The 144,179-nt window shown below is 40.1% G+C and overlaps 1 protein-coding gene across 4 annotated transcripts; it reads right to left on the bottom strand.

Annotated features, from left to right (window-relative positions):
- Positions 1–58,342: 58,342 nt before the first annotated feature.
- UBP26 (ubiquitin-specific protease 26) lies at positions 58,343–139,270 on the bottom strand. Of its 4 annotated transcripts, none has more exons than XM_087671730.1 (16): positions 138,956–139,270; positions 138,207–138,803; positions 131,928–132,183; positions 125,126–125,844; positions 124,454–124,562; positions 123,792–123,973; positions 123,417–123,701; positions 122,152–122,347; positions 121,914–121,988; positions 121,416–121,613; positions 121,075–121,332; positions 60,599–60,740; positions 59,983–60,102; positions 59,214–59,286; positions 58,586–59,101; positions 58,343–58,500 (listed from the first exon to the last, which is right to left on the bottom strand). In XM_087671730.1, the coding sequence occupies exons 1-14, from the start codon at positions 139,021–139,023 to the stop codon at positions 59,282–59,284; spliced, it is 3,210 nt and encodes a 1,069-aa protein (XP_087527856.1). In that variant the 5' UTR covers positions 139,024–139,270; the 3' UTR covers positions 58,343–58,500; positions 58,586–59,101; positions 59,214–59,281. The 4 variants fall into 4 exon arrangements, with proteins under 4 accessions (XP_087527856.1, XP_087527855.1, XP_087527854.1 ...); XM_087671729.1 differs by having other exon boundaries at positions 58,586–58,762; XM_087671728.1 differs by lacking the exons at positions 58,343–58,500; positions 58,586–59,101; positions 59,214–59,286 and having other exon boundaries at positions 59,307–60,102.
- Positions 139,271–144,179: the final 4,909 nt, after the last annotated feature.

The raw sequence follows: 144,179 nt of genomic DNA, 5'->3' as shown, positions 1-144,179 counted from the left end.
AAACAAAAACTGTTCTAAAACAACGTGCTATCCTGAACCAGTCTGCATCAATACTAGCTCCATAAGCAATAGGCTTCAGCCCCACCAATGTATCCCTCAAGTATGTATACTCATCCAATATTGAATCAGGTCTCCAAGAAGCCTCTTCAGAGGGTAAACCTCTCCATTTAATCAAATATTCCACAATAGAACGTGATCGAAGCTTCTTTTCACGCTGACCTATAACAGCCTCTGGGATGTACTGAACAAGACCATCTTCATCAATAGATGGCAGCTCATCAACTAAATCCACTGGATCACCATAATAGGGCTTGAGCTGACTAACATGGAACACATTATGAATCTTTGTAGAAGAGGGAAACTCTAGTCTATATGCCAAATCTCCAATCCACTTAAGGATCCTGTAAGGGCCATAGAATCTGTGGGCAAGCTTATTACTGGATCCATCTTTCAATGTAGAGTACTTGGATTTGGGCACCTTCAACAAAACCAGCTCTCCTTCCTGGAACTCTAAAGGCCTCCTCTTCTCATTAGCATACATCTTCATCTGATCTTGAGCCTTCCTTAGATTCACTTTGCATTGCTGAAGAAGGGTCTGCATTCTTTCCAACTCTTCCTTCCCATGAGGGTTGATCTTTTCATTAAAAATGACTGTGGATAAGGGCACCTTGTAACCATACAAAGCCTCAAAGGGTGAAACTCCTATGCTTACGTGAGTGGAATTATTATAAGCAAACTCAGCCAGGTGTAACCAAGAATCCCTTGAGGTTTGGACATCATAGCAAAAATGGCGAAGATAAGTCTCCAACCATTTATTAACTCTCTCTGTCTGTCCATCAGTTTGGGGATGATAAGCCGTAGATGGAGCCAACTTAGTACCCATAGATGTAAATACCGCTTGCCAAAAGTTACTCATAAACTTTGAGTCCCTATCATGGACAATCACCTGCGGTAATCCATGTAATCTGAAAATATGCTCCATAAACTGGTTGGCCACTTGAGAAGCAGTAAACTGAATTTTTGTTGGGATAAAATGAGCTGCTTTGGTGAGTCTGTCAACCACCACATAAATACTATTCCACCCCTTCTTGGTAGTAGGTAAGCCAGTGATAAAGTCCATAGTAATATGAGTCCATTTACCCGTAGGAATAGGCAATGGCTGCAACAAACCTCCTGGCTTATGGGTGCTATCCTTATTTTACTGACAAGGCATACACTTCATAACGAAGTCCTTGACATCTTTCCACAGTCCTTTCCAATAAAAGCTATTGCTGATCCTATCATAAGTCTTGAAAACTCCCAAATGTCCAGCTAAAGGCGAAGAATGCAACTCCTCCATAATTTTTCGCTTGAAAGAAGTAGAGGGAATAACAATCTTGCCCTTCCACCAAATAAGACCATTTTTAAGCTGGTAATGTGAGTTTTCTTCCATAAGACCTTGCTGTAATTTCTGAAAGATTTGGCTGAATTCCTCATCTAAGAGATATACCTCTTGTAGCTCTTCAATCCAATCACTATGTAATTCTGTCATGGCTGATACTTTGCAGGCCCACATACGAGAGAGAGAATCAGCCACTATGTTATCTTTGCCCCTTGTATGAGTGATATCAAAGTCATAATTTTGTAATGTTGCTACCCATCGTCGTTGCTTTGGAGTAAGATTTGACTGAGTAAGGAAATACTTGAGTACCTGATGATCACTATGTACTCTGAATCGACTGCCATATAAGTAATGGTGCCATTTCTTGATTGCATGCAGAATAGCCAACATTTCCTAGTCATAAACATTCATAGCCATCTCCTTATCAGTACGCTCCTGAAGCAATTACAGCCCCAATGCCACGGCCACTAGCAAAACAGCCCCAATGCCACGGCCACTAGCATCACACTGTATAGTAAATTCTTTAGAGAAGTCCGGGCATACAAGAATAGGAGCAGAGGTAAGTAATTCCTTTAACTGGTTGAAGCTGCTATCTGCAAGAGCATCCCAAAAGAAAGCCTCTTTCTTCAACCTGTCAGTTAAAGGGGTTGCAATTGCCGCATAATGCTTTATAAATCTGCGATAGAATGAAGATAGACCAAGAAATCCTCTAAGAGAGGTAGTAGTAGTAGGCGTTGGCCAATCTTTTATGCATTGCGCCTTCTTGGGATCAGCCTGTATTTCTTTTTCACTGACTATATGTGTGTCCTTTTCATAATGTATATAGCAAAAGAAATTGCTTTATCCCTATATTAATGATGCAAGTCTCTTTCATACATCAATGCTCAAGCCACCTCTACAATATGCTTGTTTTTTCACTCATAGCAACTCCATTTTGCTACAAAGTGTACCTACATGTAAACTATCTCTAAATACCATTTTTCCACAAAAGATCAAAGAACTCATTGGAGAAGTATCTCTCCCTCTATTTGACCTTAGGCATTTAATTTGCAACCATGTCTCCTTGTCAACCAAAGCTTTAATGTTTTTAAAGTGATCGCTTCACTTTTTTTTACACATAAGATAAACCCATACTTCTCAAGTATGTTCATTAATGAGGGAGACATAATACTTGCAATCACTCATAGTTATAGTCTTTTCAAAACTCCACAAATTAGAATCTCTTAATTCAAGTGGCTTCTTACTACATATATGATTTTTATGTGGAAATGCATATATTGATTACTTTCCAAATTGTCATTTGCACATATCTTATCCATCCCATCAACTCTAGATTTTGATAAGCCATCCACAATATGTTTGACATCATATTTTTTAGACTTGAATATTTACATGACCAATCTGCTTATGCCAAATTTCAATATCAACCACAACACTTGAACCTTATATAAACATAGTAGCATCCATTTCACATAAACATATATCAAGACTAAACAATTAGCTAGTATGATTATCTTTTTCAAATCAACCTACAACCATTTCTAGGGTCTTATACATAACAAGTATCAGATGTAAACCAAACCTACAATCCATGTTCCACCATCTAACCAACAGAAACCAGATTCTTACTTATGTTTGATACATGTATCACATCAACCAAATACTTTGTTTTACCATCCTTACATACTCAAGGGAACATTTCTAGAGTAAGTATTAAGATTGTTTGTTTCATCCCCTATCTCCATATAGCTTAGAGACTTTGGAATGCATATCTATCTAAACTTCTCTCCATGAGAAGTCATGTGGTTAGAGGCATCTGAGTCTACATACCATATATTATTCTTAGATATACCATCAATAATCATAGTCTACATATCGTATATCATTCTTAAACAAACCATCAACAATTATAGTATTCATAAAATGCTACATGATAAAAAGCTGCTCACTTTTGTCATCATTGTTTTTGCTAGTGGAAGTATAATTACCCTAATGATTTTTTTCATTTCTAATTTTAGTCTTTTTTTCAAAATAATTACTAGAAATATGGTCTTTCTCACAACAATACCAACATTCCCTATTATCACTAGAATTTTGTTGTTGCTAGTTAAAACATGCAACTTACCCTCTTTAGCTTCCCTTCCTTGGGACTATCCCCCCCTATTTTGTTGTGCACTATAACTTTGACTACGACCACCACCTTTTCCCTATCCATGACCTTTACGTCTACTAGTAGAGCAAAACACATATTTAGATTTTCTCTTACTTTTAAGAAGACGAGAAATCCAAACCAAGGTTCTTCTTCTCAAGTATCAATATAGAAATCAAATGTGCAAAGTCAAGGATACCATCCCTACTATTCAAAGATAACCTAAAGCTCTTGTACTCATCTCCAAGTCCATCGAAACATGCTCGCACAATATCATCATCATTACCAACTGCTACATTGATACATCCAAGAGCTTCCACAATGCTCTTGAGTTTTTAATGCATAGTCATAAATGGACAAATTGCCTCTTTTGACTTGATTTAGTTATGACTTGAGCTACACCTTTCTTGCCTTTGTATTTATCTCAAATAACCTTGTTAGATTCTTTTGTGCAATAGTAGGAATTTCAAATTTTGGTAAATAGCCTATCATACTATCTGTGACACTCATAGATAGCCAATACATTACTTTACTCTATGCCTACTCCCAATCCTTCTTAGCCTTTATCTATTTTATTATAGCATTTCACTTAGGGACTTCATGTGTCATTATCATGTCTTCTTCAATGTAGTTCCACACACTTTTTCCCTTCAAGAAATTTTTTTATCTTGAACTCCCATACATGACAATTATTCTTATCAAGCTTCTCACTAACAATATGGTTTAAATTGTCAAATATTTTGACAAAACAAGAAATCTTACAAAACATGTAATCCACAACTAAGTTGAACCAGGTACACTTGTAACCAAAATATGTAGCATATTTTATTGACTATACAAAATTAACTACAATCTATAATATATGTACAGATGCCCTCTATGTTTGCAACCAACAAACACTTGAAAACTTACAAAGCCAAAATCTATGATCTCTACACTTATAAATTCCAAATAGAGTCAAATTTATAGTATTACCTATAAACTACTTTTGAACAACTTTGCAAGACCAAAATCAAGGTTAAAATGACCTCATATGGAAAAAATTACTATACCAAAGACCTAAAGGCCTTATTTATAGTATATACATTGTCTTCAAGCTCACCAAGTTTCACTACAACCTGAGATTGCAGCCCTATGAGCCTCGATATCCTCCTACAGTGGATATATTCTAAGACAAATCAAACAAGATGAAATATCTTCTTATTAGTTGCTTGCTTGCTTGTTTTCATGCTCCCTCTCCTTCATCTCAGCTTTTGATTGAACTCATGCAATTGTGGAACTGCTTTGATACCATGTAAAGAGACAAGAGGTGAGAAGCATACACAAAAAATGGGAACTTGAGTATATATAAGTAGGGTTGAAATCCTCTTCTTCTTCTTTCTTCTTCTTCCACACAAAAGAACTTAGTCTACAACATGATAAAAGACTAATATGAAAGTACTAGAAGATATGTGCATCTAGTCACTAAGTATGAACCCACTAAGGATAGATGAGGTGGCACAATAAATATGCCATAACCAAAAGTGAACTACATGGGCATAGTCTATCTATAGAATCACTGGCATAACCTCCATCTTGGTCATCTAACATGCCAATAAGTAAAATACTGCCACTCACCAAGGCATATAATCAATGCCATCTCCTATTAATCTCAACATCTCAACTTGGGACAGTAAAAAATTAATCATTATCAAACAATCATTGTCATGACATTCAACATGACATAAAAAGGACTCTCTCTCACATGTACTTGTTTGAGTGTACCTCCAAGAATCTAGATTGCCCTTATTGAACGGTGGCCCTTACTCCTTCTTCCAACATAACTCTAAAAACACAAGTTTGAACCATCGCATATTAAATATGATCATGTATAAGCTATGATATTCTACTAAATTTACACATCATAGGGTACCAAAGTATTCCATCTTTGTAAATATGGTGTTTGGATCCATGGCTGACCATGAAGTTTCCTATTCAAACTTCTCCATGATGCCACAATCCATTCTCAAGTATAGTTTGTTGATCTACTCTATCCAAAAATGAGGCTCATGTAATCATGCTAGACTATAAGAATTTTACTATGGATTCAAGACTCAATTAATGATTGCTCGATGGCCAAGGCAACAAAAAGGATGTATCCCAAGGGATTGAGGAGTTATAGAAGGCTTGCCTTCAAGTTGAAGAGTTCGACCATATCTTTCAAAAATTATAGTAAGGATGGATAGAGGAAATTTCCCAAATTCAAAAATTTTAGTAAGAATAGATGGAGGAAGTTCCCAATTTTAGCTTAAGAATGGTCTAATATGGTCTCATGACAAGTTTGGTCTAATATGGAGAATTCCCAATTCCCTACGCTTTCTATTTCAAGCAAAATATTATGGAGAAAATGCATTCTTTGCCTACATGTAGTCATTTAGGAGTTTTCAATGTATATGAAAAATTTTCTAAGAGCCTTCATTATAAAGATCTATAGAGGGATGTCAAAGATTTCATGAGATAAAGAAGATGGATTAAGACATTGTAAGAGTTTGGCTTTGAGATCAAAATACAAGCCAAAAAGGGATCATTCTTTAGCAAATGCCTTAAGCATGAAGGTATTTCTCAATAGCTTCACCAAGATGCAAACTTTGAGTTTAGTATCCATACTTCCCATCCTAGATCTTGTGCACCAAGTTATTCAACACAACAAGGAGCATGACATACTTATGGAAAAAGTACTTCAAGGTGGAAACATAGAAAAGGAACAACCAATATAAAAGAATGGTACATAAGTGATGGATGTACTTATTACCACAACTACTTTTGCATTCCACAAAACCAAGAAATTAAAGCCAAAGTCTTGTGGGAAGAACCTTATAGCTAAATATCCTTGGTATGCAAAGACTCTTAACATTATTCATCATAAGAGTTACTATTGGCTAGGATTGAAGAAATACATAATACAATATGTGACCTAATGGCTAACTTGCCAAAACGTCAAGGCTCAAAAGGTTAAGATACCTAGAGAACTCTAACCCTTGGACATTTTGCAAATCAAATGAAAATCTATAAGCATGAACTTTGTATTTGGACTACCACCGCTACCAATTTTTATGATTCAATCAAGTACAAAGGTTGACCAAGGCTACTCACTTGATTCAAGTAAAGACCTACAAAGCCTCCAATATTGCATGACTATTTATCAAGGAATTCTTTAGATTATATGGGCTACCAAGAAGTATAATCAATTATAAGACTCCAAATTCTAAGCCTTCTTATTCCAAGAAATTTGGACTTAGCTATGTTTCCATATGGCTTAGTATTTGCAAGCCAATGGAAATATTGTAATAATCCCTATCTTTAAAAACCTTTTAGCTAGCATGGGTACATAGTAAAGTCAATGTTGTGCATAGAGCAAGAGCTCCAAATCATGGCATCTCCTTTCGCCTCAAATCTAAAAAAAATTCTTGAGCATCTTGTTTGTGATAGATCTAGAACTGCTTCATTAGTCTTGTAAATTTTGTACATCCCGAAATTGGAGGTGGTGGATTTATAATTGCCCCTATTTTTTTATGTGTTCTAAAAAATGTATATTTTGATAAGTTTTCCATTAAGCTCAAGTATAATAGTTTTCTTAATCCTATAGAAATTTGTAATTAGACATTGTCATTTTAGGTAATTCAATGAAATCTCATCAATCTCACGACAATCAACACATGGATATTCCTTCATTTCATCTAGATGCATGTGAACATCTATATTACTACCATCCATTAGTCCATGTACCTCCTCATTTGATTCGTCAATCTATGCTATCTAGTTTAGTTATGCAACATATAAATGTATGTTTGTACAAACCCATGAGAAATACTTTTATCAACTTATATCTTAAATTTAAACATTGAGAGTAAAATATTTTTAATTAAATTACTTTTGAGATGCAAATATTTGTAAAAATTTCAAACTTATATCTTTCAAACTCCTATTATCCCATTGCATTTTTTTCTTGCACTTTATGTTAATGGTAATTCGCTTGGACAAACTTCCCCCTTTGTCTTTAGAAAGTAGGGAAAAAAACTAAAGTTGAAATGTGTGCCATAACTTTAAAAATGGCACCATCACAATAATAAATAGACACAAATGGATAATGAACACCACATAAACTATAAAGTCCTTCTTTGATCATAAATTTATACATTTTTAAAAAAAGATATACAATAAGGTAATATGCTATAAAGAGACTATAAAACAAGTGATGTTAATAGCTATAAATGGGGCTATTAGAGCTCTTGGTAGCACTAAGACTTTGTGGCAACCTTAGCCTCCTTCAAAATGGCATGATACTCAATGGGTTTCCTCCCTTTTTTTCTCCTCAAAATTTCTATGCGAACCTCAAATAGTTTCCAACCCCCTCATGCCCGACAAGTCCAACATCTCTCCTCCCTCAACTAGCTTTTTGTTGTCTTGCTTTTTAGCTTTATCTACATGCTACCTCACTTCAAGCATTGTCTTTTGACACTCTTTTTATATCCTTTAATGTGTCCTCTCCACCACCAACTTGATGTATTGACCTTCCAACCGAACCATTCCTCTACCATATGGTGGGGCTTCTTACCATCCTTTACAATACCAAAAACTTGTATTTGGAATGCACATTTATTCCCTCCCTAACCACATGTGCTATCAATGTTGTGCTTTTGTGTGAAGGCCTAGCCTAAGAGTGCTTTATAAAAGACAAAGCAATAATACTCAACATTAAATAGTTCAAGAGAAAAATGAAGAATAGAATTTCAAAAGTATTACCAACACTATTAAACAATGCTTCTACATGGAAAAAATAAAAAATATTCAAATAGTGAAACAACAATAAGTAGTCTATTATATAAGGTGCACAAATGTATATTACCTATACTATGGCCATTTGCATGTGCATAACTAGTTCTAATAGTATCCATGGCTCATTCAAAGGCTCCTCACAACCATGAAATAGACAATGGGAGGAAGATTTGCAAGCCATTACAAAGTAGAGTGGATGATATAGGTATTGACACTAGAGTATGTATACACCTATAACAACACTTTGCATCATGAATATCCCACAAGTATCGCAATTACCAAGTGGTACTTTACTATGGACCAAGAAGCTACAAGCTCCATGACTAGCGATAACTCTTCCCTCATGTAGAGTTCCTCAAAAGACCAACACATGGAACAGAGAATATGTTAAATCTCATTGGAAAATATTGATATTGGGCTTCATAATTGAAAATGGAAAATGGTATGCTAATGTTTAGCATGTCTACACTATAAATGATATTTTTCCATCTAGCTATAGACTATGGTGTTTCCTATCATATCATTGTCTTGTTCATTGAGACCTTTTTACTAATATTGTGAACGTCTTGAATATGTATTTCCAACAACTATGGAATGGAAAACTTTGAAGTCACTCACTAGTACCAAGAAATCTCTATTAGCATGACATGGACAATGCGGTTGGATAAGAAAATTGTGTCCACCTTAGACAAAATATTGGGAGTAGATTGGAACTCAATAGAGAAAATACACAATTGATATTTTCCTTTGAAAATCTTGTGGAAATTCAATCATTTATCATACAAAATTCCAAGCCAAATGATTCGTCTTTGTTTCCAATATAGAAGACAAAAGAAGATAAAAGGTGCATGGTTTCCCTTGGACTCTAAAATGAGCACTCTAAATTAAATATTCATGTCAACAATGATGACTTGAAGTGCTTGTTAATGAATAGAGACGGACACTTTTTGACATAAGAGATTATCTTTAAATTTTATCCACAACAATAAACATGGCATCTTGATTATATTTCAATAGTCATTTCATTGGAAAAAGGGTAGAAAATACATACAAATATAGTGATGTGTTGCAAAAAACCACTATTAAATTCTCAAAGCAATTGCATATTTTTTCTTGATATCAAACTTTCAAACTTCTCTTCACGAGAAGCAAGTTTCAATTGCTTCATTTTTGTACATATTATATCATGACGATGTCTCATGCATTTAAGAAAGGGGAATAATGTTCAAAGTATTATAAAGAATACATATTCCTTCAAATAGGTATTCTTAGTGTATTTGGCTAAATATTGTGTTAATTATGGCATAACATATATTTTCTCTTCATTTGCACTTGTTGTTCCTTTGGCCGGGTCTTTCTTAGGGTTGGCCTTGCACTCTCTCTCCCTAGTGGGAGTTCTCTTTGTGGGTTGCCCTTTCTCTCTCTCTCTCTCCCTAGTGGGAGTTCTCTTAGTTGTTCTATTGGTGGGTAGTTGATTGCTTTGTCTCTCCCCATGCGATGCTCCTTGGCTCCTCATAGGTCTTTGATTGGTTTGTTCCTCCTAACAATAGTGGTTCTTTGACTCATCCTAGGTCCTTGCTCCCTACATTGTTAATTGGCTTATTCCTCCCTATTGGAAGTGATCCTTAGACTCTCTTGGGTATTTCCCCCCTTACTTATGGCATGTTGATTATACCCCCGTGTAGAGATTGTATTTGGATCCTATGGCTCCCCTTTCCCTAGGTTGTTGTCCCAATTCAAGCTTCACCTATAGAGATTTAACTCGATTATCCTCTTTCTCTTGTTTTTTCTGGGTAATCTCCCTTGATTGCTCACCCTTATACAAATTTCTTCCTATCTATGGTATTATTTTCCTTGTTAACTTTGGATACATTTACACACGTTGATGTATTCTCATCCCTACCAAATTTTGGATTGGATGGAATACCCACATGCCTATCCAATATCATGTTAATGGTTCTAGATTTCACAAGCCAAATGTCTCCTTTGTGTAGCAGTATGCTTATTGGAGCTTAGGATACCCTCAAACACTTAATCAAAGAAGAGCTTTCTTCCTTTTAAATTTTCTTGGAACCTTGATAACTTTTCTCGCATCTATTAATGAGTCATGATCAATCTATAATTATCATGCACTTGTGGATGCCTTACCTTCAATGAGCATAGAAGTTAGGAAAATATCAATTAACCTTCGATCCACTCAAGAAAGTCTCTTTTAGCACCACATTGGTATCTTTAGGCAGATCCATGGGCTAGTTTTAGATCGTGAATTTTAGTGAGTCCATTTACACTGATTGCCTATCCTTTGACCATGTGGTCTATATAGTATTGTGCCCTAATGTAGAATATTTATTGACCCCTTAACCTTGCCAATGCCTTAGCATAGTGGTCAATTACCTACTATTAGTGCTACAATCAAGCTATCCTACATATGGTGTCCACTCATCAAGACCCTTGTCATGGCATTACTCCCCCCTTTGGAAGAGTTTTTGTTCTCAAAAACAAAGTGGGAAATTGCTTCTTGAGTACTATAATGTTTCCCCAAGTAGAACCTTCTTCATTTATATCTTTCCACTTGACCAAAACTTATTTTTGAACATGATGACATGTCCGATGCTCATGGGGATCCAATATCTGTTGCAATTCATGAGATTAAACTAATGGTTCTACAATTTCTACTAATGCTCATTAGTCCACCAAATGATCATCATTACCAAGTGTTTATGTACATGGGCATAAGTATTTTGTATCCCAAGATAACCTACACTAAGACTCTCATGACACTCATAAAGAATTTGGCATATTGTGTCTAAGTCCGAGGGTACACATATTTAACTTTTGTGATGCAAGCACCCATCATCAATGGTTAAGTTCCTCCATCCATTGAGCTCATGTAAGAGAGGAGCCCTATGTGGAATTCACATCTTGTGCACGCATTGGTGAGGGATCCCTTCTTTTAACCACATTCCACATCTTTTCATAAGATTGATCATGCTCACATTTTCCTTGTAGAGATTCTAATCCATCAATCTTGAATATTGTAAAGGAGAGAGTGTCAATCTCAAGCATTCTACTTAGAGCATCAACTACAACATTATATTCACCCTTGCAATACTGTAGCGTGCAATCAAAATCTTGAAGAATTTCAGCCCATCAAGCCTTTCTTCCTTTCAAATCCTTTTGGGTAGTAAACCATTTGATACTCTCTTAATCAAACACTACCTCAAATGGAGCACCATACAAATAATGTTGCCATTTTTTCAAAGCATACACAATGGCATAGAGCTCATGCTCATAAGCAAAATAATTTTGTTGAGCCCTATCTAGCTTTTTACTTTCAAAGGCCACAATTTGATCCTCTTGGAGGAGTACGATTCTAATGGTTGCAGCATTAGCATCACTTTCCACCACAAATGGTTTGTGTGGATCCACTATAGCTAGGATTAGAGTAGTAACAATAACTACTTTAAGTTTTATTGAAGTTGTGTTGTTATACCTCACCCCAAGAGAAAGTGTGATCTTGATCTGTGAATTTAATTGTCATAGGAATATCTATCTTAGCATAATCTTGGGATAAATGTATGATAAAATCCTACCAAACCAATGAAATATTTGAAACTCCTCTAAATGTGTAGGATGAGTCCATTGTAAGATAGTTTGAACCTTTTCTAGATCAATTCTACTACCTTCTTTAGTTATGATATAGCCAAGGTAGTGAACTTTTGTCTTAAAAAACTCGCATTTAGCTCCTTAGCATAAATTTTGTGCTACCTAAGTAACTCAAAGACTAAGTTAAGGTGTTTCCAATGTTCTTCTTTTAGAAAAACTATAAATAAGAATATCATCAAGAAAAACAACAATAAAATTTTCAAGATATGGACATAAGACACTCCATAAGTATCATGAATGTGGCAGGAGTTAGGCCAAAGGGCATAAGCAAAAACTCATAATGGCCAAAATGGTTACTTGCCTTGCAATTAAGCATGCTTGGGTGTGGACAATAGTGGGATGGGTGACCTCTTGGGAAGTTTTGTCTTCAAGGGAATGTTTCCACCTCGTGCATAGGAAATGGCAACAACAAAGCCTTCATAGCATCATTGCCAAGTATGCCAAGGTTTGATAGTCATGTGGTTTTTGTTGGTTGCTATCAAGTAGATTGCGAACTCCAAGTATTAACCTAATGGTTAGTTGCCTTGTAGTTAAGTGTGCTTAGGTGTGGACAATAGTGGGACGGGTGACCTCTCACAAAGATTTTTCTTCAAATGAATGTTTCCACCTCACGCGTAGGCAATAGTACCAATGAAGCCTTGCATCATTGCCAAGTATGCCAAGGTCCAATAGTTGTGCGGTTATGGGGCCGATCTTTCGATTGCTATCAAGTAGGGTCACGAACTCCCTAATCTTTTGTTGCAACCTCACTTTGATACCATTGTCATAGACATATTAACACCTTAGCATAGTGGTCCATTACCTACTATTAGCGCTATGGTCAAGCTATTCTACTACAGACCATGTCCACTCATGATCCTTGTCCTAACAATAATGAAGTCCATTTAGACATGTATTTTTGAGAAATATTTCATAAATATGTAGTGCTACATTGTCCCATGTATAAAAAGATGTATGAGACTATTTTTCATTTTACCATAGCATATAATTCAAGATTGATCTCTTCATCTTCAACCTTCTTATCAAGCTTTCATGGCCTCTCGCCTCTTTCTCTCTCCCCTTTATCCATTCCCTCTTGTGGTCTAGTCTTTCTCTCTCTATTTTTCCTTTCTCTTGCACTCGCATTCACTCTCTCCTCTAGTTCAACCATATAATTGGTATCAAAGTATGGTCTTTGGTCCCTTTCTTTCTCATTTCTTCCTTATTCTATCATTTTATTTTCAATTCAGGAAAATCTAAGAAAATGTTGTACAAGTTACACATACCATTAATGCTAGTTTTGTATGACTAGAACCTTTCGAAAATAGCTCAAAACAAGTTTGAAGTCCTTTAAAGTAGAGATGGAGAAATGTGGTAGAGGAAGGACCAAATTAGTAGTTCATCACTCACTTTTAGCCATTTTTAGCCAAGCACTTTGGCAAAGGAGGTCCATGGGACTAGGAGACTAAAGTCACTACTACTTTTAGAATTGTGTTTCTTTTCAACTTCTCTTCAAGCATCCATGGAACTTCTCAACTTGTATCTCTTCATTTTTCCTTTTGTGGCATCACAAGACTTTACAAGAGCATTCTAGGTGTCAAATGTTGAAGGTTGCTGACCACTTTGAAGACTATTGATGCAACATTGACTCAGGAGCAACCAATACTTCAAAAAGACTTTACAAGAGCATTCTAGGTGTCAAATGTTCAAGGTTGCTAACCGTTTTGAAGACTGTTGATGCAACATTGTAACAAGTGGGATACATACAAACTAGGGATTAGGCACACTGACGAGGGTATATAAGGTGTAAGAGTCTCAGATTAGGCCAGTTATTATCAAGAACCTACTCTTCACCTTCATCTTCAGCTTCCATGGCTTCCTGCTCCCTTCTCGCCTCTTTTTTGTCTTTCTCTCTCTCTTCTAGTCTTCTTCCCTCTTCTTCTTGCTCTCTTTCTCTCTCTTCATCTCCTCTCCTCTCTCCTCTCATCTTCATTCATTACAAGTGGTATCAGAGCTTCAGGCCTTGGTCCTTTTCTTGTTTCTTGTTTCTTTCTTTTCAAATCCCAAAAACCCTAGTTACTCAGCTTATAGGTACATATACAGCAAGAAGGACTACAGTTAACCTAGGCTTTTTGGAGAAAGCAGGAGCTATGGCTGGAGATTCAAACATTTCTAAATGGTTAAAATAGCAAGTTTTTAGTTTTTTTTGTGCAAATTTTAGGAGTCTCAAGGCAAGTTGGAGGTTCAACAGTTTAGAGGAGGGAAAAACCACAATTACCTTTTGTTCCAGACTTCTCTCTCTTCCCCACCAAGCTTTTCCCTCAAGCTTCCATGGTGGACTGCCGCCCCCAAATCCCTTCTTCTTGCTGCTACAACCGGCTCGTAGCCTCAACATCCAGTCACCCCACAAGCTCCCTAAGGTGATCCTCCACCTAACAAGTATCGTGGTGGCCAGCAAATAGCCCACGTGGACAGCAGGCAACACCTCACAAAATGTGGTGCCTTTTGCGTTGCACTGCCTGCTCCATATTCCTCAAGCCCTGCTCCTTCCTTGCTTGCCTGGCCTTGGTCCCAGGATCCCTGGGCATGCAAACCCCCCTTCTTTGGGTAAACTTGACCCCCCCTCCCTCTCCTACTAGCCTACTTCCTAATCAAGCACCTTATTGTATATTGCCTATGGCCAGCCTTTAAAGCTCAACTCAAGCTCTTCACCCAACTCCCCACAACCTCTGGAGCTCATCCTTCATGAGATATTTCAACCCCTTTTTTCCTTTCCCTACCCAAATTGAAGACATGGATCTCAACATGCATGGGAGTTTTGTGGGCAGCCCCATGAAAGCTTCACTTGAAGCTTTCCTTCTTTGAAGCTCAATCTCGAGAACAAGCACGGAAGCCATCATCATCATTGGAAGCATTCAAATGCTGAAGCCTTCATCCATGGGAGTGCTCCAACTAACCGAGCTTGCTTGATGGAGAAAATGGGTATCATGAGACGAGGCTATGCTTCAACCATCTTCTCCAAGCAGCACTAAAGAGGTATGACCATCTAATCTTAATCTCTCATATTTATTCACTTGCTAAGCTTAATCCCTTTGTTGGAGAGATTCAAGATTGCATAGACTTCAACCATCTTCTCCAAGAAGCACTAAAGAGGTATGACCATCTGATATTAATCTCTCATATTTATTCACTTGCTAAGCTTAATCCCTTTGTTGGAGAGATTAAAGATTGTATAGGCTTAGTAGTTCAATCCCTCTTTTATGCATGCATCATAACTCATCCTGAAATTCATTACATTGGCTGACATTAACCCCATCTTGTCTTGTGACCTTGAATAAGTCTTAAAGCGAGTAATAGCCATTGTAATTGGGTAATTAGTAGCAAGTGAGTCACTAGACTGCCAAGGTAACCCCTACCCCAACCCTTGTTCATTCCTTGCATCTCATGAAAAGGCCCAATATCTCATTTCCAATGCATCGCATGCTGATTAATTAATAAAAATTCCTTCCATGTATACTCTGACTAAGGAAAAATGCCAATGCTAGGCAAAGTAGTAAGACAAAAGAGAGGTGACCCTCCCTTACCACTTAAGACCCTTGGTGGGGGGGGGGGGGGGGGGGTTTTGCAGGGAGACTTTGCCCACCTCTCGATGATCTGAAGCCCAATTCTTGTATGCAGGTGCATGTACTTCCCCATGATCACCACCTCCCCTGATGCAATGATCCCCTTTGGACATCCCCTCAATGCTATTGGCACCCATATATGACACTTGAAGTGCATGTAGTCAAAAGATATGTATGGCAATAAATTCACTTATGCATTGATGACAGAGTAGATGGATATGCAATGATGCTTGGGATAATTCTCAGTATGCTCAAGATGTTATTCATGTTTCTAATCAGGCCTCTCTCCAATCCATATAAGGCTTTTGCAATAAGAGACAAGTAGTGCTTTTGGTCATAGTCATGTAGGATAGTCACGAAGATTCTATTACAAAAAATTATGTATTGAATTTAGGATCAAATCCTATAGTTCACCTCAAAGAGTGATTTTTCCCCTCCGATTCGAATCAAAAACCTCCCCAATCAGAGCTATGGTTTGGAAGTTATGCCCATTTTTGTGCACTAGGGTCACTATGGACAGGGTGCAGACTGCTCTAGGACAAGCATAGTATTTCCATTGCCAAAAAAATTGATAGCTCATCTTTAAGAGGACTTTGTCCCCTCCGACAATCAAAAATCTCACCAATCGGAATTACCTACAAAAATTTACGTCTCATTTACTAACAGCAAGTCCTATGGACTGCATTCGGATGGTTGGCCAGAAAGGCAAAAGCAAGGCCCATGAGGAACTCTAGAGGGAGATTAGAGACTCCGAGACCTCCATGAATAATGAACCAATCTTGGCACAAGTTACCATGGTGATATGCAGGAGGAAATGCCCGACATAGACCCCTACACCTTTCTCAATCACATCCTATGTCAGCATGAGCTTTGTCATATGGAACGGCATAATGACATGGTCACCAACCACCACCAAATGATGTCCAAGTTTGATAAAGTGATCGAGCACATGGCCCTCTCAAACTTGAGGACTCAACAGACCTTAGAGTAGCTCATTACTCTTATTGCTCAATTAGCTACCGCTTCATCCCAAGAGAAGGTCAATGACTCTATGCATGAATCTAGACGTCCTCTATATCACAAGCCATTGCATGGTCCACAGGGCATACTTGGTGCTAAGGGAATCTCCCCTTCTACCTATGAGATTGGTGAACTCTATCATGTGCATGATGATTCTATTGAACTCCCCCGTCAACCATGTAGCCAACACTCCACTGAGGCCCTCTCCCACCCTTGGTCGAAATTCCCCCACTCTCCCTAGGATCCCCCATGCACCCTATATGAATCAGCCCCATCATGGACAATATGGTACCAATGGCCAGCATGGCAATAATGGGCAGCTTGGCTATAATGGACAACATGGGATAAATGCACCACATGGGATGTATGGACAATAAGGTATGTATGGCCACCACGGGATATATGGGCAGCAATGATTTCATGGGAATCATGGCCCTCATGATCTGTGTGATAAGATCATCCTAATGAAGTACAATGGGAAATCTCCCTCACCATTTGATGACTTAGAGGAATGGAAGTCCAAATTGGAGTCCTACTTCAATATCTAACCCTACACTGATGATCAGAAAATATTTTTTGCTTCTCTCCACTTGGAAGGATTTGCCCACACATGGTGGTACTATATCAATCAAGAGAATCGTCAATTCATTGAGTGGGAAGATTTTAAAATGCATATGGTCCAAGTCTTTGTGTCTCCTATGGAAAAAGAGCAGTTAGCAAGATGATGGTACACTCTTGACCAACATAACCTTATTGTATGTGAGTACACAAATCAGTTCATGAACTTGACCATGTATATGGAAAGCATTAGCAATTATACTAAATTGCACAAGTATATCTATGGATTGGAACCAAGCCTATCAGGGTAGACGTCATGGCCCAAAAGCCTACCACACTGTTTGATGCAATCGAACTAGCTAAGAGATATGCACACAAAAGTACCGTAAGAATGAACATTTTCAATGGGGGTCTGGACAACCCCGCATCCCTTCAAGATTAGCCCTGTATGGAGGTGGTTTCCACGGCACTTCTATGCCTAATAACAGACCCAAAGTACCCACTTATCCCACCTTCCATGCTTAAAGAAAATGGACACTTTTGGGATAGCATTTGGCTCTAATGCTAAGAATAATTATACTAAAAATAAACAGTCCACTGCATCACCTTCCCATGGATCCAGAGGCCAACACTTCATTCCTCTGGATGTTGTGAAGGAACGGAAGGGAAAAGGCCTATGCTTTAAATGTGGGGATAAGTACACTGTTGATCAGACCTCTAAGTGCCTGTACAAGATAGCTAAGGTCAAGGTTCATAGCATGTATGTCATGGAAGATTGGCACAATGAGATGAGGATGGCCTACCCACTGACTAGGCTGAGCTTGCTGAGGATGTTGATCACGAGTAGTTCTACGATCCAGAGGATGAGTTTCCTTTTGACCTGGGCAGTGATCCATCATGGATACTTGATCTGACATCCCACCCACCTACCACTTCCCTTTGCTCTATCTCCTTGGATGCTTGGACGGGTTCCCGAAGCCCCAACACTCTACGCATTCAAGGAAGTATCCACGGAAAACATGTCTTCATCCTTGTGGACAGTGGTAGCACTCATAGTTTTGGATGCTTGGACCCCAAAGCCCCAATGTTGAGATGACAAGCTCAACATATGAGGACATTGATAATGGACCGCCTGGTTAGATGGGTCCACACGTCTACACTTAGCACGTCGATGGTCATTATGACTCTCACATGGCCATTGACTCATTACTTATTATATTCAGGTTGTTACACCTATTTATAGCTGGCATAGTTATAGCGCCAGTCGACTAGTGTAGTCAGTTATGCATTGTTTGACTTAGTAGGCCACTTTCCTTTTATGTTGTATCTTATCTATACTTTGTGTACATTGTAAAGAGTGTGAAAGAAGAAAAAGAAATCACCAAGAAAACGTTTTGGCCTCCATCTCTCTTCTTGTCTCTTGAGTGAGCTTCTCCTTGTGCATTCTGTGTGTGTTCGACGCATCATCTTGAGCAACTCCCCCCACCACGCGATTCTTGACATGGTATCAGAGCCGCACCACTGAGAAAGGCTGATTTCGAAGGTTGAAGCGAAGGAGAAGAAGCAAGGTTCGAGCAAGCAAGCCACGGGTAAGAAGCTCTCCCATCCTTCCACTCTTTCTCTTGGATAGTGCCTGTGGAGGCACCGAAAGCAGGGCAGAGCAAATATCTTAGATTGCAGTGAGATTTGGTGTGCGCAAAGAGTGCTGTATATTCTGCAGATAGGTCCTTTAGGGCTTTCCCGTAGTTATTTTGGGCATTTGAGGCCGTTTCAGGGCCCGTTTTAGAGCCACAAGGTTGCGGACAGCAGTTTTAGGGTACACTGTGACTTCGATTGTATTGACTGAAAGTGGGTGCGCAAGTTACAGATTTCAGATCTGTAAGTTCAAAGGTGTTTACAGTGAGTAAACACAAGGTTTATCTGCAAACTGGTTGCAGATTGCATGTATTGTTGAGTAGATAGTGAAAAAGGCTGTCTGGTGTATTGCTATGCACTACAGGTCGAGGGTTGCAAAAGATTTGCTTGCTGTTTGGTATTAGTTTTGTGATAATGGCAGAGAACAGTGGAAGCCCCATCATTGAGAAGCTTGACAAGAACAACTACCCTTCATGGAAGTTCCGTGTCACGAATTTCCTTATTGGAAAAGGCCTCTACGAGTTTGTTTCAGGTGAAGAAAAGGAGCTGGAGGTGAGTGATCCTCCAACTGCAGAAGAGACAAAGGCACGGAAGGAATGGAATGCAAAAGACAAGAAGGTAATGTATTGGTTGTCTGCAGTAATTGATAATAATATGGTGGGATACATTAGAAATGCAGGGAATTCATATGCAGCTTCGACCATACTTGAAAGTATGTTTTCTGTAAATACAAAGGCACAAAAGATTCAACTCAAGCAAGAGTTGAATACATTGAAGAAAGGGAAGATGTCTATCAATGAGTATACAGTGAAGGTAAGAAGCATTGCAGATGCATTGGCAGCGATTGATGCAATGTCCGATCATGATGATTTGGTGTCGTCTACTTGGGTGGACTTAACAATAAAAAGGCTTGGAAGTCTTTTGTAACTTCCGTATATGTTAGAAGGCCGTTTCCAGATTTCGATGAGTCGGTATCCCTTATGATCACTGAAGAGATCAACATGCAGAGTGAGACATCTGAAAGAAGTGGTGAACAGGTCTAGGCTTTCAACTCCAGTTCAGGAAGGGGATGTGGCAGGTTCTCTTCAAGAGGCCGTGGTACAGGACGTGGTAGTGACAACCAGCAAAACAGATTGAATCAGCAATTTGGCGATATGCAAGTTTCAGGAGGTCATGGTAACTTTAGAGGCAAGGGGAGCTTTAGAGGAAGAGGTGGATGGCAAAATAGAGGCTCTAACAATTCTGGTATTGTGTGTCACTACTGTGGCAAAACAGGTCATATTGCAGCCCAATGTTATGCTAAGAAAGATGATATTCGGAGTGGTAAGTTGCAGCAAGGAAACCATGTATCGTCTTCACGACAGAATGAAGACAAAAATGCACGTTTGTTTGTTATGCAGCATATGCTGAATCCTGTTACAAGAAAGGGAACACATGAAGATGTTTGGTATGTTGATTCAAGTGTATCCAATCATATGACTAGCCATGTAGAATGGTTTGAAGAGATGCAGGATTTGCAAAATGCAGGTTATGTGCAGACATGTGATGATTCATGCCACCCAATTTCACACATTGGAAAAGTTCCCTTGTCCTTGCATGATGGTAAAACAAAGAGTCTTTCAGATGTATTACATGTGCCATCTATTACAAAGAACTTGGTGTCATTCAGTCAAATTGTAGAACAAGGGCTGCAAGTTAGATTTAATGCAAAGGGCTGCTTTGTAGAAGACTTCAATGATAAGTGCAGGTTGGTAGCAAAGGGAAGTAGAGTTGGACGTATGTTTACTCTGGATGCTGGAATTCCTACTATGAATGCTGCTATGTATGCCAAAGGAAAAGGTGTTGTTGCAAACATTGAAATTTGGCACAAACGCATTGGACATGCAAATGTACAGAGGCTGAAATTAATGCAGTCCAAAGGGTTGGTTACAGGTTTGCCTACATTTAGAGTTGCAGAATTCTAGAGGGTATATGAAGAATGTTAGTTTGGTAAGCAGGCAAGACAACCCTTTTCACATGATAGAGATGTAAGCAGAAATATCCTTGATGTTGTACATACATACATTTGGGGGCCTACACAAAATGTATCTCTTGGAGGTAGTTCATACTTTGTCACATTCATTGATGATTGTTCTAGAAAGCTGTGGGTATATTTTATGAAGGAAAAGAGTGAAGCTTTTGAGCACTTTAGAACTTTCAAGGCTGCAGTTGAAAGAGAAACAGGCTTGAAAGTAAAGTGTTTGAGGTCAAATGGAGGGGGAGAGTACCTCTCAAATGAGTTCAGTGATTTTCTGAGGTCTCATGGGATAAAGAGACAATTCACATGCAGGTATACCCCACAGCAAAATGGGGTTGCAAAAAGAAAAAACAGGCATATTGCAAAAGTTGCACGCACCTTGATGGCTGAAAAGAATATGCCTAAGCATTTTTTGTCTGAGGCTGTTCATACTGCTGTTTATATTATGAACAGAACTCCCACATCTACAGTTCATGGTATGACCCCCGAAGAATGTTTTACAGGTAAGAAGCCTGATGTTTCACACGTGAAAGTGTTTGGCTGCATTGCGTATGTTCATGTGCCAGATGAGTTGCGGAAGAAACTAGATCCAAAGGCTAAAAAGTGTGTCTTTATTGGATACTCTTTAGAGCAAAAAGGGTATCGCTGTTACAACCCTATCACATGTAAGTTCAGAGTGAGTAGGGATGTCATCTTTGATGAAATGAGCAGTTGGTATGCATCTAGTGGTGATGCATTGGATGATTATGATGATCATGGCACTCATGTGCAGGCTAAAAAGCAAGAATCACAAACTCTTAGTGTACAGAGACATCATCTGGTAGTCCTTGGTCTAGGAGACTAAGGAGTACCTCTACATCTTCGGGTGCATCTAGTAACACTACAAGTAAAGACAAAGTAAAGAATAAAGTGTCAGAAGGCATTGATGCAATTCTTGATGGAGACTCTAGTGGCTCAGAGGGCTTGGATAATGAGCTTGGCATTCTTTCAGTGAGGACTCCAGGTGTGCAGAGAGCAAGCATTAATGCAAAGACTCCATTGAGTGATCCAGTGGTACGCAAGTCTAGCAGGGTGAGATACCCTGTTAAAAGATTTGGTTTTGAAGGTTATGCAGCTCACCATTATGCTTATATGGTGAAACTAGTTGAGGATGTTGAGCCCACATGTTTTGAGGAGGCTGTTGGTCATGCTCATTGGGATGCAGATGGCTGCATTAGAGGCCAATAAGACTTGGGATCTAGTATCATTGCCGAAGGGAAAGAAAGCTATTGGATGTAAGTGGGTTTATAAGATTAAGCACAATGCAGATGGTTCTATTAGCAGGTACAAAGCTAGACTGGTTGCAAAAGGCTATGCCCAAACATATGGCATAGATTATGATGAAACCTTCAGTCCAGTTGCTAGGATGGCAACTGTTAGATGTGTGATTGCTTTGGCAGCAGCCAAAGGTTGGAGGTTGCAGCAAATGGATGTAAAGAATGCCTTCTTGCATGGTGATTTGCAGGAAGAAGTGTATATGGATCAGCCAGCACGTTATGAAGATTTAGAGCATCCCACGTATGTATGCAGGTTGAAGAAGGCACTCTATGGGCTCAAGCAAGAACCTAGAGCATGGTCTGACAAGATCAGAGAGTATCTTGTCAATATTGGCTTTTATGTTTCTGATGCTGATCACTCACTTTATGTGAGAAAGGGAGATGTAGGTTTGGTCATCATAGTCATCTATGTGGATGACTTGATTATTATAGGTGATAGTGATAGTGGGATTGCTGAAGTCAAGGGTTGTTTGAAGAAGAAGTTTGAGATGAAGGATTTAGGTGAGCTAAGGTACTTCCTTGGCATTGAGGTAATCAGATGTGATGATGGTATATGGCTTTCCCAAATACAGTATGGCTTGGATATGTTGTCCAAGTATGGTATGACTGCATGCAAACCACTTTCAGTCCCGTTGGAGCAGAATGTAAAGCTGAGTGTTGATGTTGGGGATGAGATAGAAGACCCTACTATGTTCAAGAGGATAGTGGGGAGTTTGATCTACATGACCATTACAAGGCCAGACTGGAGCTACGTTTTTTGGTCTTGTGAGTCAGTTTATACGAGTACCTAGAAAGCCACATTTGGATGCAATCAGACGCATATTGAGATATGTGAAGTCCACATTACATTATGGACTTTTCTATGAGGCAGGTACAAATGTACAGGTGTTTGGATACACAGATGCAGATTGGGTCGGTAGTATGTCTGATAGAAGATCTACTAGCGGATGCATGTTCTCTCTTGGTAGTGCAGCAGCTGCATGGAGCAGCAAAAAGCAATCTACAGTTGCTTTGTCGAGTACAGAGGCTGAGTATAGAGGTGCTGTTGTTGGAGCATGTGAGGTAGTATGGCTGCAAAAGCTATTGGCTGATTTGGATGTGCAGGTGGAAGGTCCAGTTGTCATTTATTGTGTCAACATGAGCAGTATACAGCTGGCTAGGAACCCTGTGTTCCATGCCAGGACAAAACATATTGAGGTACACTACCACTTTATGAGAGAGAAGGTCCTAGCAGGTGAGATTGACTTGGTGTATGTCAGCACACAGAATTAGATAGCTGACATCTCCACGAAGGCATTGGATACAGAGAAGCTTCAAAAGTTTCGAAGCTTACTTGGAGTTGCAGAGATGCAGTTGAGCTTAAGGGGGAGTGTTGAGATGACAAGCTCAACACATGCGGACATTGATGATGGACCGCCTGGTTAGATGGTGTGAGAAATGCGGGATCTAGAGCATGGCATAACCGGAAGCTATGGAGAATGGAAGGAGAAGTGTAGACTCATGATGGAATGGACACTGTTTGTTACACAAGTGAATTAGGTTCCAAGATTGAGACTTGGACTCATAAACACAATCTTGTGTATGTGGACAATGACATTGACACTTTACTGAAATGAAAAGAGTACTATCATTGCATTAAGAAAGGAAGCAAGTACAATGCTTTATAGGAAAGAAGGAAACTGCAGTAGGCACCATTGTGCATATGGGATAAGTTAGCCTGCATATCCTTGACCCTGAGACTCCATACAAAGAGGCTGTTTGAGTGTGATTGCTGATTCTCAACACCCCTCCTCAATCACAACTAGAAAAGGCACAAAGTGTGTAGAGGCTGTAATGAGAACCACCTGCAAAGTGTGGGCATACCACAGACATGGCAAAACACCAGAGGCTGTCGCAGAAAAAACTAAGTGTGGGTACCATAAACATGGTGGACATCCAGAGGCTGTAACAGGGGCCTCACAAAGTGTACAGGGACTGTAATACCAAGTTACATAAGGAGTTTACAAAGCTTATGGCAGGAAGCATTAGGGCAAGGAAAAATACAAGGCTATTAAAACAGTCTATCAGAATTATGAGAGTACAAGGACTGATGAGTCTTGTCCTTCCGATCCTGGTGGTCTTCATCTTCTTCTTCCTTTGCTTCATTTTCTTATTCTTCTTTGGCTGCGACTAGATAGGCCTTTTGGGATCTCTTTCTTACGTGGCAGAACTTCTCGGTGTGTCTGGTCCTTTTGCAGAAGACACAAAAGAGGTGATCTTTCTTACCTTTGTACCTGTTGCCAACATATAATGCATGCTCATCTCTAGAGGTACTTGGTTCTTCTTTAGTTTTTAGCTTCTTTTCATCTTCTAACAGTGATGCCTGGATATCAACAAGTTCAGGATTTGGCATGTTGATTAAAGTTGTTGATACATTATTATATTCAGGAGGCAAGCTCTTAAGTAGAACACCGATGCAAACATCTTCATTCATTTTAATGTTGATTCCTGCAAGTTGGGTTAGGAGTCCTTCCATGTAATTAAGATGTGTGGCAAGTGATGTGCTAGACTTCATTTCAAGCCTGAAGAATTCAATTAGGAGACCATACTTTGATGATTTAGATTGTGCACCAAACAGGGTGTCAAGTCTTTTCCATGTATCCTGTGAGGTCTCACAGTTATCCACGTGATGGATATAACTGTCGTCTAGCTCCAATTTGATAATGGCCTGGGCTCTGTCATCATTCTTTTGCCAAGTAGTTGCAAGGTCCGCGTCCCGAGGTTTCTTCTCTTTGCCATTTGTGATGGCCCAGAGACCCTTCTTCATCAGGATGAGCTTGATGCGGATTTGCCAAGTGTGGAATCCGACTCCTTTGAATCGAGCATTTGGAGAGTCTTTGCCCATGTTAGATTTACGGGAACAGTAGCAAATCAACTTCAGACTTTATTAGATTTGAGCAACAGAAGAATTGATTGAGAGACACAAGTGCTAAAAAGCACTAACTGAGTGTCAATGAATACCAAATCTGCAAAAGTGTTTTACTCCAAGTTATCTTCCCCTTCTTGATTTGATGCTGATGCCTTCAGATCTGAGTGACAGTACTTAAATGAACTTCAGAGAGTAAAAATATTTTCTATGTAATTGAAATGAGTAGCAAGGGTAATGCTACTCTTCATGAGAAGCATCCACTTAAAGACTTCATGTTTGGCATTAGTATGACCAGGAATCAGCTTCTAATGACTGAGAATAACCAGCAATCTAGATGATCTTGAACGTGTTAAAAAAACACGAGTGCCAAGAATCACTAAACTAGTATCAAGAGATACTATGTAATTCAAGCACTTGATGTTGATTCTTGAGCTATGATTTCTCACTTCCCTTGCTGATTTGAATGAGGCACTGAGTAGATCAGAGTTGCAAATTATTGGTTGAGCCCAAAGGAATGAGAAATTGAATAGGCTTATGAGCTTTGGTTCAAGGGCTATGGCTTCCCTTTAGGGTTTGCAGGGTGCAGCCTGGTTTTTCAGCTCGTGCAGTTCGTGGATGTAACCATTTTGCACAAGACTTGATGGGAAGGAAGCTTGGGTAATGAGCTTCAATTGCCCTATGGACACGGACCAGATCATAGCACGCAGAGGCAGCGCAAACTGTACGATCAGAATATGGCGCAGAATGGGTAGCGACTTTCAATTTGTGCAATGCTGGAGCTAGGATTTACCAATGTCGGGCTTTGATGTGACAAGGAGCTGCGCTAGGACCATAGGAAAGTTTCTCCAGAAGGAAGCGTGGGGAAATATGGGCTGTAGAAGTAGATCAAGAAGCTCCAAGTGAGCTAGGTACTGCCTGGCTATGGCAGACAAGAGTGAGGATGAATTTGGAAATAGAGTCATACACCAATCTTGAGCTGTCCAAAGATGAAGAGGAGCTGAAAGAGCAGAGAGGAGACCTGAGACATGCTAAGCCATGCTCAGCTGTGCTCTGATACCATGTGAGAAATGCGGGATCTCTGCATGGCATAACCGGAAGCTATGGAGGATGGAAGGAGAAGTGTAGACTCATGATGGAATGGACACTGTTTGTTACACAAGTGAATTAGGTTCCAAGATTGAGACTTGGACTCATAAACACAATCTTGTGTATGTGGACAATGACATTGACACTTTACTGAAATGAAAAGAGTACTATCATTGCATTAAGAAAGGAAGCAAGTACAATGCTTTATAGGAAAGTAGGAAACTATAGTAGGCACCATTGTGCATATGGGATAAGTTAGCATGCATATCCTTGACCCTGAGACTCCATACAAAGAGGCTGTTTGAGTGTGATTGCTGATTCTCAACAAATGGGTCCACATGTCTACACTTAGCACGTCGATGGTCATTATGACTCTCACATGGCCATTGACTCATTACTTATTATATTCAGGTTGTTACACCTATTTACAGCTGGCATAGTTATAGCGCCAGTCGACTAGTGTAGTCAGTTATGCATTGTTTGACTTAGTAGGCCACTTTCCTTTTATGTTGTATCTTATCTATACTTTGTGTACATTGTAAAGAGTGTGAAAGAAGAAGAAGAAATCACCAAGAAAACGTTTTGGCCTCCATCTCTCTTCTTGTCTCTTGAGTGAGCTTCTCCTTGTGCATTCTGTGTGTGTTCGGCGCATCATCTTGAGCAACTCCCCCCACCACGTGATTCTTGACACCCAACACCCTACACATTCAAGGAAGTATCCACAGAAAGCATGTCTTCATCCTTGTGGACAGTGGTAGCACTCACAATTTTGTCAATCAATCAGCCACAACCATTGATCGGTAGAAATGCATCCCTATGGAATTACACCACCCCTTGAAGGTCCAAGTGGTAAATGGAGAAGAAGAAATCAGTACACATGTATGTCCCGCAGTCCCCTTATGCTTGGCTAAAAATTATGTGGCACTAGTGGGTTGATCTAATTTCCCTAGATATGGGCCCCATTGATGTTGTCTTGGGTTGTGATTGGCTGCAACAATTGGGCAAATTTTCCATGGACTTCTCTCAACTCTACATGGAGTTTATGATGTATGGATAGCCCATCCGCCTCAAGGGAATTCAAGATCATGCTGATTTTTAGCTCATTATAGCAAAGCAACTCAAACGGGAGTTTTAAAAATGCTCACAAATCTTTGTCTTGCAATTGAAAAAGGACAATTTCGGTCAGCCTTCTACAGTATCTAATGATTTAGCCTTGCAGGCCTTACTTGAGGAGTACACTGACATATTTTAGATGCCTACAGCCCTTCACCGTAAGAGGCAAGTGGACCATCCACTTGATTTAGAGCCCCATTCCAAGCCAGTAAACAAGCACCCTTACAAACTCTCCAAATGTGAGTGTGAAGAGGTTGCAAAGCAATCAAGGAGTTGTTGGAGATGGGTTTCATTGAACCGAGTTCTTCCCCCTATGCATCCCATGTCCTATTAGTCAAGAAGAAAGATGAATGATTTCCCATGTGCATTGACTACAGAGACTTGAACAAAATCACAGTGAAGAACCGCTACCCCATCCCACGGATTGACAACTTGCTGGATACATTGAAAGGGGCATGCTTTTTCACTAAGATTGACTTGCTGGCTACCATCAGATTCGTATGAGGGAGGGAGATGAGGTCAAAATGGCCTTAAGGACGACTAATCATGGACTTTATCATTTTCTAATAATGCCTTTTGGGTTGACTAATGCCCCTGCCACATTTCAAAGCCTCATGAACAAAATCTTTCAACCCTTTCTGTTCAAGTTTGTGCTTTGTTTTCTTTAATGATATCCTCATTTACACCAAGTCATCAAAGGAGCACTTAGCACATGTTTGAAGGGTGTTTGACAGATTGAGAGAGCATCAACTCTTTGCTAAGGAGAGAAAATGCACCTTCATGCAGACATCTGTGGAGTACTTGGGACACCTTGTGAGCAAAAATGACATACAAACTGACCCGAAGAACGTGTGATGTGTTAGGGATTGGCCCACTCCTTCCACTACCACTTTGTTGCATGGCTTCCTTGGTCTCTCATCATTCTATAGACGCTTCATTAAGCACTATGCCACCATTGCATCACCTTTGACTAATCAATTAAAAAATGAGTCATTCTTTTGGGATGCCACTACGGATCATAGCTTCAAGCAGTAAAAGGACATGCTTACTTCTGCCCCCATCCTTGTGTACCATGACTTCTCTAAGTTGTTTACCATTCATTGTGATGCCATTGGTAGGGGTATTGGTGTAGTATTGTTACAAGAGCATGGTGTGATTGTATTTGAGAGCCGCAAGCTTGATGAGAAGGAGATGCAAATGAATGTATATGACCAGGAGATGTTGGCCATCCTCCATGCCATCAAGAAATGGCACCACGATTTGTATGGCAGCCACTTCTAAGTAAAAAGTAACCATCGAGTCCTCTAGTACTTCTTGACTTGGTCCACTTTGACTCCTAAGCAAAGGTGATGGTGGGTGGCAACCTTACAAAACTATGACTTTGAAATTTCTCACACTCAAGGCAAGGATAATATTGTGGCTAATTCACTCTCTCGGATGTGGGCATGCAGAGTATCCTCTATTTCAAAATTGTACAATGACTCGATGTTGAAGAGCTTCAAGAGGCTTACTTGCTAGATGATCACTTCAGCCACATCTTCGAAACATTACAGCATGGGGTCATGGCTGAAAATGCCTAATATTAGCTCAAGCATGGCCTTATTTGGTCCCATGGCAAGATTGTCATCCCACACACTTCCCCCTTCACGCAAAAGATCATGGAAGAGATGCATTCTTGCCCCACTATTGGTCACTTGGGTGTTTTCAAAACATATGTTAGAATTGCCAAGAGCTTTCACTGGAAAGGCTTATGGAGAAATGTCAAGGACTTTGTGACCGAATATGTTCCATGCCAACAAAACAAGGAAAGTACACTCAGGCCCACTAGGGCTCTTGCAACCCCTCCCTATCCTTGAAGGGAAATGGACTCATATCACAATGGACTTCATCACTGGCCTTCTCGCGACCAAGAAAGGGTGGAACAGTATCTATGTGGTAGTTGATCGCCTCACCAAAGCTGCCCACTTTATCCCCAATAAGACCCAATATGCTACCTCTCAGGTGGCCACTCAGTTTATGGAATATATCTTCAAGTTGCATGACTTTCCACAACTCATAGTACATGATTGGGATGCAAAGTTTATGAGCAACTTCTGGCAGACAGTTTTCACATCCATGAGGACCAAGCTTACTCCATCCACTGCGTACCACCCTCAGAGACTGATGGCCAAATTGAAAAAGTGAACAAATGGCTTGAGACATGTTTGAGGCACTTTTGCCATGATGTACAACACAGTTGGGCTACGTGGCTGCACTTGGCTGAGTTTGCCTATAATAACTCCACCCACTCCAGCATTGGAGTTTTTCCTTTTGAGGCCTTATATGGGTATAAGGTTCCCCTCCCCACAGTCTTATTTCATGCTAAGATAAACCCTCAAAGTCAGGTTGAGTTGGATCTCATGCAAGCCTTACTTAGCAATGTAAAGTGAACCTTCAAAAGACCCAAACACACATGAAACTCTATGCTAATGAGAAAAGAAGGCATTTGGAATTCCATGAAGGGGAATTGGTCCTTTTGAAAAGGCCTAAGTCTCGCTACTCCACTCTCAAAGAGGGCAGCAGAGTAACAAATTGGCCCACTACTTCTATTTCCCATACTAAATTCTAAAGAGAATTGGTGACTTGACCTATCGATAAGAATTTCCCCCTACTACCGAAATCCACAATGTGTTTCATGTTAGCAAGTTGAAACCCTTCATGGGCTCCTCAGTGGACTATGTGGAAGAACTTCCCCCCATAGATGAGAAGGCATCACTCAGTATATCCCTAAGGCAATCATTGGGTAGCAAGATAAGCACTTAAGGTCTCGATCCATTAAAGAATACCTCATCAAATGGAAATGCCTACCCCTGGAAGAAGCCTCTTGGTGCCCCCCCCCCCCCCCCCCCCCCCCGTAACCTTTGTCAATGAATTTTCCCACCTCCAAGAGACCCAACAGATCGAAGACTAGCCGGTTATGTCCCATTTGACCACCCTTTGCCTGTAGATTGCACACTGTTTTAGAACAGTTTTTTTTTAATGCTATTTGCTTAAACATAGCCATCTCTGAAAGGTAGAGACTGAGTGGAAACACACAAGTGGAAGCAATAGCAAAGCAAGAGCTATGGTGGATGAAGCAAGAGAGCAAGAGAGAGACACACAATATGTGGGAACTCCAATAGTCACAATGTGTGATCGGCCTTTCCTTATTCAAATGTCATTGAAAGAATAAAGTATGAAGTGACATTGATGGGTGCCTACCACCTGTAGTGTACATGTGTGTAGGTACAATCAGTTTAATGAATACATATGTGATTAGGCACATGTGGCATTACCCCCAACAACCTCCTACTTAAAGGTGAATGTGCCCCTAGTGAGGAGAGAATAAGAAAAAAGTGATAAAGGATAATTGTACATAAAGTACAACAGGATTAGAAAATTTGACATCTCATACACCCATCAACTTCCTAAGGAAGGCAAAGCACTCCGCTCTGAGAGACTTTTAGTGAGCATATCTACAAGATTTTGGTCAATTGAGATCTTGACAAGCTTAATGGACTTGTCCTCAATGACCTCTTGGATAAAGTAGTAATGTACATCAATATCCTTTGTCTTCACATGGAAGACTAGATTCTTGGCCAACTTAATAGCATGCATAGAATTTGAATGCAGTGTAGGGACTAGATATCAATAATACGAAGGTCTGCTACTACCAGATGGCCTAACCAAAGAGCATCCTTGCAAGCCTCAATGGATGTAACATACTCTTCCTCTGTAGTGGATAGGGCCCTGCATTTATATACCCTAGATATCTAAGAAACAGCACCTCTAGAAAAGGTGAAGACATAGCCAGAGATGAACTTCCAACTGTCTACATATCTTGCATAATCAGAGTTAGTGTACCCCACAACTCCTATATCCTTGCCACCATAATATATACACATATCTATAGTGCCCTTATCATACCTCGTGATACCCTTCATGGCATCACAATGATGCCTGCCAGATGTAACCATATAGCATGTCACAACTCCCACTACAAAAGTTACGTAAGGACAAGTGGCTGTCATGGTATATATCAAAATTCCCGTTGTGGATACCTAAGGAATCTTGGCCATCTCGGCCTTTTGCTCATCATATTGTGCACAATCATCCTAACTAACCTTCATATTAGAAGGTAAAGGATAGGCAATAGGCTTAACATCCTACATATAAAATCACTCAAGGACCTTCCAGATGTACTCCTTTTGCGATTAATAAAGGATCTCTTTAGAGCAATCATATGTGATGCACATCCTAAGAATATGTGAGGCTCATCCCATGTCCTTCATCTCAAAGCTCTTCTTGAGCTAACCTTTCAAGGAATCCAATTCATCATAAGCACTCCCAACAATTATCATATCATCCATATAGAGTACCAAAATCATAAGGTTTCCATCATGGGCCATCTTCACATATAAACATGGATCCATATTACCACATGTATATTCCTATGAATGCATGAAAGCATCAAACTTGTGGTACCATTTCCTAGGTACCTACTTAAGGCCATAAAGACTCTTTCTCAACTTGCACACTAGATGTTTTCTACCTTTTTCCTCAAAGCCCTCAGACTGCTATATATAAATCCCATTATGCAAATCTCCATGTAAAAAATCCATCTTGCCATCCATCTAATATATATCTAGATCTAGCTATGCAACAAAATCCAATACCAAGCATAAGGTTGTCATCAAATCAACACCATGCTCTTACTTAAAACCCATAGCAACCAATCTAGCCTTATAGGCTAGCTTGGGGTGTCTAGAGGTTCTTTTCAACCTATACATCCACTTGCATGGCAAAGAAACCAAATCCCATTTATAATTTTTATGTAGTAAGACATACTATGACTACATTACTCTCTCCCAAGAAAGACTATCACCCTTACACATGGCCACATCATAGATAAGAGGCTCATAATATCTTTCACAATAACATAATCCATAGAGGGTGCAAACAAATCAAGCTTATGTTCATCTCTAGTAGACCACCACAAAATAGGCTATGGGGCTTATATCTCTTGTGTAACATCAGGGTCCTGGGCCACTAGAGCATCAGGTACTATAGGATGTCTAGCTAGCTATACAATAATAAGAGATTCCTCCTAAAATATCACCCTCCATACCTCAATGAGTTGCTCATGCTACTTATATATTTTCTCTTAATGGAAAACAACATCATGGCTATAGATGAACTTCTAAGTGTGTGAATCCTATAGGTGATAGCCCATCTTACTTGCATCAATAAAGAAGGTACTCATTACAAAGATGAAAGTTTTCTACAATACATGATGAGAAATACCTTAGAAAAATGAAAGATTAAATTATTTTGGGTATTTAACATGGTGAGTTTCCATTGGCCGATCCACCAAAACATCGTGTAATTATAAAGTAAAAACTTGCTTTGCTTTACTTTGTTTTGCTTTGATCCGTTGCCTAGTAATATGCATTTTTCATTCATTGGGTATTCCATATCGACAATAGACCATAGGATTCCACAAATTATGTGTCATTCTTCAATAGAATGTGGTTCACAACCAAAATAAAAAATAAAAATCATTAGAGTTATAACTAATTAAAAATCAAGGTCCTAAATGAGAGACTTAGTGCTTAAATAGCACTTAATGCCCTCTTTTACCCAAGATTTCACAATAGCATTGATCAATCCTTTCATTGATTCCTTAAAATTAGAAGAATAACTTATAGTGGTCATGGTTTGTCTCAAGAGTCCAATGAAGTTGTTAAGTTCAATCCACATATTTATACATTCATTGGCTACTACTAGATTGTGAGTCACATTTATGGTACAGTCACATAATTCCCTCCATTGTTTCCAAATTTCATTATGTTGGACATCCTCAAAATTAGAAACCATTTAGCTTTGTATGCCTCCCATGGATATAGCACCTCACATGTCACCCAACTTTCTAGATTGTTGTACGTTCTTTTGAAGTTGCATGTGGTCACTTGTCCCATGGAAATCCATACTAGAAAGAAGTTCTTCATATTTATTGATGCAAGGTATGATACTAATACACACTTGACAAAGAAACTATAACTTAATCTAAAGCTAAGAATTTATTAAGGATTCTTGGCTCAACATGCAAAGTGCAAATATACATGCTTTCCAACAGAATTGAAAAGATTGGCTCCCAATTTGCATCAACACATTGTAAGAAATGCATCACTTTACATCTACATTCCTCTATCACTTACTATGCTTGCATGATCATTTTGTCTCTTTATCGAACCTTGATTAGGTTCACATGTCAATCTACCCAAAGGAGGCTATGTTATTTCTGAAATACAAGCATGGATATGGTGTTGTTACACCTTTTAAGATCCCAAACATACATTTTAGGGCCTACAAGTCAATACTCAATCACCATTCCACTTGGACAAACTCAATGCCTTCATTGCAAGAGGTTCTCTCTTTTCTTTGTATCAATAATAGATGGAATATCTATGTGAGAGAAAAACCCAAGGGCCTTCATTGCATGAGATTCTCTCTTTTCTTTGCATGAATAATAGATGTGATACCTATGTGAGAGAAAATCAACTTGAAGTGTCATGCTTCTCATTGGAAACTTGTGTTGTAGTGATCCACCATAAATCATTTTCTTATTAAACATGTCAATCTAGTTTCTCTTGTGGTAAACCTTACATGGTGCAATGCCATGTTCATGACTGCAACACTTACATGTTTCATTTTTTGGTGGTTTAAGAGTTGCAGCTGAAGAGCACCCTGCCACGGCACCAAGAGAACCACGAACCGGCTAGGTAGAGGCTGCAAATACATTGCTGGCCATGAAAACCTGCAAGAAAACTCTCCTTCTTCTCACCAAGAACCATGCTCTCCAAACACACAAGAGGAAGACACACAAGAAATTTGACAATTCTTCCATCCTCACCTTCTTCCTCTTCCTCACTCTCCATTAATAATGAGCATGAAGCACAAGAGAGGGAAGCAAGAACAAGAAGGCAAGAGTTGTGCCAAAATGAGAGAGGGAGAAATGAACCGTGAGAGAAGAAGATAAAGGAAGAGAGAGGGTGTAACCACCTCAACCTCCCACCTCCCCAAATCCCACGACTGCAACCACCTCCTTTTCCTTTCTTGAATTATGAAATTCAAATTTGCATACATTGGCTAAGGTCTAAAGACCTCTCATTTTTTAGCATGAGACAAAAGGGTTTGACCTTTCCTTTTCCTAGGAATATTTTTAATGTGAGCCTTTTTTACTACACATTTTACATTGCTTCATATTTGATTTTTTACAAAGGGGTACAATAGCAAAGTGTTAGTTTGCAAAGGATGTTTCCATGTTTAGCACATTTTTGTGCCTTTATTTGCACTGATTTCCTGGTCATCATTCCTCCCATGCTTAAGTGTGAAGCGTCCCCGCGAACAAATTTGAAGAAGAACCACAATCAGATCCTTGAAAAACTTCATCTTCAATCTTCATTTTCATTTTTTCTTCATCATCTTTTAATTGCCATTGGATAGGGGGGGAAAAAAACACACAATAGAAAAACATAACTAGGTCGTAAAGCCTAGGTCATGAACATACCACATAAAATCATACATCACGCAAGAGATAGGGCTTTTCACACAATTTGCACATAAAGACATCACACTTAGCATGAACTAAAAGATAACCACTCATTAAGCATAGAAAGAGAACTCGAAAAAGATATCACAATAAAGCAAATCCTCATGAAAGATATGGCAATGATGTACTCCACCGAGTTTAATTTTAGAAAGGAAAAGGAAAGGAGGTAATATTAGGAATAAAACAAAAGCTAAAAGGAAATTCATGGAAATACTTTGTGTATACTAGAGAATAGGCTTGGTAAAAGAAGGTGTGACTTAATGCTTAGGAAAGTATGCATATGAACCACCATCAAGAAGGTATTTGTTCAAAAGATTATCGATTAAAGTGTGGCTTTTGGATGGATAAGACGATGGAGCTGTAACTGACGCACATTCGAGAAGAAAAGAACATGAGGTACAGATCAGAGGGTTGCCCGTGCTCGTCGCACACCACCTCCCAGATGGCCCTTGGCCCAGTTGTTGCCGGCGCCGGTCTGGCCGAAGACGAAGTTGTCAGGGCGCAAAATCTGGCCGTAAGGCCCCGAGCGACCGTTGTCCATGGTGCCAGGCTCCAGGTCCATCAGCACAGCGTGGGGCACGTGAGGCATAGCCCACCGTTGGCCTCGTTTAAAGTAGACTTTGATGCACTCCATTTGCAGGTCCGAGTCACTGTGGTATGCACCCGTGGGGTTGATCCTGTGCTCATCGCACACCACCTCCCAGAACAGAGCAAAACACGCTGATTCACCATCTTTCTCGATCCTTCTTGAAATCTCTTCAAATTGAAACTACGTTGTAGGCTCCTGAAGCAAACCTTGGTGGCCTATGAACCTCTCCGTGTTCATTTCTTCTATTTGACCATCTTTGGCTTCAGATTTGCAATGGTAGAAGCCCATTTATCCTTGCAAGCTCCATAGCCACCCCAATTCCCGGCCAGTGCACCAAATGAAGAGCACCCTGCCACGGCACCAAGAGAACCACGAACCGGCTAGGTAGAGGCTGCAAATACATTGCTGGCCATGAAAACCTGCAAGAAAACTCTCCTTCTTCTCACCAAGAACCATGCTCTCCAAACACACGAGGAAGACACACAAGAAATTTGACAATTCTTCCATCCTCACCTTCTTCCTCTTTCTCACTCTCCATTAATAATGAGCATGAAGCACAAGAGAGGGAAGCAAGAACAAGAAGGCAAGAGTTGTGCCAAAATGAGAGAGGGAGAAATGAACCGTGAGAGAAGAAGATAAAGGAAGAGAGAGGGTGTAACCACCTCAACCTCCCACCTCCCCAAATCCCACGACTGCAACCACCTCCTTTTCCTTTCTTGAATTATGAAATTCAAATTTGCATACATTGGCTAAGGTCTAAAGACCTCTCATTTTTTAGCATGAGACAAAAGGGTTTGACCTTTCCTTTTCCTAGGAATATTTTTAATGTGAGCCTTTTTGACTACACATTTTACATTGCTTCATATTTGATTTTTTACAAAGGGGTACAATAGCAAAGTGTTAGTTTGCAAAGGATGTTTCCATGTTTAGCACATTTTTGTGCCTTTATTTGCACTGATTTCCTGGTCATCAGCAGCTCATCTGGCTTTATCACAAAGATAAGCTCACCTACATACACACAAACCCCTTGCCTTTGCAATTACTCCTTGTATTGAGATATCTTCAAATTGCATTTTCTTCCTTTCTCTAATGGCATAGATTCGATTATGTGTTTGCACTCACCTAGTAACTTTACTATTGATAGATTTTGTTCATATCTCCCTTTTGCAATAATGCATGGACTTGGGATAGTAGAGATACATGTAGATGATGTTAATGGAGATAAGTTATAAAATGTTGGAGGCTCAATGACCTTTTTAGGTAATTTAAGTGTCATCACATGTTTCCACAACTTGACTTAGTTAGACTTTATCTTGTACCTCCTCACTTACTTTAGATAACTCATCAATATAAACTTGAACTTGGATCCTTAAGTAGATGAAGCATATATTTTCTACTTTGATGTGGCATTTCATTCCTATGATGTATATGTATGCTAGAAGTTACCTCCTCTTGCTACCAAATTTTTAAGGTCTTCTAATCGCTTATGCTCAATCTAAAACAACAAACATGTTTTAATGTTTCCATTTAACTAGAAGATCCTTTACTCTTATTTTCCTTCTTAAGATTCTCTAGTTGAACTTTCAACCACTCCAACTCGCTCCCTAGCTTTGTTGACTTACTTATCCTAATCTATCTTTACTTTTCGCATAGTGGTTATGAGAAAGTAATTGTCTAATCTTGTGAACTTTGTATTCTTGTTTGATATATTAGCAACTATAATATCCTATCAAGCCATCATTTCCATTACCATGGAATATAATTGTATCATCAAATATACAAAATCAAGGTTGCTTACTTGTTTGTGGATTTGTTGGGTAAGCCCAAATATCAATCTGCTTCTTACATTCATCTCTCACTTTCTTAGTCTCAACATGATTGATAAAAAGGTACCTTGTGGCTCCACTCCATGTTGAGTACTCTTCCTCCACCATCATGTGAATATGATCTTATGCCTCATTGAAACTTCATTCATGTCTCCAAGCTCTAGTTACCCATGATAAGGGGTTCTTGCATGCAAGAAGCGACGGAAAGAAATTCCTACAATGCTAAAATAAAATTTTGTTAAAATACGCAAGATCTAGAGCATTGCTATGGCGGCTTGTAAGCATAGACTAAACTCATGATGGCATTGACTGAAGACCACAACTGTTACACAAAGTGAATTAGGTTCCAAGATGGAAGCTTGGACTCATAAACACAATCTTGTGTAGGACTGACAAGTACAAGACTGACACTAACTGATAAAGAAAAGCATCATCATGTATTCATTCATCTATCAAAAGTGGTAGTCAAGTACAATGCTTTATAGTTGTTGGACGGGTACATTTTTCCCTTTCTGTGCATATGGGATTCCTGCAGCCTACATGTATTCATCCCAAACTGCATCATACAAAGAGGCTACATTAGGTGTGATTGCTAATATCTCAACACCCCTCCTCAATTACAACCAGAAAGTACAAAGTGTGTAGAGGCTTTAGTGAAAGTAACACCTGCAAAGTGTGGGCACACCATAAACATGGCAAAACACCTGAGGCTGTCGCAGAAAAGGCTAAGTGTGGGTACCACAAACATGATGGTCATCCAAAGGTTGTAGTAGGGGCCTTATAGCGGCTGTAGTATAAGGCTACATAAGGAGTTTTACAAGCTTATGTTAAAGACATTTGCGCTAGACATTACAAGGGTAAAAAAGTTAGTAAAAAATAGGATCAAGGACCGTGAGGCCCTTGCAGTTTTTAGCATTTCTTTTGACATAGATCTTTGATTCATTACAGTTCTTCTTGTCTAGCTTCCTATACTTGTACTTCACTTTGTTTGCCACTTCAAAGTCTTCATGATTTTTCTGCTTCTTATTCTTATTCTTGTTCTTTTGGTCCTCTTGATCTGCTTCTTCATTGACTTTGCTTGCAATAGTTGCATCAGTCTTTATGTCTATGTCCCCCTCAAGCAAAGGTATCATTGTCTTTAAGGCAGCATAAATGTCTTCAAAATCTTCAAATAAATTCATCAATTTCTCTTCAAAACAAGTAAATCCATCCATCCCTGCAAGTGGAATAAACAAGTCTTCCATGTAGTTGAATTGAGCAATAAGAGTAATGTTACTCTTCATGAGAAGCATCTTCATAAAAGACTTGATTTTGGTCATTCCTATTATGGAAATAAACTTCAAATGACTGAGAATAACCAACAATGAGTTTATCTTTATATGTGTCAAAAGACACAAGCAATGGCAGTGAAGTATCAAAAGATACTAGTTTGAAATTTGATGTTTGTTGCTTGAGTTTGACTTGATGATCTTCAAAAACTCTTCATACCTTCCCCTCCTTGATGATTTGATTGTTGAATACTTGCTGAAAAATTTAAATTAGAGTGACCTTGGCTTGGTTTCAGTGGTAGGAGAGAGAAAATGATGGAAAAATGAACTTGAAGGTAAGTAGCTATGGCTATCCTGTCAAAACAAGGACCAATGACTAGTAAATGAGCTCCCACGAGCTCCACAAGTCGAATCTACTCAAACCCTTTAAGATGGAGGATCCTCACTAATATATCTAACTCACCCTAAGAGGTTTTGAACTCACTTTTCCCGAGTTGAGAGATCTAAGCCTTCAAAATGGTCGCTATTAAAACTGTGCCCAGATTTGGAAAAATGCAAATGCCGAGCATGATGTGCATCAATCTCCTTGATTTTTATGCCAAGAAGTTGCTTCTTGACTTGAAGAACAACTCTCGAGAAGAAAGCTTAAAGATATATGGCCTAGTTGAAGAGATATGGCTGCTCCAACAAAGGTAGGTAGGTGTTGTCTACAGACACACTTATGGTAGCGACTTTTAAAAGAGACAATGTTGAAGCCATAGTTGCCCAATCTCAATGATTGAGGTGCCTGGGAAGAGCTCTCAAAGTCACTTCTCCAAAAGGAAGTTTAGAGATATTTGGCCTGTGGAGAAAGATATAAAAGCTTCAAGCTGACAGGGTGTTGCTGGCTATGGTTGCCATGGAAGCTTCATTGAAGGTAGGAATGCAAATGAAGTTGGAGATAGGGTCCAGTACTCAAACTAAGCTGAGAACAGATGGAAAGGAGTTGAGAGGAGTGAAAGGAGAGTTGGACCATGCTCAGTTGAGCTCTGATACCATGTTAAAATACGCGGGATCTAGAGCATGGCTATGGCGGCTTGTAAGCATAGACTACACTCATGATGACATGACTGAAGACCACAACTGTTACACAAGTGAATTAGGTTCCAAGACGAAATCTTGGACTCATAAACACAATCTTGTGTAGGACTAACAAGTACAAGATTGACACTAACTGATAAAGAAAAGCATCATCATGTATTCATTCCTCTATCAAAAGTGGTAGTCAAGTACAATGCTTTAAAGTTGTTGGATGGGTACAGTTTTCCCTTTCTATGCATATGGGATTCCTGCAGCATGCATGTCGTCATCCCAAACTGCCTCATACAAAGAGGCTATATTAGGTGTGCTTGCTAATATCTCAACAAATTTGATTCAAGGATTCTTCATAGTAATGCTTGTGCAAACAAAGGGCTCTTTTTACTTAGAAACTTATTTTATAAGCCACACATGCAAATTGACAATGAGTGCTCCTCTAAAAGATACATATGCAAATTGAAAATGAGTGATCCTCTAAAAGTTGAATCTCTCACAATGGAAGAGGAAAAGAAATATGCAAAAATCGAAGGCAACATGCTTTAGAGCTTTCTTAAAGCATTCAAAAATGAAACGATGGAAAGAAAAGAGGTAATTTTCTTCCAAATGTAATTGCAAAAATTGGGAAGCAATCCAAATACCACCTTGCTTGTGACCATGCACTACCAATCATCCTGCTTTCAAAATGTTATGCATGATCATGCAAAGGCACACAACAATAGAGAGAAGCAAAGCCACAAGAGGTCAAAAGAGAGGGGACAAAAAATGCAAAAACAAAAGGAACATGCAAACAAAAATATCGTGAATACTAACAAATTTAGAAAATAAGTTAGACCTTAAATAGTTTGCTTTTTTAGGCACTAATTAGAATTATTGGATTATCAAATCATAGCTTTTAGAAACATACCTAATTATGGATATAGGAAAGAAAAGAGTGAAAAAGAAGAGGTGCATCCATGATTTAATACAAATCTAGCCCCAAACTTAGAGGGACATGTGCATTTAATAGAGTGAATTCTCTCCATTTTTACCTAGTTAGGATTTGATGAGGGAAAGATTCACCCTTTTCTTCATTTTTGGACATAATCCAAACAAATTTTATGCTTGTTAAAAGAAAGATCACCCTTGCTATGTATCATAGATGTGGTGCTTTGAAAGTTATTACCTCTCACATTATTTGGAATTGTTCAAGTACTTGAACTTCCTATAGGGTGTATTTATCTCTTAAATTTATCTTTGTTATTTTGGGATTGTAAATTATTCATGGGCAAAAAAGCTTTGTTATAGAATTATTTAACTTTTATTCTTTGTTTGGGTGACTCCTTTTTGCCACATATATATATATATATATATATATATATATATATATATATATATATATATATATATATATATATGATATTTCTCATTAATGCTTATTAATTTTAATTTCCTATGCTCTTTCAAAGCATTTTGACATTTCCTATATGATGAGAAAAAAAAAACTTCCATCTTCCTAGCCATAACCAGGAAAATTCTACAAGTTTAACACTCTCCTCTCTCATCTCAAACAATCATTCAACATTTGAAGAATGGTTTTCGAGCTTTTAAGGAATTCTAGAGTTATTAGTAATCCAACATGTCCAATTCAACAAATAAAATTTCTTGCAACCTTGAAATTTAGGATTTATTTCTATTATGCATGTGTAATCACCACTCAAACAATTTCAACAGTTTTGAAGTAGTGTTCAAGAGACACCAAGTACTTTACACCAAAGACTAGAAGATTCCTCTACCCAAGATTTAGATGCATCAACCCTTCATATTTTAGACTCCAAAAGCAAAAGTAAACTATGTAAATAAAGAAGGAAAAGGAGACTTGTCATGTCTACATTTAGTGGTTACAAAATTACAAAATTAGATCAACCTCAAACTTTATGTTCTTAGGTCTTTGTGTTGATTTAAGAACTCCCAAACCCAAATATGTTTACTAAGGCTTGACTAGAGAGCTCATAATGCAAAACAACAAAGCGCATGAGCTTTGACTTTTTATTTCCTTCACAAGGTGCATCTACATATAAACTTCTTTAAAGATTTTCAAGTATGAGCAAAGATAGAATGCAACCAAAACTTCATCTATCTTGACAAGGGCTTCCATTATACTCAACATTCATCAACCTTATTCTCTATGGTCAATGAAGTTACGAATCAAGGGTAAATTTTCCTTAACTTGTAATACCGACTTTCCCATATCTTCACTCTATTATAACACTTCTAAGGAAGGTACATGTTTCACACCTCTACACACATATATACACACCCACCCAAAAAAGTGTGTTGGGATACTCTACTACATGCAAGCACTTTTTACAACGCTACCAATGCCTCTTAATAAGGAATGAAATGAAAAGCTCCAAAAGAAGATTAGCAAGAAGTTGTACCTCAAAAGCACTCCTCACCACTTAGCCTCCTAAGGCACTTGTAATAAAGCAAAATAATACCTTATCTAATATTTAGCCTCGAATCTAGGGTTAGATATAAAAATCTCAAGTAGTAACTTGCGAAGCATCTTTTGCCAATTCTAAACATTTCTTGTTTGAGGTTTTCACCTCCCACCATTCATTAAAAGTGCATACTATTTTGCCACCATCGCATTGAGGTGGCTACCATGCCCCTCCATAGCATGAGAAGAATATTATGATATAACCTCTCATTGATAATTCTCAACCATTGTATCAATTGGTAACATGATTCATGGTAGCCTAGCTACCAAGGCTATGGTTTTCTTGGCAATATTATGTAATTCTTGTATTTTCGGTATATTAGTTTATTGTGAGAATGAATAGCTTGTAATAAAGCAAAATAATACATTGACCAATATATAACATTAATAAAAAGGCTAAGTTGTAACTTGTCATGCATCTTTTATCAATTCTAAATATTTCTTGTTTGAGGTTTTCACCTCCCATCATCCTTTGAGGATGCATACTCTTTGGCCACCATAGCATTGGGGTAGATATCATGCCCCTCCATAGCATGAGAAGTATATCATATTACTTCTCATTGATGATTCTCAACCATTGTATCAATTGATAACATGATTCATGATAACCTACCTACCTTGGCTATGGTTTTCTTTGCATTATTGTGTAATTCTTGTATTTTAAGTGTAAGAGATGGGAAATACGAGGGGAATATGGGAATAAAATAATGGAGGAAAATACCTGCTACACTAGCGAGTATACTTGATATTTGGACCATAAATTATAATAATACAAGTCTCCTTCATCTTCTCCCTCTCTCCATCTTTCATGGTTGTCTTCTCTCTCCTCTTTCTCTCTCCCCAGTCCTCTCCTTGACAATTGGTATCAAAGCCTAGGTGTTTGGTCCATTCTTCTTTCTCTTCTCCCTCTAGTTTTAGTTTCTTTTTAGTTCAGGAACCCTAGTTACTCAAGTGCACAAGCATATTAGGACATGTACAGCATTGAAAGACCATAGGAATCAAGGAGTACCAGACATAGCAGCCTTTCTTAAAAATTTCACCATGGCCAAGTTGAAGGCTCATAGGACTTAGAGAGAACTTTGGCTACATTTACTTTTCAAGGAAAGCTTTCTTCTCGATCCATATTCTCTCTTCCCCCCTCTCTCAGCACTACATAAGCCTCCATAGCCTTTGCATAGGCCTCTTTCTTGGCCAAGGCTAAGATCCCCATCAGTGCTATCGTCTCAACAAGGAGATCCGTGCCAAGGTCGTTTTCAGCGTCAACATTTTCAAGGACGGCATCAACCCTACCATTAATTCTGAGTCCGAATTTCTTGCCTTCTCCACAAGGGCCATAGTTCCCCTTTTGCACAACAACAACAGTCAGCTAATGGAAGGCTCACGATCTTGCAAAACTTGGTCACTTTTCCAGCAACAGCAATTCTCACTTTAGCCTCTTACCAAACACACCAGATTTATGAATCGATCATATTCTTTCTTTAGGTTGTTGCTTGACAGCAATAGCTATTTTTCCATCTAGCACCTTATTGGTAGTCAAGTTTGCCTGCTTTACAGCTCCCTGAGCACACTGGCAAGAAGATCATGCTATTGAGCATATGGCATATTGTTTAAGAGCCGCATAAAGCTTCACTTTGTGCCATTCTGAAATAAGTTAGGAATGCCTATGGGATTTTCTCCACTTGAAGATCCTGACAGTTGGCTCTTCTCAATTTTGGATACATGAGAACTTTCTTGAGCTCTTCTTGAATGGTTTGGTCAGTGTAGCCACTTCAGGCTAAAAATCTTGAGTTTGATCACCAAAAAAAGGCATGATCTCAGTTTTGAGATAGATAAACCCTACGGTTTCAACAAATTTGCCAAGGTACGAAGCAACTGACCACCTAACCATTGGCATATCATCATGACAAAGTTGATTGTAAACTAACCACAAATTTGCACATAGAAATTATGGTGCTCTTGGATAGGCAATGTGAAAGAGGCCACAAGTAGATATACGAGCAATGAACCATTCACTTGCTCCCAACCTCTTCACAAGTGAGGGTTTGCAGAGGGGTCAAGGACTTTCATTTGTAGACCAGACCCAGAGCTAGTAGATTGTGGTAATAATTGTTGTTGTTGGGTATCCTCAGGCTCCTAGCAGTAGCTATACTCCTACTGCAGCTGGTGCATACTCTCCTGCATGTGCTATTGCCATCAATCATTCTCGGTGGAAGAGTTGAAGACGCGGCCATCGTCCCAAGCTTAAGCAAGGTATGTCTCATGGGTCTCGCTCTCTCTTCTCCAACCACTTGCTGAGCCCAACCTCTTGCTTGGAGAGATTAAAGAATTACATGAATTCTTGTTTAGGCTGAAGCTATGGATCACCTAACGCTTGTCTTCTTCCTCTATGCACTTCTTGAAATGCATGCATGACTAAGCACACTTCAAATTTCTTTTCTGTTGGCTAAGAATTTAACTCCTAACCCATAACTGTACTTGGTTTTGATTCTTGATCATTAAGCCAAAAATTTGTAAGAAATGATAAGTGATGCAATCAGTGAGTCACTGATTTGCAAAGGTAACCCCTTTCCCCATCCCATTTTCCTTATTGATCATGCATATCATGAAAGGCCCAATCCTCAATTTGTAAATGCACATCATGCTGGTTGCTTAATAATAAATATCTGCCATGTATATTCCAGGTGAGGAAAAGCCTGATGCCATGCGAGGTGGCAAGACAAACGAGGGGTGACCCCTCCTTGCCATCAAAGACCCTGAAGGGCTGCACAACCCAACCTGAAGGGAACTTTGCCCACCTCCTAGTGATCCGGAGCCTGAAGTTGCTTGCAGGTGTAGGTACTCTCTTGAAGAATTGAGATATTAACTTGGCATTGATGTATGGATGTATTATTGGCTACAAATGTATTAAATACTGAGGATGTATTTGCAGACATGAGAGTACATATGTAGTCAATGGTAGTGAATGCGATGCTTGGAATGTATGGGAGATGCCTATGCATGGAAAAATTATGCTAAGAGATGCTTATGACATGCTCACTTCTGAAATAAGGCTACAAGCAATGAATTTGGATGACTAGGCAATGTATTATGCCATGTGGGATGACCCTTGATGACACCCAAAGAAGCATAAAAGCAAGGCACAAAAATGTCCATGCATATATCATAATTTCATCTTGTGTAAAGGGGATAACATTTACGTTGTTACAAAATCACCAAAAAGAGATAGAGATATGATGGGGCCACATCCACATTCATCATAAATAAATGGTATACACAAAAGTGTTACGTGCATGCATTTGTAAAGGGTAAGAATACTCAAAATTAAAGACTAAAGGCCTTATAATATCAAACGTATCAAAGTTTCAAAGAAATAATAAAATACGAAAGGGTGTACTTTTTGGGGAAGAGGTGGGGTGGAGTGCACGAGTAGTTATGTGCCTCTTTCCCTTCCCTCTCTCTTGTCCAATCGCATATTCTCCTTTTTGGTGGTGCAAAAAGTTGTTCTCTTTCCTCTATCTTTTGTGCAGAAATTCATATTTTCTCTTTTGTTCTTGCATAATGGTTGGAAGTTATAGATGAAGATGATGAAGATGACAAATATATTCATTATTAAATAAGAGATTTATGGTTTCTTTTCGGTTTTTGAGATTAATGGCAAAGCCATACACATAGATTTTGTGTGCTTTGTCCCTGGTTTTGTGATTGATTATGTTCGTGGGAGAGTTGTTGTCATCAACTGATCTCAAGAAGCAAGAAGAAGAAGTTGATCTAAGAGAAACATGCTACTACGATATCTAGCTCTCCAATTTTGACTGTGGCAATGCCATCGTTTTTTCTGTAACAACAATGGCAATGTTTCTACAATAGTGACTTGAAGGGCGAGCATAGGATCACCATATTTAAACATGGCCAGATGGGAGATCGTGAGGAGGATCCAAAAGCACGCAAAGGGGAAGAAGAAGAAGCAGCATCAATCGTAGAGAGAGAGAGTACTTTTTCATGCCTGTGGTTGGCATTCCTACCACTCCAACTAAGCCATACCACTCCACCTCTCACGATCATGAGATGCTCTCATCTAAAAATACACACGACAGCCAACCATTAAAAGTGGTGCACTAATTATTATTTCCTTGGTCAGACGACTGAGTTGGAGATTGTTTATCGCTCTGAGACAGACGCAGAGAGAGAGAGAGAGAGAGAGAGGCAGTTTGCGGAAGAAGAGAGTGTGTACCAGAAACACAGATCAGAGACGTTTCTGCGAGAGAGAGAGAGAGAGAGAGAGTGTGTGTGTGTGTGTGTGTGTGTGCGCACGCACACCGTTTTCCACATGCTATGCTGGTGAAGTTGCTGGTGAAGTTGTAGTGCTCAGTTGGAGTTGCAGGTATGGCTATGGATAGATAGCAAGCATCTCAAGAGATAGAAGAGGGAGAGAGAGAGAGCATGGTCTTTCGTGTTCGGATGTAAGCAGGAGTCCGCCTGCGACTGCGCGGGAGCCCATCGGAAGTAATGCCCTTTGTATGGATATATGAATCTCACACAGAGACAAAGAGAGAAAGAGAGAGGGATAGAGATCCAAGGAGCGAGAGAGAGAAGAAGAGTGCGTGTGTTTTGTATAATCTTCTTCAGTTGGAGAACATATTTCTTTAATTTTATCGTGACGAGTACCGTAGCTAGAGCCAGAACTGCCGACTCTGAGCTTGTAGAATCTCACTAAGAGAAACCGTTGATGTTTTCCGATGATGCAGCTTTCCCATCCCTGGGAAAGAAAAAGGGTCAAACCCTAAGCATGTCTGAGTTCACCACCGGTGTCTGTGTGGGCAGACGTAGTGGCGGCGGCAGCAGCAGCGACGACTCAACAGCAACGCAAACGAGAGAGAGAGAGAGAGAGAGAGAGATGTGGCTTCTCTGACACCTAGCATGCCTTCAGAGAAGCCATTGTGGGTTCTTCTCCTACTCTTCTCCCTCTCTCTAGCATGGGGGTAGCTGCCTCCTCTATCATTGCCAGATTCACCTTCTTTCCTTCCACACCGCCATCATACCACATTGTTAAGGATGAGACCACTAGCAAATTGAAGCTTTCTGATGTGCCTGAGCACAGAGATCACAGAGACAAGCATACCAGGATGAGAAATGCTGAGAGAGAGAGAGAGATAGATGGCGAAGGATTTTAGAAGCAGCACGGAGCTCCACACAGGTCTCAAAGAGGGAAACTCCCCCTGCTTGCACTTTTGGGCCTCGTGTGGTGCGCTGCCTTGGCTCAGATGGACACATAGATAGAGAAAGAGAGAGAGGGAGGCGTCGTTACGAAGAGATGGTATTTCTGCAGTTCGACCTTGTGCTCTTCACCCGGGACATGACGAAAACCCCCTACCCCAACGGCAACTCCTTTCTCCCACCCTATCGTAGCATGTTCACGAGATCTCCATATCTGCAAAGTGATATCAGTTTTTCTTTCTTTTATTTACTTATGCCCAAAACCTTAACTTAAGAAAACAATGAAGATATTAATTTTAACATTAAAGTTAATTCACCAGCCATCCATATGAGCTTCTTCTTATTTCCCTCCTTTCTTTGTCTCCCTAGTGGATTTCTCTCATATCATTTTTCTCCACCACTCAACCCCCTTTCAATCCTTCACAAAATCTAGATTTCTCATATCTCCTCAATAACCCCTTTATCTCATACCATGTGCCTTGCTAGATTTGTTACATTTCTATCTTCCAAAAGCCACATGTTATCTTCCCTTTCCTTTTGATATGATACCCCATTTCAACCCTACAATCATATTCTTTAAGATCTCATAAAGTAATAAACATAATTTTATCTAACAATAACTAGTTCAAAAGAATTTGTGATCCTTTAAAGTTAAAGCCTTGTTCCCATAGCACAATGCTAAGATAGATAAGACCTTGAAAAATGCATAAATATAACATTTAAACCTTATTTCTATTGAAAAAGCCCTTGTCACAAGGTTCTACTCTCTTGCTTTTGTTTTTCGCCTTACACAATTTATCAAGAGCTCCATCGCATTCATGGCTTCCCTTAGCCTTCAAAAGATGAGACAAAAGTCTATTTTGAGAGGACCTAAGAAGACTCATTTATCAACAATAGTCTCTTCCTTCCCTCACCCTTTGAGCTACATAAATAGGGAGTCATCCTTATTTCCTCAATTGGGATGGAGAAAGTTGTGCTTGTAATTCCTTGTGGAAGATTGAACCCTACCCTTTTAAGACTAGCAAACCTTTTCGGTGTGGCAGTGTGACATAGGCAGGAGTTCCCTTACTCTGGTGGTCATGGATTTGGAGTCCCATACCTTACCATGGCTAGGCCTTGTGATCAAAGTTGTTTTACCAACAATTTTGGAAGTGTTTTGTGTTAGACATTGGTTCTTCTTTGACAAGGTTCGCGAGGACACTTCACATTTCAATGTGGGAGGAATATGATGACACCCAAAGAAGCATAAAAACAAGGCACAAAAATGTCCATGCATATATCATAATTTCATCTATTGTAAAGGGGATAACATTTACATTGTTACAAAATCACCAAAAAGAGAGAGATATGAGGGGGCCACATCCACATCCACATCCACATTCATCATAAATAAATGGTATACACAAAAGTGTTAAGTGCATGCATTTGTAAAGGGTAGGAATACTCAAAATTAAAGACTAAAGGCCTTATAATATCAAATGTATCAAAGTTTCAAAGAAATAATAAAATACGAAGGGGTGTGCTTTTTGGGGAAGAGGTGGGGTGGAGTGCACGAGTGGTTATGTGCCTCTTTCCCTTCTCTCTCTCTTGTTCAATCGCATATTCTCCTTTTTGGTGGTGCAAAAAGTTGTTCTCTCTCCTCTGTCTTTTGTGTAGAAATTCCTCTTTTCCCTTTTGTTCTTGCATAATGGTTGAAGTTATGGATGAAGATGATAAAGATGACAAATATGTTCATTATTAAAAAAGAGATTTATGGTTTCTTTTCAGTTGTTGAGATTAATGGTAGAGCCATACACATAGATTTTGTGTGCTTTGTCCCCGGTTTTGTGGTTGATTATGTTCATGGGAGGGTTGATGTCAACCCTTCAATCATGCATTGACAAGTTGATCCATTGCAACCCCTTTCTTGACCCCCACAGGGTACTATAAGCAATTAGCTTGCATTTACAGATATATACCTACTCCTAGAAACTAATATGTAGGTCTTGCAGAGTGCCCACAGGTCCTAGTAAGGACTTTGATTAGTTTTAGAGCTCTATTTGGACTCTATAAGATACTTACAAGTCAAAACATGCCTCCTACAAGTGTAGACATGGTGTTGGATTGCACAGTACAACAATACTTTCTCTATTACACAATTTTTTGTATAAAACCTAGGAGTGCATGCTTATGCTCAATTTGAAGAGGGCATCCTTGGCTTTGACTTAAACAAAAAGGTAGGCCAATTGGAGCTTCCTATCTCAAGTTACGGGTAGAATAGTGACAGGTGGTCTAACAGGACTGCACCTAACCATGGCAAGGAATAAGGGAAAAATCAAGGCCAATGAAGATATTCAACAACAAATCAAGGATGCACGAGAACCAAGGACTGAGAACACCTCTGAAATGGATTATGAGGAGTATCTTCATGACATTGGAAGCCTCAATGCTCTTAATGACACTCTATACAGGCATGAGACAAGGCATAATCAGAGACATGAGGCTATTTTGGAAAAGACAAGAGACTGTACTTGCGAGCATAGTAGCAAACACAGAAAATCATGTTGAGATGATGAAGAAAATGCGTCAAATGAGAGACACCATGGGCACACTTAATGCCAATTTATCTAGGTGGTTGGAGATTCAACTAAAGGAAAAAGAGCAAGAAGATCAGTCGAATGTACATGTTGAAAGAACCACCTTTCCATGAGTCCATGCAAATTCTCAAGGAATTTTAGGAAGAATGGGCATTCCCAATAGTAGCTTTGAGCTTGGTGATAGTTCTCATAGGCAAGAGGATCCATTAGGAAATGCATCACAAGGAAATTCTGAACTTCCATCATCCCCTATGCCTTCAACAAGGTTTCAACAATCTTTTGGCAGGAATCACTCTCCTAATAGTACCACTTTTGGCACTCAAAATGATCAATTTCAGTGGGGACAGTTTGGACATGCCACTCTCATGAACGAGAGTTGAGAGATAAGATTATCTTATCCAAATTTAATTGTCAATCCTCTTTCCCAACAGATTGAAAGAATGGCTTTCAAATCTTGAAGACTACTTTGATATTTTGCCCAGAAATGATGGCCAAAAGATCCACTTTACCATGATCCACTTGGAAGGATTTTCTCATACGTGGTGGCGATATATTAAGAGGAAAAATCAACAAGTTGATACTTGGGATGCATTTAAAGCACTTATGGTTCAAGTTTTTGTGTCCCCTGTAGAGAAAGAGAAGCTTGCCTGACAGTGGTATAGCTTAGAACAACGTGGCTTGACAATTCGGGACTACATAAATCAATTTCTTCATCTCACGATGTATGTTGAGTCCGTAAGTTATGATGCAAAGCTACATAAGTATATATATGGCTTGGATCCTCAGTTATCAGCTGATGTTTTAGCGCAGTCACCTTCTAATTTGTTCAAGGTTATTGAATTGGCTGAAAGATACTCCTGTAAGTATCATAGGGATACTTCAGTTCAGCCACAGTATGGACAGCAAAGAGACTTATCTCAGCTATCTTTTGGGTAGCCTAGACGGCCTACGTAGTCCAATTTTGGACAACAACGAGCTGTTGTAAAGCAGGGCCAATTTGGAGTCAGTTATGGTAGTGGAAATATACCATTTAGCATCCCCAGAGTTCCCACATATCCCACCTTCATGCCTCAAGGCAAATCAGTAATTTCAGGACAGTAAACAACGGCAAGACTGAGAATAAACAAGGGGACAACAAGAACAAGAATGTCTCAGTCTTTGGTGGTCAACGGTCCATTCCCATGGACTTGTACAAAGAAAGGAAAGAAAAATGTCTTTGTTTCAAGTGTGGGGGAAAGTACACCGTCGAATATGCTTCCAAATGTACTTATAGAAATGCAAAGGCAAAAGTCCACAGTAAGTTGGTCTTTGAAGACTCGGAGGATGACCATGAGGATGCAAGTGACTTTGTAATCACTGCTAAAAATGATGAGGCTGATGAGGAAACTAGGCAAGAAGAGTTCTTTGACCTTGCAGACACCTTTCCTTTTGATCCTGGTGGTCACATACATGTAGATATGGGTGACAAGAATGAATCGCATGTTGCTGCCACTAATTATACTATCTCCCTCGATACTTGGAGAGGATCAAAGAGCTCTAATACCCTTCTTCTTCAAGGAAAGATTCATGGGAAAGGTATGTTTATCTTGGTAGACAATGGTAGCACACACATTTTCATAAATAGAGAAGTCATGAATAGGCTGAAATATTTTGCCATTGATTTACAGCAACCACTAAGGGTGCAAGTTACCAATGGGAGTGAAGAAATTAGTACTCAAATATGCCCAGCTATACATATTCAACTTGTTGAAAATTGTAGGCAGAATGTAGACTTAATTGCACTTGACATGGGGCCAATAGACATTGTGTTGGGCTATGATTGGCTGAAGACTTTGGGGACCATTTCTATGGTTTTTTTCTTTGTTGTATATGCAATTTTTCAATGTTGAACAGCTTGTTCACTTGCAAGGATTTCAAAACAGCAATGAATATCAGCTCATTACAGTCAAACAACTTAAGAAAGAGTTCAAGAAATGCTCTCAAATTTTTGTATTGCAATTAAATAAGGAAAATACAGATCAGTCTGGCAATATGCAAAATAATTCAACTTTAAAGGCTCTTCTTGATAAGTATAGTAATTTATTTCAGCTACCTATCACCCTACCTCCCAAGAGAGCTAGACCATCCCATTGATTTGGAACCATACTCAAAGCTGGTGAATAAGCCTCCTTACAGGTTGTCCAAATGTGAAAGAGAAGAAGTGGCCAAGCAAGTCAAGGATTTATTGGATATGGGTTTCATAGAGCCTAGCTCATCTCCCTATGCATCACTTGTCTTGTTGGTCAAAAAGCAAGATGGCTCATTTAGAATGTGCATAGACTATAGAGATTTGAATAAGATCACTGTGAAGAATAGATACCCTATTCCTAGGGTGGATGACTTGTTAGATGCGCTAAAAGAGGCTAAATATTTCACAAAGATTGATTTAAGATCTGACTATCATCAGATACGCATGCATGAAGGGGATGAGATTAAGGCAACATTCAAGACTGATCATGGGCTTTATCACTTCTTGGTTATGCCCTTTGGTTTGACAAATGCACCTGCCACTTTTTAGAGCCTAATGAATAAAATACTTTAGTCATTCTTATTCAGATTTGTGTTGGTATTTTTTTATGACATTCTCATCTTCAGCCATTCATTGGAAGCTCATCTATTGCACATGAGGCAGGTATTTGATGTACTTAGACATCATAGACTCTTTGCCAAGGATTCAAAATGTTCCTTCATGCAAACTGAGGTAGAGTATTTGGGCCACGTTGTCAGTGAGGCAAGCATTAGAGCTAATCCAAAGAAAGTGCAATGTGTCAGAGATTGGCCTACACCCGCAAATACCACCTCTTTGAGATGATTCTTGGGCCTGCCTACATTCTACCGCATATTTATTCGACACTACGCCACTATTGCAGCTCCTCTCTTCGTGATAGGCTAAAGAAAGAAGCATTTTTCTAGGATGCCATTGCAAATAGAAACTTTAACCAACTGAAAGGTTTGCTTACTTCAGTCTTGATTGCCTTGATTTCTCCAAGAAATTTACCCATTCAGTGTGATGCCAATAGGTGAGGTATTAGTGCATTCTTGCTGCAAGAACAAGGGGAAATAGCTTCAGGAGGCTTATCTATTGGATGCTAATTTCAGCATCATATTTCAAAAATTACAGCAAGGTCAATGTACAAAAAACTCACCATTTTAGCTTTAAAATGGGCTTTTATGGCTTAATGGCAGGATTGCTATCCCTCACACTTTCCCATTCAAGCAAATCATGCAAGAAATGCATTCAACGCCTACAACTGGTCATTTGGGAGTATTCAAAACCTATGACAAAATTACCAAGAGTTTTCATTGGAAGAGCGTGTGGAGAGACGTTAAAAAATTTGTCTTGAGCTGTGTGCCTTGTTATCAAAACAAGGATAGCACATTAGAGCCAAGTGGATTGCTACAACCATTGCCTATTCCGGAGGGCAAGTGGACTCATAACCATGGATTTCATTACAAGTTTACCTCTCACCAAGAAAGGGTGGAATATCATCTATGTGGTAGTGGATAGGCTCACAAAGGCAACTCATTTTATTCCCACTAAAGCCCGATTTACTACATCACAAGTAGCCAGCCAATTCATGAAACATGTGTTCAAATTGCATGGTTTACCGCAAGTCATTGTGCATGATCGGGATACAAAATTTATGAGCAATTTTTGGCAGGCGATATCCAAGTCTATGGACACCAAGTTGGCTCCCTCTACAGCTTATCGCCCCTAAACTGATGGTCAAACAGATCGGGTCAACAAATGGATGGAAACTTATATAAAACACTTTTGTCATAATGTTCAACATGCTTGGGATGCATGGTTACTTTTGGCTGAGATTGCCTATAATAACTCCACCCACGCTAACATTGGAGTCTCACTGAGGCTTTACATGGATACAAGAACCCTCTCCCCACGACCATCTTCAACAACAAAATCAATCCTCAAAGCAAGGAAGAATTGAACAGGATGCAAGCTCCGCTTCACCAATGTAAGCTAAACTTAAAGGTCTCAAGAACAAATAAAGCTTTATGCTAATGAGAAAAGACGAGACATTGAGTTCGAAGAAGGAAATTTGGTTTTGCTGAAGGTGCCTACGTCTAAATATACCACTCTTAAGGATGGCTCCCACAAGAAGCTAGCTAATAGGTTCTATAGACCCTATTGGATTATTAACGGGTGGGTGAATGGGTTTATCAATTGAAATTACCCCCTTCCACCAAGATTCACAATGTTTTTCATGTGAGTCAATTCAAACCTTTCATTGGATCATCAGTGGATTACTTAGAAGAGCTCCCTCCTATGATGAAGAGGGTATCATCCAATACATTCTAAAGGCAATCATAAGTCGAAGGAAAAATAAGCTACGCTCAAGATCAATCATGAAATACTTGATCAAATGGCAAGGATTACCCCTTGAAGAGGCCTCTTGGCGACCAACTTCAATCATGGAAGAGTTCCCTCATCTTATGGATACTAACTTGGCCGAAATGTAGTCAACGAATAACCTGTCCCAATTCAAACAACTTGCAAACAGCTCTATTTTCAACCAATTTAATTTTGAATTTTGAACCGCGTTCAATACCATACATAGACTGAAAGTACTTGAAGTAAGCTCCATTTCTATGTGACAAATTCCTCAATCAGAGTTACCTATCAAAGGTTATTGTTCATGATAGACCTTTCTGTGAGCTTACGTGGCTTCCATGCACTACAGGGCCATCCTAAAAATCTCATCGAGACACTCCAAGTGCAAGAGATGACGTTGTAGAGACTTGTCATCTCCCAAGCATTCTTTGATGGCCATCCACAGAGAGGGTAGCTTGAGTTGAACAGAAAAGACGACTTCTGTTCTATACACCAACTGGAAAGAGGTTTGTCCTGTAGCCGCCTTATGGGAGGTTCTGTATGCCCAGAGGGTCTCTATAAGTTGATCATCCCAATCACGACAATGTGCAACTATTCTTGTCAGAATTGAGCTGAGAATGCGATTGGTAACTTGGACGTGGCCATTGGCTCTAAGGTAATAAGGTATGGACTTACGATGACGGATCTTGTATTGTTTTGTTAACTTTTCCATGATCTTGTTAAGGAAGTGAGTACCTCAGTCTCACTGATGAGCTTTAGGGGACTGCCAAAATGGATAATGATGTTCCCGTACATGAACAAGGCTACGCGATTACCGTCATCCCACTTCAAAGCTTTAGCTTCACACCACTTTGTCATGTAGTCTATACAGACCAAGATGTATCTATTCTATTTCCTTCTGGTTGGCGGATCAATGGGGCCCATGAAATCAATCCCACACTTCTCAAACAACTTTAGGGAAAGAATAAGTTGCAAGGGCATGGTACTAGATTTGGTAGGCTCTCCCATTTGTTGACAAGCATCACACCATTTGCACTAATCATAAGCATCCTTATAAAGGGTTGGCCACCGATATCGTGTAAATAATGTCTTTCTGGCTATCGCCTCTCCTGTGAAGTGTCCACCACAAGGCTTGTCATGTCATGCTTTCAATACTATACCAATCTCTTCTCCTGCAACACATCTTCACAAGACTTTGTCCTTGTGTTTCTTGTATAGAGCACCACCTAACAGGGTGTAGGGGGTTGATTCCAACATAAGCTTCTTTTTCTCATGGCTGAGATACCCAAGGGGTATTGTTGGATTTCCAGGAGGCTATTTGGATTTTTATTATTCTCAAATCTAGCCCATACATCATATTGTATCCATAATCCACTATACATACATAACCCCCCCATATGATTTATTAAATAACCCCTTGTAATCATGCAACAGCGTAGTACTCTAGATTGCCCTACCCTACCATATTTTGTAATAAGTGCCCATTTTGTTTTTTAGGGCAAAAACCTTTGGGTGAAGATAAAATGCAAGAGATAAAAAATACGAAGTAAATATGGAAATAAAATAATGAAAGAAAATACCCACCACTAGCGAGTATATAAAAAGGGACTTGATATTTGGACCATCACATTATAATAATACAAGTCTCATTCATCTTCTCCCTCTCTCCAGCTTTCATGGCTTTCTTCTCTCTTCCTGGCTTCCTCCATTTCTAATCTCTCATCACTTTATTTCTCTTCTCCACTTCTCTCTCTTGTAATCTTTTCTTCTTTCTCTTCCCAATCCTCTCATTGACATTAAGTATATTAATTTGCTATGGATATTAGCTTGTTTACAATACTTTTACTTAAAATGACTTCAAATCTATCTTAGCCAATCATAATAAATTGATAAGATATCAAAGATTCTCCGACCTATTATCATAAGCATGTACTCCACACATCGCATTTTGATTGATTTAAAACCATCATTTTAGATCTATGCACATTACCTTCGTCATCCTTGAAAAGCAAGTGGGCATACATTATAAGAGCTTGGATATTCAATTGGTTCATTTTTAAAAATATCATGACCCTTTAGATAGTATGAACATAGTGAAAACACTCTAGGAGTGATGTATTATATAAAGGCTTGGTTATTCCAACCACACAATATTTAATATCAAGAGTTTTAACCAAGTTAAAAGCACCACAATCAAATAACTTCTCTTGGCCCTCCATAGCACAAGAAGTATATATCATATTACTTCTTCTCATTGATGATTCTTAACCATTGTATGAATTGATAACATGATTCATAACAACATAACTACCTTGGCTATGGTTTTCTTTGCATTATTGTGTGATTCTTATATTGTAAGCATATTAGTTTGCTGTGGGAATTAGCTTGTTTACAATACTTGTACTTAAAATAGTTTCAAATCTGTTTATGACCAATCATAATATATTGGTAAGCTATTAAAGATCTTAGACCTATTATCATATGCATGTATAATACCTACTCCACACATCACCTTTTTGATTGATTTAAGACCATCATTTTAAATCTATGCACATTACCTTCGTCATCCTTGAAAAGCAAAAGTGAGGATATACATTATAAGGGCATTGAAATTCCAATGCTTCCTTTTTTGAAATATACATTATAAGAATATAAACATAGTGAAAACACTCTAGGAGTGATGTATTGTATAAAGCCTTGCTTATTCCAACCACACATTATTTGATATCAAGAGTCTTAACCAAGTTAAAGAACCACAATAAAATAACTTCTAGAGGATGCCTTTTACTTTTTCAAAGATGGTTCCGGATCCTAGGCTGACGGGTGTGGGGGTGGTTGGGTCAATGTGTTTTGGGGTGCTTTGTGTGTGCATGTATGTCTTTTTGTGTGTAAATAATGGTGGTAGGTGCAAATTCATAAGATGTTTTTGATCAAGGCAGTGACACTAAACTTGAATATGCTTAAGCTCCAAAAGTAGGGCCTTATAGACGAGATAGTGATCTAAGCAATCACAATCAAAGCTGATCAAGACGTAGATGTGCCAATGTTAACTTAGTTACTTAGATGTGCCAACATTAAACTTATAGACAAGATAATGATCTACGCAGTCACAATCAAAGTTGATCAAGATTTAGATGTGAGAACATTAACTTAGTTAACAAATAATCTAGCAAGGACTCGTAGGCCGATAACCCTTAAAAGAGCTCTCATCTCCAATTTTAGCCAAACCATTTGTAACTGGGAGCCAATTTTTGCAAATTTCACATCTGATGGCTACGAACATCTTAATAATAGTAAAGGTTCAAAACTCTCATTTGGAAAGCTTTCTCATTTCTGATGTCATATGAATGAAGTTTCAGTGTATTTTGATTTTTAAGTGAGTTTTGTGTATATGTACACTCTGTTCTAAACAGTTGCAGTTTTACACTGAGGATATTGGTGAGTTTGGCATGAGGACATGATCAGGTTGCACCATCCTATTATTTATGATTGCTACCACAGTATTACACAAAACATTAAAATGTGTGTCTGCAGGTTAGCATTCTACATTACAATGTGTGTCCAGGTTGACATACTACATTAGCTGGGAATTAAGACACATGAAAGGATCAACATTTGGGAAATCCTTACTCATAGGCCCCATTGTGTAAATTTATGCATCGGTATCAAATGCATCATCCAAATCTAGTAATATAACGATCAGGTGAACAGACTGAGAAACAACCCCCCACACCCCCCCCACACCCACCCCCAACCAAAAAAATTGTAGGGGGTAGAATCACCCCTTTTAATCGAGCACTGAAATGTCAGTGACCTTACATCATTATACCTTGTTGAGAAGCCTCATTAGCTAGTTTGTTGCTACCTGTTCCTTACACTGGAATTGGGCTGCGCGTCAAGTTCTGGAGATATTTTACAGGACTGCAAACATATCCTCCAAAGAACCAACAAGTCTTTTGCACGTGCAACCCACACTAAGTCTCAACATCACAGAGTATGTTACATAAACCACTACAGAAGACCATCCAAATTCAAATTTTTCATTTGAACTCCAACAGAGCATTCAGTATCCCCATTACATGATGAGCACTTTTACGGTAAGATGGTCTTGTGAGAGTAGTTATTTTGCAATCCAAGCCCAAATGTACATACCTCCAAAAAAGGTGTTTCCAACGAAGATTCCTGTGAAACAACCAAGTTACCCTAAGCCTTCTAAGACCCTGGAAAACAAACATCATCTAGATTCTTCACTCCTCAAAACATATACCTGTCAAAAATACGAACTCCTTGCCAACCCTGGAGATTCCTTCCACCAAATTTAGCCCAAGAATGGCAAAACTTCCTCTTGATCGCTGTGTTGGTTCTCAACTGCTGAGACTCGACTTTGCTTAAAGAGTAATTTGTGCCATTAGAAAATATACCGTCTGACATCACCATATAAACCCTGAAGAGCACAACAAAGATTTTTATGAAACCTCCAGATAAATTCAAGTTGAAACTCCATTGTAGTGGAAGGTAAATCGTTAGCTAAAATAGCTTTTGATCACACATTCCCTACACACAGACTCGCTAGAAAAGGAATGCCTTAACCCTGCTGGCTACAAAGCCTGCATGAGCGGAAGAGCACAACAAAGATTTTTATGAAACCTAGGGATAAATTCAAGTTAAACTCCATTGTAGTGGAAGGTAAATCGTTAGCTAAAATAGCTTTTGAGCACACATTCCCTACACACACACTCGCTAGAAAAGGAATGCCTTAACCCTGCTTGCCATAATATTTTACCTGCACGTAGAAATTCAAATGCAACCCAAAGGTACATAGTCAGGACATGTCCTCGCTGTTTCAGAGAAACTTGATTAAATACATAATCATATGAAAGTAAGAATCCACTTACAAAACTTAATGCAAAATTGTCGAGCACAAAGGTGAGCTGAAGAACCATGGCGAGTTGTCCTGAACAGCTTAATCTGACAAAAGAAAGATCAAGTCAATCAAATCACACCCCCCCCCCCCCCAAAAAAAAGACAAACAATCAAAACAGGGAGTGTGGGTTAGCACATAGAGTGAAACCATAAAAGTCAATAAGATTGTAATCCCAGTAAAAAATCCAACTGCATAATAACAAAAGGCCAAATGCAAAATACAATTTTGTTTGGAGCTATTGGCTGTGTTAGTGGCTGCTTCTTGGATCATATACCTCAACATTTCAACACTGGGCAGGGCCTCCTCTAGTTCCCCCCTCAGATAAGGAGTCTCCAGTTAAGAAACCAGAAGCTCATAGAACTAAACTTTCTACTTAATCAATAGTTTAACTCAAGCAGTAGTAACAATTTGTCTACATGATCAATAGCTTGTTCTCTGAATTAGGATTTTTTACCCTGACCAAACTTTTAGCCCTTGAGTGTAACCTAAAGTTCAACCACACATGAACTGACAAGTCCACCAATGACTTCAAAATTTGTATGTCCTGTCCACCACAACTGCATTCGAACTTATCAACATGCTTCGCTCCCTCTCCTTTGTCGGTATCTAGTTATTGGCATCCACAGCTACACAGCACTTATTCTCCCTTAACATGTCTTTTGCAGATTGGCTTAGTATACAAAATAACAAAATCAGAAAAGCAGATCATTCTCAAGTATAGAGCTTTTGCTTCCCCTCACCGTGGTCAACTTGATGCAGACCATTAGGTCTTTCCATACAAAAGGCTCCTGGTAATCTTCCAAGTAATGTCCCACTAAAACCTTCTTCAACACCTTCTGTAATTTCTGTCGTCAACTCCTCTGCATTGTTGAGATTGAGAAAGTATCAGTGAATGTTCTCATAAGATCATACAAAGACAGACTGCAGCATAAGACCTAGCAAATGAAGCATAAAATTTGAAGTACATATGGCCCTGCAAGGGTTAAGCAGAAGCACGTGACGTTCTGCCTAATGACTCTCACAAAATGTTGAGAACTATATGAGTTTATGTATCTAAAGGAAACAAATTTATCATCTTCCCAAGAAGGCCCAGGCTTCAGTTATTGGAGATTGTATTTATATAAGAAAGTACTTCAGTAGTATTGGTAATTACTTAGTGTGTATGATAAACAGCTTTGCACTTGATCAGTTTTTCTATATAGAGCTACAGGATCTTTCAACCATTGAGCATTTATGAACAGATTTGTGCATTTTTCAATGTGCAGGAGGCAATGGCAACCATCCTATCCTGTACATTCTGCACAATTTTTTTAATCTGATGGTTAAAATCTGTACACATCCTAAACAATATTGTACCTGCTATATCACGATCTTCATGTAGACCTGTGTCCATGATCCACAAATGAGCTCCAGGTAAGATGCCCAAATCAGCCAGTGTTGCTGAGTCATCAGTGAGCTCCGTTGCACCAAAATGCAGCTTTTGGTTATCTTTTGATACCTACACCATCATTATAAATGTGAACCGCTAGCCTATGATCCTCTTTTTCAAATTAACAAGAGACTCAAATGAGACCTTTAAGAGGTGTGTCTTACAACACATTGTGTCTGGGAAGAATAAACCCATTCAACAAACAAAAGGTGCAATAATGAAGAGGTAACTGGCTGCCTTTCATCACAAAAGGAGCGACAGGTAAATGATTATTATATTTTACCTATTTATTCACCATGACTCAGGAGTTTCACTGGGCCCCCACATTTGTATGCCCTAAATAATTGGCTAGAAGCATGTTATTTAAGCACTGCCTGTGATATGTAAGATATTTTATCATTGCATAAGTTCCTGACAACTCACCAGTACCCTTTATTTCTTCTCGTCATAGTAAAAATATGGAACTTCTGGGACACCTAGACCTGGAATATAGTTAGTACAGCCAAGAATAAAACAATGTAAATTTTTTATGAATAGAAATTAAGGGTTCAATATGGCCCCTGTAGGGAAATCGTTGGGCAAACAGAGAGAAACACATAGCATACAGCACACAGTAAACACACCCTATTGAATGCTCGATGGAAAAGAGCATGGATAGAAATGAGAACAATACAATGGCGCCTCAAACCTCTGTGTCTCAAGGATTGGGGCAGAGGTGATCTCAGAGAGATGTCAAAGACACCAAGGTTAGTTCCAAGAGTGTGTTGTACCCTAGACAGACCCCGAATGCAGCAACTATCCATCTGTGTTATGCTGTGAGACTGCTACCCAGCTGCATAGAGATGCAGAAACAGTAAAATGCAGGAGTGTTGATAATGTGGCAACCCCTGGAAGCAGTCAGAGCAAGCAGCAGCATCTATGATGCAGAAAGTGCAGCCTTTTGGGACCTTGGGACAGCACGAGCTAGACCTGCTAGTGATAAGGCTAGCACTTGTCACACTTATCATGTTCCTCCTAAGTTCTAGTGTGAATGCTCTTTTATCCGTGGGCACCTTTTACCCTCTGGTTGGAGAGGGTTTTTTCCCTGTGTGAACACCCATCAGTGGGTGTGGTACTTCGTACCTTAGAGATAGTACTGCCCAACATCAGCAGGTGTGCTTTGCGCCTAGCATTCACACTCCACAGGTCCCCGTCTCCACCCCAACAGCTCTATTTCTCCAACTGACGAGCACCGACAGCTCGCCACATCACAAAGGCCCAGATTTGCTTCTCTTCGACATTAGTAATATTCATACTCATGGTTGTCACGTCCGATGACGTCTGATTAGTACAGTCCAATGCTAGTACGGTACTAATCGGACTAATAAATCTTGGACCTACGTCCAATGTTATGTCTGATGACAGAAAAAATACATATAATATTAAGTCTATGCTTAATGTTTGGACTTACAAATTAAAACATAAACTTAATGTTTGGAGAGAGAGGGAAAGGAAAGGAGGGAGAGTTTTTAAAGTTGTTAGTTTAAAATTTTAATCTTTAATCTTTTCTCTTGAGTCTTTGTGAGAAAGAAAGAAAAGACAGAGAGAAAGAAAAGAAAGAAAGAAAAGAATAGAGAGAGAAAAAAAGAATAGAGAAGATTCAAGAAAGAAAAGAAGAAAAAGAAAGGTGAGAAAGAAAAGAAGAAAAGAAATGTAAGAAAGAAAGCTAAGAAAGAAAGAAGAAAAGAAAGGTAAGAAAGATAAGAAAAACAGTCAAAAAAGTGACCATTTACAATTTTATTGGCCACAAGGCCCGGGCATACGGGAGTCAAGACTCACGTGCGGCGTAACGGTCACAACGGGGCGCAGTCAACAGATGGCGGGTCGTAGGGAACCAGACGGGTCACGGCGGGGCGCAGTCAGATGGGTCCAGACGCAGCGGAGGGGACAGGACGGGTCGGACGGGTTGACCCGTCTGTCGGACGTGGACAACCTTGTTCATACTACATGATAATCTTGGTAATACTCAGCCGTGATCAATATTAAACCACTGTTCACATGCAACCTCTTAGCAAGCACAAAATTTGGGGATTTTTTGCAGCAAATGTAATATATTGCCCAATTTCCTCAATAAAAAGTGGGGCTTTTGTCTGAAACCACCAAATTTCACCAAAATCTCAGGAATTTTTTGTTCATGGACAAAAATTGCACAATTTCACGTCAAAACTTTGGGGCCTTATACATTCAAGCCCGAATTTCTCCATATTTCAGCAAATTAATTTGGGGCTTTTGTGAAATTTGTTCAAATCCATCGACGTTGAGGCCAATTACATCTTCTACACTGACATTCACGGATATTGGAGCCCTTTAAGTTGCACCTTCTTCCTCGCCATCATCAATTTTAAGAAAACTTGGAAGCCTTTTTGCCTTTGCTTTGCCTATTCCTATGATGCCCTTGCGTTAACACTTTGGACAGCAATTGGTCACAAATACCAGTGATTTGCAGCAAGAAATGGCAGGGCCAATGATTTGCTTAACATGTTTGGGGACACTCAAAAATTGAATGGCACTAATTATCCCATGTGGGCATACATGATGAAGCATATCTTAGTTGCCAAGCAACTTTAGGGCTGTGTATGTAGTTAAAAGGTTAGGCTTGAATGCACGGCTACACAAATTGCTACAAGTTCATCTAGCTCATCCACTACCACCACTGAATCTTCCGTTTCAGCCCCTGATGTACCTCCTAGCACATATCAGTTGAGATGGGATGACTGTGATACCCAAGCTCATGCTTACCACATATTCCGTCATGCATAATGGCCAAGGATGCTTGGGATAAGCTTGTTTCGTTGTATTGGGTGCACAATGAGGCTCGTGTAGCCTATTTGCACAAACAACCGATGGAGCACGACTAAGGGTGATTCAATGCATGCATATATCACACTTGTCAAGGACGTGACGGAGCAGCTTGCAAATATTAGTAAAATAATTCCTAATGCCTCTTCTTGTATCTACAATCTCGGTTGACCTACCTAATACTTATAAGAGTTTCACCACTATTGGAGTCATTACTATCGCAAGAAGAGAAATCATGGGTGAATCGCTCTAACATAAGTATCAAAAATCAAGCATTTGCAATGAACCATAAGAACAAAGGGAAGACATGGCAATTATTGCAAGACAAAAGGGCAAATTATTAAAGAATATAGAAAGAGGATCAAGAGTAAAAAGATGAAACAATGAGGAATGAGTATTACTGAAAACTCTGCAAGTATGAAACATGCAACAACACATTTAGCAAGTTTGGACATTTGTCAATCATATGCTTTGTTGTGCATTGTTCATATGATCGTTCTTCACATGAAGATGGTTTGTCAATGGCTGAAAATTGCAGCACATGGTATTTTGACAATAGAGCTTCCAAGCACATAACCGCCTTTCGACACTTGTTTCTATTGTATGCAAATGTACAAAGGGGGGATCCATTGTATATGCAAATGATGCTTCGTACTAAATTCAAGGCATTGGTCTGATTCCCATCATTGCAATAGATAGGGAAACTATCATGCATGAAAAGGTCTCGGTTTTGTGGTTAAAATTCCACATGGATCATTACAATGTCTATGATTGTAGTAATAAGGATACCTTCACTGTCACTGGTACCTTGTATAATGGCCTCTATCAGCTTGATTATATGAGAGAAGAGAATCAAAGGATGCATTAAAGTTAATGTCACTATGGTGGATGACACTAATTTATGGCGTGCTCAATTTGGTCATCTTAATTATACTAGTTGCTTCGCTTGAGAAGTAAAAATATGGTGATTGATCTCCCTCCATTGAAAGCACCTACTCATAATGTATGTGAGAGTTGTGTACTAGGCAAAATACATTGTGCCTCATTCCCAAAGATGGATCTATGTGTGCTACTAAAAACTTACAGCTTGTGCATAACGACGTTTATGGATCCATGCATGCCGAATCCATCGAAGGATACTTGTACTTACTACCTTCATTGATGACATACCTCCTCGTTATCGTGCATATGCTTCAAGACACAAATCAGAAGTGTTTGCATGCTTTAAAATCTTCTATACTCTACTCTTTTGCTTCAGCACACTCTCATTGTCTCTCTTTTCTCTCCTCCATAGCTACCTGTCATTTTCCAACATTTGGTATCAGAGCAAGATTCTACACACAAATTCACTTCAACCACCATCAATCGGTGCCGCCCACCTATGGTCCTGTTGCTGTCAACCAACCCTCTACCCAAGCAAGAGAAGGATAAGCTGCTGTTGTTTTCGGCCTGCATGCAGTCCTATGCGCCGTCCCATACGCAGCCCGCACACAGCCCGAGGAGCTACTGTTTTGGTTTTTCAGCTCTGCTTCTTAATTTCTTAGATTGAGCAAAAAAATTTAGGGAAGTTCAACAAAAATTTGGTAAGAATCGGCATTAAGTTGCAGTAATTTGTGCTTTTGAGGGCATGCATTACAAGGCAAGTGTGATATACGATGCATTGCTATTATTCCTTGGTAGAGTGCTGATTTGAGTCAAATTGGGCACACTTTGGCATTTGCGTGACAGTTTGGTACTTGTTGCATAATCCCAAGGGAATTTTTTATAGAGCACAATCTTTATTTCAGCACAGAAGTATTTAGCTACAGATTTTTATTCATTACTGACAGCATGCCCAAGAGGGGACTAATTATCAAAGCAACATCCTTGGTGTCCTCACTCAAGAGGACAAACTTGATGGATCAAACTACCCATCGTGGAGTTTTATGGCCCGCAACCTTCTTGTATTGAAAAACTTGTGAAACTATGTTACAAGTGATTTGCACAACTGGTCTTGCACCTCCAACAACTCTCTATAACGCTAGAGAACAGACTGCTTGTGTTGCTATCCCTCCTCCCCCTCTTAAGAAGAATCACACGAGATGAGACTCAAAAGATGCATATGCACTTTCTTTGATTGCCTTGCCAATGAAAAGATTGATCGTTTCATACATCCGGTCTCGTAAGACCTCAAAATAGCATGGGATGTACTTGAGTGTATATTTGCACCACGTAATGAGACCAGAATATCTTATCTCCGTAAGAGTTAGCCAATGTAAACATGGATAAGGGTGATAGCATGACAAACCACCTTACTCACATACAAGATTTGCGCGAGCAACTGCTCAATGTGGATGAAATCATTCAGGATGCTGAATTGGTAAACATCACATTGAACTCTCTTCCAGAGTCATATATTGGTTTCCACACCTCTTTCATGTTGTCTTTGAGGAGCCGGGGGGGGGATGAAGGGGAGGCGATGGTGGAAACGGCGCAGCCCCTTACATTTGTGGAGTTGGAAAGCCTCTTGTTGCAAGAGGAACAAACTGGCAAAAATGTTGCATTGTGTTTAAGAGATGTGGCTATGCTTCGAAGTTCAAAGACAAAGCAAAAGTCAAGCGAAATGCAAAAAATGAGCAAAAGGGTGATGTTGAACAAGTATCAAATAAGACTACCCAAGATAGAGAAAAGTCTAAAAAAAAAGAGAAATGTCATTGTTGCAACAAGCCAAGTCACTATACTGATGAATGCCATTAGAAATTAGCCAAAGAGAATAAAAAGGACTCTGGTTTGGCTATCCAAGAGACATCAGCCACATAGTTGCACTCGTACGTAGTACGAACTGGTTTGTACTATACGGTTCGTAATGTACCGTACCGTACGAATTCGTACCAAAAAATAACTTTTTTTTCCTTTTTTTTTTGTTTTGGGCATGGTTGTTGGTGGTGGTGGTTTGGGTTGTTGACTGTTGTGGTGGTGGTGGTGGTGGTAGTGATTTTATAGCCTTGATCAATCAACCAAGAAAGAGGGTGGAAGCTTGATTAGACTCCTCATACATGTTTTATTATGATTTATCCTAGAGCCAAAGGCCATACATAAGGTATTCAAGCAATTCCAAACGTTTCTAATTGATGTTCCATCATTTTTCACAATATGTTAGTGTCATCAATAAATAAATTCAGCACCATTTGAGAATCATCAACCAGCTTAATCCTGTTGATTTTACCTTTGTTCACAACTCATATTGCACCACCCAACCCAAAGCATTAGTACACATTGGTAATAAAATTAGACTAGAGGATAGCTTGGTCTAATGTACCTTCTGAGAGTACACAAATTAGTAAATGTACCATCAGTAGCTACTATAGCCTTAGCAATGCCAAACAAAACCATAACAAAATGCATAAATCTTTTACCAAAACCTTTGGTGGTTTGTTTGGTAACTGTTGGTCTCACAAATCATTTTGGCCTCTTGTAGACGTTAATAAAGCATCTCATGTCATTTCATCTCTCTCTCTCTCTCTCTCTCTCTCTCTCTCAAGCATACATGCCTCTTATTTGTATGATCATTCATGTATGATGTATCCACTCTTATGTATGTACTTGTAAGTTGTAGCGCATGTTGCGCATGCAGCATATGCTAGAGGTTTTGGCGTGTTACCCTCAAGTATTCATCTTATATACTCCAATAGCATTGCTATTTAGACTTTAAACATCTGTTCTATCATCAATAGTTCAAAATAATGAAGTTATTTTTCTTTTCGTACTAATATCGTACCTTATCTTATAAAACCTTAAGGTACCATTTAGTACCGTATTTTATCGTACCGTACCGTACTTTTCGTATTTGACAACTATGATCAGCCAACAAATCTATTGATGGTGATGCTTTAGCCAACTTTGTAGAGGAGAACTATGCATTTCTCACTTATAGTTGTGATTCTTCAATGGCTAATTCAGCATTTAATATTGCTGAAACTCAACAAACATGGTGTTTTGACAGTGGAGCTTCAAAGCACATCACTTCTAGAAAGTGTATGTTTTCCTCTTTGCACCTACTAGGAAGCGTGTTACATATGCGAACAGAAGCAATTATGGTGTTTGTGGTATTGAGACAGTCACTATTACTACTGTAGATAGTTATAACTTTATGCTTCTAGATGTCATGTTTGTGCCAGCATTACAACGAACTTGTTGTCTATCTCTGCTTTTAACAAGCATGGCTTTCAGGTCATCTTTGAGGATGACGAATGCATTGTCAAAGGCAAGGAGATAGATTATGCAATCAAGCTATTTGAAATCCTATATAAGGATTTGTTTTTGTTGAATATCTATGATGCACACTCTCATGATGCTCTGCAATCACTACTCTACCACTCGCTATGTAAAATGCGAAGCTATGGCATGTCTACTGTGGACATATAAGTTTTGGGAGTTTGATGACCCTTCAGAGGTGACATATGGTAGATGCATTGCCTCTAGTAGAGCTCCACCTCCTCATGCATGCAACGAATGTATTTTGGGCAAGACGCACAGATTTGCCTTCAAAAAGGATGGTACAGTGCATGCTATCTGGAAATTACAGCTTATTCACTCTTATGTTTGTGGTCCCATGAGGATATGTACACTTGGAGGTCATCTTTACTTTGTTACATTTATCAATGACTACTTTGGGTATACGTGGGTGAATTGGCTGAAAGCAAATGTTGATGTATTTATGCATTTTAATTATCTTGTTGCAAAGCTTTAGGCTAAAACTCGCTTGAAAGCGCAGACACTTTGCACAGATAGAGGGAGGGAGTACATCTCTCGTGCTTTTGAGACATATTTGCTTGATCATAACATTATGCATCAAGCCACTGTTAAAATGACTCCTCAACAAAATGGTGCTACTAAAAGGAATAATCGCACTCTTATGGAGATGACTTGTATGCTCAAAAGCAAGAGGCTGCCTCATAAATTTTGGTTAGAATGCCTTATGTGTGCAAATCATATGTTGAATTGTGCATCCACTAGGGCACAAAAGATGATCACCCTGTTTGAAGCTTGGCATGGCAAGAAACCCAAGGTTGACTACTTTCGGGTGTTTGGTTGCACATGTTCCAAATGAGCTTCGTGGAAAGCTTGATGACAAGGCTATAAAATGCATATTTACTGGCTACAGCTCAAAAAGTAAGGGCTATCGCTTATATGACCTATACACAAAAGAAAGTTTTTGTTAGTAGGGATGTCAAATTTGCTGAAAATGCTGCATTTTCACATGATTAGTTTCAAATGCCAGCTACACATGACATTGATAATGTCTTTGAGGGTCTCTTGCCACTTTCTTTGGAGCCCATGCCTACTGTAAATGGCCAGATAGACATAATACAGCAAGCCGTTGCTGCACCATATGTGCCTGAACAACAAGGTATTAATGATGGTTGCCACATGCAGTGGAAGATGCAATACAGCATGAAAGGCCTGCGTAAAAACAGTCTCAAGATGGCTATTACAAACTCTCCATGAGAGTAAAATGGATGCTCCTTTAGCTCAACGCACTAGAGGGGCTGCTAGACATGTAGCACATGATGCAAGGGAAGCCCATTTGGCTGATTTTATGGAAGTACATGATTGTGATGGGCAAGTATTTATGAGCTCACTGTTGGATGATAATGAGCATACTTCCTTGGAAGAAGCTCAACAAGATATACATTGGATGCAGGCCATGCAGAATAAGTTAGACTCTATTACCACTAACTCTACATGGGATCTTGTGGATTTACCACTTGGCAGGAAGGCCATTGACACAATGGGTTTTCAAATTCAAACGCAAGGCTGATGGTACCATTGATAAGTACAAAGCACGGTTGGTAGCAAAAGGTTGTGCACATAAGAAGGGCATAGATTATGATGAGACTTTTGCTCCTACATGCCATATGAGTACGGTGAGATGTGTAATTGATATGGCTGCAAATTATGGTTGGAAGGTAAATCAATTGGACATTAAGACAACATTCTTGAATGGGGATTTGCATGAGGATGTTTATGTGTGACAACCTCCAAGGTTTGTGGTTAAGGAAAAATAGCGCATATGGTCTCAAACAAGCTCCTCATGTATGGTACTCTAAAATGGATGCATATTTAGCCAACAAACGGTTCAAAAACAATCCAACTGCTCCTACTCTAGACATTAAGAATGAAGGGGGGGACTTGTTCATTATCATTCTTTATGTAGATGGCATGCTGCTCACTTCACCTTCAGAAGAAAAAATTACAGATTTCAAGGCTGAATTCAAACATGCATTTGCTATGTCAGATATGGGATGTCTATACTATTATTTGGGGGATCCAATTCACCCAAAATCAGCATGGTATCATCATGTCATAGTCACAGTATGTGGATACGCTATTACGTAGGTTTAATATGCAAGATTGCAAACCTATGTGCACTCTTGTGGAGCCAAGCTTAAAGATGTCTATGCGTGATGGTAAAGAGATGTCTAATGTTGCAATTTACAACTACGTCGTTGGCTATCTTATTTATCTTTGCAACACGCACCCTGACATTCAATATGCAGTATCTCAGATGAGCAATATATGCATAGCCCATGGACTATACATTGGCAAGATGTTAAGTGGATCTTCATATACTTGCAAGGTACTCAATCACATGCACTCTTATTTCCCGGCGGGGAAGACTTACAATTACATGCTTACAATGATTCAAATTGGGCTAGTGATACATACACTAGGCAATCTACTAGTGGACACTTTCTTTCTAGGTGGTTCATGCATTTCATGGCTAAGTAAGAAACAACCTACAATGGCTACCTCGTCTTGTAAGGTTAAGCATAGGGTAGCCTTCATAGCAACAGTGGAATGTGTATGGTTGCACAGATTGTTGGCCGATCTACATTTACCATTGGAGGGTCTCATACCCATTCTTTCTGAGAGTCAGAGTGCTATTGCACTGGCACAAAATCGTGTGTTTCATGCTCGCACAAAACATATTGAGATGCATTACCATTATGTCAGAGAGAGATGCTATGCAGGAGAGATCAGCTTGATGTATGTTTCTACACAGAAAAATGTTGCAGACGTTTTCACCAAGGCACTACCTCATGAGAAGTTTAAGGCTTTTCACGAGTCAAACTTGCTACACTTTGGTGATTGATCATTCATGTACTTTACCACATTGGCACTGCAAGGAGGTGTTAAGCTAGAGTTAGAGTCAATTAACTCTAGTTGAGTAAGAGCTAGGTCTCTCTTAGACCTATCTTGTACCTTTCATTCTCATTCTTTTAGTTCAACAAGTACACTCTACTCTTTTGCTTCAGCACACTCTCATTGTCTCTCTTTTTGCTCCTTCATAGCTGGCTATCATTTTCCAACAAGAATGGCAAAAAACTAGCGGTGCCACATATTCATGTCTTTGGTTGTTTGGCATATGCTTTGGTGCCACAGCCATGAAGACTAGGGATGTGATATTTGTTGAACATGCTGGTCAGCCCTTAATGGGCTGCAAAAATAAGCCCAATGTGGGCCTATGGACATGCTTGCCTGTTTGTTGCCATTGTTTCAGCAAAGTGCACCTAATTTTGGTCAATTTTAGCAACCTATTGAGAATTTACAGCAGCAAACACATATTGAACAGCAACCTAATTTTCAACCCATTGACCAAGCCATTGCTGATGATGAAATGGCTAATGAGAGGGCTACTATTCAAGAAGCTAAAACAGCCCCTAGATGGCTGTTAGATACATTATGGGACAACAAATAATCCATTCCAATTCCTAATAGAACTAGAGCAACCACTTGCCATGCACTGGGTAACTTGGTTGCACAGGCACTTGTAGCTACTACATGCAATAAGAAACCCATGTCTTTACATATGCTTTACAAGATGAGCATCGGATGGCAGCTATGCAATCAGAAATGGATTCTATTCATAAAAATGACACATGGGAGATATGTGACTTGCTATTGACAAGCGTGCTATAGGCACAAAGTGGGTTTACAAATTAAAACGCAATTGTAATGGTAGCATTGATCACTATAGCATGTCTTGTTGCCAAAGGATATGCCCGCGAACAAGGCAGACCACACCTCATCAAGGCACTCCAGCAATAACCACATGTAAGCAAAGCGAGTTGAAGAAGGCTTCTTCAACTCCAGTGTGCTATGCTCATGATACATCACAAGCACCTTTACCTTTACTGTGAAGAAGGTGCCAGCTGATGTATCTGTGCGGACCACTCTCTTCACCCACTTTAGCTTCCCAATGTCCTCCATAAGTCCGTCCAAACAATGACTTGCACATAGAGTTCACACAATCATGGGAAACTCGGCCTCAAGCAAACAGCCCATGCATAGACAATTCGATGCATTATCGGTAACAATTCGCACCACATTCGAGGGGCCCACCTACAACCACAATTTACAAATTACAAGTAAGTATACTGACAAGAGAGAGAAAGAGAGAGTTGAACCTTTCAAGTTTCAACTTTCAAGATTAAAGAATGAAGAGAGATGGGGATTGGGGCCTGAGGGGAAAGAGAGAATCGAGATAGATATTAGAGAGAAATTAGAATAGTGAGATAGATAGTTATGCATAAATCAATTGTCATAATGAAAGAAAGTGAAACAAAATTTAAAAGGCAATGTTTACCTCAATGATAGCTTACCAAATATGGCAGTAGATGAATACACCCGTCATTTCCCTCCCCCCACCTTGCCAGCATCTACGGCCCGCAAAAAGTAAGTATTTGAGAATGGAGCAACTATATTTTATCCATCCAGCCTAAATAGGATCAAGGACTCTCTCAATCCTCTCCTTCTCTTTATCTATATTTTTTTTCCTCATGTCGTTGTATGTGGCACTGTTCCATCCTTCACATGGACCCACATTGGCAATGACTTTTACCATCTTCTTCCATTGCTCTTGCTTTAGGACATTGAATGCAAGATTACACTCAATCACCATGTGTGCAATTTCAATGTCCGCAAGTCATTGCCTTTCTCTAAAAAAGGCAATAGATCCACGCACATGACTGGGAGCTTGACAGAGAGAGGATTGTCTCTCCAATGCCGCATGAGCCTCCACTCTTTGTCTTTTACCGGAGCCAGATACGGATGTAGAGCCCCCACCACCAATGGTAGAGGCCTCTTCCGCATTGGTTAAAGATACGCCTACATTCAATACTTTGTCGTTAGTAGGCATAGGAATTGGTGCTAATAAGCCACTTCCTCCTCCTCTTGTGGATGTCCCTCTCATCTTGGTGAGAATCTCCTCTCAGATGTTTTGAGGGATCTCCTTGCATGGAGCAACTTCCCTCCTCATCTTGGAAAGATGTTGGAGAAGCTGGCTTACACCACTTATATAGCGCTTCCCACAATACTTACATATCCAATGGTGGGAGTTGGACTTCTTTGTGTCTCTCTCCACATGGATCGCGTGCAAATTGAAGGCCTCAAGTGCTTCTCACAAGTCATGGTGCCGATGATAGATGGAGAAGCCCGGCCAAAGGAGAATGAGAGAGAGAGAGAGAGAGAGAGAGAGAGAGAGGGAGAGGGAGAGAGAAGGAGAGTGAGATACTTGAGTCTTGACTCTTGAAACTTGAAAGAGAGAGAGAGACCAGAGAATTGAGGTAAAGTTGAAAGAGTAAGAGTGAGACAAATGGGATGGGAGATGAGAATGGAAAATTCTTTGATAGGGTGCAGCAAAGAGGGGATCGGAGATGAGAATGAAAAATCACAAATCAATTCAAGATCCAAGAGCAGGAGATGAGAATGGCAAATGCTTGCTGAATTGGTGTGGAAGCATGGAAAAGAGGAGCACCTTTTGTAAATGAGAGAAAAGGGGGGGGGGGGGGGATTGATAATATCCCCATTACTTAGTTTATTTTAATGTGCATATATATTCCAAAGAAAATTGATTTATGTTGCACATTTCTTTTTTTTAACTAGCTCTAATTATGAAATTGACTCTCATTATGAAAATAATTATTATTATTAATGAGGTATTATATGCCAGTTCAAGGAAGAAAGACATGGGAGACCCATCTAAGACTAGCTTATTTAAACTATGTTTGTAATATAGAACAACAAAAGGAACTAGCCTAGTCGATAGTCACTTGGCAGTTAAGTGCACTTGGGTGACGACACTACCGGGATGGGTGACCTCTTGGAAAGATTTTCCTACAAGCTAGTGGGAGCTTCTCGCACGCAGCCAACGGCGCCGACGAAGCCTTTATAGCCCGTTGCCACATATGCGAAGGCCAAGATGCCAACGTCTATGCCTTGGTTGCCACCTTAGACGTAAGCCTTGGAGTGACAGCCACCTGACGACGCGCCACCTGGTGCTTACCTATAGATTCCTAAATTTTTATCTTTGCACTACAAAAATGGAGCTCCCTCTCTGACGTCATCAATGATCTTATCAGAAGTGCTAAAACAAAGTGTTCTCTGTTAGTCATCGATGATGTTATGGAAAAATGTAGAAAGTAAGTGTCCTTTCTTTTACCCCCCTGCAAAACTATAAATTGAGGGCTTGGGGATGACCAAGAAGGGGGAACGAGAGCAATCTTGACAAGGGTGAATGAGACTCTATTCCGCGAGACGAAGAGATATCATTCCATTCAACCCAAGGAAGGGGATACGCAGAAAGCCTGTCATCCTCTTCTACTCTAATTTGAGAAGAGAAGACAGTGAAGAACTTTATCCTATTCTATCAATCCGGTTAGAAGTCATACCTCTACTCTCGTCCCTATTCTGTCTACTAGAAAGAGAGAAGCATTGCTCTCCACAAGGTAAGAAGAACCATCCGCGAGGTCTACATCATTGAATCCAGTAATAACCATCATTATTATCATCAAGAGTCTTACACCATCATCATCATATCATATTTCCGTCATGGCCCCAAAGAAAAAAAATTCAAAAGCAAAAATCGTGAACGACCCTACTAACGTGGAAGCAGCAGTTGGAGTTGCGGGCACGGGAGTCACTAATGGAGTCACAAGCACGGATAACAACCCTTTATCAATCATGATACCACAGGTTTTTCAAAAAAGAATTCTATCCGAATTCAATAGAAATAAGATAAGTCTCTTAAGAAATATTGCGATCTTAGAGTATTTACTTAGTAAATTATTAGAACATCTTATAGGCTGAAAACTGTTAGGAAAACTACGAAATTCTAGAACTCAAGAGAAATCATGAGGAATTTTTCAAGACAGATTTGTTAAGAACGAACCCCGAAGAAATTAGTCAAGGATATAGTTTAATCTAGAAGCTTTGATAAAAGATTTTAAGACCGCAAATATCTCTAACTTAAAGAAACTGATTGAAGGCCAAGAAACTTGGTTACAAGAATAAACCTTAAACTGAAAAGTTAGAGACCCCAAAATCTAGATACCCTTAGTTAAATTCCAAGGGGAAGAGTTCATTATATGAAATTGAAGTATCGATTGCTACTAGATTAATCATCACTTGAAAGTTGTATGATTGCTTGAAGTCATAACTACTTGAAGACAACAATCTTGTTTGTGACTTTCTAGATGAGATACTGATTGAATTAAGTATTTGGAACAAATAAAAATTGAGGAGCCCTATACCTCCACCAAGGATAGGTGTTGAATCCCCATACCAAGAGGGGATGTTTTTACTGCCGCAGAAGCATAGACCAGCTCTGATAACGAAAGAGATTAGAGACCTTGAGGCATTGGGATTAGGTCAAGGTGAATATGAAGATATGGGGGACCTAATGTTGATCCTAAAGAAGAGGACTAAATGCAATTGAGGAGCCCTATCCCTCCACCAAGGATAGGTGTTGAATCCCCATACCAAGAGGGGATGTTTTTACTGCCGCGGAAGCATAGACCAGCTCTGATAACGAAAGAGATTAGAGACCTTGAGGCATTGGGATTAGGTCAAGGTGAATATGAAGATATGGGGGACCTAATGTTGATCCTAAAGAAGAGGACTAAATGCCCTCCTGCTTATAGGGATCTCCCAATGTTTTATGGATTGGTAGACGAGAATCCAATGCTACATTTAAAAGAGTATGGCCTAAATTTCATAAATCCTTAGTCAAGAGATTATCATTACAAAGATGTATGGCAGGAGGATGTTACTTATAAAGGTTATAGCGGAGTAGATTGCGTAGAAGCTGGTGGACCGCCGACGGGAGCCGGCTGATTCTATAAAGTTAAACTGATCAGGTCAAGGGCTATAGCTCAGAGGTAGAACACCTCGTTTACACGTGCACCGATGCTTTTTGAAAAGGATTCATCGATGTTCAACCGATTCACTCATATGAAACTATTCTCTGTTTGCAAAGAAAACGGATGAAAAACAAGGAAACGGAACAATCTAATGATCAACAGGAATTGGAGAATTGAATAACTCTTTTTTTTTATTAGACAATCCTTTCTAAGAAAAAGTTTTTGTTAGGTTTTTTCCTCAGGGAGTGATTATCAAGAATAAGATCCTCGTTTTTTTAAGGAGATAAAACCCTGACCTAATCTATAGATTGTTCACCTGCTAGAATTGCCCCCATCAAGTCTCTGCACCTATCTCACTTATCCTAATAATATCACCCCGGATCTGAGATTTGGCTCAGGATTGCCCACCAAATAATCCTAGGTTTCCCTAAATCTAAGAGCTACCACTCGGTACGTTTCCATACCTAGGCTCAATTCGGTTGAGTCCACAACTACTAGAAAAAAGCGTTGTACTCCATGAACCAAGGGTAACAGCACTTGCTCCTTCCGGACAAGAAGCCTCTCGAAGGACACCTCCAAATGTGAGCTAGTTGTTGATAGGTGATTGTTAGGTCAATTAGGAATCTTCAAGCCGGTTCTCCGTGGATAAGGGCAGGATGATTCCCCTACGGGGTAGACCTAGGGTTAACTAGCCGGACAAAATCCAATCATTCTAGTTAGAGTACGGATGGCAACGGCTAGAAGGTAAACCTTGGGCGACTACTAAAACGTTATTTGTTACGTAATCAAGGCAGGTACGATATGACTGGTATTAATGACGAAAGAAATCAAAAAAGTTGGTAATCGTAGCCTAAGATATGAGTTGTATTTCCCTACCCTTACTAATATGTGTTTTTATCCTACCCAGAGAGACGAAGATTGGGAACGGTTCCTAGTCTTCTGAGCAATGTTTACATCGGCAATGCATTCTGCAGATTATGGATGGAGAATGCAAGTAATGCGGATTCTAAATCGCATCTATGATTCTTTTCCACTATACCGGGAAAGACGATGGATAATAAGCGGTGGATATTGTTATATCGACGCAAACTGTCTTGCCTTCCTTCAAACCAATTCAAGAGGATAAGATGGATGGAAAACCTCAAAGTCGTAAAGGTTTATTTATTCCATGAAGCCAAAGTGAATTCAACATTTACTAGAGGCCGAGAGGTTAAACTAAATCGATATATTTACAAGGAAGTGACAAAGGTTATCCTAGCAGATCAAGTTATAGTTATTCGTCGCTCTAAACGCCACTACTACGTCAAACATGGACTTTATGATCTTCCTTTAAAGAATCGATTTTTAGATATCCATTCTTCAAAGCCTGATTATTACCCAATGGATGTGTCCAAATGCCATACTTAGATTGTATTAAGGAAATAACCACCCATCCCAAAATAAACCATGTATTTTTTCCCTACAACAAAATAAATTATTTTGTCTATCCATTGAATATGAAATTGGTTACCATTCAAGCAATTTAGAATTACGAGTCAGTAGATATATCTGAAATCCATGATTACTCTATCATGATATAATCTTCTTTGAAAATTTAATATAAAGTATTTCTATCATTTTGAAATGATTTCTCTTTTTGAAAAGATACGAGCAAATTGTATGATAACATTCGTAGAGCTGACTAGAGAAAATCTTATGATACCGCATGAAGCTATTCCTACCCTTAATACTGCTGAGATCCAAGAAAAGAAGTTCTTGCTTAAGCAAATCAAACCACGTGAGTTTGATGGCCAAGGCAAAAACGTCAAGGTTGAAGCAAAAATATGGATCTAGTCCATGGAAGATTATTTCATTGCTACTAGAATTACCCCAACTAATCAAGCAATGATTGGCAAGTTAAAGCTAACAGAAGAAGCCCGAATTTGGTGAAAACAATGGTGTAAAGACCAAGGAATCTCCAAAGCGTCTGTTAGTTGGGATGTATTAAAGTTTGCAGTTAGAGGCCGACATCTCCCGCCAGCATACCGCACACAAAATATGAATGAATTCTTTGATCTAAAGCAACTTGGAATGACGTTGGAAACCTATTACTCGAAGTTTATAACACTTCTCAAGTATGCATCTTCTATGGATATTACGCAGCAAGTATCCAAGTTTTGCCATGGATTGGATGATCCCCTAAACACATGGCTGGAATCAATGTGTCCATCCGACCTCCAAGACGCATTGATAAGAGCAAGACCGATTGTACAAGAACTCCAGTTTAAACCAAGAAACAATAAGCCTTGGAATAATAAGTTCCGAAACAGAAATATAACTAGGGGCTATGCAAAAAGAGCCCAAGGTCAATTCCAATCTACTAATAGCAAGAAGGCTAAGATGTGGACGGTGGAGAACTTCACTGGTGGCAATAAGAATACTTTCAAGAGCTATTATTGTAACAAACTTGGCCAATATCCAAAGGCAATGTCCAAAACTCAAACAAAATGAACGCCAAAGCAAGTTCCGTAATGCCCAAAGCCGGCGGACAACCACAGCTAGAGGAAGAGTTGCCGACATAAACTTCAAGGAAGTAGAAGATAATGAAGATTCCACCTTGGAAACGGACATGGAGAGAGCAAGAATTCACGCCTCTCTCAACAAGAGGGAATCAAATCGACAGTTCTCAATGATTCAAACACCATATACCTATAACGGTAAACCCTTTAAAATTTTGATTGATTGTGAAAGCACACATTCATTCATATCACCAAGGTGTGCTAGAAAACTAGCCAAACATAATGCATGTACCTGGGCTGATAGTTGAGTTAGCTGATCGAAAAGAAGTTTCTTCAACACAACAGACAAGTAAGGTGGAGTTTAATTTGGATGGCAATCAAACCAACATGCAATTCAAAGTGATGAACTTGGGAACATATGAGTGTCTATTAGGAATGGATTGGATAATTACCAATGATGCTCATATTCATTGTGAAAAGGGCCAAGTCACAAAAGCAAGGAAACCAAAGATTCAATTAGCGAAAGCTTCTCAAATCGCTAAAGGTTTAAGAAAAGGGTCACCTGTATACTTAATCAAATTAACTAAGACTGAACAGGATAAAGAAGCTGGAGATGAACCGTCCTGGCTTAGGGAATATGCTAACATATTTCCTAAAGAATTAACAAACTTCCACCACAAAGAGAAATCGACCACGAAATCAAGCTAGTACCAGGAGCTTCACTAGTTGCAAAGCGACTATATCGAATATCCATTCCGGAAGCCATAGAACTAAAGAAACAACTTAAACAGCTCTTAGATCAGGGATACATTAGACCCAGTAACTCACCCTAGGGAGCTCCAGTGTTATTTCAAAAAAAGAAGGATGGAACTCTGTGTCTCTGCATTAAATATCGAGGGCTAAATCAGGTAACGATCAAGAATAAGTATCCGATTCCAAGGATCGACGAACTACTTGATCGACTACAAGGAGCAAAGATTTTCTCCAAGATTGATCTCATGTCAAGGTATTACCAAATCAGAATCAAGCAAGAAGATATTCCAAAAACTGCTTTTAGCGCAAAGTACAGTCATTACGAGTTTATTGTAATGTCATTTGGATTAACAAACGCCCCTACTACCTTCAATAGATTAATGCAATATATATTCAAACCTTATCTTGACGATTTTGTCCTTGTATTCTTTGATAACATCTTAACATATTCCAGGGATGAAGGGAGTCACGAGTCACAACTATGGACAGTTCTTGAGACAATGCGAACTCACAAGCTGTATGTTAAGAATAATAAGTGTGTGTTCTTCAAGAAGCAAATCGAGTTTTTAGGGTTTATAGTTTCAGTAGAGGGAATTTTAGTAGATCCGACCAAGGTCAAGGATGTACAAGACTGGCCGCCTTCAACAACCATAAGTGAAGTTTGTAGCTTTTTGGGTTTAACAGTATGGTATCGGATCTTTATCAAAATTTATGCCTTGATTGCTGCACCCCTCACCGATCTACTCAAGAAGCAAGTTGCCATTAAATGGATCCAAGTTGAACAGTCTAGCTTTGACAGGCTCAAGCTAAGTTTACTCAAAGCCGCAATCTTCAAACTACCTGATCTTAGCAAAGAATTCGAAGTGGTGACCAATGCAAGCTCTCTTGCTTTGGGATATGTACTCATGTAGGAAGGACATCTAGTATCATATTCCTCCAGAAAATTAAAGACTCGCGAGAGAAATTCTACTACTCATGACCTGAAATTACTTACAATTATCCACGATCTTAAGTTATGGAGACATTATCTACTCGGAAGAAATTCTCACTTGTAACCAACCAAAAAAGTCTTAAATGGGATTTCACTCAACCAGATCTAAATACGAGGCAACGTTGGTGGAATTAAGTCTTGCAAGAGTATGATTTTGAGATCAAATATAGACCGGGCAAAGAGAATGTAATTGCAGATGCTTTAAGCCGCAAATCATTTCTCAATGCACTTATCTCAGAAGAACCTCTTAGAGCTAAAACACTAGCTACAATGATATCAATGCCTAGCAATCCCATCATTGAGCTAGCCAAGAAGAAGACGAAAGGGAAGCTCAAGATTCCCCATTTTCAAGACATCCTGCCTATGCAAAAACCCTCAATACAATTAGGAAAAGCTATTATTGGGAGAAGCTCAAAAGTGACATACTTAAATACGTAACCGAATGCTTGAGTTGCCAACGAATAAAAGCCGAACGAGTTAAGCTACCAGGAAAGCTACAACCACTTGATATTCCTCAGATGAAATGGGGATTCATTAGTATGGATTTTGTAGTTGGATTACCTTTAGTTCAAGGAGGATACAACTCAATAATGGTAGTTGTGGACATGTTGACTAAGGTTACCCACCTTATTCCGGTTAAAACCAGCTACAAAGCCTCACATATTGCCACGCTATTTGTCAAAGAAATCTTTAGACTTCATGGACTGCCAAAGAGAATTATCATCAATCGTGATTCTCTATTCAATCCACATTTTTGAAATGGATTATTTAAAGCTCTCGGTATACAGCTTTATATTAGTACAGCTTATCACCCTCAAACTGATGGGCAGAGAGCGTGTAAATCAGGTCACTGAAGACATATCTAGGGCATATTGTTGCAAAGAACCCAGACGGTGGATACAATATCTACCTTTGATGGAATTTTCTTACAATGCATCCTATCATCACAGTATTCAAATGACCCCATTTCAAGTTCTATATGGGCAAGAATGCCTAACTCCACTAAACTTCTCCGACCCTACCTTGAAGGTTAAAGCTTCTAAGAATATGCTTGAAGAGATGGACAGTGGGTCAAAACCATCAAGCAAGATATACAAGCTGCCAAGGATCGACAAAAAGCCTATGCTGACCTAGTGAGAAAAGAGCGAATCTTCCAAGAAGAGAACAAGGTTTTTATCCGTATACGCCCAAAGAGGAGTTCTTTATCCTTGGGAAAATTCAAGAAGCTAAGCCCAAGATACTGTGGACCCTACAAAGTCATAAAGGCTCTGGACCTAATGCTTATAAGCTGCATTAGGCTGCAACTTTCTGAAACCCTAAAAGTTTATGATGTATTCCATGTTAGTCTCTTGAAGCCCTATGTACCTAATCTTGCTATATTTCTAATCCTGATCATATTCTTGATGATCTGCAAGTTGTAATGCCGAGCCAAGGTTTACTTGAACTTCAACCTGATAGAATCTTAGATGTGAAAAAAAAAATCCTTAGAAATAGAACCCTTAGAGAATATCTCATCCAATGGAAGGATTATCCTAAAGAGGATATCACTTGGATAGATGAGGTAACCCTTATAAAAGAATACCCCCCGTTTCTCTCTAGATAAGGACATCTTGATTTCTCTAAGAAAGAAAGAATGTAATGTCCCCATTACTTAGTTTATTTTAATATGCGTATACATTCCAAAGAAAATTTGATTTATGTTACACTTTTTTTTTTTAAAACTAGCTTTAATTATGAAACTGACTCTCATTATGAAGATAATTATTATTATTAATGAGGTATTCTATATCAATTCATGGAAGAAAGACTTGGGAGACCCTCCCAAGACTAGCTTATTAAAACTATATTTGTAGTATAGAACAACAAAAAAAACTAGCCTAGTGGATAGTCACTTAGTAGTTAAGTGCACTTGCGTGACGATACTGCCGAGATGGGTGACCTCCCGGGAAGATTTTCCTACAAGCTAGTGGGAGCTTCTCGCGCACAGCCAACGGCACCAATGAAGCCTTCGTAGCCCGTTGCCAAGTATACCAAGGCCAATATGCCAAGGTCTATGCCTTGGTCACCACCTTAGTCGTAAGCCTTCGAGTGATAGCCCCCTGGCGACGCGCCACGTGGTACTTACCCATAGATTCATAAATTTTTATCTTCGCGCTACAAAAATTGAGCTCCCTCTCTAACGTCATCAATGATGTCATCAAAAGTGCTAAAACAAAGCATTATCTCTTTGTCATCAATAATGACATCGAAAAACGCTAAAAAGTGAGTATCCTCACTTTTATTCCCCTACAAAACTATAAATTGAGGGCTTGGGGATGTCTAAGAAGGGGGAACAAGAGCAATCTTAACAAGGACGAGACATTCATCGAGAAGGAGGAGACTCTATTCCGCGAGACGAAGAGATATCATTCTATTCAACCAAAGGAAGGGGACACGTAGAAAGTCTGTTATCCTCTTCTACTCTAATCTGAGAAGAGAAGACACTGAAGAACTTTATCATATTCTATCAATCCGGTTAGAAGTCATGTCTCTACTCTCGTCCCTATTCTGTCTACTAGAGAAAGAGAAGCATTGCTCTCCACGAGGCAAGAAGAACCATGCAAGAGGCCTACATCATTGAATCTAGTAATAACCATCATTATCATCAAGAGTCTTACATCCTTGCCAACCAATATTACTGCCATGTTCTTCTTCTTCTATGAATCATATTTCCGTCATGGCCCTAAAGAAAAAAAATTCAAAAGTGAAAATCGTGAACGACCTTACTAACATGGAAGCAACAATTGGAGTTGCAAGCACAGGAGTCACTAACGGAGTCATGGACGTAGATAACAACCCTTTACCAATCACGATACCATGGATTTTTCAAAATAAAATTCTATCCAAATTCAATAGAAATAAGATAGATCTCTTAAGAAATATTGCGATCTTAGGGTATTCATTTGGTAAATTATTAGAACATCTTATAAGCTAGAAATTGTTAGAAAAACTACGAAATTCTAGAACTCAAGAGAAATCATGAGGAATTTTTCAAGACAGATTTATTAAGAACAAACCCCGAAGAAATTAGTCAAGGATATAGTTTAATCTAAAAGCTTTGATAGAAGATTTTAAGACCGCAAATATCTCTAAGTTAAAGAAACTGATTGAAGGGCAAAAAACTTGGTTACAAGAATAAACCTTAAACTGAAAAGTTAGAGACTCCAAAATCTAGATACTCTTAGTTAAATTCCAAGGAAAAGAGTTCATTATATAAAATTCGAGTATCGATTGCTACTAGATTAATCATCACTTGAAAGTTACATGATTGATTGAAGTCATAACTGCTTGAAAACATCAATCTTGTTTGAGACTTTCTAGATTAGATCCTGATTGACTTAAGTATTTAAAATAAATAAAAATTGAGGAGCCCTATACCTTCCCCAAGGATAGGTGCTGAATCTCCATACCAAGAGGGGATGTTTTTACTGCCGTGGAAGCATGGACCAGCTCTGATGGTGAGAGGTCTCCTAGCACGGATCGTATTAAGTAGAAGGTGGTTAAGGTGCCAGGGGAGCTCAAGCTAGTAAATCCTTTACGCACCTAGAAACTACTTGGTCCCCTATATGGCCCAGTTCTACTTGAGACACCTAAAAACGCTAGCTATAGGTGAATTTGATCTTGGTAACATACAGATGTGTCAGATGAGATAGCACGTAAAATTGTAATTTTTCTCCTGTATGGGCAGAAGAACACACATTATGGAACATAATCAATGAATTTGTTTTATTATGATTGTATGTCCGTGAGTAAATTACGCAAACGAACAACTGTGCATAAAAGATTATTTTTAATTAATGAAGTTGTCTTTATATGTTTCACATAATGTGGTAGGTAATTAGATAACTAAGAGCTTCCATAGAGGAAAGCAAGTGGATGGATTCTCAACGAATCCAATCCTATAGCAAGGTGGTCTCGGTTAGCCGAGAGGTTTCCCAAAAACAATAAACTCTAGGAAGGGCCGATTCAGTGACTTACCTAGGGTTTATCCTTAGTAAACTACTGGAAAAAAGTGTTGTACTCCATTAACCAAGGGTAATGGCAGTTGCTCCTTCCAAACAAGAAGCCTCTCGAAGGACACCTCTGGATGTGAGCTAGTTATTGATAGGTGACTGTTAGGTCAATTAGGAACCTTCAAGTCGGTCTTCCGTGGATAATGGCAAGACGCTTCCCCTACAGGGTAGACCTAGGGTTAACTAGCCGAGCAAAATCCGATTATTCTCATTAGAGTACGGATGGCGACGGCTGGAAGGTAAACTCTAGGCAACTACTAAAACATTATCCATCACGTAATCAAAGCGGGTACGTTACAGGGGGGAGCGGGGGGCGTAGCGGGATGCATAGCTGGAAAAGGGGATGAGACAAGGCATCCAAGGCTTCTTCCTTTCTCAAAAGTGCCACGCAAGCAAAACGCACAAGTTTAAAGTACAGACGGAACGCAAGAGTACACAACGGCAAAAGTGGGCTTGTTTTTTCATACGCATACGTACAATACCGTGCAAAGGCAACTATGGGCTGATCTAACAATTGAGGCAAGTCGTGGGCTGCCTATTTTACTCAAGCAACACATGGCAAGGGGGCACAAACAAGGTAGATCACTGTCAGCTGGGAACGTACACAGTTCACACCTTGCTGGAGATAAAGCAATTTTTGGAGTTTCAAGCTAGCGTATGTTGACAACCAAACTACATGGTCTATTGGGAAGCAATGTGCATGACAACTAGAGTAGTCAAGCTTGAGGCTGGATGATGACTCAAGCGATGGTGGTGATGGCCGAGAGATATAGCTCTCATACCACATCAGGTTAGGATTCATTAGTACGCGCACATACACTCACTCATTGAAAACTAGTCAACAGTAAGAAAAAATAGTGTTTGAATGTCATATCCACTATGTGAGAATGATGTAAAAGTACAATTCCTAACATACTCAGTACCACACCCACTCACAAGTTCACACAGGGAAAAAACCCTTCTCCTCTAGAAGGTAAAAAGTGCCTGTGAATAAGGGAGCATTCACACTAGAACTTAGAAGAAACATAACAAGTGTGACAATATGTGTATCCAAGTCAAAGGGAGAAATACTTTAATTTACACAATGCAAGAGTTTTCATTTTTTAGGGATGCCTTTCCTCACGGATTTTAATCCCTTCCAAACACCCTATTTCACAAAACACAATGCAAGAGCTTTTGTAAACATATCTACCAAGTCGCCTATGTAGGGACATAAAGCGAGTCAACCTCCCCTACATGGAGCCTCTCTCTGACATAATGATAATGCATCTCAATGTGTTTAGTGTGAGCATGAAAAATTGGATTCCTTGCAACTACCATGGTACTCAAACTCTAAGTATAGATAGGAGTGGGTGACTGTTGTCCCACACTAAGATCAATCAAAAGATGTCTTAGCTATACATATTCCAATGTAACTATAAATGCTACTTTATATGCAACCTCACAACTAGAATTGGCCATTGTATACTCCTTTCTTAGCCAAGAAATGCATGAATCACCAAGCATTAAAAAATTACCACTAGTAAACACCCTCGTATCAAAACAACTAGCCCAATCACTGTCTATAAATGCATGCAATGTCACAACTCTATAGAAACAGAATTTGTATCCTTTTTCATTAATTTGACTATATATTGATTTATTAAATTTATTTCCTTTGCACTAATTAGATATAAAGAAAAATGCATTGGAGCTGGCCACTAATGAGTGGTCATAGGTTATGGTGGATCCACGCGGTGAGTTAGAGAAAAGATAGTTTACACTTCCACCTAGATGGCCGATTGGGCGCATGTGACCAGAACTCACGCATATCAGGGTTAGACTCGCACACAGAAAGGATTGATGCCTTTAAGTGTGGGCTAGATCCGCCAGAACAGATAGTCACAATCAACAAGATGGCATGATCATGAAATGCTTGTACAATGTGCATGTGTGGGCTAAAAGCTTGAAATGCACATCTCTTTGCATAGGAAAGTCACATGAAGATTATGATACCGTTTTTGCGATATACACGGAAAAAGCTTTTATATGACACTCATATTGGGGGGGTCCCTAAATTTTAGGAGCCTCGAATTAGCCTAAAAATGCTAGTCCTAAAAAAATAGGGATGACATTCTAAAAATAGTAAATTTTGTACCTTGACTGTGCTTACTAAATTTGGTTGTTTCTATTCTTGACAGTATTCAGCCCAAAAAGGAAGGCCATAGAGAAGAGACAAGTGTCAAGACACTTGTCACACAAGTTTCCAAATGTCCCACCACTTGTCACATCTCATGACATGTGGCTGGGGACACTTGTCTTGTGCTACTCCACTTTCCCCTTTTGTACTAGCTCTTCCCTCTCCTATAAATAAGAGCTCGTTTTTCTTCATTCAGCATCATTTTTCTTTGCTGTAAACTCATGTACAGCACCCACAGATAGCCAGAAACTGGCCCCATCCATCCCCATCATCATCCCCCACTTCTCCATTATCAAATTCCTCCATATTCCCTCTTCTATCACTGCTGTTTTACAGGACAACAAGCCTGTAAATTCATTACAGCACCTCCTTCTCGAGCTCTTTCTTCCATTTTAGCAACAAGAAGCAAGCCCTATCCATGTACTGTTGATCAATGATGGAGAAAGGCTGATTTCCCCTCTTTCTTCTCTCATACTGTAAAGAAATCAGTTCTTATCATTGCATAATAGATAATGCATGTGTATTTGTACATCTTTGCATGATCTTGTGAGAGTGAGAATTACTTCTCCTCACTCTCAGGTTGATTGTAACTGAGCTCTTCCCTAAGGGACTTGGGCTGAGCAGAAATACATTTCCTTCGGGGGGGGGGGGGGGGGGGGGGGGGGGGTTGCCCATCTTCAACCCTCAATCTTGTCTCCATTACTTTTACATTTTCATGGCTGTAATTTTGTGAGTAATTTTCATTTTCAGCTTTAAGTGTTTATTCTCTTTTATATTAAATCTCGAAAATAAGCGAATATCATAATTGTTAAGCATACTACGTTGTTTGGGGCGTTTACATGTAAGCAAAGAATAGTACCTTTAGAATATAAAAGGCCCAATGTCTAAGAGCCTCTATGATCACAAAAGACACATTTCATTGCTTGCCAATGTGTAGAGCCAAGGTTGTGTATAAAGTGTGCCAACTGAGAGACCCCAAACCAAATATCTGCCCATGTATTACAGAAATACAATAAACAACCAACAACCTATTGATAAAGAGAAGTATCAAATGGTTCTCCTGCATCCTCAAGTATAAACATGTGGTCTATCTCAATGCGAATAGAGATAGGCTTCCGGTCTTGCATCTGAAAAAGCTTAAGAAGCTACCCAATGTACATAGACTATTGCAAAATAATGCCCCTCTCAACTGCAGTAGACTATGCCCTTCTCAACTGCAGTAGACTATATGCCAAGATAGCAGTGCAAGTGGCCAAGATCTATTACATTAAACACATGCTACAAGGCTGAAATATGTGTCACATGAGATCCAATCAACAATAGTCATTCATATAAAAAATGAGAATAAAGAGACTATCCCCATCTTTGCGAACATAAAGTGTGCTTTCAGTGTGTGAATTACTGAAGCCAAAAGCAATCAAGTATGCATGGATCTTCTCATATCATGCCCTAGATGCCTACTTTAAACCATGAAGGGCGTTATGTGAATGGCACACTTTGCTTTCTGACCCTTTCTGAACAAAGTCAAGAGGTTGAGTGACATAAACCTCCTCATGAAAATCACCATTCAGAAAAGGAGTCTTCATATCCAACTGATGCACATGCCAATCATAATGAGCAGCCAAAGCAATGACACTGTGAATGGTGGTCATACATGAAGTGGATACAAACGTCTCATCATAGTCAATCCCATGTTCTTGGGCATACCCTTTGGCAACAAGACATGCCTTGGAGCAATCAATGCTACTATCAAATCTGTGTTTTAATTTGTAAACCCACTTTGTGCCTATAGCACACTTGCCACCAGGCAAGTCACATAACTCCTTTGTGCCATTTTTATGAATAGAGATTATCTCTAATTACATAGCTACCATCCATTGTTCATTGTATAAACCATCACGTTAGATCTATGTTTTAATTTGCAAACCCACTTTGTACTTATAGCATGCTCAGGCAAGTCACATAAGTCCTATGTGCCATTTTTATGAATAGAGTTTATCTCTAATTGCATAGCTGCCATCCATTGTTCATTTTGTAAAGCATCATGTACAGAAACATGTTCCTCATTGCATGCAATAGCTATGAAAGTCTACGCAACCAAGTTATCACGTGCATGGCTAGTGGTTACTCTAGTTCTACTGAGAAGTGAAACACACTGTTTGTTGTCTCATAATGTATCTAACAGCCATCTAAGGACTATTCTAGCTTCCCAAATAGCAGCCCTCTCATCGGCCACTTCATAATCAGCAATGCCTTGATTGATGGGCTAAAAATCAAGCCGTTGTTTGACATGTGTTTGCCGCTGATTTTGCTGCTGTAAACCCTCAATAGGTTGCTGAAAGTTAACAAAATCAGGTGCACTTTGCTGAAATTGAACGAAAACCGGACAGATCATACAGTCTGATCGGATTGGATGGATCGTACTAGATGGATTTGTCCGCAAACGAAATGCAACCAGGCTATCAAACATGTCAATAGGCCCCACATTGTGCTGATTTTTGCAGTCCATGAAGGGATGACCAGCATGTTAAGAGAATACCACATCTCAACTAACAAAAATCTTATTGGTGGAGGGTTGGTACAAGCAGTACCCTTAACCAATAAAAATGCATTTGGCAGCCTTGTCTCGCAATTTATGTCTTTGTGGCTATGGCACTAAAGCATATGCCAAACAACCAAAGACATGAATATGTGAGACCACTGGTTTCCAACCATTCCAAGCCTCATAAGGCGTGCATTCAACCAATGCTTTAGTTGGGCTGCGATTCAGCACATATACTACACATGATAGCAGCAAGCCAAAACTTCGGGGGCAACTTATTGTGTGAGAGCATATAATGTGCTATTTCCATCAAAGCGCAATTTTTTCTTGTGCAACCAGCTTGCATTCACCACCATTTTCAACCAAGACCAAGAAGGTTTTAAAGCATGCGAGCACTTTTGATTTGTGCCTCAAAGCATATGCCCAACAAGGACTAGATAGTCATGTCATCATTGAGGGTAGCAAAGTACAAGTATCCTTCAATGGATTTGTCTGATCAGCACGCATAGATTCACTTTGGAAAACAAAGCTCATTGCATTTTGCCAAGTCTTTCATATACATTGTGAGTGGGTGCTTTTAATAGAGGGAGATCAAGCAAACTGCCATAATTAAGATGACCAAACTGAGCATGCCATAGCTCAATGTAATCCACAATGGTGGCATCAACTTGTAATGCATCCTTTGATGCTCTCCTCTCATATAAATCAAGTTGATAAGGTCCATTGTACAATGTACCAGTGACAACGACGGCATCCCCATCACTACTATCATAGACATTGCATCAATCCCTATGGAATTTAACCACAAAACTAGAACATGCAATGTGTGAAACTTAAAGCAAATTTTTAAGCATGATAGTTTTCCCATATACTATAATGATGGGAATCCAACCAATGCCTTGAATTGCATGTGAAGCATTGTTTGTACATACAACAAATCTCCCCTTTTGTACCTTTGCATATGCTACAAACAAGTCTGGAAAGGACATTATGTGCTCGGAAGCTAGGCTATAAAAATACCATGTGCTGCAATTTTCAGCCACTAAAAGATCATAAGATCGACCAATGTCCAAGCTTGCCAAATGTGCGGTTGCATCCTTCGTACTTACTGAACTCTCAACAACACTCATGCCCAATTGTTTCTTCTTTCCACTTGCCATTCTCTTTCTATATTCCTCAATAAGATGCCTTGTTTTTCTGCAATAATTGCATCTATTTTTCTTAGAAACGTCATCCTTGGTGCTTCAAGAGTCCATAAAAGAACTTGCTTTGACTTTACCCTTTGAGTTTGAGGGCTGCCATGGCTTCCCTTTGTTTCGATAGCTGGCTGTAAATGCTTGATTGTCCATACTTATGTTAGAGCAATTCAACCTTCATTGCTCTTCTTGCAACAATAGTGCTACCAATGCATCAAATGTATATACATTAGCATCTCCTCTTGCAAGTAGGTGAAGTGTAGTAGCAAAACCCTAATAAGTATCAAGTAGACCAACCAAGACTAAAAATACGAAAAAGGCATCAGGAATTATTTCATCGATGTTAGCAAGCTGTTTTATGATGTCCTTGACACATGTAATGCATGCATCCACAAAATTGCCCTTTGTCATGTCCTCCTTTTTTAAGCTGCTTACGCAAATAGGCTACAAGAGCTTAATTGTGTGCATTTGATGCAACAAAGCAAGCTTATCCCAAGCATCCTTGACCACTGTGCACAATCAAATATGCCGGATAGCCTATCTCTTGCACGAAAGTGCAATCAAAGCATGAGCTTGGGCATCACACCCATCCCATCTCAACTGATTTGTTGTGGAAGGTGTAGTAGGAGGTGAAGATGAAGATTTACTGGTGATAGCACATGAGCTAGAAGAACTTGTGGCATTCTATGTAACCAGGCTTGCAAGCCTAACTTTTGAACCACATACATAACCCCAAAGCTGTTTGGCAACAAGAACATGCTTCATCATGTATGCCCACACGAGATAATTGGTGCCATCCATTTTGTCTGAGTCTCCAAACATGTTGACCAAATCATTGCGTGCCATTGCTTACTGAAATTGTTGGTATTTGGACTAGTGACTATCCAAAGAACAAATATGGGGACAACACAAAAATAAAGCAGAGAAAGGACAAAGAACTAAACAATTTTTTAAAAAATTGATGGCAACAATGAAGAATTTGCAATTGATCCTTATGTGCACAAATGTCAATGCAAAGCGTAAAATTGGCCTCAATGTTGATGAATTTGGAAAAATTTCACAAAAGCCCCAAATTTAATTGCTAAATTTGGTGAAATTTGAGCTGAAATGTGAAAAGCCCCCAAATTTGGCACAAAATCGAACTATTTTTGAGCCTTGAATGCCAAAGCCCCAAAGTTTTTATGAGATTCGAGATTTTCTAGCAAAAGCCCCAAAATACTTAAAAGAAAATTGGGATAAATTGAAGACTAATATAGAACCCCCAAAAATTATACTTGACAAGGGCACTGTGCACGAACAAGAGGTATTTATGTGGCTAAATGCTGATTAAGGCTGTAGCCAGATAATATTTTAATATTTTATCTTGTCGAGCAAAAACACAACTCAGCACGTGTGGATTCAATCAATGTTGGACAGCCAACATGATGCAGATTGCTAGTGATTAAAACGTGGATTGTCGGTAGGCGATAGATGAGGTGCTCAGCTCGCAAGCTTTCGGGCCTGACAGAAGCTATTGGACGTGGTGAAGCTAGATTTTAACCTAGCGAATGCTAATGATTCCAGTCAGTGCAGCATGTCAAGCGACGAGCAGAAGGTGTATTGTTAAAGAACAGCCGCCCATTGTGTAGGAAGTAATGGGGGCGTAATCACGGCAAGCACGTGGACATGCGAGCCTAGCGAGACAAGACTATCAATGTAAGCCTAAGCTAGTGATGTTGGCACACAAGATGGGACAGACGAGCACCTGTCCACAAGTCAAAGAATACAGCAGGCAACCGAGTGTTGATGACGAGCAAGGAGAAGAGTAGCCAAGTGCAAGGCTCAACAACAACTCAAGCGGCGACTAAAAGGTATGCTCTGATACCACTATTAGGCTAGGTTCTAGTAGCACATGCGCACACAGTCTCACAATGAACAAGTAAACAACAAGCGAGGGGAGTGCTACAAGGTCACATCCACTATGTGAGAATGATATGAAGTATAATCCCTAAGGTGCTAAGTACCACACTAGCAGATGTCCACACTGGGAAAAAACCCTTCTCCAACTAGAAGGTAAAAAGTGCCTGTAGATAAGGGAGTAACAACATAAGTGTAACAAAGACACGGGCTAGCTTAGGGGAAAGTCCACATAGGTCATACAGGCTAGATAACTCAAAGAAGCAAAAGCATGACACCCCTCAAGGCTACCAAGGAGAAGTAAGATTGCCCTCTCTTGGTGGGCCCCAAGACCTAATAGGAGTAGAATCTCAAGTTTTAGGCAAGATACCCTTGGCCTTCGAATGACACTCTTGTCAAAGGGGCGTGCATTTTGGCAATATTAGCAACATCTATTCTTCTCTAGTATATTCTACCTTCCCGACTTAAGACATGATAGAGAACTAATCTACTCATCACTAATGGACTTAGAGGTAATGTTATTGCCTCTCTAGCTTCCCTTTCTAAGAAGTAGATACCAAAGCCCCATTTGAAGATGATAAGGGTCACTTATTGTAGGAATCACACGTGGGGAGCTGTGCTTGCGGAATGATTTGGTAGAATAAAATTGAAATATTTTGGAGGGCAACTACTTAAAAACCAAGGTGACTTGGCCTCATCTAACTTTGAGGGCAAGTGGCAGCAAATTCGACAAATAAGCACATTGATATTGGGCCAACTTGACTATCACATAATCCTTCGCTATTTTAATCTCCTAGAGTTCATAGTCCACATTTATGCAAAGGTTACAATTGGGAGTCACTTAGCAATCGATCAAGTGGACCTAACACTCAAATGCAAGGTCCAAATGTTGGAGTTGGGAATGAAATTCAAATAGAGGACCCTACATCAACTCAACTATAGCCATTGCTTTGTATTCTTCCAGCAACAGACTGTCTCATGCAAAGACCATCGAGGATCAAGCTGTGAGAGTGCGCTGCGGAAGAGGAAATACGAACACGGAGGGAGAGAGAGAGAGAGAGAAAGCAGAAAATAAGGAAGAGAAATCTGCACTGACTGAAATGAATGCTGAATACACTGAAATGGACTGATCAGTCCCTGCACGCAGCCCGAAGCGTCAATGAGGACACCAGATCAGGCTGATGATGATGGCAGCACCACCACGGAGGAGGAGGAGTGTCGGAATCTGCAAGAAGACAAGTGATCAAGTGGGGAGGGAGGCTGCCAATAAATAGGCAACGGACAAACCCTAACCCTAACCCTAAAATGGGTGCAAACCCTAAAAGTGCCCTAAAATGGGCGCCCCACCACAGTGACCAAAAAGTGGCCGGGCAGCCAATGGCTGCCCACTAAAAGAGGCCAAAAAGAAATACACAACCTAAGACAGCCAGTCGAGAGTGACTAGCCTCCCCCATCATAACACATGACAGACATGTCAGAGCTCCTAATGTCCTCGTCTGACTCAGACTGAGGCTCACAGGCAGGAGATGACAAGGCATGACAAACATGACTGCTAACACAAGCTTAGGTTCCTATCCTGGAACCATATTCTATAAGCCACCTAAATCCAATAGATTACATTAGGTTAGACCATGTCACATAATTCGGCCCATCGAAATAGGTCTCATCACTAAACATGTGCTTAGCCATAGCAATAGGCGAAATGTGGAGTGAAATGAGAGATAAGGGCATGGCAAAAGGTTAGAGGATGGTTAGGTGGGCAACACATGCGGCATTGAGGTGCTTATCATGTACAATCCAAAAGCATCACTAGTGAAAGAGGAATTTGCTAAAAAAGAGCAAGATAAATTACATTAGGTTAGACCATGTCACAAAATTCAGCCCATCAAAATGGGTCTCATCACTAAACATGTGCTTAGCCATAGCAATAGGTGAATTTGCTAAAAAAGAGCAAGATGAATTACATTAGGTTAGACCATGTCACAAAATTCAGCCCATCAAAATGGGTCTCATCACTAAACATGTGCTTAGCCATAGCAATAGGTGAAATGTGGAGTGAAATGAGAGATAAGGCCATGGCAAAAGATTAGAGGATGGTTAGGTGGGCACTACATGCGGCATTGAGGTGCTTATCATGTACAATCCAAAAGTGTGACTAGTGAAAGAGGAATTTGCTAAAAAAGAGCAAGATGGCCAACTAAAGCCACAACTAGTATACCAACTAGCCAAGCCCAAAATATGGACACCCAAGTCTGCCCGACCAAATGACCAAGGTCACTATGCTCAAATGAATCGCACTAGTATACCCTCCACCTAAAATGTCCAGCACATTTAAAACAACAAACAAACGCAATGTTAGAGCTCTTAATGTCATCATCTAACTCAAAATGAGACTCGCATGCAAGAGAGGACCAAACATATGGCATGCATCACTACTACTACCCCTCTCATATCTTGGATGTGATGGAAGGCCAAAGGAGTTGGAATGTCAAAGGATGGCAAGAGTGCCACTACCAATGAAGTCCATCAATGATGAACGCCAACCCAGGAGCAACTCTCCATCTCCAAATGAAACTTGATCCAACATGAGGCCACTATAGACCAATAGCCTCAAACAAATCACTCTCATACTTCTTCCTCATCTCATCCCCAATTTCAAAGAAATTTTCAATTTCTCATACTCCATTCCAAGAAATTTGGGATTTTCAACCAACTTTCCCAATTTCTAAAATTTCTTTGAGAAAATTTGGGATCTTTGCCCAATATGAGCTCCCAAGGAGCAAGTCTCCATCTCAAAATGTCAACCTCATCCAGTGCAAGGCCACCATAAGCCAACGGACCTCCAACAAATCACTCCAAAAAAGGCAGTTGGAAATATCATGCTTCTTGCTCATCTCATCCCCAATTTGAAAGAAATTTTCAATTTCCCACGCTCCATGCCAAGAAAATTGGGGATTTTCAACCAACTTTCCCAATTTTTGAAATTTTTTGAATTTTCTTTGAGAAAAATTAGAGCATTTGCCCAATTCAAGCTTCGGTGCATAAATCTCAACCGAAATTTCTAAAATCATGCAATTTCTTCAACATTGGAGCAAGAAATTTGGGGCTTTTCAGATTCTCACATCCTGCACACATCCCGCACACATCCCGAGTTTCTTTGAGAAAATTTGGGTCCTTTATCTAGTTTGAGCTCTAGTGCGTGAATCTCCACCGAAATTTCAAAAATCGGGCAATTTCCTTGACATTGGCACAAGAAATTTGGGGCTTTTCTGATTCTCGTATCCAGTACACATCCCAAGGTGCCTTGAAGTTGCTAGTTGCTGTAGGCACGCATCTTGAGGAGACATTCCATCGTATTTTCAGGCTGCAAGTATAAATCTTTGAAACTTCTCAAAATTTCTTCACTGAGATTTGGGGCTTTCACATGGCATGCATCCCAAAGCACTAGGCAGGTGCTGTAACAGTATTATATTGATTTTCATGTGACATAGGCAGATAAATTATTAAATCTGAAAATTGTACTTAAAATTTGGGGGTTTTCAGAATAAAGTTGTTGCATTTAATGTTGGGCACACACACCAAGGCATATGCAGTTGTACAGCACTGGATGCTGTAAATTGCAATTTGGGTGCTGTTTATGCAGTTTGGGTATGTTTTTCAAGAAGAGAGAGAGTTTTGACAGTTTTCCACTTGCTTTGGTATCCTATGTTGGGATTTTAGTACTCAGCCGAGTACATTTCACACTTTAGTTTCGGAAGTGTTTGGCTGTTCAATTTGTGCATAAATTGCAGTAAGGTCAAATCAAGAAACCCAAAATCAAAGGAACATTCTGGGAGTCCTCGCACATGAGGACAAGCTATATGGCACCAACTATCCTCTATGGAGTTTTATGGTACACAATCTTCTCATTGTAAAGGATCCCTCAGATTATACAAGTGATTTACCAAGACAAGGTGAGCATGCTCCTCAGACACCTCAACATGGTGCTAAAGGATAGCCAACTGCTCCTCTTGTTGCTCCAGTTGCTGCCCCTGCTCCTCCTACACTTGATCACAGGAGATGGGACTTGAACGATGCATAGGCTTTGTCATTGATTGCATTGTCAGTTAAGAGAGCCATCATACCTCATATACGATCATGCATGACCTCTAAAGCAGCATGGGATATTTTGGAGTGCATGTTTGCAACTCATAATGAAGCCAAAATCTCCTACTTACACAAAGAACTAACTAATGCACATGTGGATGAGAGTGACAACATGATTGATCACGTCACACACTTGCAAGATATCCGTGAGCAATTGTTGAACATTGATTAGATTATTTTGAATGCAGAAATTATGAATGTCACTCTGAACTCACTCCTTGAGTCTTACCTTGGTCTCCACACCTTGCTAAATTTATCTTTGAAGTTGGAAGGCTTCTTATTACAAGAGGAACAAACTCAAAGAAATGTTGCTATGAATGTTGCCATGCTATCTAAATATAAGGCAATGGAAAACCAAAGCAATTTGTAAAACATCAACAAAAGATTGGATTGAGACAGCAATCAAACAAGGCTGCCCAAGAGTCAAATAAGACCATGCCACTACACGAATGGCACAGCATCTGAAATCCCTATTAATTCCACGAATTTCAAGTGATGATTTCAGTGTATGATGCCTTTTCCTATTGGCACAGGTCCCAAGGTGGTTGCTAAAACCCTAAATTACACCTCTACTACCGCTCCAATTTGCATTTAATGCAGTCACCTACTGCAAATGCCTCCAAAATGCTGTCACCTAATCAGCAATGCTATTGCCAACCCTTGGAAGGTCGCTCCCTGCTGTCCCTGCCTACTGAGGCCCCTAGATGGTTGTCCTCGATCAAAAAATAGACCAACTCCTCTCTCTAGCTCTCTTAAGTTGTAAACTGACTGAATGGCTGAGACCCAACCCCCAAAAACGTTTCCTCAGTTTGTATAGGCATTTTTACCAAGTGACAACCTTCTAAACCCATTTTTCAGCATTATCCAACCATTTAATTGGTTTTTAGAATTAAATAATCTCAAAAATTAATTTCAGCCCTTTTAACCTTGCCCAAAATTAAATATGCCCATCCATAATTAAATTGGCTAGGCCATTTGCAACCTAAAGTGGTCCCCAATCTCTATTGACCCTTAGACTGGTATTATGGCATTAATTAATTAATTAATGCTAGTCCCTACTATCACCACCGACACTTACTAGCCAAACAACTATCCTAAGATCAAAACTAACACCAATTGACCCCAAAGCCCAACTGGTATAACTTATTACAACTTTTTCCTTTGACACCCACTGCATCCGGAGGATCCTTGGCCTATCACCATGAAATAACTGACATGTGTATCACATGCGCTAAACAACCTTGCACATTTGATTAATAACTTAATCGAATGTTATCAGCAAGATTAAAACATCTCAAAATTTCATGTCCTCGTGCGAGATCCTTGGCCTGTTACCATGAAATAACTGCCATGTGCATCACATGCGCTAAACAACCTTGCACGTTTGATTAATAACTTTATCAAATGTTATCAACAAGATTAAAACATCTCAAAATTTCATATCCTCGAGTACGAACCTCCCCTTAGGTTCTTGCAATCATTCTTAATTGCATTGCATTGTGCCAAAGAAAAAGCATATTGCACTGGAATTTCCATAAGGCATCACAATCACAACATTGGCCACTCTTGTCCAACCATCTACATACCCCAAACCTACAGAAAATTTCTAACCAACATACACATAACATAAAATTCAAAATCAGTCTAGAGTTGTTGCTAGAAAATCATTGGATGCATCCATAAGTCATGTTTCTCAACTGTTCTGACTATCAACCATGGCAAAGCATTAATTTAGCGTAAAGCATGGTTGAAACTATCAATGGCATTTACTAACATGTTACTGTCCATGAAACCAGCTATAAACCATTGAAAATTGAGCACAGTTTGATCATAAACTAATCACAAACCGCTGAAATGTGACCCTCAATTGATTACAAACTCATTGCAAAAACTAACCAATGACCAATGCAAAAACTGATCATAAACAGTTCTCAAACTAATCAAAAACTAAGTTGAAACAATCAGAATTTTTGTCTCAAAATTGAGGCAAAATTCATGCCAAACTAATCATAAGCTGATGCAAAAGTATAGTTCCAGTGCCCGAGTGAAACTCATACTCATCTACATATATCTCACAATGACTAGTACACTAAGTAGTGACCTCATGGCAAACATAATGTCAGCACGGTACCTTGGATCCATGCTAAATACATCCGAGATCCACTATATACAAGAGTCGTCCACAATTGGTAGAATGTAAGTGTTACCTCCCCCTTGGGCAATAGACAATACTTCTAAACCCTACTCTGTTAAACCTACGAACTAAAGTCAGCTCTAATTGAAAGGCATCTAGATAAAACTGCAACAACTGAGGATGGTCTGCCAAGTCATCCTTTTTCATCAATTTGACATCCATTGGTGAATAATTCTAAAATTACACCAAGTATCTCCTAGAAACTTTACCTTTAACCTTTCTTTTCTTATGTGCCAAAATCTGCTCAGGTACCAAAATCTCATCTAGTCCTCAACCTCAGGCTGAATTCCAACAAACAAATCCTCTAGCACATCACCATGAAAAGGCCTTAACAAACTGACACAAAATGCAATGCATATCCATCAATGTGAAGATAATTTCAACACATATACCACATTGTTGATCTTTTCCAATACTTAGAAAGACCCATAGTATCTCATACTTAATTTCGGATACTCTCTTTATCTTCCTCCTTTTTAACCTTGCCTTTTTAAAACACAACAATTTAAAATCGCCCTTTACAAACTGCAAAGCACATTTATGATCATCAATTGTCCTCTTTTTCTTTTCATGTGATCTTTGAAGTGCATACTTCATCTTTACATAAGCTACTCCAAGTTTTCCATATGATGGTCAGTCTCAAAGATCTTATCCTTAGTTTGCAAGATAAATGGTACCTTCTTGCCACCCTTAACCACCTCAAACGGAGCTTTGCCAATGGAACTATCCATTGTGTTGTTGTAAGCAAACTCAACCAAGGGAAAATACTGCTCTCACTGAGTCTTGTGGTCTAAAACATAGCACCTCAAAAAATCTAACACTATGGAATTTGCTTCCTTAAACTAACCATATGTCAATGGATGGAAGGATGATGAGAATTTCAGCATGGCGCCCATATTCTCAAACAACTCCTTCCAAAATAAATTGGTCATTCAAGGGTCTCGATCACTAACGATCGACTCTGGCATACCATGATACTTAAAGATGTGCTACAAAAACAATCATGCCATATAATCAACCTTTATTTTCTTCCTCATCGCAATGAAATGGGCTTGTTTGCTAAACCTGCAAAAGATACTCCATATCCCATCATTCCCTATCAATGTCCTAGGAAGCTCAAAAATAAAGTTCATTCCAATGCTCTACCAAGGCCTATCTGGAATAGGTAAGAGCTACAATAAACCCGACATATTTTGCCTATCATGCTTTACCATCTAACATACCATGTATGTCCTGACAAACTGTTCTACATCGTTCCTCAAAGCTGACCAATAAAGGAAATGCTCCATTGCCTTGATTGTGGCATCAATATCTCTATTTCCTACATATGGACGAGTATGACTTTCAGTGATAACTCTAGGCCTTAACTACTTTGTGACAGACTATCGTCTATGCCGTTAGAGATCAGATCGTTGTGCAGTCGGACAGGCAGAGTGCAGTCGGACTGCACAGTCGGACTGCCACGTGGCAGTCCGACCTGTACAGTCAATCGGCTGCATTTAATGCATTAATGCAGCCGACAGGGTATTGATAGCGCCTATTTTCTGACAGATCTCTGCTATTTATAGTCGACACTTTCAGCAGTCTGTACACACTTCTCTGACGCAGATTACAGACCGGTGACGCGCAGTTTCTGTCTCTGTTCACAGATTTCAAACAGCAGACAGTGCAGATTGCAGCAGACTTCGAGGTGGACAGCAGGTTGCATCGTCGAGGTGGAGACACGCAGTCCAGCGCACTGCGCCCTTGTATATCTTTGTATTCAGCATTCCTTATACAGCAGATCTTCATCGTCCACTGTCTCTTTCTCTCCCTTCTCTCTCTGCGTTCTCTCTCTCTCTCAGTCCTACGCTTCCGCACCGCTGCACTCTGACATGGTATCAGAGCAATGTTTGAGGGCTGACTGAGGGCACAATCAACCTGAAGAGGAGTTTCCATCGCGACACAAATTTGCGTTTTTTGCGTTTAAGGGCAGACAGGAGGGCTGCGCCTTGGAACAAGGCTGAAACGAGTGTGGGCGCATAGGAAAGGAGTACAGGTGGTGGATTTGCTGCTGTTTACTGCTGTTTGACGCAGAGGAAGTTTGAGTTTTCAGCCCACAAGTGCAGGTTTTGCTTTTTCATCGCCTCCGACAGGTGAAGAAGCTACAGGACGCAGAAGAGCCTTAGCAGGCTGAGTTTTCCCAGTCAGAGGGGGCTGCTTTTGCGTTTGAGAAGGCATTGTAGGTGAAGATGTCTACAGAGATGGACTTGGAGTTCCAGGCGATTATGGACCGGAAGGTGCCTGTCCTACCGGCTCTTCCTACAGATCAAAAGCTCGACGGCGACAATTACCGCATTTGGCGCGTTATGATGTTGGCCATCCTTGAGTCCTATGATTTGGCGGAGTTGGTACAGGAGGAGATTGACCGGCCCTCGGTAAGAGATGAGTCCAAACTCTCTTCCGATGCTCGTGCGGAGTTTGCCAGGGCCCAATCTCATTGGGACAAACTGAATGCCAGGATTCGATCCTTTCTCTTCCTATCATGCACTACAGCCGTGATCGCTCACATCGAGCACTTGACGGTGGCTCGTGAGATATGGCTGGAGCTTGATCAAATGTACAATCGGATGACCTTGATGAAGAGGGTTTCTTTGGAGGTTCAGATGCGGACCTTGTCCGTAAATAAGTCTTCTTCGCTACGGGAGCACATTAACAAGCTAAGGCAGCTACAGATGCAGGTTCAGAATGCGGGGAAGCCGATTTCCTCCGAAGACACACTATTGTTCCAGTTGCCGCCACGATTCGGTACATTTTACTCTGCCCTTATTGCTTCGGGGCGAGAGTCTACTCTTCGGTGGGAAGAGTTGGTTCCTATGGTCTTGGACCAAGAGGAACAGTTAAAGGGACAGAATGCTTCCAAGTCGGAGGCGCTGACAGATCAAGCCTCTCAGAAGAAGGGAAAGGACCAAAAGAAGAAGGGGGATAACAAGTCCAAGAAGGACAAGGACAAGGACAAGGACAAAGACTCCAGATGCCATATTTGTGGAAAGAGTGGCCATTGGAAGAAGGATTGCCCTGACAAAGACACGAAGGACACCAAGAAGAAGGACACCAAGGATTCTGGAGCGGTGGCTGCACCCTCATTAGCTGCATTTCTTCATCTAGCTGTCATTGAGGACGCTACACCGAATGCTTCTGATGCTGCGATGACGGCTCCCCAAGCTCGAGAGTGGATTGTTGATAGTGGTGTCTCACGGCACATGACTCCTTCATCAGATGGTGTTGCCCAGCTGCGACCCTCGCGTGGGCAGATTCTCATTGGAGACAGCTCTTCAGTTTCTATTGCAGGTCGGGGTAAGATGCAGCTTATTCCGGATGGACGAGGTGGTACCCATACCTCAGAGGTTTTGCATGTACCAGGATTAGGGTACCATCTCCTTTCAGTTCATAAGATTTGCTCCCTTGGTCTTTTGGTGAAGTTTGACAGTTCTACGGTGCGAGTCCTTGATCGTGGATCGAGGAAGGTTCTCTCATCTGGATATGAGGAGAACGGCATTTACAAACTGAAGTCTTCCACTGCCCTCTCTACTCTTCTTCTTACCTCACAGTCACAGTCTGAATTATGGCATGCTCGGTTTGGTCACCTGAACTATGACTATCTTCGGAGGGCGTCACGTGGACAGCTTGTTCGAGGGTTGCCGGATATAGTGGTGAGCCAGTAGCCATGTGTCTCCTGCATTCGGGGGAAGCAGCATAGAGATGCCATTCCCCACACAGCTTCGCGGCGGTCTACTTCACCGATGGAGCTAGTATCTACGGATCTTTGTGGCCCTATGAGGAATGAGTCCCTGCGTGGAAGCTCGTACTTCATGCTGATCGTGGATGACTATAGCAGGATGACATGGGCCTATTTTTTGGCACTCAAGTCAAAAGCTTTCTCGCACTTCAAGGATTGGCTTCTCTTTGAGGAGAACCGATCAGGCCGGAAGTTGAAGACCTTGCGATCCGACAAGGGAGGTGAATTTGTGTCTAATGATTTTGCTCGGTTTTGTGCAGATAGAGGAATTCACCAGGAGTTTGCCAATACTAATACTCCTCAAGAAAATGGTATTCTTGAACAGAAGAACCGCATTGTGATTGAGATGGCGCGCACCATGATGGAGCACCGACAGACCCCTCAGGTTCTGTGGGCCGAGGCTGTGGCTACTGCAGTCCACATCCTTAATCGATCCCCTACTTCGGCCGTGGAAGGGATGACTCCATTTGAGGCTTATTTTGGGACGAAGCCAGATGTTTCTTACTTTCGGGTCTTTGGGTGTGATGCCTATGTTCACATTCCCAAGGCTCACCGTGATAAATTTGAAGCGGCTTCCCGAAAACAGGTATTTGTTGGCTACAGCTCCCAATCCCAAGGCTACCGACTGTATGATCCCGTCAAGCGGGATGTGTACACTAGCCGTGATGTGCGGTTTGTGGAGGTTCCGGCTACTTCAACGGGTGAGGAGCATCCTGTTCTTGGAGATCCAGGGGAGAGTTGGGCTCCTTCTACAGTTCCACTGGAACCCGTGCCTTTTGATTATGATTCTGTTTCTGACACAGAGTCTACAGTTCCACCGGACACCTCTGAGGAGTTACCACCGGTGGATATTCCAGAGTCTTCTGCTGATGGAGAACGACGAGGGGAGGTTCGGCCTCCTCCTCGCTGGGCCTGTGACACACTCCGTGATTCAGGGATCGAGGGGGTTCCTGAGGAGTGGGGACCGCAAGATGGTCCGCGGCGGTCACAGAGGCACCAGGCACATTCGACAGAGCTTGTTTGCTCCAACTATTGTTTGATGACCCGTGTTATGCAGGATCGAGAGCCCACCTCCGTGAAGGAGGCTTTACAGTCCGCACCATGGAAGAAAGCTATGGAAGCCGAGTTGGAGGCTATTGAGAGGAATGGTACTTGGTCACTCGTGCCCCACCCCCCGAAGAAGAAGGTGATTGGAGTCAAGTGGGTCTTCAAGACCAAATATCTCAATGCTGGTACTTTGGATAAGCACAAGGCTCGCCTTGTTACTAAAGGTTTTGCACAACGCCCAGGGATTGACTGTCATGACACTTTTGCCCCCACAGCTCGTATGGCGACCATTAGAGCTGTTCTTGCTTTGGCTGGCCATAGGACCTGGCCTGTTTATCAGTTGATGTGAAGTCGGCCTTCCTGAATGGTGATTTGAAGGAGGAGATCTATGTTGAGCAGCCTCCTGGCTTTGGTTCTTCAGATGGGAAAGTCTACAGGTTGAAGAAGGCCTTGTATGGCCTCAAGCAGGCTCCGCGTGCATGGAACGTTTGATTCGTTCCTCCAGTCTCAGTTGGGATATCGGCGGTCCAAGGCCGATCCGCAGCTGTATGTTCACACTTCCGAGGATGGTTGTGTGCTGTTTGTCTTATATGTTGATGATTTGATTGTCACAGGTGATGATGCACAGCAGGTCCAGGAGACAAAGTCAGATGTACATCGGACGTTCGAGATGACGGATTTGGGTCTACTCCATTTCTTTTTGGGCCATGAGATTTATCAGTCTCAGAGGGGGATCTTTATCTCTCAACAGAGATATGTACAGGAGCTCTTGGTGTCTTTTGAGATGGAAGATTGTCGGGCCCTCTCTACTCCTATGGATCCGAACTGGAAGGCCACTTCCCATTCAACTTCTCCTTTGGCGGATGCGTCCCGCTATCGACAGTTGATTGGTCCTTGATTTGGCTTCTCAACACCAAGGTTGATCTATGTTTTGCTGTTGGACTCTTGGCAGGGTTCATGAGTGAACCTAAGACGGTGCATTGGCAGGCTGCTCAGAGGATACTTCGGTATCTAAGGGGGACGTCTGATTTGGGGATTCATTACCCCGCAGGGACAGATGGGTCAGATCTTGTACTTGCAGGTTGGAGCGACTCGGATTGGGCCGGTGACGTGGACCACAGGCGGTCTACTACAGGTTACTGTTTTACTTTGGGTGCAGGTGTTATTTCATGGAGTAGCAAGAAGCAACCCACGGTAGCCCTTTCGTCTACTGAGGCGGAGTATCGGGCCGCGTCTTCCACCACATGCGAGATTGTGTGGCTTCGGAGATTATTGGAGGAGCTTGGGTGCCCCCAGACTCGTCCTACATTGCTGCGATGTGACAATGAGAGTTGCATTGCCTTCGCAAGGAACCCTGTTTTTCATGCCCGGACGAAGCACATTGAGATCCAGTACCACTTTTGTACCACTTCATCCACGAAAAGCTTCTAGATGAGACTATCACTGTGGAGTATTGCAAGACGGAGGATAATCTTGCAGATTTGTTTACGAAGGCGCTTCCTCAGGCTCTACTTCGGAGACATTCCAGATCCCTCAGGCTTCTGCCCTGCCCAGGCTCTGAGAGGGGGTGTTAGAGATCAGATCACTGTGCAGTCGGACAGGCAGAGTGCAGTCGGACTGCACAGTCGGACTGCCACGTGGCTCAGCATTCTTTATACAGCAGATCTTCATCGTCCACTGTCTCTTTCTCTCCCTTCTCTCTCTGCGTTCTCTCTCTCTCAATCCTACGCTTCCGCACCGTTGCACTCTGACACATGCATCATCAAAAATACATCTCTTAGCACAAAGTGCTCATGCCTCTAGCCATTACAAAGCTAATCATAAACATTGGCAAAGTCTAAATCATCAACATATTGCTCTTTCATGGCATCCAACTCAAAAGTGATAAACCATGCTGATGGCTGAAATTTGTGGCTTACGTGACAGTGCATCGGCCACAACATTCTTTTTACTATCAATATGTACAATCTGAAAATGAAACATAGAGAGAAATTTTGCATATCTCATATGCCTCTCTCACAACTTGTCTACGTCAGAAAGTAACTAGTCCAATTGTCTAGCTACATTGTAAAACCAGTCCCCCGATAAATAATGTTTCCACGTAGACAACACATGAATTACAGCCAAGAGCCCCTTCTCATAGACTTGCAAATTCTTTTTTGCACTGTGGAGAATCCGGCTCTAATAAGCCACAACTTGGTCATCCTCCATAAGAAGAACCCCAATGCAGTTACCACATGCATCACACTGAACTATGAATGATTTCCTTAGATCGAGCAACACAAGTACACGATCAGAAGTCATCTTTTCCTTCAAGATTTCAAATGTAGAAATTTCGATTGTTGTCCATCTAAATGGCACATCCTTCTTCTGCAAAGAATGCAATGGAGATACAATTTCGACAAGCCTGCATACATACTTCCTGTAGTAAGAATATAAACCTAAGAAGCTACAAATCTCATGCACATTTCTCAAAGGTGGCCATGATTTTATTGCCTCAACCTTCGGAAGGTCCATGTGAATACCATCAGCCCATAAAATATACCCCAAAAAGTGGATTTTGTGCAAAAGAAATTTACTTTTCTTATCATTGATAACCAACCTACGCTCATGCAGTTCATTGAACACAATATCCAAGTGTCTTCTATGCTATGCCTCATTCTTTGAAAAGGCAATCCTATCATCAAAGAAAGTCCCCACAAATCCTCTACGTGGTTTAAAAATGTGATCCATCATCCAATTGAAAGTGGCAGGAGCATTCATAAGCCCAAAAGGCACGACAAGAAACTCATATAGCCCAAAAGATATTATAAAAGTCGTATTAGGTATATAATCCGGTCTAATGCGTATCTGATGATACCCACTTTTCAAATCTATACCGTTGAATATGGTTGACCTCTATAATCTATCCATAACATCATCGATCCAAGGAATAGAAAAGCGATTCTTTATTGTAATTTTGTTCAGAGCACGATAATCAATGCACATATGCCATGAACCATCCTTTTGTGCATCAAAAGCACTAGAGATCAAAAAGGAGATGAGCTAGGCTGAATCAACTCTTTTTCTTATAGTTCATTCACCTAACTCATAATCTCCTGTTGGGTTGCACTAACTCTGTAGGGTGACTTATTAGGTGGGTTACTTCCAAGAATAAGATATACGTCATGATCTTCTGGCCTTTCAAGCAGTAGCTGCCTTGGAAGTGACTGAGAGAAGCAGGCAATCAATTCTCTAACTTAGATATATTTCCAACATTCTCACTATCATCTTTAAATGCTAAAAAACCAAGTACGCTGAAATATGATTTTTCATTACTTTGGAAATGGTAGCTACAGATACAACAAGGATAGATTCATCTTTCGACTTTACATCAAGCGTGAGTATCTTTCCCTTATGCTGAATGGTGATCTTTTTTGCACAAGAATCAATCATTGCATGCATACGGTGATACCATGGCATACCAAGAAATATATCACAACCCTCAAGCAGAGCAATAAAGAACTCTTTGTTGTCCACATATCCCTGTATATACAACCGAAGCTTTCCAATGAGTGGTATGACAAGCTCTACATGGCTTTTACATGTCATTCCAACTTCCATCTCATTCTCTCTAATGCCTAGACAGGTTGCCATGTCAACCGAGATAAAGTTGGCTTGTGCACCATTATCAAAGAAAATCAATGCATGCTAATCCTTAATTTTGCCCCATGCTCTACACAACTCAGTAGCATCATCATTGGGCTAATCACTAACAACAACGGGCACAAACCCTAGTGATGCTTTGGACTTCTTTCCTTTAGAATCTCCCTATTTTTTATTTTCCAACTTGCTGCCTATTGGGACAATCCCTTGCAATGTAACCCTCCTATTCATAAATAAAACATTTATTTGCGGCCGTCAATTCCCTACGTTGTACCAATGTTTCCAAGCCCTTCCTTTGCTGTTTTGGCCTCTTTGTAGGCCAATTTTCAGATTTGCCTCTTTCTCAGTCTTAATAACTTTTTATTCAGCTTCTCCCCACTCTCTAGGAAGCCCGAATCCTTCCCACATAACAAAGTATCAGCTGTAGCCACAATCTCTATGAGCTAAGTCATGCTAGACACGATGGATTTAATGTAAAAATCCTTGATTCCTTTGGGCAGCCCACAATCATATTTTTCCACTTACTCATGAAGGGATACAAGACAATAAGAAGTAATAGGCAGTAATGCATCCCAAAACTTCTTATTATATTGCTCCAAATTCTTACATTCCTTAGCATCCAACTTATTTCAAGCTGTCAGGATGTCCACCTTAAAGGTATTGGTCAACCAATTTGATGCAAATATTTGCTTGAATTGTATCCACATTGACAATGCTCTACCTTGCATCAAAAGAGTGGACCACCACTGCATTGCATTCCCTTTCAAGAAAGTTGCTACCTTTCGAATCTTTGAGGACTCGATGAAGTTCCCCCCCTAAATAGGCTACATCAAACTGCTGAATGAAAGTCAAAGCTTTCAGTCTATCTTGTGCACCACTGAAGGACTCAAACTTCACTACTTTGTCATTCTCATCATCATCAATCTTTTGTTCCCCTTTGGGTGTCAAGTTGTCATTGCAAAAAGGGTGCACTCACTGAATTTACATCAAAACCAACACCAAACGAAGCATTTCTATAACCAATATTCATTCCTTGAGCCCCATAAGCATTCGAGGGTGTAGATGCATTACCAAACATGCTACTTTGTGTCCCAAGCATCAAGTTAATCAGGTTTATGCCTGCCAAAACGCCATCCCATTACTTGTCCAAAGAGCTCTTCACAACTTCAAGGATGGTGTTAAAAGAAGTAGCTATTGATTGGAGCACTTACCTACTCACTAAAATGGATCAACATTTCGTCAAAGTCACCAGGGGCAATGTTACCAATGTCACCTATGGATCGTACTTGTCTGCCTTCTTGGCCTACTCAGGTTTACAGAAGAGTGTGCCTCCACCTCCTCCATCTGATCTAGTACCTCCTCCTCCACCTTCAAATGAGTCAAAACCAATTGATATAGAGGATTTGGATTCTCTGCCTCCCCTGGTCATACAACGCAAACGCTTGAAGCGGGTAGCAGATAAAGCTCCTTCAGTTCTTCCTTCAATGCCCATTCTAGTAATCTTACCAAGGGAGCCCAAGTGTGCACCCCAGAAAAGGATAGAGCATCGCACAAAGGATACATGTAGGCTGCTCAGTTGCCTACTAAGTGCTACAGAGGCAAATGGAAACACATTGGAGTCTCTTTAAAAAAAAAGAGCTTTTGTTTTGTTTTTCAAAATATTTATATAATCCTCAAACAAATAAGGTGATCATATGGAGAGAGTTTTTAATGAGAGAGATTGTGCAGTCTTCTATACTAAACTCAGAGCTGATTCCTCGGTATACACCATTGGAGATAGTGTTGTCTGAGCCGAGTCTAGTGCCTGCTCTTGAACTTCCCGCAGATTCTTCAGCTCCTAGGCTCCCTCCGAGAGACCTATTACCTCATTGGTACCAATAGACCATGTAGGATTCAAGAATCCTTCCACCAGGTTCCACTCTGGAGAGTCCTAGAAGATTTGGCTTGTCCCTCAAGCTTCATTTGTGTCGCTGCTTATAGCTAACTATATAGCGCATTCCGAGCCAAAAAATTAGCAGGAGACTCTTCAACATTCCCTTGGTTCCAAAGGATAACTTGGAACTAACCATCCCTTACCATTCTCCCTTTGGAAAACTACTACTTAATAGGCTAAAAACTCATGGAAAACCATTCCCGTATGCGGTCCCTATCCAACCATAGCATGAAAAATCGTGCTTCCACCAAAATATTCTAGCTGCCCCATCATAACATGCATGCCTGACTGTCCAAAATCCATTGGATTGGCACTTCCATGATGGCCTTGCATTTGCATTCCTTGCCCCGTAGATACCAACTCTTTTAGTTCATCAGCATCTTTGGGAGCTTCAAATGAAGGGGTTTGGCATTACCTTTGGTGCACCTTGTTGTCCTGAAGGTATAGAAGATATCTTCTTCTTCTTGTCTTTCCTATCCTTTTTCCAAACATTCAAAAATCAGGTCAATTAAGGATTGTTGGCAAATTCAGTAAAGAGATTTGTTGTTGTCCTCATCCGATTCTTAAACTGATCATCAAAATCCTCTTCTTTGCTGGTCATCAACCTCATTATGCCTTGAAGGCCTTGCAACTTGCCCAACAACAACATCTTCAGCTTTTTGTCCATGGTTTGAGCATTGCCCAAGATCAGGCATTGCATTTTCTTCATTCCCATGTGAATATTCATACTAAGAGACATCATCACTACTTGATTGCATCTCATTGTATGAAGACATCTCATTGTATCAACACTAGCACAAAGCTTTGGCTTGCAATCAAGTGCCTCGAGCCCACCAAATCAAGGGATTAAGTGGTGTCCCAGCAACGGAACCATGAAACCAGCCTTCCTTCCTTGGAAAGGATGGTAATTTTCTAATTAAGCACTTGATTACAGCAATCAACAAATAAACATAAATTGAAATACGCAATTTACATTAACAATCTTGGACAATAGACATCCAGTTGACCCCAAAACTGGCACCCCTTCAATATTTCTTCAACTTTAGTTCTAATGGATTGAGTACAAGTTAAGATTCCACAATCTCCTTTGTTGATCCAAAAGCCCCTTGCTATACATACAATTAACAAGCAATTTGGTCCAATTGCCCCTTGATTTTCACCCAAGATTTGCACAAATGGAACCACCAACTAGCCAAATGTTGCCCCAATACACAATGGATGACCCGGCATTTGAAATCCCTATCAATTCCACGAATTTCAAGTGTTGATTTCAGTGTATGATGTATTCTCCTATTGGCACGGGTCCCAAGGTGCCTATTAAACCCTCATTTCTGCAAGAATTTTGGGTTTATAGCAAAGATCTCTCTGCTATCCACCAAATAGGACTGAGATCTACTCAAAATGGCTGAGAAATGCTCACCTCTCTCGAGAATGGGTTAGGGAAGGCGAGAGAAAGCCAAGATCAGAGAGAAATCTGATTTTCTTCACAAGAAAACCCTAAATTCTGCCTGTTGGCGCTCCAGCTTGCATTTAATGCAATCACCTACTACAAGGCACCCTCCAAAATGCTGAGACAACCTCCTGAACTTCTTGATGATTTCAAATGGGTCACAATAACCCCAAAGATAACTAGTCGATAGTCGTTGAATCAAAGTTCTTTGGTGATTTCAAGGTTTGCCCACATACCCTCCGAGAGCTCTTGAGAAATATGTATCTAGTTACCATAAACATAGAAAAGTCCTAGGTTGTTATCACACTTTTCTAAGTAATCGTTAACATTTCCGCATTTTGTGTTAGAAGTTAACTAGAAACTGCACCATCGCTCCTTTGCAATTGATGGTTTTGGCTAATAATTGGGCATTAACAAAAATGGGCTCTATAAAATAGCCAAATATGGAAGATAACACTCTCAATCAGATCGTCTATAGGAGACGTACATGCACATATCCTCCATGGTCTAAATCTTTCTCTTGATCTATTAATCAATCTCAAGGTCTTTCCATTGGTCTCAGGATGCTCCAAACAATGGACAGTCACGTGCTAAACAATTGAAAAAGAAATTGAAACATTGGGGAGAGCTAAGGCTCTACATGATGCAAGTGGTAGAAGAAGAACCTATGATACAAAAATAATTTGGATGATGTGAGATGAGAGAGTCAAAGAGATACTAAATAAATACAATGATGTGATGTCAAATCAATTGCCTCTGGGCCTACTGCCGCGTAGGAGTATGGATCACAATATCAACCTTCTCCCGAGTGTACAATCTCCAATTTGTCCCTCGTAAAGAATCATAGTGACCAAGTTAGCTGAACTCAAAAGACAACTCAAAGAGATGAAGGCCTCGCAACACATTCAGCCAAGTAGATCGCCTTACAACGCATTGGTGCTATTTGTGAAAAAAAAAGGGGATAATACTCTCAAGCTATTTACAAATTACAAGGCTCTCAATAAAGCAACAATGTGCAATAGATATCCAATTCCAATGGTGGATAAACTTCTAGATCAACTGCAAGGTGCCAAATACTTCAATCGAATTGACTTGCAATCTCAACATCACCAGATCCAAAACATCAAAGGAGATGAGGAAAAGGTAGCATTTAGAAGTCGCTACAATCACTATGAATGGTTGGTCATGCCAAAAGGGCTTACTAATGCCCCTACTACCTTCTACAAGCTCATGGACAAGGTGTCCATTCGCATGAGGATTTTGTGATTATCTATATAGGTGATATACTGATCTATAGCAAGACTTTAGAAGAACACTTGCAGCACCGACATAGAGTGTTTACCAAACTCATAGAGAACCAACTCTATGTTAAGCTAGAAAAATATCAAATTTCAATGCAAGAAATTGAATTCTTGGGTTACCTAGTCAAAGAAAATGGGATTGCCATTGACTCAAACAAAGCAGAGGCTGTAAAGATGTGGGCTACGCCTCGGAAGGTGGGTCAAGTTAGATAGTTTCTTGGCTTCACTATGTTTTCTCAAAGTTTCATACAAGGATACAACAAAACCACAACTTTTCTCACATATTTAACAAAAGCAATGCTAGTTTTCAATGGAAAAATAAAGGACACCAAGCATTTGAGCAACTTAAGGATAAGATGATTCAATCCCTAACACTCCAAATGGTAGATTTCTCTAGGTCCTTTGAGGTACACACAGATGCTTCAATCTATGCAATAGGGGGAGTGCTCATGCAAGATGGACACCCAATGTGTTATGAGTCAAAGTGTTGGGAATAAAGGGCCATCGTGCCTTCTATAAGTGCACAGGTGTGAACACACCCTTAGCACATTTGTACTTTCATATAGATCTATCTAAAACCTAAAGAGGTACACACACAAAAAGTTATACCCAAGAACATCGTGCATCTCTCTCTCTAACTCTCACTCTCCACTCTTGCTTGCATCTCTACCTGACATTTTCATTGCGGGACATTGCATCACCACTACGCATCGCTCACTTCAAACTACAAACTGGTATCGGAGCTACGGCTAAGGTATTCACAAATCTCGGAGTCTGTGCAGGTCAGCTTGTCATCGTTCTTTCACTGGACAATCAGGCGACAGCTCGTACAATCAAGCACAGGTCAACACCACGTTTTCAATCAGGCAACAGTTCCAGGTTGCATGCAGGTCAAAATCGTCATTTCCTTGTCAGACGCAGTCACGCACAGGTCACGCACTTCAGGTGCAGGTCAAAACGTCGTTTTTCAGGTCACCAGCAGGTCACGCAAGTAGGCGACGGGCTGGTGGCTGTAAACAGGGCAGATTCATCACTTTTCTTTTGCAAAATTTTTAATTTTTCAAAGGTTCCCTGCAAGCAAGCCCTTTGAACTCACTGACGGGCATTCATGTGTGTCTGCACAGTTCAGAATTTTAAGCACATTTGTACCAAAAATTTCGGGATTTGTCCAAATTTGATGTGAGCAAGACATAACAGTGATATTTGTCTCAGAAATTGCAGGAATTTGTGACATTTTGCCTCCAACATTTGGGGCTTTTCATGTACATGCAAGATTTGGGCTGAAATTTACCCAATTTCTCAACATTTATGTACATTGGACCCCATGCAATTTGGGGCTTTTGCTGTTTGGCCGAAATTTGTGTGCCATTTTGTCATTTTATGTACATGTGGGTTTAATTCCATGCAATTTGGAAATCTAGCACTTGGGAAAATTTGGGGGTTTTGTTGAAATTGCTCTATTTCGGCAAAATTGGCCTATTCTATGCATGTCAAAGGCAGTGCAGATGTATGGTTGATGCTTTGAGCAAAAAAAATTTGGGGATCTTGACAGTGCATGTCAAATTTTGTGCCTGTGCGTGCATGTACAACAGAAATTGCAGCTAAAATTTGGGACTTCTCATGTAATGTGATGCATTTGTCCTTGGAACAGCTGTAATCAGTTGTGGAGTGTTGTAGCACATGGTTTAGTGCTTCTGAAAATTTATTTGCAGATCTGAAATTTTTGCTTTTACATGGTTATTTATTGCTGGTTGGTACTTGTTTATACCTTGGTCACTCATGTGACAGTTTGGGCCTACATTTGCTGTAATGTTTTTGTCACATTTGGGCTGAAAATCATGGCTGGCAGAAGTGACAGCAGTCATCTCATGCACATTTAGAAGCTTGAAGGAGCACATAACTTTGCAGTCTGGCAAAAACAGTGCTATAATATCCTGTCAGAAGAAACAGGCAAGGCAGATTAAGACCAAAGGGGCAAAGCCCGCAAATATGGAACAAGAATGGGATGAGTTAAATGAGCTTGCACGCTCAACCATCAAGCTATCAATTTCTGATGCCTTGCTGTTTAACATTGAAGGTTTGGATTCTGCCTATGCTATTTGGACTCGACTAGAAGAACTATATGCGCACAAGAGTACCGCAAGCAAAGTTTACTGGATGAAAAAGGTTATGGATTTGTGTATGAAAAAGGATACAACAATGTCTACTCACTTGAGTGAGTTTAACTCCATTTTCAACCAATTGGTTGCCTTGAAGTTCATGATTGATGAAGAATTTAAGGCTACGTTCTTGCTTTAAACTCTACCAGAGAGTTGGGATACATTCAAGACTGCTATGAGCAATTCTAATGCGATGCTTTTGTACGTTGATGTAGAGAGTGCTCTATCCATGGAAGAAATGGATCGACAGAACAATGCATCCAGTAAGTCTTCCAGTGCTTTGCATACTAGGGGCAGATCATAGCAGAAAGGAAAATCTAATAGCAAGTGACACAGTAAATCATGTGGTAAGGATGTTGAATGCCATCATTGTGGCAAGAACGGTCACTTTAAATGTGACTACTACAAATGGAAGAAAGAAAAAGGAAAGGGCAAGAAGACACATGATAGCAAGGAAGAGAAGAAAGAGAGTCGGCCTAAGAAGAGCAATGTGAAAATTGAAGAGGTGAATGTAGTCACTCATGACAGTGACACTGGGAATAACGTACTCTTTGTCTCTTCACACTTTAGTACACATGCTTTACTTGTAGATACGGATGATGATATGCACACTTGGATTCTAGATTCAGGTGCTTCCTTTCATGTCACCCCTCATCGTGAGTGGTTTTCTAACTATACAGGGGGTCGACATGGTGTTGTCCATCTTGGGGATAACTTTGCATGTGACATTACAGGTATTGGTAGTGTGCAGTTTCAGCATGGTTCTGTCTTCACATTTCAGCATGTACGACGTATACCTCAGCTCAAGAAGAGCTTGATTAGCACAGGGCAGCTAGATGACGATGGATTTTATACCACCTTTGGTGATGGGAAATGGACGATCTGTAAGGGATCTAGAGTGATTGCCAAAGGTTGTAAAAGTGATACCTTGTATCCTCTCAATGTATCTAGTACATGTGACCATGTTGTTGCCGTGACCGAGCAGCCAAGTGTTTCTTTGTGGTGTGGCCAGTTGAAACACACGAGTCAAGCTGGAATGAAAGTGCTTTCTCGTTTGGGTTACTTGCCTTATCTTCATTATGCTGATTTTGAGCATTGTGATCATTGTGTTTATGGTAAACATGCACATACCTCTCATAAGAAGTCTCTTTTGCTGAAATCTTCTCCTCTAGAGTTAGTACATTCCGATGTATGTCAGATGCCGGGATTATCTTTAGGGGGAAAGAAATACTTTGTCACCTTTGTCGATGATGCTACACGGAAGGTATGGATTTACCCTATTCGCAGCAAGGATGAAGTGCTTGACAAAGTTCAAAAATTCTTGGCATTGGTTGAGAATCAAATTGATAAGACACTTAAGTGTCTTCGCTCTAACAATGATGGGGGAATATGTGTCCAAGGCCTTTCAGGCATTTTGTGATAGCAAAGGGATAAAGGGAGCTCGCTGCCCCTCATAATCCACCCCAAAATGGAGTTGCAAAGCATATGAATCGGACCATACAAGATAAAATCCGTACTATGCTGTCTCATGCTACATTACCCCATGGCTTTTGGGCAGAGGCTATTATGACAGTTGTTCACTTGATTAATCGGTCATCGAAAATGTCTTTTTTTTTGTGGTGGTGGGGGGGGGGGGGGGAAAAAGAGGAATCCCCCAGAAAGTGTGGTCGGGCAAGCCACCTTCATATGCTCACCTGAAAGTGTTTGGCTGCGAGGCTTTTGTGCACATTCACAAAGAAGAACGTAGCAAACTTAAGCCAAAGTCCTGTAAATGCATTTCCCTAGGATATGGTGACGAGGGTAAAATGGGGTATAGATTATGAGATCCCGAGAAAAGGAAAATAGTACGCAGCAATGATGTTATCTTCAGGGAAGCTCGCATGCATAAACAGTCCAAAAAGACTGAGGAGGTCCGTAGGGTTGTATTCCGAGAAGAAATACCTTTCGGACAGCAAAATGTGCCCGCTATACAGCAGCAAATACCTGTTGTAAATGAACCTGCAAATGCAAAAAGTAATACTCGAAATGATCAGCCAGCCATTGCCCACATTGATAAGCCACTGGATGTGTAGGAACAGCCAGGATAGCAAGTTATTAATGCTGATTTGCAAGCTGAAATGCCAGGACAGCAAGTTGAAAATGGAAATTTGCAAGCTCAACAGCCAGCAAACAATGATCATTGGGTTAGGAGATCGTCTAAGGCTACTAGACAACCTGATAGATTCGTTCCTGATGCGAACAATGTGGCTGATTATGTCATGTTGATAGATTGTGGTAAACCGTCTTGCTTCAAGAAAGCAATGGATAGACAGGACAACAAGAAACGGTATAAAGCCATGTTGTCAGAGATGGAATCTCTTGAGAAAAATGGCACTTAGGAGTTGGTGCAGTTGCCTAAAGGGCAAAAAACCCTTCCATGCAAATGGGTTTACAAGATGAAGGTCACTTTTGGTTCTTTGCCAAAGTACAAAGCAAGATTGGTTGCGAAGGGGTATACGCAGAAACATGGAGTTGACTTTGATGAGATCTTCTCTCCTATAGTCAAGATGACTACATTAAGAACCATTTTGGACTTGGTTGCAGCTGAAGATATGGAGCTCATACAGATGGACGTAAAGACCGCATTCTTACATGGTGATCTGCATGAAGATATATATATACAGCAGCTTAAAGGGTTTGTGACGAAAGGGAAAGAGAAGATGGTATGTAAACTCAAAAGGAGTTTGTATAGGCTAAAACAAGCACCAAGAGAATGTTATTATAAGTTTGATACATTTATGCAATCTCAAGGTTTTCACAGAAGTTGAGTGGATCACTGCTTGTACACCAAGAAGGCAGCAAATGGCAGCCTGATTATCTTGGTTTTGTATGTTGAAGACATGTTGATTGCTGGCAAGGATACTCATGCCTTGGACTCACTAAAGCAAAGTCTTCATGGCAGCTTTGACATGAAGGACCTTGGTGATGCAAATCACATTCTTGGCATACGAGTACTCAGAGATAGGTCAAAAGGATTACTCTATCTATCTCAGCAAGAGTATATCTCCAAGGTTTTGCAACATTTCAATATGGAGGAGGGGAAAACAATTGGTGTTTCATTGCCTCTATATGTGAAACTCAGTGCAGAGGACAGCCCTACATCTGATGATGAGAAGGTTGAAATGGCCAAGATACCATATGCTTCAGCTATTGGTAGTTTGATGTATGCTATGGTTGCTACACATCCTGACATTGCCTTTGCAGTGGGAGTGGTTAGTAGATATATGGCAAACCCTGGTAAAAAGCATTGGGAAGCAATGAAAGGTATTATGAGATACCTCAAAGGCACAAAGGATTTGTGCATCTACTTTGGAAAGCAAAAGGCATCTGTCATTGGCTTTACGGATGCAGACTATACTGGTCATGAGGACTACAGAAAGTCCACTTCTAGGTATGACAGGAGGAGCAATCTCTTGGATCTCCAAGCTACAAAATTCTGTTGCATTGTCTACTACAGAGGTAGAGTATATGGCTGCCACTACGGCATGCAAGGAGGCTTGATGACTTTCACGTCTGGTGGGAGAGCTTGGCATTATAGAGTTACTTGTTCTCCATTGTGATAGTCAGAGTGCTATCATGCTAGCACGGAATCCCGTCTTTCATACAAAGACGAAGCACATACAGGTGAAGTATCACTTCATTAGAGATGTACTTGACAACAAGAGCATTGAGCTTGTCAAAGTGCGTACAGATGATAATCCTACAAATCTTCTCACGAAGGGTCTTCCAAGAGAGCGGTTTGCTCATTGCCGACAAATGATAAAAGTTGGATAGGTATATGTATTTCAGCTTTGTACATACCTAGACTTAGCTGATTCTTTTCTCCTCTTAAGGCACATTGCCTTTAGGTGGGAGGTTGTTGGGAATAAAGGGCCATTGTGTCTTTTATATGTACATGGGTGTGAACACACCCTTAGCACATTTGTACTTTCATATATATCTATCTAAAACCTAAAGAGAGACACACAAAAAATTGTACCCAAGAACATCGTGCATCTCTCTCTCTGACTCTCACTCTCTACTCTTACTCACGTTTTGTGCTCTACCTGACATTTTCATCACAGGACATTGCATCGCCACTGCGCATCGCTCACTTCACAAAGAAGTTGGATTTAATAGGGTAGAGATGGGTAACCCATGAAAAGGAGATGGATGTTGTGGTGTATTACTTAAGAAAGTGAAGGGACTATATTCCAAATAAGCATACCAAGGTGTACATTGATAAGATATGAATATATTCAAACTCAGCCCAAACTCTCTCCCAAGCAAGCCACGTGGCAAGACTTTCTTGCCAACTTTAACATAGAAATTTTCTTCAAGTTTGGTTCTACTGGTAAAATGTCAAATGCCTTGAGTAGACAAGTAGAGCTCCAACCTATTAGTGTGGTGGAAAGAAGGTATGGAGCTGAAGTATGGAACAAGATGACACAAGATGCAGAGGCTCAATAGCTCCTACATGATATCAAGGTAAGCAACACTCCTTGGGGGATGTATGAACTCAAGAATAACCTTACTTATTGTCAAGGAGCCTTGTATGTCCCAAAGGATGAAGAACTTAGAAAACAAGTGCTTTGGGAATGCCATGACACTGTTGAGCTAAAAATAAATTACAAACATATTAACCCTTTAAAACAACCCCAAAACATGTATATTATCAAAAGTTTCATTAAATGGTACACAGTCCTAAAGAATTTCTATCTCCCATAAGCAAAACCCTAATTCGGGAGGATCCTTCTACACCTATAAATAGACAACCTGCCCACCATTCAGCTTATCCCTTGTCTTGCACATTTTGGCCACTAGCTCTCCCTCCAGTGGCTGTTCAGCCCATCGTGATTGTTGTGACATCATCACCAACCCATGGGGCCTATCCATTGTTGCTACCTTGTTGTGCAGCCGCTTTTGGAGTATCATACAGCTTGTGTTTATTCCAATGTGAAACCCAGTTAGCATCATCTTTACCTTCATCTGCTGTTGCCCAACTTTCTACAGCCTTTGGTGATCAATTGCCATCATCTTCAAGCAGTTACAATGTTGCATTTACCAGTTCCAACTGCAGAGACTGATGTGTTTTGGTTTTGAGCTTGCTGCCCTTCCACTCTCTACATCATCTTAGCTCCAAATAGTGGTTACAGCACTCAAGATCCGTCTTAGGTGGACATCACACGTCGACCCCTCCCTCAACCCGCTCCCGCGACAGCTAACATGTGTTGGACAATTCTGCTCTTCTTGAGCATCTTGTACACTCTTTTCTTCATTTATAACATCCATTCGTTCACTTTAGAGTTATCGTTCTTCTCTATTTGTATTTGTGTTTGCATTTTGTGTTTTGTGTTTGAGTTTTGTATTTTGTGTTTGTGTTAAGTTTTCTATGTTTCAATCATGGTCCTACATGGTCGTACACTTAGAGTTTTCTTTTGCAAACCCTAGCATATCTCCAAAGACAACCCTATAGGTGGACATTCAAGACAAGTCCATACCTTTGATCACCTCAAAGATTCTTCTACTAACCCAAGATGTGGGAGGATGTCATTGAGTATATACATACCCAAGCTACTTGTCAGATGGTAAAAACTTAGTGCATGAAACCAGTAGAGGAGCTTCAATAGATGTCAATTCCATCACACCCATGGGATGTAGTCAACATGGACTTCATAACAAATTTACCCGAATCTCATGGATGTACAACTATTCTTATGGTGGTGAATTATTTCTCTAAGAATGCACTTTTTCTTGCTACAAAACCACAAATAACAATACAAAAGGTGGTCAAATTTTTCTTCTCCAAGGTGTTCAAGTATCATGGGTTGCCTTTGGCTATCATCTTCAACAAGGAGCCCCGGTTTCTCAACAGCATGTGGTGCAAGCTCTTCAAGCTCATAGATACTTAGCTCCAATTCTCTTCAACCTTTCATCCAAAACAAGTGGGCAAACTGGGAGATTGAATTAGGATTTCGAGGATTATATTCACAATTATGTGAGGACCAATCAAAAAGATTAGGAACAGTACATAGATATTCTAGAGTTTAATTATAATGCTACTCTACACAATTCCAAAGGCTTCACTCCATTTGAAGTAGCTACACGAAAGGAAGTGATCATTGGCATCAGGTAAGCAATATGTGGAAGAGCTAGATGTTGAAGAATTTCTCACCAACTAGAAGTGGCAGATGCAAGCTGCGCATGACAGTTTTAAGAACAACAAGATCTTGATCGCAAAGAGATACAATGCAATGCGGACAAAAATGATTAGTGAACTTAGAATCGCCAATCACCAACTACTTATGAGATACTGCTCCACTTTTTATCAAGAATTTGTAAATGATGTTAGCATCCCTACACATTTATGTCATTCAGCTTTATTAAGCTAACACCATGGACACTCACGTACAAAAGACTCAAAGTCTTCATGGGCGGCCAATAGAAGTACCGACTAACCAAGCCAAAGTACATTGCATGCCAAAGTATCCCACAATGACACTCAATAGAAAACTTCTTACATATATCCTCATCCTCGCGCATACACACTTTATTTAAGTAAAAGTCCATTTTTAATGGAACAGTTATCTACCATCTTTCTCTCAATAGTCTATTTTTGAGTGTCTAAATTGCCAAAGCTTCCCAACCATCTATGTTCTTCATGGACTAATTGCTAAATCCTACCAAAGTGAGGATCTATTCGACACAACAACCCTTCAAAGACATTAACTTTCGGGATTCAATTAAGGTTATTGTCAACTTTATTAGTTGCACACTTACGGTAAAGAATCTCAAAGTCAAACTCCCACATAAGCTTCATTCATCTCAACATTCAAGCACAAAGATCAGGCTGATCACAAAGGAATTTTAGTGAATGGTGAATAGTCCAAATAATGAATCGGACACCATACAAACAATGAGAATAAAAATTAGGCGCATGGATGACCACCAACAATTCTCTCTTGAATGGTATAATGTGGTTGACTATCAATGAGCTTACAACTCTCAAATGCAATAGGTTATCCATCTTGATATAAGGCGGCACCTATAGCATAGTTGCTAGCATCCGTATGAACCTCACATGGTACGTTCGGATCTATGATCTATAACATCAGTATAGTGGTAACCAGTCATTTCAATACTAACACTAGCCCTCTCTAGCTAAGCCTTAAGTGTATGGTCATGAGCTTTAGCTCACACTAGCTGTAGGATTCTTTGATATGATCTGCCGAGCATCTTCCTATCAGGTTATTAGAACATGTTTACGTGTCTCGGTTCTCATTTCTTGAGCTGCCAAATGAATAACATTAGCGGATAGACCATTATGGTCTATCAGTGGCTTTTATACTCATCATTACCTTATTAGCTTGTTGATATATCAAGTTCAACAACTCCTCTGTTGATTGACACCAGTGATTGCTGAAGCAAGCACTTTGATGTATATGTGCAACAACTGAAATGCCCAAACTAACATGTGTAACCTAGCGCTAAGACTTGGTTATGTCATGTAGTATAATAAATTCTCTGATTCATATTCTACAGAACTTGAGTTGCATTTGCAAACAACAATGAGACCTAATAAACATATTTAAGAAGAGTACTTACACCAAGATACTCCCAAATCTGTAACTTCAAAATGTTAACTGTAGTTTCTCCAGACACCTTCAAGACAGCACGCTTAGTTGAAGATGAAGAGCCTCGCCGTGGTCTCTTAGATATCCGCCTCTCACCTTTTGATACTTCAAGCAGTGACTTAGGAGGCTCTTTTCCATGCACTAAATCCACATAAATTTCTTCATCAACATACTGGAGCATCTTTATCTGCTCTGAATTTTCACGTTCCTCTATGCAAGATTTGCATATCTGTTGCATCTCAACAAATTAGCATTGATTCATTTTGAAAAAATTTGGCAATCAAATTTAAGATTCTTCGGACACTAACAAACCTCTGGCTTTGTACAAATACTTGGAATGAGCAAATCATCAAGAAATTCTTCAGCCTCTCCATTCAAAGATGTGTTTTCAGTCAAATGAGATTGTCTTAAGGGTGCAACAACAGCTGCAATGGAATGATCAGGATTGGCATTCCACTGTTCACAAAGGTCTCTCCAGTCATCCTCTGAAACAATTGTAAAAGTATCATCCTGGGCAATAACTGAGTGCATTCAGTGCGGAAACCTTGAGGCAACTTTCAAGTTTCAAAAACAGCTCAATTTTTACAACAATGACTTGCAGCAAAAACTTGGCCAGATTCATGAGCCTTGTTAGTTGCACCGCAAGCAATAACAGCACATCATGTTTGCTGTTATGACTTGTCTCAGGAGTATCTTTTGTTTGACACTTTCATTCTACATCATAATCCCTGGGCCGAAAGTTATCATGCTTTCAAAATTTAAAGTGAACCTACAGAATACAATCACAGCATTGATAAACAAGCAGCTTACCTTCTCAGAGTTCTGGACCAGCTCACCACGCCGATTTCTTTGCAGCTTTGGAGGCCTAAAAGCCAAGCCCTTATGCTGCAGCGCAACAATCCAATATAGGCAACTGAGAGCCTTGCATTAATGTTTACCAGAGTGCCGTTTTAGCATCAGAGGCGTTCATTAAAGGGACTAGCTCAACATTCATCAAAACCAGTCATAAAATCCTTGCAACACCTGATTGTTCAAAACCATTACGAACCTTCAAGCAAAGAAAAGAATTAAGGCTATCTTCCAGATCAAGGGGTTCTTCAGCCTTGTTGCTTGCTCCCAAGTATAAGCGCCACTGATTTAGCCACACTGAAGGCACCAAGTAATATGTAGTACCTGTAACTATAGGTATACATTCGCCACTAAATAGAAGGCCATGTTTTTGTCTCTGTTCCTTCTTGGTTGCCCTGGTATAAGATAATGTGACAAAAAAGAAGAATTAAAGACCAAAACACAGAATGTGAGCATTCATAGCTGTACAGCAAGCAAATCATTGCCAAGAGATCAAATCTTACTTCCCTGAATTTCTACTTATTACATGATCATACTAAGACATTAAATCTAAATACAAACAAGTTGGCAACAATGAATGTGTGAAGTGTAATTACTTCTTTCTATGCTGACTCCAACTTATTTGAATCCTCAAACATAAATTACTTGCATACAAGAACAAACAATACTGTCAGAATAGTTTTAGATACATGTCTCAAGAATCAAAAACCTATCTGCATCCAGCAAAAGTGGAGACTATTTAAATATCTTCAAGCTTCATGCAAGAAGCAGGTCTCATTTTACACGACACCAAAACTCCATCAAGGGCCATGTGTACAGATCCTTTGAAGTAAAAATATTCATAATTCAGCTTCAAACAGTGCTTCTAATAAGCATATATCCCCCCCCCCCCCAACCAAAAAAAAGAGTTGAAGAGTCTTTCCTCCAATAAAAGTAAGGGGCCACCCTTCAAGCTTGATGCCTAGGAGAAGACGTGCACAAGCATACAGGCAGGCTGCTGCGCCCGCTTCCAATAAGTGCAGTGTGAACATCTCTTTTTGAGCTTGCTCTTCTGTTCAATAGACATTCCAATGACCTAGTTCTCAGACCGCTGAGTTCTCAAAATCCTAAATCTCAGACAATAAAGCTTGACTATATTTCTCTCAACTTAGGTTTCAGTAGATCACAATGATCATCAGCATGTTCAAATGGAGAGAACCTCTGGACTAATATGTAAGATGTCACCTTAATGTTTTAAGAGAAATCAGGCAATGCCAGAGATGGAGAACTAACCAGTCCCTACATATAGACGTGTTCCGAGTAGCATGCTGAACGTAGTGCTCAGTGCTTACTTTCTCTCAAAAACAATGGAATTAACACAACATCACATACCAGAATGATCCAGTAGTCTCACGAAGTTGACGTGACGCCTAAAACATGTAAGAAAAACAGAAACACCTCAAGACACCAAGAAGAAAACACTACCTTAGATCCTGCTGTTGAGACACTTCTTGAGAAATTTGTTCTTCACAGTGACAGCATGTGGAGCTATTTACAGGAAAGCTTATGCAACCATTCACAGAACCATCAGTGACTTGCATTGCAACTTCTAAAAAGTAACTCCAAATCTCTTGAGGTATTGCCTGTCGCTTCGCTCCAGGACTATTGTCAGGAAGTAAGGCATCATGTGGGCACGTTATTGCAGCAGTGGGAGATGCATCATTTTCTGCTGGAGCATCAACTAACTTACGGCGTAGCCAATTTTGCAGCCTGTAACAGAAGTGAGAATGGGTTGTCAACATCTACCATAATTTCACAATCTAGTCAATGAAAGAAGGGAAGCATGAACACAGAGCATACCATGTCTTTGAGACAAAATAGTAGGTTTCATCACAATTATCACTGGCCAGAGCATTCTCGACCATCTGTTTGACCTTTATTCTCTGGTCCCTAAAAGAGCTAGCAGTATCAACTGTCCTAGCAATCTCCATTATACAGTCGATGCAGCAATCATGTGCAGAAAGTGTAGGTCCACCTCCATACTACAAGCAATGTGGAAATGTCAATAGAAAACTTAAGAGCATAGATACTATGTAGATCTTCATTCAGATAGCCTAGGACGAGTAATAAATGCGGGATTAATTATAAGGGGTTTTCAACAAGTACCAAAATCCATGTACTAAGCACAAATGAACTTCAGGCCATGGCCTAATCTTTTTAAAACCAAGTAGCCAGTGTAGAGATGCCTCAACCGGTACCATCACTTTCAATAAATTCAAAATACTAGGAGAAAAAGAACTTAATCAAAATGCATAGGCTCTTTTCAAAACGTTGGGCACCGCTAGGTTACCTGGGGAAGGAAATGCTGGGCATTAATATTCCTAATAAGAAAAATCACAAACAGATTCTCAACGTAAACCTCTAGACTCTGCTAAATATTTCGCATCTAGAACTATACTATTCTGAATATTTCACATCAAAAAGAAGGCTCATCTTATCCAAGACAGTATAGACAAGCATACCTTAGATTGCAGACTTTCCCAGACCCCCTTAGAGATACATTTCATCAACGTAACTTTTGTTGGGGGTACTTTGTCATGTTCACATAGTAACAGACTGTTGTCAATACAGCTGCAGAAAAAGAAAATACACATGTAACAGCTGAAGTTGTCCTTTACACTCTGAAAATTTTTGGAAAAGTATATTGACTCTATTTACTATAATTCAACCCTGTTAAATTCTAAAGGAATAATTAGCTACATTCAAGGAGTTAACCATTCAAGGTGTAAGGCCAGAAAATGTCAGTGTGGTCCTTGATATGGTAGCAAGATTCCAACCTAGACTTGTAGAAGGAGCAGAAGTCATCAACATTGTCATACAGATCATGGCTTGTACAGCACACACTAAAAGCATTCCTATTAATCCTCTATAGATGAAAAACCAACTACAATGAAGGTTAGTGATACGTATTTGAAATCTAAGTTTATGCACATACTGCGACTTCTATCCATATTTGAAATCTAAACTATGCACCATACTGACGTCATTACTATTACTCCTCATCAGATGAGAAAAGTGACCACCATCAAGGATTAACAGAAATTTTAAATTCTCACTATCAAGCTGTAAAGGAAACAGAACCTTTCAGAAAAATTACTAATGCTGCTATACAGATGCTGAGTTAAGAGACTTACGGTGGTGTGAGCTCATCAGCCCAAGTTCGAAGCCAATTGCTTGAAATCCAAACAAAACCATCTTCCAAATTTTTAACCTGAGCTTCAGCTAAAATACTTCTTACTTCTTGCCTCCGATGTGCTATGTTTGATAACTCTTTCTCAACTCTCATTTTGTGCCTTTTGCAAGTATCCAATAACTCAGCATTCCGTTCCTCTATCTCAAAGACCAGGTACCCAGGTAAAATGATCTGGTTACCTTCATCCATTTGCTGGTCTTTAGTAGCCACTGTTTCTGAACCAACAATCTCAAGAGAAACTGTATCCCCTTGTCTAAGATTGTAGATCAGCATGTATGCATCAGAAGAGGTCAGACGGTTCCTCCTAGTATCTTGACCTTTGTCAAGTGATTTGGTCTCTGATTTAATACAATTATGGGCTTCTTTAGGGTTTGGCTCCTTTTTGGGTGTGACAGAGGCCTCCCCAAAAGGATCATATCCCAGGCTTGATACCAACTCATCGTCATATTCCCACCATTGTCCTGAAGAATCATCTTTAATATTAGCAACATAATGACCACTATTAGCTGTATTCCCCTTGTGAATCAAGATAGCTGACAAATCATAAAGCAAAGCTCCTTGGCTCTGTGTTTCATCCATGCCATTGCCGTTTAGCCATGGGTTCATATCTAGAGTCTGAGGAAAGCTGAACTTGGAAGTTACTTTTTTCTTTTTAGCTGCCTGCACAAGAGCCAGAGGGCATTGTGAGCATCATATATGAAGGAGCGCATCAACTCGAAAAATTTTATGAGAATATCATTCACAAATAAAAACGTTAGAGAGAAACACATTGACCATAAGGACCTTGATAAGGCTTACTCATCATCAAAAGACCAGAGAAACTGAGTATCGGACCATTATTTTGCAAGATGTTTTCACCTTATTTATCAATGCTTCAGCCAGAACTCACTGTTTGGCTAACTGCTTCAGCTTATGCAGATCTATCAGGCAGGGTTTTCCCCCTAGTCCATATTCGCAGATGTGACTAAGAAAAACTGATTGTAAACCAATGTGACTCAACCTGAATTCTGACCCAGGTTTTCTGAATCAGCTTATGTTGCTTTCCAGATTTGTGATTAGTAAGGAAAAAAGCATAATTGCTTCGCTCAATTGGGAAGGCCATCAGCACCACATCCAAAACCGGGTAGCTAGGTACTATTTGTACAATGTATCTAATACATGAACCTAGTATGGTAATGAACATACCCAAAAAAAATTATTGATTAAGTACAATGTTTCATACAATCATTAAAAATTGTATAATAAATTAATGTTTTACCTATTAAATACAAATTTAAACTTGCTGCTTTCAACGTGATGGCCCGTGACACAAAATCTAAATACAGTAACAAGACGTGTATTGGTAAAGCTAGATCCAAGTTCTAAATAGAGGAATCAGAATGAAGAGAGAGGTCATACAGGCAAAGCCAGAGGTAAGGGATGAGAGAGAGAGAGAGAGGGTGGGAAAGAGAGAGGTAAATTGGTCGCCGGGGGGGGGGGGGGCGGGGGGATGGTGGGGGTGGTGGTGGTAAGAGAACTAGATGTAGAAATAGATGATCAGGAAGAGGAAGAGCTTGGAGCTTGCAATGATAGCTAGAGGTGAGAGCTTATGAAAAGAGAGAAGTGTGAGTAAAAACTAATCGACAAAACCACCACAAAATGATCATAGAGCAGCTAAAAAACAGGCAGAAAGACACTTTACTGAAGCTTCAACAGTCAAAAAGAAGATTCCAATTTCTTTATAAATCCGGATCATAAAGGTCTTACTAGACCAGACAAACAGTACTATATGGACCTACCTATGGACAAAGTGCAGCTATGATCCAAGACCTTAGATCATGTTTATATTCCAACGTTTGGCTGCCACTTGGAAGAAAGGCATTACCACTTAAAGAAGGTCTCAATGGGGTTGAATTGAAGCTATACAAATTGAGCCCTCCACTATTCTTGCTTACTGGTTCTAAGAAATTCTCTTACCCTTCCTTGTATCTGTAGCCTTACTTTTCCCTTCTAAAATTTCCTAGTTGGGCTAGGATTAGTAACCACTTGAGTGTCAGTGCCGTAGCAAAAACCTCTAGGGCTTGCCACTCAACTCACTACGCTCAAAGAACATGATAACCTTGTTACAAGTCTCATCAAGACACAATGTGTAGACTTAGCCTCAGCTGCCTGTCAACCGTGGGCTAAAATTCTCAACTACTGGTTTCCCTATTTGAGCATTAAAAAACCATTTTGAGCAACACAGCACGGTGAAAATCTCTAGGGCTCACCACTCAACTCATTATTGTCGAGAAATAAGATAACCTTGGTACGAGTCTCTTTAAGACAAGACTTGTAGACTAAGCCTCAGCCGGCTATGAGAATCAACATTGGGCCAAAATTCTCAGGTCCCAGTTTCCATTTGTCAAGGATCCATGCTCCTAGGGATCAAAACCTATGAGATGCAGATTTACAGCACTACTTAGCTAACAACCATAACAGAGTGCACACCTGGCTCACCTCCCAACCATGACAATTATGTATAACACCCATAGCATCTCAGTTATCCCCATCTAACCATCAAGTAAGCTACTGGACACATCCAGCCATCCAGCAGTAGTCCTTTAGTAGCACCAGAACAAAACAGACTGTGATTTTAATGCCATCATCACAAGCTCTTAAGCACTCTTTGTAACCCTTATTTTGCATAAGGCATAAGGTTGATAGTTCCAGATCAGATGATGGTGCAGAATCAAAACACAACAGCGGAAGGTGATGTCCAGGCTGCACAACAATGTGGCAGTAAAACATGGCACACTGGAGACTCCTCAATGTGCTAGCAACAGCATCTGTGCAGAAATACAGCAGACAGAACGGGTAGATTCCTGCAATGTTAGTCCTGAATTTACATACAAGTGTCAAGCCCAGTATGTAATGTACCACAGGCGAGACCTGAGAACCTACATACTAATGCTTCATATTTTGATGCTTGTGGTGCACAGCTAAAAATGTGAAGGTAGGAATTTATGGAAGTCTTGAAAAGTGTTTAGTCTAAAGAACATTTAGCGTGGAGCTCTACCACCTATCTTTATCCATCAGGCCTTTGCATTTTACAGCTGTGTCCATCATAGGCACATCAAGTAGTTCTTCCCACTACTTGTCCATGGTCTGTCCATTGTGTGACCAGCATGCCACATGGCACAGTTTCCGGCCAAGAGCCACACTTCCAAGCAGGGAGGACCTGTTTCAGCAGTTGGGCAAGCAGGTTGGTGACTGGTCGGCTGCACTGCTGAAACCTGCCCTCCTCCTCGAAGAGGGTGGTAATAACCTGATTAATTAATAATTACAGCAAGTAAATAAAGCACATAAACTGAAATGCACACTTTACCACTTAATATTCGACAATGGACAACCTATTAGCCCCAAAAACTGGTGCCCCTTGCAGTATTTCTTTATCTTTTATTGCAAATGGATAGAGTACACTGAGATTCCTCAATCTCCTCTGCTGATGCCAATGCCTCCTGCTGTCATAAATGATTAGCAAGCCTTCAAACAGGTTTGCTCCCTAGCTTGATCGGAGATCAGCTTTCAAGTGGGCTCCTTGGGTGACAAATTCAGCCCCAAATGTTTGTTAGTTGAATGGCCACTTGAGTCTCCTAAAATTGCCCCAATTTCAATGACTGGAATTCAAGCCTCTAGGGCCTGCAATTTTTAGCACACTTCCCAAGATGGCTATCAAATCCTAATTTATACTATAGATTAGGGTGTACAGCAGAGATTCACCAAAATCTCGACCTTTGATGGCTGAATCTGCTGGACATTGCTGAGAAAGGATGAAAAACGATTGGAGGATAAGAGAGAATGCTGAGAAGAGTGAAATTTCAGAGATTCAGCTGAAATCTGCTGCTGCCCTGCTATATGTGACTGATCCACTACAATCCAGCCTCAATGGGGACTCCAAAATGTTGTCACCTGTCCCAAGAAGTGCCAAAACTGCTGGCATCTGATCCCTACTGCTGTTGCAAGCCCTTAGGGGCTCCTATTCATGCTAATGTCCTCTCCAATGGCTGTAGCAACTCCCACAAAAATCACCTACAGTTGGCTAGTCTTCCCCTCTCTTCCTTCAGTCTCTCTAAGCTGAAATGACCCTCTCTCAGCCTCAAATAGCCTTCTTCCCACTTACGTGGGAAAGTTTTGCCAAGTGGCAACCTTCCAAATCCAATTTTTGACATTTCTTGCATTATCAATTCTGAAAATTAATTTAATAATCATTTCAAGCTCAAAAAATAATCTAAACAACTAACAATAAAATTGGCCATGCCAATTTATCCTCAAGTGATCCTGAGCACTCGTTATTCTCAAAACTAGCATTAATTAATTCATTAATGCCAATTCCCTAGTGTCATCACTGACACAGCTATTTAAATATTCTAGGCCAAACTCTAACATCAGGTAACACCTAGTACCTATCCATTTTAACTTATTACAACCTTTGTATTTGGCACCAACTAATATCTCAGGGTCCTAGGTTCCACACTATGAAATGACTAACCTACACTTCACATGTGCAAGTCACATTTACACATTTGATTAACTTTTAATCAAATTCTAAGCAAAGCATCAAAACTTCACATCCTCGTGACAAATCTACCCCTTAAAATCCTTGCAATCATCCTCGATTGCATTGAAATATATCAAAGCAAAAACATACTACATTGGAATTTGCCAAAAGCTATCATAATGAAAAACAACATTAGCCACTGTTGCTTAACCATACTAATACCAACTTGCTAAAAACTTTACAGCTAGCAAAACCATAACAACATTGGCCACTACTGCTTAATCATGCTAATGCCAAATACTTGCTGAAATTTTTACAGCTAGCAAAATCATAACATAAGACTCATAAAGAATCCAAAATTGCTACCAAAAACCCATAGGATGCATTTCTCATTAGCACAACTCAACTCTTCTCACCAAACAACCATAGCAAAGCTAAAACTAAGCATAAACCCCTTGGATTTCTCCTTGGCCAGAGAATCGGAGTTGGAGTTTGAGGAAGAGGATGATTCGTCGGAGGAGTTAGCATCCCGCATTTTCTTCTTGACCTTTTGCTTTCGTGAGGTTGCTAACTCCCTGTAGTCCTTCTGCAAGGTTCCCTTCTTACCACAGTGGTAACACTAGGCCTTCGACTACTTTTTGTTGCCCCTCTCTAAAGGGGCAAGAGCCTCACTAGAACCTCCATAATGAGATGGAAGTCTCCCCTGTAGACGCAAAAATGCCTCATGCTCGAGCAACATCTAGAACATATGTGTGAAGCTCATAGGTGTAGATGATATTTGTGCCCTCAAAGCACTCGCTACTCCATCAAACTTTAGGGGGAGCCTGTAGAGTATTGTTCCTACAAGACGTGCCTAAGGAAGGTAGACTGCATGTGTCGAAGCTGGTCCTATACTTGTGTAACATGGAGCAAAAATGATTGAATGATGTCCTTAGGCTCAAACTTCATTTGTTGAAGCTGTCCATAAAGGGTCACTGCACACATGGCGAAAGGTGTCTCGTACAACATCTAAAGCTTTGACCATACTTCTGGAGCTGTCTTGCAAGAGATAAGCACCGGTAGAACTTCTTTAGAAATACATTGAAGAATAGCAGAATAGGCACGTGCATCATTCGTATCCCATGTAAGCACAGCTTCCTCACAGTTGTTCTCATCAAAATCTTCAGGAACTCGAAAAGGATGCCGAGGATGAGGAATAGCTCCACTACCAGTACTAGAGCGCACCATGTTATTGTATGCAAACTCTACTAAAGGCAAATACTTTTTCCATTCTCTTTGATTATCAGAGACATAGGATTTTCAAAAGGTCCAAAACAGTAGAATTAGCACTTTCACTTTTTTCATCTGTTTGAGGATGATAAGAGGATGAAAACTTTAACCAAGTCCCAAGGTTCTCGAAGAGAGCTTGCTGGCTGCAAATAATGCCCAAACCTCAATAAATAATGACAAATAAAATGCCTAAATAATCTATGTGCCCAGCCTGCTGAACCACAAGTCCAGACTCAACCATGAACTGACTAATCTGCTAACACATCTTTGTTTATACTTTAGTTTTATATTTCTCTGCTTATCCATATCAAGGCACACCATGGATGAATTGTACTCACCATTTTAGTCTCACAGGTCATCCGGGCATCTAGTAAATCACAATCTCTCTCTCTCTCTCTCTCTCTCTCTCTCTCTCTCTCTCTCTCATAGTAAGGCACACTTATAACTAAATAACAGAAAACCTCAGTTGCCTCAGTTGAGAGAGAGAGAGAGAGAGAGAGAGAGAGAGAGAGAGAATAGTGTCACCTCATACTTGTAACTATGTAACAGGAAAGAAAAATATCAATAAACTTAGTCAAATCATACCCTTAAAATTGTGCTTGTTTATGTTCATAAGAATAAACACAATAAAACTGAACTTTTTGCTTCTAGGTTGCAGAGGGCTGATAACTTTATTTCCTTTTTATAGAGCAACAGCAAAGCAAAAAAAGAAAGAAATGAAGATTTTATCCACTATGATGAGACTAGACCTCAAGTGAGAGATTAGACAAGTCACAAAGATCAGAAATCGTTCACAAAACAGAAGTAAAGAAACCCATAATGCATGCAATATGTTTATTCACAATACAGAAATGAGATAAATACCACTGGATGCTTTCAAACATGGATGGATAACAGACACAGTGAAACTAAATAAACCCAAAATGAAAGAAATATGAAAGTGAGCAAGCTTAACCTTGGAATCAAACACAAATCGTTTGAGTTGGAAGTTTAGTACTGGTGGCAGTGACCGCAACTTGCTACAGTGAGTCGCATCAACTCTGGCATTGCAAGACTCACAGAGAAATTGATTATCACCAAGCAATTGCTCTACGCTGAAATAATCATCAAGGCTTTCTTCCAAGCTCGATAAACTCCTTACATTTAGCTCAAGCTCATAAAAATCCACAAGCTGGTTTGACCCAGCAGACTCTTGCCCACATTTTGAACACCTTCATGATACCCATGTTTCAAGGAAGATGTCAGAAATTAAGAAAGCAGAATTTACCAACCAACTATTTGTGCTCCTGTATACAAAAAAGCTTGTGAGCTTCAGTAACCTATGTGTTAGCATAGCAATAAAAGAGAATCAAACAAGCAGAATTTTGCCAAGTGCAGTTCCAGTGAAAACCATACAAGACATGCAGACTGATGGCACCACCTGCTCATATCACTAAATTTGAAGAAGAGAGGTTGCAGAACACTTGAGAGCGTGTCCGGAACTAAACAGAAACATAGTTTGTCAAAGCTTGCAGAGAATAGCATCCCCTTTTGGACATTATAGCTAGTTAATTATTTGCCATGTAACAGAGGTTGCAAAAAGAGGGTCAGAAGTGCAGTTTGCACATGATAGATCATGTTACAAGTCAGATTTGCTACAGAGGATCACAAATGAAGAGATGCCAAAGAAGTAAGGTACTGCACAGAGGGTTATATGTGACATCTGCAAGAGTGCAGGGAGAAAGAAAAATGCAGCTTTTTCACGAGAGAGGTGTGTATCCAATCAACACTTTCTACCAGTCATCATAAACACCTGCTGATGCTATCTCACCAAGGAGCACAAAAATTTGGAACAACCATGTGTGGATGCAGCCGCTGAATGGAGTGACGCGTCAGAGTGCAGAACCAACCACCAGGAACTAAAAAGAGAGCAGGGCAACCACCTACTGATGAAAGAACAGGAACCTCCAGCCAGGACAATCCTGTAGATAGCTCCATAAGCAGCATGCCTGATGAGAGCAAAATTGATACAGCCACAGAATAATAGTGCACAGCTCAGCCAACTGATGGGTAGCAGAAAACAAAGCCATTTTCTGCAGCAGCCAGTCTAAAATAGTTCTGGTTAGATGTTGTCCAAGATGCAGATCAGTTGACAGCCTTTACACAATAAGCACCTTCCAAGATTTCAAAACTGCTTCTGGCAGAGCTGAGCAAGAGCACTTACAACAAGATCAGTGTCATCAAGGGGCCCCGATTGAGCATGTGCAATGTCATTTTAGGCAGCCCACAGCTTCATAACCACATCACCCCTATCAAGCATTCAGTTATGTCCAATGATAGACGGTCAGACTCACATGGTCCATTGTAAGCCCCCTTACTAGTCCAGAGACTGACGTTGAACACACTTGGCCAGTTGTACAGCTCAAATGCATGGGGCACAAAGCTGCTGTCATACACCAGCTTACATGAAGCAGTTTCCATCCTGACATCCAGACTTAGATGGTGAACCCCCAAGTAAACCCAGGAACATTGGTAGCTCTTCAATACATACTCTCATAACCTCCTCAATCAACTCCCTCTTCCCAACCTGAAGATTTTCCTTTAGAACAGAGCGCCATTGCAGAGCACCTAATCAGGTGGTACAAAAAAAAAAACTAAAATAAGCTCAAGAGCATGATCCAACTTAGTTCTGCTGCTTTTGGAGCACAAGTCCTTTCAATACAAATGACCACTCCATACACTTGTCCACAGCTTACCATGCAATTTCCAGTGCCAAGAAGGAACCTTTTGTCCATGCTACTGAGCATGAGAATTATACATGCCTCAATAAGTTCTTTAGGGGTTTCTCTAGAGAGGCACTCATGGTGAATTATTTCGGCTCTCATACATGCCAAGACTCTTGAGCTTCATATGTTTGCTACCATAAAGGCAACCAATTTGGCATTTCCTCATCCACCCAATCATAGATTGGCACTTGCTCTTGGTTGGCGCTACACTGTTGGGTCCTTCCTAGGCTTGCTTGGACGAAGCTGATGGTGGATGCATCAAAGCAAGGGAACCTGCTAACAAGTCAAGTGGAGGAGCAGTCAGCTGAAGTTCGGCTTCTAGTTGTTTTGAAAGATCAACAAAGTTGAAACCATGGCTGTCATGGAGGTTTTCCAGCCTGCTATGGGGAACTTCATATTTTGGTGGCACTCAGACAAAGGTCCAACACTGCGAGAGAGAGAGAGAGAGAAGCCAAATCCTTCAAATATTGTTATGCACAGCAGTGAAGAGTTAAGGAATGATGATAAGTCCCTTTGGGCCATGTGCAAAGAAGTCTAGATTTCAAGCTTCTACACCACACCCCTGCAGTGTATTGGGCCATTTCATGGGCAGACCAGTTGTAGCAAATGCACATGTGAGCCAGTGTGTGTCCATTTGGAATTAAAGTATTATGTGAACAACTGAACACTGTGTACACCAGACCCTTTGTCCCAGCAATGGTCAATCCTAAGGAGTACACCAAGAGAATGATAAACCCCAATAGTGAGTAAGGCTATTGTCCAACAGTCTAACTCGACATCCATATGAGATGTTCCTATTGTACCAAAAACTTTGATCTAAAGGAGCTCTTCTAGGTGTTCCAAAAGGAAAAGTGGAAAACTCTAGAGGAAATTAAGGCTTCCACACACATGCAACCACTAGCACTTGCATTGAGGCAACTTGATATGCAGCAAAAAGACACACACTGATAGTTCAGGAAAATTTAACACACAGCTCAAAACACACACAAACCAGCATCCAACTCGCTTCCCAACCAGAGCCATACTAGCTCACTCCCAAGCTTCTTGTGTTCATACTACTAGTCCATACCCACAAGTCCCATGCCAAGCTAGCAAGGCTCTCTACTTAATCTCCCCTACACTTCAAATCCTTTCGGAACTACCCAGACAGGATGGTAGTCCATATGACCACCCATTGCTGAACTTGGTGACAACCTACATGCTTAACCAGGTTACACAAACTTAAACCTCACGCATAGGGATATGAAACTTCCCTTGTTTTGAACTATTATTGCCTTTGCAATGTAAGATTGGGAATCAAGCCTTAAGACTATGCCTTGATTCCTAAATTGCCTTTATCTCAAGCGATCACCAAAATTCAAGATCCTCTAATCAAAAACCAACTCATATTTTAGTCCCAAAAACCACAGTTTCAGAATTTTCTTCCGCCATGTGAAATTTCTTAAAACCTTGCCCCAAGTTATTCCCCTTGCCAACTTAACTGCGTCTTGATTCCAACACAACCTTTAGGCTACTTTGCCCATCAATCAAGTTCTATAGTCTCGATATCATAATATTGCTTGTAGCTCTCAAGGAGCTCTAGCCTTTGAAACCAGCCTTCCTTCTCGGATAGGGTGGTTTAACTTGATTAAGTACTTAATTACAGCAATTAGCAAATGAACATAAACTGAAATGCTCACTTTACCTTTATAAACTTGGACAATGGACACCCTGTTGGCCCCAAAACTGGCGCCCCTTTCGGTATTTCTTTAATTTCAATTGCTGATGGATAAATTACAAGCCGAGATTTTACAATCTCCTTGGCTGATTCAAAAGCCCCTTGCTGTTCCAATAATCAGCAAAGCATTCGGGCAAATTGCCCTTGATTTTCACCCAGGACTTGCTCTAATGGAACACCAACCGGTCAAATGCTGCCCCAAATTCACAATAGATGGGCTGGCATCTAAAATCCTCATAATTTCACGAATTTCCGATGCTGATTTCAGTGTACAATGCCTTTGACTGATGGCCTGGGTCCCAAGGTGGCTGTTAAACCCTAATTATTGCTATAATTTAGGGTTTACAGCAGTAAATTCTCTGTTGTCCACCAAATTTGGCTATACTCTACAACCCATGGCTAAAAATTGTTGAGAATACTTGAGCATAGACTGGAGGAGATGAGAGAATGCTGTAGAAAGAGAGAAAATCAACTGAAATGTATCTTCTGATTCGTAGCTCTAATGACAAATCTGATGGCACCAACAGCTTCAAAAGGAGGATAAAAAACCAGCTCAGCTAACGAGCCCTCCTCCCCTACCGCCGCCTCTCTTGAGGCGAAAGAGAAAACCTGCTACCCCCCAGCCTGTCGCGGCACGCCATCAGTTGTCGTTGCCTCTCAAAGCCAAAATCTGATCACCTCCTCTCCCTCAACCAAGCTTCGAATGGCTACCATTCAGCTTTCACCACCCTCCAGCAGCCTTCCCCCTAGTTACATGGGAAAGTTTTGCCAAGTGGCAGCCTTCCTCATGCATTTTCAAACATTAAATTAATTTTTCAAAATTAATTAATTCTGAAAATTAATTTCAACCCTTTTGGCCTTGCCCAAAATTAAACATGCCCATCTGGAATGAAATTGACTAGGTCATTTGCAACTTGGAGCGGTTTCCAACCTATGTTGACCCTTAGACTAGTCCCTAGTCTCACCGCTGACACTTAATGGCCAAACAATTATCCTAGGGTCCAACCTGGCACCAATTGGCTACCAAAACCCAGTTGGCATAACTTAACACAACTTTTGCCTTTAGCACCCACTACATCCTCGGGGTCCTTGGCCCGTTCCCATGAAATAACTGTTATGTGCATCACATGTGCTAAATAACCTTGCACATTTGATTAGTAGTTTAATCAAATATTACTAGCAAGATTAAAGCATCTCAAAATTTCACACGTCCCCGTGACAGCCTCTATTATAATTGTGTAATGCATTGCTCAATTATAGGTGGTCTTCGCTATGTCATCTAGAACTTTTGCTACCCCTTGCATACCTCACAAATATTTACTAATTGACAATGTCCTAAGATAATAAAAAATTATACTAATGACATAGTCATTGCATGCTTTTGTTATTCCAAGCAAACCTCTATCTTAACCAATCTCAAATATGATTCAATTGTATACTAAGTTAGTCTTTTAGCATATGCAATACTCTTTGCTACAGTTGGGTAATCTATTTGTGATCCCTTTACACAAATTTCCAACTAACAAAGTAGGAGAGCTAGCAAAGAGACTCGAGAAAATGAAAGAAAACATGGCTCTTCTTTATGGATCTTGTAAGGAACCATCTAGATCAATTGGTCTATTATAACATTAACTAAGTCACAATCCATTGCATACTAACCAATTGCTTACTTTTGCCTTCCAAAACATGTGAGAGTAACACTAGCACACAATTTTGACTTAATCGAAGGTTGAGAAGAGCCATATTTCTTTCAAAAGTCCATCTTAAGTACATCCACAAATTGATATTTGTGACAATCACCGAATTGCCAATCAATTTCTAACAAAACACTTGTCAATCCATCTATTCGTCCATCAAATACTGGATACATGTTAACAACCAATAGTTTAATAGCATGCCCGCATCCTCCTTCATTGCAAGAATAACAAGTGCTCCTCATGGTGATTGAATAGGTTCAATCCAATATTGACCGATATATTTTTTCAAACATGGGGCAATGCCAATAGACCATATAGCAGTCCAAATATTTCCTACAGTATACACCTCGCTAATGTACATGTCAATAGTATTCACAACCTTGCCATGTGCCTAGTGATGCAAATACTCATGATCCATGTGAATTACGAAAATGAACTTTTACACCAAACAAGACAGAAAAACAGCATGTCTTTCACCAAAACGACCTTTGTGCAGCTCAGTTTGCTTCGTATATGCATGCTTCAAGTCACAATCTCCTTAAAGCAGTTCATTCTTCGGGCCAAACAGCCCCACACAATCAAGCTATCAACACTACCACCAGGCCCAAATCCATTGGAACCATTCTGCATTTGCTTCAGCCTAACTTTGTGTTTTGGATTAAGCCTTTCTATTTTGAGCTCTCCACCTATTAAAACAGTTGAACTGGATAACCATTATAATGTGTTCAACTGCATCCATCGGGATCTCAAGGACACGTGTTTGTGCAAGGTTAGACAGCTCAAAAGTAATCGAGCAAAATGGCCGGCAGGAAGCAAGAGTAAATGGCAAGGCAGGCCTTGGCTGATCATAAAAGTTCCAATGTATCCGTGCTCCATGAGACAATTACCACTTCATATATGCTGGACTACTGTCATTATGAACAAGGGCTTATGTTCTAAAGCATTCATTACTTATCACATCATGCTCGATTCTCGTGGGGGTAGCCCCAAATTGAGATAATGTATCCTATATAGGCACCCCTTGTGTGCATGTAGCCTGTCGGAAGTGGTCAAACCTGGTGACATGAGATAGTGTACCCCGAAACACATCCTTCACAACATTTCTAGCTTGAGAATTCTTTGACATTCCCAATAACCCTTCAAGTGATGTTAACAGCAACTTCAGAAATTCCTGCCCATCCTGTTGTATAGAATTATTCAGCTCCAACACAGTGGCCAAAGGAGCAGAATCCACAGCTTTCCTGTTCCCAGAATGCAGCTGACCAAATAAGAGAGCCAGTTCCCGAAGAACAGACTGCCTTTGAACCAACTCTGCCTCTGCTGAAAAGAAGCCACATATAAAGCCCTTAATCCTGTATAGACACTGCAGCACACTATTCACATAGCATGTGGCACCAAGGTTGGTAAGCCCGGCAGGAGAGCTCAAGCTGGAACGAAGTATCTCCTCAGGGTCAGAACCATCGGCAACATCTGTTTCGAGGGACTTCTGCCAAAGCCCCTGTTTTCGGGTGCCGCCAGGAGGTGGAATGAGCGCACAGAAGCAGTGGGGGGAGTCCTTTGAGTTTGTACGGCAGACTTGGCAAGGCGCAGCATTGAGATGGTACAGCCGGAAAATGTTTTCCTGAGTGACCTCTGTTTTCTGGTGGATTTCTCTGCCAAGGCAACAACAAACAGAGAGGCTCTCTTGAGCTAGAACCCTAAACCCTAAACAGTAACAAATCACCTGTGACGGGCAGCCGAATTTCCTGGTGTGGTCAAGGTATAACACAGCAATACAGCTATCCGGATAACTGAGTTTATGTACCTGAGTATAAGGGTTTGTGGGTCCTCAGAAGACACGGTGCGCTGCTTCTTCGCCTTGGAGCGGTTCATAGCGGCGGACTCTCAGGACTGAAGGGAAGAGTACCGCACGTTCAAACGATATCTGTAAGGTTCTTCTTCCAAGCTGCAGTCTCATGGTGCAGTCCCTTCATGAGATCGAACCAATCGCTTTCGACTAAGCCATAAGCAGCCTGCTGCGTTGAGGGCCGTTCTGACACTGCAAAACTAAAGCGCCCCCCTACGCAAATGCTGACGACCGTCCTACAAATCAACTGATTATCGATTTCATCTTCGCCCATACCTTGGGTAAATGATCGATTTCATCTTAGCCCATACCTTTTGGGTAATAGATCCTAGTAGTTGCACCCGCACATGTCAAACGAAGGATTTACTAGAGATAAGAGACACATGTGAGAGTCGTAATGTTGATTAGCCCATACCTTTGGGTAAAAGATCCTAGTAGTTGCACGTGTCAAATGAAGGATTTACTAGAGATAAGAGACACATGTGAGAGTCATAATGTTGATTGCCTATTGTTCAAGCAAACTTATACAACTAACCAATCATAATCATTAGCACCTCAAGCCTGTGTTAGCACTTGTTGTTTTGCAAAAGGGTAAGAAAACTCCATTCCCCCCCTACTCTTCACATTGAGTGTGACCAAATGGCAATGGGGTCTCCCAGCCCCCACTGCCCTTAAGCACAAATGAGCCCTTAACAAATTGCTTCTCACAGTTGTTTTCACACAAAACTAAAGAAACCACTATACATACTCACAATTCTTCTTCAAATCAACAAATAATCACTTTCTTCTACCCTTATCATGTTGCTTATTTGAGAGCTCTTTTGACACTTGCAAAACTAAAGGAACAAGACCCCCACATTCTCATAAATGATATATGAATTACTTCATCTACATCCTAATGGACTACCCTTATGGGGTATTGTGTGGTACTTGAATCATGAAAGTGCTTTTGATAAAACCTGCGAACATAGTATATCGAAGTATGAGAGACACTCTTAGTATTTTTCATTTATTAGCACATTTCTCTATCCTTCCTCTTCCCTTCCCTCTTTCTCTATCCTTCCTCTTCCCTTTCCTCTTTCTCGTACTCCTCCTCGTTCATCAAACTCTCAACATCTATCACTACCCCATCATTAGTACCCCCAAATTCTTGCCCAAAATCCCCACCTTCCTTCCAAGATTGAAACCCCTATTCTCTCTACCCTAGTCCAAAAAATTCATGTGCCAAAATCCTACATCTCCACCCCCCCCCCCCCCCCAAAAGCCTTGAAGAGTCTTATATTGTACAAGATCATACTCTGACTAAGGCCCATAAATTAATCAATCCACATCGTCTCTTAGCTCTTCTTCTCATCTCCTTACAAGTCGTGGATTTGAAGGACGCTTGAACTTCGAGATCAACGAAGAGCAAAAGGAGTTAGAACAAGATAGGAGATAACAAGTGCAAACATAGCAGCATATTTTAAATATGCACGCAATGCAACCACCGAGGCATCTTATGGTGCTTTGTAATTTGGTAGGCAGAATCCAATCAATGATACCTTAGGCATGGATTTCTAGAAGAAGTGTTCCCTCCTATGATGCGATCCTCCTATTTGATGGGATTACACCCAATCATTGCATGATAAGTCTATGATGATAAGTCCAGTATTGATAAATGATAATATCAATAAATGGTAGCTTGAATACTAAATAAGGAAAGGAAAAGTTATCAAAGTTATCCTTTGTGAGACTTGGATTCAATAAAATACTAGGTTCGTAATACTAATCTAAATGCATATTGAGTTACTTTGAAAGTAGAAATAATAAATTAGTACTATCAAATTTTTACCTAAGCAAAAGAGGAATCAAAGTTAGTTCCAACTAGGCTAGAGAGTTTGACATGGCCTATATATCTATCTAATTTAGCCATTGAAGTGCTAGTTGAGGAAAGTAAATACACACTAACAAAAAGGGATATATTTTTCCTCATCCCTAACTAGGTGAAACCTTACTACAAAAACCCAAGAGTTGGAGAATAAGATAAGTACATCAATATGGTAACAATGGTAAAGGGGTCGTGCATACATAAGGACTCCCTTCCCTAGGTCCACATGTAGAGAGGCTCTCCATGGCCTTACACATCAAGAAGTTAAGCAATCAAACCCTTAAAGAGGGACTGTGGTTTAAAAGAACCATAATGATCTTTAAGTCCCAAGTACTCAAGTTAGAGAACTAAAGGTTCTCAAGGTCAAAAGTTAAATTCTATTTAAAGGTATTAGAAATAATTAAAGGATCGTAGCCTCTTCAAGGGCTAGGCTAACAACTTTCCCAAAGTTCATGGCAACTTCACAAGACTAATGGAATCTCAAGTTGGAAGGATAGTACTTAGGACAAATTCCAAGTTGCATAAACTGTATCTCAAGGATTGTTTGATGCACTAGGAAGGATTACTTGTGATTGTGTGTTCTGATTAAAGTTTGTATTAATTAGGTTAAGCTCGGATAAGCACTAGGCCTCCCCCAAGGCTAGTCATAGGAGCCCTTCGGTAAGGAGATGTTCTTTGTCTACTCCCAATGCTAGGACTAACACTGGGCACAAGAGGTCTCTTCGTATAGGGATGTTAACTAGGAGAGAATGAGGGTGCTAGGGGGCTTTGGCCGTAAATCCCTTGGGTATCTAGGATTAGTCTAATCCTGTGCAAGCCTAGGATTGTTCTCTCAAAAGGCCTTGATAGCTGAGGGCGAATTGGTGGTATCTTAAGAGCCTTCAAGTGGAGTCCTATACAAATGGTAGATTTGATGTAATAAAATAAAGTTACCTAGTATGAAAATAAATTTATTGTTTGAAAATATTGTCTTCAAAAAAAATTGTGTTGAGTGACTAAGTTATGTGAATGAACCTTATGCCTAGTAGATTAGTTAAGGAACCTATTTTTATGTGTCGAATTAAATATGCAAGGCAATTAGATAATTAAGCAAACTCATCACAAAAGGAAAGCAAGAGGGAAGATCCTTGATAGATCCATCCTATAGTAGGGTGGTCTTGGTGAGCCAAGAGGTTTCCCTAACTCCTCTTGAGCCTTTTCCTTACCTTTATGCCATGTCATGATAATGCAATCATATAAGAACACCTATCACATTGAAACAACTATAACTTTAGCTAGACAACCCCAATTGGAGATATATTATGGATTTGAATTAAAGCCATCAATTCTCCTTCAAGACGAGTACCTCAATAATATAAGGGATCTAAAATAGAAAGTTTCACGACCCAAAAGTTGAACCTGAATTGTGTTGTCCTACACCATATCTAGGCTTGTGAGTGCCCTATTTTGAGTTCTGGATTACCTATAGATCTTATTTCAAGACTCTAAACTATGTAACAACCTTTATAGGATCTTTTGCCTATCTTGCAATACCTATATATATCCTCTCGGAATCAATAATAGCCTTGCAACACTTATAAATGACCTATATATGCCTTGTTTAACCCCATTTTGCTCTTTAAGAACCTTGAGTCTTCAATCTTGTATTTGTTTGTACTTGTGCAACAATGGATACAATAGTGGATAAAATCTCCCTACATGGGCTCTAAATCGTCGAGGAATTTACAATGTTCTTGCTTGGATTGGGTTGTACACCCTTTTAGGTTCTTTGATATAGTGAAGGAGGGTCACATCTCTCATTTGTCCCTCTATCTACCTTTTTCCTCGTACAGTAATGGCATTCTAGCTCTAAGCAAATAAGAACTGGAAATTTGCAAATGGAATAGGAAATAACCAATCAAATGAAGCAAAGGCTTAGGGGAGAGAGTGCCTTCTTGATCCATGACTCACTAATCTTACATTATATTTACTCTATTTTGTGGAAATTTATCAGGATGAATATAAGCATTGATTAAAGGATTAGGAATAAAATTTACATAGATGAATCCAGTTTTTATTTAGCGTATTGAGTATGCTTCAAGTACAAATTCAATCAAGGAATAAATAAAAAGCATCTAATTCACTAATTTAGGTAAAAGATCTATTCTAACAATGAAATGTAGTGAAATTTGATAAAGAATTCAGTCTATTAATCCCTCTAAACAATTGGATTAGGATTAGTAATTGGATGACCAAGAGAGATTAATAATTGAATAATAATACCTCTTTCAAGTAGCTTGATGAAGGCTTGAATGCTCAAAGTGCTTCATAAACCTCTTCAATAGCCATAATACTTGAAAAATGAGCAATCTTCACTCCTTTACTGATCTTCAAATAATCTTCAAGCATCAATGAGATAGAAGATTGAGCCATTATGAACTTTGCCCCAAATTCTCCACTCCATGAGAAACCCCCTATTGCAATATGGCCATATTGCTTCAATGTCTTCGATTTCTTCAACAATAATGAATAATACTTGCTAGAGATGAATCTCAAGGCTGAAATATAGTGTTTTGCTCAAAAATATAGGAAAGACTCAAAGCTTGAACCCAAGCTTTCATGGCTATCATAGTAGTTAAGGTTTCAAGATACTTGAGATGATGAAAGGGAGGTCCAAACTTGATTAAATAGATGCCAAATAAGTGCCACAAATTGGAACATCACTCCGTGTGAAAATTGAGATATGACTGATGCCAAGAATGCTCCAAAAGAAGCCCAATTTTTGCACCACAAATTTTCAGGGTTATTGTTGGTGATCGACTGCACTTAAGCACTTGAGAAGGCTAATGATCATGGTGCTAATGTTGAGAAGAAAAGCTTCTTCTAGTGTCCAATGGTCTCTTAGGCTAGGGTTTGAGAGAAAGATGGAGTTCTTTGCTAGTTTTCTCCTTGGAAACTAAGTGGAAGCTTGAGGAAAGGGAAAGAGAAACCCTAACTTTCAAAAATCGTTCCAATTCAAGATTTTGCTAACCCCAATTAATCTTCTTGCCCCAAAATACTTGTAAAAATGGTTGGAGATTGGTCCACAAGCTACTATTTTGGCTTGGGTGCTACCAACTTTGTCCCAAACTCCTACATGATGAAAAATATAAACCTCTCACATCTTATATACTTATACTAGTGTGGCTAGAGTATTTTTCACTTATTTTCTACATGATAGTATATTTTCCACTTCTTTACAATATTGGAGGTCTATAAAGGGATTAGAGTCACTTGGTTAGCATGCTAAGTCTATCATATACATCATGATTTTGGAGAGAAGATTAAGCATTTCAA

The sequence above is a fragment of the Lygodium microphyllum genome, chromosome 29 (genome assembly GCF_053477565.2).
Source record: "Lygodium microphyllum isolate KBCC chromosome 29, Lygodium_microphyllum_v1.1.10, whole genome shotgun sequence".
Classification (NCBI taxonomy): Eukaryota; Viridiplantae; Streptophyta; class Polypodiopsida; order Schizaeales; family Lygodiaceae; genus Lygodium; species Lygodium microphyllum.
The sequence above is the reverse complement of the archived record's forward strand: the minus strand, read 5'-3'. Positions and strand labels throughout refer to the sequence as shown.

What these genes read in the sequence shown, in the direction of transcription:
- UBP26 (XM_087671728.1), bottom strand. Translation starts at nt 139,023, where the DNA reads ATGAACCGCTCCAAGGCGAAGAAGCAGCGCACCGTGTCTTCTGAGGAC. An exon ending in ACACTATCTCATGTCACCAG is followed by an intron (nt 132,184 to 138,206) that starts GTTTGACCACTT and finishes GGTATCATGAAG; the next exon opens with GTGTTCAAAATGTGGGCAAG. An exon ending in TCTCAACAGCAGGATCTAAG is followed by an intron (nt 122,348 to 123,416) that starts GTAGTGTTTTCT and finishes ATCTTATACCAG; the next exon opens with GGCAACCAAGAAGGAACAGA.